The sequence below is a fragment of the Cajanus cajan genome, chromosome 5 (genome assembly GCF_000230855.2).
Source record: "Cajanus cajan strain Asha chromosome 5, NIPB_CcT2T_4, whole genome shotgun sequence".
In the NCBI taxonomy this organism is placed as follows: domain Eukaryota; kingdom Viridiplantae; phylum Streptophyta; class Magnoliopsida; order Fabales; family Fabaceae; genus Cajanus; species Cajanus cajan.
This window is the reverse complement of record NC_138521.1, coordinates 70,123,359-70,239,460: the sequence shown is the minus strand read 5'-3', so window position 1 is coordinate 70,239,460 and position 116,102 is coordinate 70,123,359. Positions and strand designations below refer to the sequence as shown.

The following is a 116,102-nucleotide window of genomic DNA, read 5'->3' as shown; positions in this document are numbered from 1 at the left end:
TTAAAAAATAATTCTACTTATCAAAAAAGTAATTTTGAAAATCCAAAAAATCAAACTAGATGTCATTATTGTTGTATAATTTATTATTTTATAAATAACTCTTAAAGATGATTATGGATACAAATAAACAAAAAGTTGGTGTTTTATTTTCTAAAAACACATTTTGAAAAATATACACTTATCAATTCTCTTCCTTAAAAACATTTTTTTAATTGAAAAGGGTCAATCACTCCATCAAATATTAATTAAAAACCAATGGTATAAAGTTGAGAAGTTACATTAATTTTAACAATCAAATTAAAAAAAAAGACATAACATCAAATACAGGTAAATTCTCTTTTAGAGTCATCTAAAGTGGATTAAGTTAATTGAGTAAAATAAGAGTATATTTAGATAAAGTTTTAAAAGAGTTTTAAAGAATTTTTTTATTAGAAAATATTGTTTATTTTTTATATATAAAAAAAAGACTTCCAAAAGTTTTCAAGACTTAAATGTGCAATTGGTTTGTAGTTAACACAAATTTTAAGACACCTCAATTAAAAAAATATTGTAAAATTGTTGGATTGGATTAAACAAGTTTTTTTTAAACATTTTAAACACAAAACCAAATATACTCTAAGGTGAGTTGTTTTAAATTTAAATGATATAAAAAATTATATACGGTCTCAACTCATTATTAGATAGTTCATAATCATTAAATGTTTATAATTTTAACTAAATATTGTATGATATATATTTAAAATTTTCAATTTATGAGAACATAATAATTATTTTAATTATATTTCATGTAAAAATTAATTAAAAATTATGTGGTCTAAGACCATCCAGTAATTTTTCCAGCGTATCACTTCAATTCTTTCTCCTCCCACTAATTCACTTAAACCACCTTATAATTCCTGAAAGCTCAAAGAATTAAGGTTGATCAAAGAAACCCTAGGAATAGAAGAACAGAAGAACACTTGAAACAACACGTTCAAGAGGGCTGAGTTGAACTGATGATGTTGTAAATAGTGGACAAAATCAAAGTTGGTTCGGATTAGATATTTCATTTACACCCTAAATATTGCTGCAGTCACTTCTCTTCCTAAATAAATCCATATGCCATAGCAGTCTAGTCCTTTCTTTGCTGACCCAAGTGGGTAAAATGAAGTGATTTTAGTCCAAATTAGAAATATTTAAGACATGCTTTTTATTCTGATGAACCCTCATCTAGGTTAGCCCACATATTCATTATTTCGTCTTTTCCACTTTTCTCATAACTTTGGCGTTTTTACCTTGTCCTATATTATTTCTTACCTTCTACAGTATTTAGTATTAAGCTCGTCTTCAAGATTCATAACAAGCTAAAAAATACAATGCAAAAATAATCGAGTTTTCTTCAAAAATAAAAAAGGATAGTGGTCAAACTCAATCTGTCAAAACCCAGAAATTTTGTTTCTATGCGTTTGTACATGGCAGGAACTTTTGGGTGGTGAATTGGGAAAACCTGGTCCTAATGAAACTCAGCTCGTTAGCTAATAGCCTCCACCTATAACACGTACAAATTTTAAAACCAAGAATAAAAGTTACTGTTATCCATGATAAATACGACATATGTGAAATGTGTGGATGAATTAAATAATCCTTCCAAGAAAAATAATTATTCTTTCCTGTAAACCTTTGACAAGCAACAAAAGGTTAGTACATGTAGAAGGGACAAAAAATAAAGAAATAGAATTATGATGGTATAATAATAACAATGGGGTATTAGAATTTATATTTACATTATTGGTTGGTTAAAAAAAAATGTGAAAATGATGTGGGAGGGGAAAAGAAAGCAGAAGCAGCAAGTGTGTTCTTGTGTCATTGTCACATTATACTTTGATAGCCATTCTGGCCTGCTTTCTTTGCTCCCCAACGGAGTACACACCACTGCTACATTCTTGGCATTTTCCCTCTCTTTTTTCTTTCTTTCTTAATTTTTAAATACCACTTTCATATAAACTCTCATTTTCCCTTCCTCCTCACTTCTCACTTCTCACAGATACACTCCCTCTAATGGATGCAAACTCTTCTGCTCAACAACTTGTTCCCTCAGAGCCATTGAAGTATCAGGTACCTCTCTCGTTACAAAGACTTGTTCTTAACTTTCTCTCATGAAAATTTTCTACTAAAGTTGCTTTCTTCCCTGTTCCTCAGACATGGTTCTTGAAAGTTTCCATCCACTGTGAAGGTTGCAGGAGGAAAGTTAAGAAGGTTCTACAAAGCATTGATGGTAACTCAAAATTTTTCCCCTTCTCTCACCACTATTACTCTCCATATTTAAATATTTTTGGCTCGCATGCATGAATAAATTAAAAATCCAAAATTTGACTGTGCAAACAAAAAAAAATCTGTCACTTTCTTTCCCTTACCCTATTTTCACTGTGCTAGGGTCTGCACTATTTATGGGTTCTTACGGTGACAGAGAAATTTTGACTTTTGAATTGGTAGGTGTTTTTACCACAGCGGTTGACCCGCAACAGCAGAAAGTAACGGTGACGGGAAGCGTGGGAGTTGAGACGCTGATAAGGAAGCTGGTCAAAGCCGGAAAACACGCCGAGATTTGGCCGGAGAATCCCGCCGGCGGGAGGGGAAAGAATACCTCCGGCAAAGACAAGAAGCAGAAGAATAAGAAGGAAGCAGAGAGCGTGGAAAAAGGCAAGACCAAGACTGACGATGGAAAAAACAAGGGAAACGAGAAAAGTGCTGAAAAACGCAACGGCGGCGGCGGCGAAAGCGAGGCGGCGGAGCAAAAGGGTGGGCAAAGTGAAGGAGGCAAGAAGAAGAAAAAGAAATGTCAGAATGGTGATGGTGATGGTGTTGGTGCACACAGGGGATCGCAGCCCCAGATGCAAATGAATCTGAGCCCTACACGTCAGCAATCATACTTATATCCAGAAGCTTACTGTTATCCCCCACTGGTGTATCTGGCAACACACAACAGGTTGAGTCCCATGGGAACAGTCGCTGCTCCTTCTTACTATGTTTCGCCATTCCCCTATGACCCTTATCATCATCATCGCCTTCCCTTCGAGATCTTCAGTGATGAGAATGCCAACGCTTGTTCCATTATGTGACCAATTCAAGATCCTGCCTTTTCTTTTCTTTTTGATGCTCCTAACTACTTTTGTATTTGATGCTATACGTCCTTCTGGTGTCCTTGGCTTTTCCAGGGAATCATGTTTTTTTGTTTTTGCATTTATCATATGAAAAATGCCCAACTTTAGCTTATTTTGATTTTGGACCAAACTGTAAATAATGTTTTAATATGGAGCTAGCCTTTAGATGTTCATGTGTATTATTGCTATTATTTTTATTGTTATTAGATAAGATAAATACCATGTCACGTCCAAAGGCCATTTCATGAGGCCTGTGTGTGGCAGTTCTGGCAAACTAGAGGCATAGAATAAATAAAGGTAGATAAGAGAGGTTGACATTAGCTTATTCTCCATGATTTGGCATCTAAAAGCTTATCTCTAAACTTTATACAAGTTCAGTTTCGAAATGGTTTGCAAATTCTGTAACTTACTATAAAAATCTTTCTTTCATGCTGGGAATGGAGGATCTCAGTTAGAACACACACTTTTTGTAACTCTTTAAGCGAAATGAGTAATAATTTAGGGAAAAAACTGAACCTGGTTAATCCTCTTGGAGAGTTAGGGCTACATACATTTGCTCAAAAAACGAGGACACTTGTAAAGCCCATTGACCAAGCCGTGATTAGTGCCGTGTTTGATTGCTGTTTTTTTGGGACATAGTAATATATGAGGTTTCACGGTTTCAACTTCCTCGTTATGAAGAATAAAATCATGCAATTTTTTATTTTATAATATGACTATTTGTATTCACGCAATGAAACAGATATCTATTCAGAATGAATATAGTTGTTTATGTGAATTTTCGTTTTTCAGTGAAGCGCGATGTAGTAGTACTAATTATGAATTATTATAACTGCAAAAGTGTGTAGAAAAATTCATTATCATGGTTCAACTGCATAACCTGACGCATATCAAAAGGATTTGTCCTTTGTTGAAATTCCACAGATGGGTCAAAACAGGATCACTTCAAAGTCAAATTATTTTGTTCGAATAATGTATGTGTGGTGACGGTGTATTATACCATTATTCGCTCATCTCATCCAGATTCCTGAAATTGCAACATGACGGTATTAAAGTAATGATTATCATCTTCGTCCGTTTCAAGATTAATTTTTGTTTGTCAAAATCTCATTTTACCCATTTCGGCATAGCATCTAAAAAAGCAATGAATATCTTGCGAATGGGAGACAAGCGAGTGCAAGGGAGGGTCGAGTTTCATGATATCCGTCCTATTTTCGTGAGTCAAACTCATTCTCATTCCTGTACTTGTATTTGTCGGGTATGTGATTTTTATTTCCATTCCCGTCTCTGTCTAGTATTGGGTATACTCGTATCCGTCAATTTTTTTATTTTTTTATTTTTTTTAAAAAAATATGATATTTTTAAATTATTTTTTTTATTATATTATAATTATAATTAGGTTATTTCTTTATCTCATATTATAATAAATAATCACACATATAAATATATTAAAATTCTTTAATATAATTAAATTGAAAGTGAATATTAAATTAAAAATGGAAACGAGAACGGGTACGGGTATGAGTACGGGGCGGGTAAGTACATACCCGTACCCGGTCAAACCGGATATTTCTCGACAAAGTCGGGATAGGTTCAGGTATTACCTGCGGGTACGGGTATATTTGTCATCCCTAAGTGCAAGTGCTTAAGATATGGACTGTACAAAAAAGGTAAAGAAATAAATAAGAATAAAATGAGTTTGATATTTTTGTGTAAATGGATGGATCCATCATCCATGGTGAGGCATGAGTGAAGAATTAATGGATGAGTGGATTTTGCATGTGAGTGATTCAGGTTGTGGACCTAAAGCAGTAGCATTGTGAAGATGAGTGAAATAAAGTTGAAAAAGGAAGAAGCATGTGTGAGACTGAGTGTGAGGAGTAGTCCATTATGAGAAGATAAAAAGGTGAAACAATCAGTCGTGCATTCAAGTGAAAAACACAGACCGCGATAGGACAGTGCCGTCGTTCAACTCATTAGGAACAACAATTTTTTGAGACTCCAAAACTTTAAAAATTCATTCATCTTTAAAATTCTAACTTAATTTTCAATGCTGGAAGTACTTGTATACACTCAAGGTGATAATTGTCTTGAGAGTGATAATTGTCCTTTGTTCTTCCATGTTAAAAATATCCAAAGCTTGATGAAAAACTAGTGGGTTAGACGTGTGTGTCTAATCTATTTAGTGTTTAACTAAAAATATAGAATGATTTGAGAATCGGTGAAACTCATTCTATTTAACTCTTTTTTTATACATATCATTTATTTACAAATAAATAAATAATATTATTTTTTAATTCTAAATTTTTTAGAGATGTTACAATTACATGTTAACATATTATCATAAATACAACATGAGATAGTCGCATGATATTTTGATAGCAAATAAATACATAACAAATGGCACGTAATAGTAAAGATAAAAATAAATGACTTCAAATTTTTAATTAAGAAAGTAAAAGAAAAAAATTATAAAAACTAAAATCAAATTTTATTTATTCACAGAAACTAGAATATATTTAAGCTTTAATTATATATATATAAAAAATATCTTTCCTTAAGAATAAAAAAGATACAAAAAATCATTTTACATGAACATTCGTTAAGTTATCGATTAAACTAATTTGGTTAGTTAGATTATTAATTTACTTGAAAACCAACCAAATCATAATAATTCGATCAATAACATTTTCATTCAAACCAATTCAGATTGATTATAACACCTAAAATGAGCTACATAAGTTTAAGTAACCTCTAAAATAAAAAAAAATAAAAAAAATTGTAAGTCAATAACTTGCTAACTCAGCCTAACCCTTTAGAAGGCGATAGGCCATATGGGATGGTTTATTGGCACCATGAAGAGTAATATTGACAAGCATTTTCAACTAGTTTCTAGCTAATTTAATTTTTTAAGCTAAAAAACTTATTAGATCGTATTAAGAATGTTTGATAAACAAATTTAATTCAATAACTTGTATTTTTTGAGATGCTATTTTTGTAAGTGTTTTGAATTCTATATTTTTATAAACAAAACCTAAAAAAAGTGCTGGGTTAGGAGTTTAATTCTCGAGTCTTGAGTGTGCACATAAAAAACGGTGATACTATTCAGCAATGTTTACAAATGATCGGACCTAATAGTCCTCGTAAAATGCCAATGCCCATATCCATATATACACTTTAAATATAACAACTTGAACCTAAGAAATACTACTTAAACAAGAGCGTCCTGTGAAAAGCTACATAGGTACAGTTTTTTTTTTTTTTTTTTTTTTTTTTGGCGAGTCTTAAATGCAAGTTGATGCCTTTGAAGTCCTCTGATTCATCCCAAGCAAGATCACAATTACGGTCACGTCGTCATGGTACTTCCTTCTCCTCCCAGCTGGTATATTCATCAACTCTTCCATGCTCAGACCTGCATAAGCGTTACTCAATCATATCATATTAAAAGTAAACATCTACATTGAGGCAAACAAAATTAAATTTAGCCTAAGATCTTGAAAATTTACCGGCAGAATCAGCTGCTCTAGCTACAAGCTGCTCTATGAGAAACTTTGCTGGATCACCCAAAGGATTGCTCAAGATATAAGACTCTACAAGCTTTACAGCCTCATCATTGCTGAAGAAGTCAAATAAACCATCACTCCCCACTATAACAAATTGATCAGAACTTGAGATTCTGTGGACATTCAGTGATGGTTGAGTGGATATGTATGGTGGGCTTTTAAGATCACGAACTCGAAGGATTCCCATCAAAGCCTCATTCAGATTTTTCTGCACGAGAATAAAATAAAAAATCAAATCTATGTTTGGTACTTGGACAAAGATTTATTCTTTGCAACAGTCCACTCAGAGTCACAGTTAGTAGCTTGAATTTAAAGGTTTATAATGATCACCTTTACTTGCTAAAATCTTTAGGAAATCTATTGGCTGAAGCGTAAGAGAGAATACCAACCTTTTTCAAGTAGCCAACTCCAAAAGCGCGAGTAACCTTCAGTTTCCCTTTCACTTTTCCTGCTATAACGATCTTGGGATCATCAGGATGATCAGCCAGAAGTCTTGCCCTTTCAACTTCATTGTCAACAGTATGATTATCTGTAAGCTGTATAGCCTTGAGTCTCTCACTCTTATTCATACGGTCAACTGTAGTGCATGTTGCCAATACTGCTCTGCTGTCACCTAGATTAAGTGTATATAAATCATTACCATGAAGAAGCACAAGTAAAACACAAGATCCAATAGAAACTAAATCAGGACGTTCCTCCATTTCTTGCTCAACCATGTACAAGAAATCATTCTCAGCCTGACTAACAGCACGTTGAAGGATATCAAGTACCCCATGTGAAAATGAATCACATGATGCTTCTAACTTGGTAGATGGACTATCCTCTACAAAACATCCATGACTAGAATCATTTATTCCCTTAAATTTTGACAGAGATTGATCTTCGTGATAAATAAGTCTATTATCCAACTTATTACATTGCAGGGATCCACCCAAACCCCCATCATTATAAGCTTCGATGGAACTCGGCTCCAAATCCTCAATTAACTTATTAAAGTAAGATATGATGGTGTCATACAGGGTACCAGCCAGAAAGTCAGCTGCATCTCTTCCATTAAAGCCGTCATAAATTGCACAGAAGAGCCATCCATTTTCTTCAGAACAAACTGCTTGAACTCTATCTTCACCAGCAGCTCCTCCTGCCACTTGAACTTCCGTAGAATTAAGAAAACCTTCACTTCTGGAAGGATCACTCATGGATTTTAGTGTGCAACAGTCATATTCAAGGATATCACTTGTAGTAGAAGGACTGCAGCTAAGGTATGACAAACTACTCGGGAGGGAAGAAGATAGTATGTCCAACTTTGAAAGACTTGGCGAAGAGGTTACCTTTCGAAATGAATTAGGAGAGTCCCAACTTGGAAGGATTTCTTCTCCTATCTTACCATTGCAGATATTTGTATTGGCAAGTGTGGCATTTGCACTTAAGGCTGCACCTGACAAGCAAGAAAAACTACTTGTTCTACGTACTCCAGGAAGGATTTTGTAGCCACTGACAACCTCACAAGGAATGTCTCTATCCTTATTGCTATTGCATTTATAGCCAAAACTTATTTCAAGTTCTCCATCAGGAGTAACCATGTTTATCCTGCATTAAGAAATTCATTCTAAACACTATTAAAACCGGGTATATATATACTTAAAAGCAAATAACTTGAATGATCCACTAGAAAATAGCCATTTTATATATATAACTTGAATGAAAGATTTCCCAGGTTGTGTATGGGCCTCCTATCATCATACAGTTAACAAGGCCCACACAAGAAAGTCATCAAGAAAAAAACTAAAGCTAATAACTATCAGCTCAACAAATAAAAAGAAGGAATTATAAAATATATAGATAACCATCATGATGCTGGGACCAATTTTGCCAATTAAATATATGATAGCATGTAATCAAATATGCAAATTCAAAGGTTTGTTTGTATTTGAGACCAGTAAAGCAGATGAGGGAGAGAAATAAACACAGAATAGGAGAAAAAAGATGGGGGACAGCGCTGGGGAAGGAGGGGTCAGGGGGTAATCTAAAACCTAGCAGCAAGCAATTCCTCTCCTTGCTCACTCACTTACTTTTCAAAGAAACAAAATACCAAGCAAACAAGATAAAAAAAAAAAATTAAAAAAAAAATGACATGAGATGACCGGGCACTATAATGACAGGAATTAAACATGATAGACTTAAAATTTGTAGAATTTTTACTTGAGGCTTTCCAGTGTCAGCATTGGGTTCCTCGTATGACCCGATTATTTATTTTAAAACTTGGATGCAAATCGTTAATATTGTAAAAACGATTATATAACATTTATATCAGAGATTGTCATGAAAAGATTAGCTGTTGTTCTTTATACTGGGACTAGAATGTAAGATCCTCTATCATAATATGCCAATTATCATTAGAAGACAATGAAAATCCAAATTATAGCAACTGCGCAAACGATTGATAATAATACCTAAGAGAGAAAAAAGAAGCCTATTTGGAACCAAATTTGCAGAGCAATATTAGCTTGAATTGGAGGCCAAATATAATATAGATGGGCAGGGAAATGATAAGAATTGAAGCAGAGATGTTTTATATTCCATGAATGCAGAGATATAATAATTGATAAGAAAAGGAACTGACCGAATAGAGATGGATGGTAGTGAAGAGAAGAGAGAATGGAGATGAGAGATGGGTGTATTAGAATTTAGAAATTGAAGTGAAAGTGAGTATATATATAAAGAGAGAGAGAGTGTGTGTGTGTGTGACTTACCAAATCACGAAAGGGCAAAGAAAACAAGTATTTGGGTTGGGTTGGGTTGCGTCAAGTGGAGAATCCTATCATATTTAAATTAGGCTGCTGTTACCCAACACTCATGCCAAATCCCCAATTACTCACTCTCACATCTTTTCCTTTTCTCCTTTACCATCAAACTATTACTTCTATGACTTAGTATTTTTTTTTTTCGTCCCTGTAATTAAAATACATGTTTTATACTATTTTTTAATTAATATTTATTTTTTTCTAATTAATTAGAGTATATGTTTTTTAAAGAATTTATAATTAATTTATTTTTATCAAATTAAGATAACATATAAATTATGTTATCATATATATGAAAGTTATAAAATTTATTTTAATAGCCCCAGGAAAAAAAATGTAAGACGGTGCCAATTATCCTTCATCACCCATTTATTATTTTATTTATCATTCACTAACCCCTTGATTTTTCGTGACTTTCATCACCTTTGTCAACATCACAAATTCTCTTCCCTTGGTTGACTTTACATTTTTTTCTTTTAACTCTTTTATTATGGGTTTGACTATATTTATGTTCCTCCTTTATTATTAATGTGGGGTTTTAGATTATTTAATGATTTCATTAAATAAAATTATTTAAAGATTTTAATTTAATTTTTAATCATGCTCCATGTTCGTACACCCACGAATGCATTAACTCAAAAAGAAAAAATGCTGAATACATTTTAAACAGTAAAAAAGTACAAGATATTTCATGATTTTGAAAACTAAATTAAACAAGTCATTTGACTAAGAATCAATTCTTAATGAAAAATTCTAGATACTCCGAAATCATATTTCCAAAGTTGTTTTGAATTCTTAAAAGATTAATTTAAATTATAAAATATTAAATTAAATAATTAGTTTGTGATAAATTTACTGAAAAGTATGAATATTTTAAAGTTTTGGAGACTTTTTCGGAGGATATAACAATCTTCATTCTCAATTATTTTGATTATCTTAAAGAATTATTTTACAACAAATTGATGAATAATTAATATAATTAATTCAAAATTGGTCAAAATCAGTAAAAGAAATCAATCAAATCTATTTGAACTAGTTTAATTAAAAAATTATTTTTTCTAATTTTTAAATTTTAATTTAAAATATCTTAATAAAAATACATATTTAATAAATATTATAATTAGAATAACTTATTTTTAATATTTGTCTTATAAATATAATTTAATCATTTATGATAATTTACAACTTTTAATATATTTATTTTTTTGTTTTATATTATATTAATTTGATATTTTTTATTCTAAATGCAAATTTATTATTATTAATGGATATTATTATTTTTTATCAAAATTTAAACTTAAATATTATTAAAAACATATAAATAATTATTATTTTATTAATATTAATTTGATCAGGATTAAATCTTATAATCAGTATTTAAAACCATTTCAATAACCGACAAGAAAGCAAGCAAAAAGTAGCAGCTAGCTTGTGACGTAAAAATAGTTGTAAAGCAAAGGAAGGAGGGCATTGTGGCATTGCATTTGCATGATGGTGGATATGAAGAAGGTTGGAATTATGAACAGCGTTGAAGACATGGAAACAGTTAGATTCAGAAACTAAATTCCTGTGCTCCAACTCCAACCAAGCTATAATTCCTCAGCATTATGGATATTGTGTAAGCATTGGAGATTCCAACATCCATGCTCCCACAGATCAGTTATAGTTAGTTGTAATAGGAGCCTCTACTGCTTTCTTCAAACATTGCCACATTTTTTTTAATTAAATTTTAACATTTTAAATAAATTATTATTAGTTTCAAATAATTTCTTATTACAATATAAATTATTTATTATAAAATTAAAATATAATTTTATATGAAAAACTATTTATTTATTATATAAAATATAATTTCATCTTAAGTTACATAAGTAAAAATACTAGTTATAAACTAAACCATGAATAGACAAACCAAACTAAACACCATATAGAGGGTGTTTGGAAGAGATGATAACATCTCATTTGAGTTTTTTTTTTTTTTAAGTTTTGTTTTGGTAAAGTGAAAAGTTGTTTGCATAAAAACTTGTAAGTTGATTTACTACACAAAAGCTATTTTTTTATAGTATTAAGAAAAAAAATCTTATAACCATTTTTTAGTCAATTTACTTAAACAAATTTTATTTTAATAATAATCAATTATTAAAACAATATAATTTTTAGTTTCTCGTGTTAGTTTCTTGTTGTAACATAAAAATTAACTTTTATGGTATCAAAAAAATAAAATCATTTTTCATTCAATTTATCCAAATAAAATTTTATTTTGATTATAATTGATTATTAAGATAATCAAATTTTCACACTGGTTGTATCAAACTTGTATGATATCATGTTACTTTATGGTATGGAATAGGATGCTCATTACGGTGTATTACTACCAAACATATGCATAGATGCTGCCAGTGAATTGAATGGTTCAACATTGGTTCCTGTTGGACTTACTTTTGTACTCATGTGTCTGGATACAGAACATTTCTTCCCAAAATAAAATTCACCAACCAAATTGGAAATTCAGACAATAATAGTATCATAACATTTGAAGATTGGTTCCATCCTATCACACTTTTGACCAAGTAATAATACAGTTAAGCCTTATTTATGGTCCATATGCATGAAGATTGCTGCCACTTGAACAAAAGGGGATGGCGGCTGATAGGTAAAGAACATTATACCTTCCATGCAGATTTTCATGGACCACGTTGCACCCATAATTTTAGTACAAAGAAAAGTATGGACTTTTTTGACTAGGTGCCAAACTCATAAGTGCCACCCATTCAATTTCAATTTTTAGTGACAATTCAGCTTTATGATTAAAAAATGAGAACAGACGGGACAAACAAAGATCAAATCATTATGATCATGACATGCATTAACTCTTGAGAGGAGAAGACAAAACCAAACCCCTGCACTTCAAAGTGAATTCAGATACGGACACTTATCATGTAGTCACCGATCAATATTCAATAAGCGTGCGTTTGAAGCAGATCAAAGGGTGATTAATGAGTTTGATTTTGGGAAGAACATGGCGTGTGCAAGGACAAACGGGTGTGAGTGGTGAGAAAGAAGAGAAAACAGAACAAAATAGACGTAGTAGGCAGCATATATAAATAACATCTGTTATATTTATCAAACCTATCAGAATTACAACCGTCATGTGGTCTTGCCATTCAATGACTACCTAAACCTTTCAGATAACTGTTTTGTTAAAATTCATTATCCAAACAAAGTTTGCCCATGTGGTGGTACCACCCCGACCACAGTTGATGAATGATATTGTGGATAAAAAGTTTCTGACCAAAACACCGTTTACAAATTTATTTAGTTTCCTTCAATGCTTATCTAAGAGTAGTATGGAGCTCAAATGGCATTTACATGAGAGCAGATTCAGCCACGTATCATTAGGATTCAACATTGTAAAAGACTTTTGTCAGCCCCTTCTTCGAGCGAATTTGAGAAACCTGATCAAATACAAATATTACATAAGCATATAACACAAAATTGTTACCGGGCAACCAAATATAACCAGAAAAAAGTCTCTTTTTTTTCAACCAAAGAATAAGTCTCATAACAACCAAGTTTTCATTAATCCAACAATGAATAATTTAAATAAATGGATTTTATACCTTAATTTGTATGATTTCTGAAATGTCAGCAACATGAGTACCACCACAGGGGCAGCCAGGATTATCTCCAATCCTCACTATGCGAGGTGTGCTTTCCTGCGAGAGTTGATGCATCAATATTGAATGCAGAGAAGCAAGAACAAAACCAGATTGATACAAAACCAGATTGATGCAAGAGATGAAACTAACATTGTTCTGTATCCTTTAATATACGTGATCAGCTAATTTCAAAGAATTTCCCAAGTTCTGTTGTCACAAAGCACGACCAACAAGCGAGGATAGTAGTTTGGGCATTGATTTTGATATCATAAAATGGCTTCTAGAGCTATAAATTTAGGTTTGGCCCAATGGGTTGGCTTTGCTAGATTGCAAATAAGGTCAGACTAAGTTAAAAATGATGACCTAAATAGAACTAGGCTATTTTGACTCAACCCGCTAAGTCTAACAGGCCAAATGGACTCAGGTTGGGTTGACTCACTGGCTTACGGATTGACCTGTTAAACTAATAATAAGGGAAATAAATTAAACCAGCATCATTGTCAATCTATAAATCTATAGTGCATTATAAATAATAAAATAAAATAATAATAATAATAGTAATAATAATAATAATAATAATAGTTCACCACCAATTTCATACTTTATAATGAAGCACTGTGAATAAAATACATTGACTGAGACGTGATATATGATGTAAGGCAAAACCGCCATGTTCTTTGAAGTTTAAAAAAAAAAAAAATACAGTTTCTTCGGAAAGAAGTAGGGCGTATATGATTCTCTTCTCATTTACTTTGTCATCTGCTTTTTAAAACAATTCCATAATATTTAGCAATCAATTTCTTATAGAAATCTGTTCAGATTTGAAAATTAATTTCAAAACAAGTGTTTTATAAATAAAAAATAAAAAACAGTCAAGAGATGTTTTCTTAACCCCTTATGTTTTTTTTCAAGTACTCTTTTCAAGTATTCAAGCAACAAACTTTTATAAAACAAAAATGTACTTAAATGGACAAACACATCCAAATATGCTCAGAGGACAAACAAATTTTAGAAATCATAAAACTGTTTTCCAATACATTAAACAAACAAAGCCGAACTCTAATATTTGACACTCTTCAGGTTGGTTCTAATTCTACCCTAGTAAATACATGCACATAGGGCATGCAGGCAGACAGAAAGGCATACTGACTGACACAAATGGCTTGAATGAGAGTTATGACTTGTGAGGACTTATATGAACACCGTAAGCGCAAGTCTTCTGCCCCACAGAAAATTTCAGCATCAAAGACTAATGGAAGAAACTGTATGAGCCGGAATATTCCTGATGCTATACTAAGGAATGCAAAATATGACAGTAAGAGGACATTTGACAGCAAATTTGTTGGGGAAAAATCCCCTTCAAGCAAAAATGAAGATCAAAGGCTAGAACACACAAATAGAACACATATAAATAGCGAAACTTGAGAAACCCTCCCACTCACATAGGGTGGTTTGACCCCATTTGGGTGGTGATTGATTGGTGACCTCCTCTCTAGGTGGTAAATACTTTCATCACAAGTCTCCCTATTTATATGGGATGATATGGCCTTTCATTTATGGCTCTTCATTCACAGTTTTTCGTTCATGACTCTCTTCATTCATGACTCTTCGTTTATGATTTTTCATTTATAACTTGTTCATGACTTTTTATTCATGACTCTTCTTTTATAATTGAAAATTTTGAATTGATTTCTGAACAAAATCTTATTCATTTATCCACAAAAAAAGGATTTGATACACACTGCAAGACACTTGTAAGATAACAAAGTGACAGGCATTATGGTTATAGCGAAACCAACAACTAGTTTAGTGTAAACTATACAGAGGAAATCATTTGCATCAAGCATATATCTTTTATAGACTGACCTTCAGAACATAATCAGGAAGACACCCACCACAAAGCTCAGCGGCTTCGTCATACGGTAATATATCAGCTGAAACCTAAATGGCAAGGTGAAGATTTTCAGAACCTGATGCCACATATAAAAAGCAATTTGTGAACACTGTCACTTACTTTTCCTCCCACGCAAATTAATGCATTGGCCTCAAGCTCTAAATCCTTATGCTTACTCTGCATTTCATTTTGTGAAATTGTACCTTTATATTCAACCCAAGGCCTGGAAACAATACAATAGCAAGTATGAAGCAAACTTCATATCTTTAGAGCACATTTCAATCAAAACAGCAGGAGAGTAGTCAAGGTTTGATCTTTCTTTGAGTAAAGCCCTAAATTGGACTTCTACTTATTATTATGCCATTATGTTACTCTTCTAAAGATTTTTCCACCATACAAGTCCCTCAAAGATCTAAACATCAACATATTCAACCTAATAAAGGTCTGAAGTGGTGAAAGAAGGACAAATTTAGTGATATTTATATCTTTAAGAAACTAATTTAGTGAAAAAATAGTACAAGAGTAAGGTGCACTATGCTAATCTTTGGATGATCAATTTAATCTTTACTGTATTTCAAGTTTTCTAGTAAACCCACACCCACTGAATCGTGATTAATATTATTCTACATCAGCAATGATTTGATAGCAACAATATTTGCTCTCAGTTGGAATATTAAATAAATCACTTTCAAGTCTCGACCTAGTTCAGATTAAGCACCGGTAGCTAAGCCAAACATACAAAACACATAAAAGCATCAAAAGAAGGAAAACAGTATACCCATACCCATCAGGAAAATGGTAAGCTTTGCCAGGCTCTAAATGACCCAATCCTATTCTTGGCAGACAAATATCAAGCAAATGTCCTGCTGAATGCAATCTACGCAAATAAAAAAAAATTATAAGCAGTGAAGTAATCATTCATTCAAAAGAGAATTTCAAAACTGCCTTGCAGAAATAAATTTCAGGCTAGAGAGCCACTTTCAAAAAAAGTATTAAATATAAAGTTGGTAATATCATATGATCCACAAGGGAAGAGCACGGAATAAATGAAGCACAGATGGTAAAGCATTTTCCTTAAAGATTGAAGAATTTCACGGTTTGCAAAAATTTTAACCTGGAGTTCAGTTTTCTCCTGGGCATATCAACAAACAGTGAAACCTCCTGCCCTGTCTCTAATGTAGGCTCAAATTCCCCTCTCATATTCTCAAAGAAACCATAATGAAAAACCTACATCATAATTCATACTCATAACAATAATAATAATAATAATAATAATAATAACTCCAAAGGTGAAAAAATAATCGATAAACCCCAGAGACAGATTTAACAAAAGCATCAGAATTTTGATCTTCCAAAACTTACAATTCCATCTTTGGACCGAACATCAGAAACCACAAATTTGTTGTCTAAGCCATGAATGAGTACAGAGCCAGTATCCGCCGGTTGACCACCTCCTTGCGGATGGAAAATTGTGCGATCCAATATCAAAGCATGTCTACCATCATCCCCCTATCCACTCGCAAGCATGAACAATTTCCTTATTTTCATAATCATCACCCTTTCCCATATTAATCATAACTAACAAAAAAAAAAGGGTGAATCGAAAAACTAATTAACAAGAAGCAAAGCAAACCCTGGAGTGAGATAATAGTGTGGCACCGGATTGGAGCCTCCCCATGTCATCATAGTATTCCAGCTTCGTGGGACTCTTCTCCATGCCCTCCACCCAATCTCTTTCAGTTTCCTACTACAATTGTTGGCGGCGTCGACTTAGTCCTTTTAACACGTGCCACGCACACCCACACACTCATTACTTTAATTTTATCATTTCCACAAAATTAAAGTATGAAAGATTACAATAACGTGATATATAAATTATACTGTTCCGCACTCTAACAAGTGTGGATCTAGAATATTTAATATAAAAAGTAAATTAATAAAAAAATTTAAAAAATTAATCATTCACACTTAAGCAAGGTGAGGTTCGAATCCTGCCTTGTGTATGCAGCCGCGTTAAATCTTGGGACCAGCTATCCCACCCTTTGAAGTGCCTCCAACGTAGCGAGGAGATTAGTCACTGCTATCGGCGGTAGATACTCCAGGAACGAACAAAAAAAAAAACAATACAAAAATTCACTTTCTCCTTAATATAATCAAGTAATAAATAAAAGAGAAGTAATTAATATTAAGAGATGAAAATAGTATTTATGTTTATTACAAAATTTAGACAAGATATATATCCATGAACAGATAGATTCTAATCCCTTCAAAAAGATAGATTCTTTAATGATTACGTAACTGATTTTGCCTCCAAAAAGATAACACGTAAAGTATTATGATTTGGTCCAAGGGAGTTCTGCAGCTATATATAATGAGAAAGCCTCCAAAAGATTGAGGATTTCAAAGTTTATGAATGGGTCATTTGAGAGTGCAGAAAGAAAGCAATAAGAAACAGCGAACAATAAAAAGCATTCCAAAGGAGTTGCTAGTGGAGATTTTGGCCAAGGTGGGAACACGCTCCATCGTTGATCTCTGCATGGTCAAACCATGTTGCAAAGAATTTCTTGATGCTGCGGAGGACGATCATGTGTACCGTCACGTCTCCATGGAGAATTTTGCATTGGTGCCGCTTCCGTGGTTCACCAGAGAGAAGGAATCGTCGTTTCTGAAGCGTTGCAGGGAGAGTGGTAACTCGGAGATTGCGTACCGCGAAGGGATGGTTCAATGCTTTAGTTCTTCTTCAACTCTTAAGTTGGGTCTCCAGAATTTGAAAAAGGCGATGCTAGAGGGTCACCACGAGGCCAAATACGTTTACTGCATGCTTTTGATGTGTGGTGAAGACGAAGGAGAAAGGGAGGAAGGTTTTCGTCTCTTTTGTTCCTTGGAAGCGTCCACTTGCGTTGGAAGATGCAGAAAGAGAGTCAAGTCTTTTGTCCGAAGCGTGTGGGTCAGAAACAACCCTTTGCTTCGGAATCATAACTTGTCTTTTTGTTGTTCTGGCACGTGCGGTGGTGAGAGGCTCAAAAAACTTTCGACAAGATGGTCATGGCCTCAGGATGATGAAGATGTTGCTAGCATTGGAGTTTCATGTCAACGTTGTCGTACGGATCATGAACTTGGTTTGTTTTGTAACATATTTGGTGTCTAAGTTAAATTAGAATAGGAAAACAAGTTCAAATATTCACTTCAATTTTTCTTTCTCTTTTCAACTTTTAGTTTCTGTTTTATTTTTTTTCCCTCCTTTTTCTTTCTCCTTTCAAGTTTTGTATTTCTTCCTTGTATAAGTCTTCCAACTTGATTATAAGATAAAAAAATATGGTCACTTTTTATTTGTTCATTATTCTGACATATACATCCATTTGGAATCTATCAATCTAAGAGTTCTTGTTGAGTGCTGATATGGTGTCAATCAAGCTTTCTATCCTCATATAAAAACTTTCCTTCATTAATAATTTATCATGATCAATATTTGTGTATTTTATATTGAATGACATGTGATTAATCATCTAGGCATTTTTCTAAGATATTATATAAGTGAGATTTCAGGGGTTGAGGCTAGTCTTATGCAACCAGGGAATTTTTTTGGAGTTTATAGAATAAGAGTTGTCTATATTTATTATTTAGTATTTTATAATGTTTCAAACAAGATTGCTTCATAAAAGAATATATATGAAAAATTGGGGTTTCAAATCTTATTGCATTTATTAAAATATACTAACAGGTTTTCTTTTATAAAAAAAAAATCTAATCATAACTTTTTAATATTAATAATTTTTGATTTGTGATTTTTAATTTACTAACAATATAAAAAATTACTTTAATTGTAATGAAAATTAAACTATTTTATTAAATTATTTAAGTGAAGGAAATATAATTTTTTTCTCAATAACATAATAATCTTGATATTGCGCATGATTGATTAGTCAACTAAGACTCTTTTTTTCAGATCTTAAGCATCAGTTGAATTTCATCTCTTACAATTATATTGTATTCAATATTTATTTTTATTAAATAATTTTTAAAAATAGTAAAGAAAATGCGGATTTTTTTTCTTGCAACCCATATGATTTATTCTTTATTATTACATTTTTATATATTATATATAAAAGAAGATTTTATTACAGACAGATAATATATGATATCACCATATTCATTTTTCCCACCTAAATTTCACCAATTTTTTTTACTTCCTAAAATATATTATTATATTTATTTATAGTAATTAAGACATAACAAGTATATATTTTAATAAAATTTATCAATTAAATCATCAAATTTTGAACAGATTTTGATTTTATATAATATAATATAGTATTTTTATTAAAATTTAAGGAAAGTTTTTGTAATTATAGTAACTTTGTTTATTATTGCCATATAAGATTTTACCGTATGGTACCCTTTCAAAGAATTTCTTTTTCGAGGAATATACTGCATTACTGCTATTCAGAACAATAATCATACTACGATACCGTAAAAAAGTCATCCCAAATTTAAATAGTGTACAAGTCTGGTGCGGTTCAGAAAGACAAGTCTCTGATTGAAAGACAATTCCAAGCAAAATATATACTCATGAAAAATTGAAAGAGGTTCAACCTGAGTTTAGGGCTACAACTGATTGTCATGCATCATTGACACTGCAAGAATATTCTATTTGCACCTACAAAGTGGTGGAAGACATGACCTTTGGGGAAAAACCAAAAGTAGAGTTTATTGTGATGTTTAATAGTGACAATCATGATATCAAGTGCAAATATCTATTTATTTGAATTCCTGGGCACTGTGTGCAGGCATGCACTTGTTGTGATGGGTATAAAAAGAGTTAAAGAAATGCCTTCTATTATGTTTTATTGAGCTGGAGTAAAAACATTATAAAAAAAAAAGTACACATATATTAAAAGTAGTTATGATGTCAAGCAGTTGAAACCCCAAATGCAAAGATTTGATGACATCTAAGGATTTTCATTAGGTTGGTGAAATTGCCACGGAATATGAAGATACAGCTGATTTTCTTTGAAAATTTTACAAGAAACAAGGACCAAATTAAAGATAATAGTTTCTCATAATAAACAGTATCAAATATCCATATTGCCTATCCCACTTGTAATGAAAATGACACGTGTGTGGTCAATGACAATCAATATCATTCGTAGTCCAAATGTAGTATGAGGTGAAGGTCGGCCCTACTCAAAGAGGAAAGTGTCTATCCTTGAGCAAACTGTAAAAGTTCTAAAAAGAGAAAGAAAAGCTTGAAATCTACTCAAATGCAACAAAAGGTAATACTTATAGATCTCTTTTATATAATCGTCTAATTATGTTACTTGTGTTAAATGGAGTGCAATTTATTTTTGTCACTTTCATATACATATCGGTTCATTAATGCTAAAATATTTGTGTCCTTTTTTGGTTTTTCAAACTATATATCATTTTAGTAAGGAAGGTCATGGCAAGATTTTCACCACAGATAGAAGCAATTGTGTTTCAATATTATCAAGTTTCCGGTTAAGTGGAGTTCTTTCTTTCACTAATGTTTATGATAATTAATCTAACATCAAATATCATGCGTAAATTTATTTAATCTCTCAAATTTAAAATCTTTATTTTTAAGTTCTATAATTTTTAAAAATTTTATTTTAATCTTTTAATTACTAATTAATAACATATCTGAAAGTGATAAATTGAGACAATTATGTAATATGATGATTTCATTAATGGAAACATTAGTAAGTAAATTTTATGCAATAATATTTAATAAATTTTTTTAATAAAATTTAAGTATTAGAACTAAAATATATAAGATTTTTTGAACTTAAAGAACTAAAAATAAATTTATCTTAAATTTGAGGAACTAAATATATATTTAAACCTACTTCTTTTGAAAAATGTATAAGAATACAAAAGGGTATATTTTGGGTATAATTAAAGGGTTTTCTTTTTTGTATAAATAGACATGGTTTTCTTATTATATGTTTTCATATTGATGTTCAGGATAATGGTCTCGCAATGAGAAAGATTTATCTCATTCATGACTCGCGTATATCTGGTTGATTACAAATCCTATCCGGTGACAATAATGTATGAAATTGAGAACAAAAGTTATAGACATTGTGCTGCAAATAAAGTAAAACACCTAGTTTAAATAAATATATAAATAAAATAAAATAAAAAATAAAAAAAAGCTTCATTGTTACGTGCAAACCCCACTTTCACGATCAACTTGCTATTTTTTACGTTTTTCTTGTAACCTTTAAACTCCACTCAAATTAAAAGAATTATTTCTTCATCTTTTGTCGTCGATCACTTGCTTTTTGTTATTTTTTCTTTTGGGTCTGTTTTGCGACATTAATGATATCACGATGTAAATCGTACCATAAACAAATTCCTTATTCTCGACCATCCCATTGATCCCAATGTAATTTGGTAACATAATGGCTTTGTACACATTGATGTAAACAAATTCCAATATCAAAGCATGTCTACGATCATCCCCTATCCATTCTCCGTCACAAACAAATTCCAATTTTCATAAGCATGTCTACAGGGTCAGCACGAGGCCAAATATGTTTATTGCATGCTTTTGATGTGTGGTGAAGAAGAAGAAGGAGAAAGAAGAATGGAAGGTTTTGATCTCTTTTGTTCGTTGGAAGCGTCCACGTGCGTTGGAAGATGCAGAAAGAGAGTAAGTCTTTTGTCCGAAGCGTGTGGGGTGAGAAAATAACCCTGTGCTTCGGAATCATAAGTTGTATTTTTGTTGTTCTGGCACGTGCGGTGGTGAGAGGGTCAAAAAACTTTCGACAAGATGGTCATGGCCTCAGGATGAAGATGTTGGTAGTATTGGAGTTTCGTGTCAACGTTGTCGTACGGATCATGAACTTGGTTTGTTTTGTAACATATTTGGTGTCTAATTAAGTTAAATTTCTCTTCAAGAAACAAGAGGAGAACCAATCAAGAATTGGAATAGGAAAACAAGTTCAAATATACATTTCAATTTTTCTTTCTCTTTTGACGTTTTAGTTTGTTTTATTTTTTCCCCCTTTTTTCTTTTGTATTTCTTCCCTTTTATTTTAGGTTCACGTTTTATTTGTTCATTATTCTAACGTATACATCAATTTGGAATCTTAAAAGGTGTACGATGTTGGGAGTATTTGTGACTTATAAACAAAGAGTATTTCTTAAACTTTGTTTATATAAATTTAATAATTATGATCAGAAGAAAAGATATTCAATGAATGATATGGTTAGACAATTTTTCTGAAAAATGAAGAATTTTTCGCATTAAAAATATGTTATAAAAATGATTGTTGTTATAATAAATTATCAAATTTATTAGTTCTTGTCGAGTGTTGATATTGTGTAAATCAAGATTTATATTCTCATAAAAGTTTTCCTTTATTAATAAATTATATCTTGATCAAGATTTGTGTATTTTATATTGATTACCGCCCACCCCGCCCCTAAACCCTCCAGATGACCCTGCCATCAGTGAGAAGACGTCCGAGGCGATGGCGACGGCACTTCCTCCCTCCCCCCTTCTCGAGGGCTTTTCCTCCTCTGTCGAGCCTTTTGAACACGGCGTTGCGCCCTTTCCTTCCATTCACAAAGGGAAGACTCGCGCCCAACCCCATGCCTCCGTCGTCCAACCCCTGCTTCGCTGATCTCTTCCCCTACCAAAATCTGATAAGGAACGGTTGCTTCAAGAAGCCTCACCCCGCCCCTAAACCCTCCAGATGACCCCGTCGTCAGTGAGGAAGACGTCCGAGGCGATGGCGCGACCCTTCCTCCATCCCCTTCCCCCTCCCCAAGGGCTCTTCCTCCTTTGTCGAGCCTTTCGGAAACGGCGTCACACCCTCTCCTTCCATTCACAAAGGGAAGACTCGCGTATAACCCCGCGCCTCCGTCATCCAACCCCCGCTCCGCTGATCTTTTCCCCCACCAAAATCTGGTAAGGAACGGTTGCTTTAAGAAACAACTCTTTCTCTTCTTCAAGCAACTCATATTGTCATTTCAGAATCCTTTAGTAATAAGAAACCAGGACTTAAGTTGCTTCATGGAACAAGAAACTCCCATTAGAATTGCTCTTAGTGAGGTTAGATTACCTAAGTCCTCTATTGATATGCCGAGTAACTGGACTTTAGCACCAATGATTATAAACAAGCATTCTATTACATCGCTCATCTCCAGATTTAATTTTCATGAAGTGTGCTTAATATCATGTTCCTTAATCTTGGTACATTTCGTGTGTATCCAAGCTTGCTCGATTCCAACAATGCTGCACAGAACAGTTTAAGATTAAATGGTTTGTTTTCAAATAATGAAACGAATTTGTAAGGGGTGACCAATCATCGATGTTGCTCGCCTTATATGAATTCTTTTTGATCTACATTTTAGAATGAACCGAAAACATCACACATGCATGTTCAGCATCATTTAAAAACACTAACGGCAAGGCAAAATTGGCTTAACGAGAAACTAATTATATACGCCAATGCAGCGTAGACAAGTTTTTCATCGAACACTCAAAAAACCACTAATGCCATTCGTCTTGGTGCACAATTCTTCAAGTTGTAGAGAAGACACAATCATAATCACATCCACAAGCTAAACAAAAGCCAAACCAAACCGATACGAAACGCTAACATATTCATATAAATCAATGGAAGGAATTGGAGTAAACAAATACTTCTTAATGCAGTGTCAATCAATCAAAAATCAGCTTTTAGCTGAAAAAAACAAATGTAAAATTTAAAACTTAATTACCAAAGTTCCACAATCATACTATAAATATCTCCAGAAATCGTAGAACTTCAGACAAGAAATTAAATCACTTTTACTGTTGCTTAACTTCTGCTTTCTTCTTCTGCCACAACCGATCTAGTGCACTGTCAGCATCTCCCTGAAAAAGAAAGCATAAAATCATTAGGTTAAAAATCGAAATCGCGAGTAAATTATATATCTCGAAAACATCTATGCATGTGCATAAGCCTCACAACAATAAAAGCATATAAAATTGAACATAAATTTCCAGCATGCATGCAAATAGAAACAAACTCCAAGAAACACGACAATCTACTCCACTGCTAATCATTCATATCACTCTATCGCAGCTTCATCCAAGCAAAAAAGAGGTATATAAAATGAGATAGAGACTACACAACCAGAAAAGAAAACCAATTGTTATATGCAATCCCCAACCCCGACCACGCCAGTTTAGTTATTTTTGAAGGATATGCAATGGTAATAAACAATGCTTATGGAGTTATGCAACATGAGCAAGCTGCTCAGGTTAAAAATTTGGTGTGGTGTACTAGAGATACCAACAGTAAAAGGTGCTTATTCTAAAACATATTCCACTAACCACAACTTCAAAATCAGATTGGGCAAAAGCACAATTATAGCAAAATCAACCAATATACAAAATGAATGTGTAATGCTACTTGTCATTCGAAGCTCTAAGTTACCAACACTCCAAATAGTTACTTTAAAAAAGCATTTTACGATTACTTGATACAAATCCTTTAATAAACCATAATGCAATACAGTAATGCTTCAGAAAAATGGTAAAAAAGAAAAGCATAAGGACCTGTGCTCGGACGAAACCAGAGAGGGCAAATGTGGAAAAATGACCATTAAAGACACCATTCTCATCCAAATGGCCAATGTTCATCTGAACTGAGGCATGGTCCTTTGCAGTTATCAATCTATTAGTGGCAGAGCTGCAATGTACTTGAACATCAGTTCAAATTCCACAATTCAAAAACAAGCTTAACAACTTCAAATGTATATATACCATTTCCTAGGAACGTATAGTTCAGTGAGCTTTCCCTCCTCGTTCTGCATTTTCTATACCAGTGTTTAAGCCTCGTCGTCGAATATATAGAAACCTAAATCAGACACATTAAGTCATTAAGTCTTCTGCGATTGAATAAAACGCTGTCATGAGAAATAATTTGTGATTCAGGAAACAGTTTCTTTTCAAATTCTATATTAAAAAAAAAAAAAAAAAAGTCTCAGAATTTTACGTTAAGTATATCCAAATTCTACATTACATGAAACAAAAACAATAAACAACAATAAACAGAATTAATCGCACAGACAATCAGAGAAGCACACGGTAAATAAACAGAGAAAAATTGAGAATGTTAAAGAATGAAAAGTAGTGAAAGGAACAAAAGAGAGAGAACGAACCGCGAGACGCGAAAAAATCAAGGCTCTGGGTAATACGATACGACGGTTTCAAATAAAGCTCAAAAACCTAACTTCATTGGGGTTTGGGCCAGGTTGGATTTTATGTTAAGCCCAATTTAAGGCCTTCTTATTTCCGATGTTGATTCAAATTTAGGCCCACCAAAAACATTTTGTTTCAACGAACCCAAAGAAGATTACATGTTAAATTTATGAAAAAGGCACTATGTGCCTCCGTAAAAATAAAATAATAAATTAGTGTTTTAAAAAAAGTGGGTAATTATTATTTTTTAAAAGAGTAGTTATTTTTTTATATGTGTATTGTTTCTATTTTATCCTTAAATATAAATTAATAAAAAATATATATAATATAAGAGTATAATTATCTTTGAAAATGTAGACATAAAAAAAATATTAAAGTAAGCAGTTATTATTTTTAAAAAGGATATTTTTTTTGTATATATACTATTTCTATTTTATCCTTAAGTATAAATTAATGAGAAAAAATACAACATAAGAATATAATTATCTTTTAAAATATGGACATCAAAAAGAGATATTTCTTTTATATTATTATTATTATTATTATTATTATTATTATTATTAATTATTACATGTATGGGTTAAATATTTATTATATATAACTAAAATTTATAATAAATTAGATATACAAATAAATATTATATTTGAATGTATAAATTATATTTAAAATTTGTATAAATAAGTATTTTTAAATATATTAAATATATTTTAGATTTATAATAAATAATTTATATTATAATACAAAATTATTTTTATTTGTTAGTAATTTATTTTTAAAATATTGAAATTTAATTCATAAAAACTTGAATTAGAAAAAATTTAAAAAATTCTTAAAATTTTTCTTATAAGATAAACTACTAGAAAACTATTATGTAATAGTCATTCATATTTAATACATAACGATAATCCCTTGAAAAAAAATCTTTATTATGTTTTAAAATAACTGCATTTAAAGGTGTAAATTTGAGACAACATATTAGTGAAAACACTTTACAACTTTGCCTTAACAAATTCAAACTAGATTAGTCAATATCTACTGTCTTTGGTTGCCAGAAGAGAATGTGAAATGATGGAATTTACTGACGAGGAAATAAGATGAGAGGAAAATACTAATTATGTAGTTTTTTTCAAAAGAAAGAAAAGGAGGCAAGAGGAGAATAAGGGTCCTTTTGTTTGGTTAGCAAAATATAAAAAAGAAAAAGAAAAATATAGATAATATAATTTTATATCTTTATAAATATTTAAGTAAAAAAAATGAAAAGTAAAATAAGATATTAGAACGATTTGGTAAACATAATTAAAAATTATACAAATAACCTTTTTTTTTTAATTTTTCAATATTGGAAGGGAGAAATAAGAAGAAGAAAAAATTGACTCATATTTTTCTTTCTCTCATTTCCACATTTTTTAAACAAATTATATAAAATAAAATTGTTTTATCTACTATGCCTCCAACTAGAGGTGGATATATAGGTTACGGTGTGTAGGTGGATCTGTTTATAGCCCATATTCTAATTAAGCAGACTTCCGACAAAAGTTAATCCATAAAAAATATGTATCGGTTGACATATTTAGAACAATTTTAATGTTTTATTTATATTTCTTAATATATTTTTTTTCAAAAATTTAATATTGTAATTTTGGTTCACTGAGCTAATTCATGGACCAACGCAGATCAACAATCATATTGACCCATTTACCCAACTCATTTGTTTGTTGCGCTACGTGGACTAATCTATCTATTTTATAGTCTTAGCTATAGCTTTAATTGAACGCACTATTAAAGTGCCCAAATTTGATCCATCGGTCAACAGACAAATTATCAATTTTAGCTAACATCAAGCTTAATAACTATTTTTTCTTTCTTTCTTTCTTTCTAATCAACCAAATGTTATGATCATAGATTTCTGCTACTCGCCATCATTTTATTCCCTGAGACAATCTTTGCTCGTAGACGAAATGTGATGATAAATAAATTAATACTATATTTTTTATACTCGAGAGAAATAAATTTAATTTTGATATTTAGTCGAGTCAATAATATATATTTCAATAAGAATTTGATTTGAATATATTTACTAAATTATCGTGTATGATAACAGTTATATCTGATTAACATGAAAATTAAATCATTATTAAATAATTGTATATATGAATAATTGAACATGATAACGATACATTTCTTTGCCACTAGCGATAATTAAAAATTAAATTTGTAAATATTGGGTAAAATTATTGTATGTGGAAATATGTTTTGGTTTTCATTTAGGTAATTCTGATAATTTGGTAATGGATTATTGGAATTAATTTGGAACAGCTTATGCATGGTTGTGACAATGACGTGCATTACATATTCCAAATCCAAAACTATGTATACAACTTTTTGGAGCTGTAAAGGGCGTAGAATAAGGAAGGCCCTTAACGAGTGGCCAAGAAACGTCGTCATTTTAAGTCAAACTGCAGATGAGATGACAGCACACGCGGTTGCATACATCCAAATGAACAATGAAACATGCCACTAGCTATATATTGCGCTATTTATTCTAAATCTATTTTTTTCACTTATTAATAATTATAATAATTATTGTTTAATTTAGATTATTAATTTGTAATTAGGAAGTTAATTATAAACATTTATCAAATGAACACTTCTATAATAAAAAAGTATTTGTTTGAATTGTCATTTCCGTTAGATTTAACTTTTTTTAATTTACTAAAAAGTATATTTAACTTTTTAATTAAGTAGTAGTGTTTGATAAATAAGTTTTTTTTTTGGTAATTATAAGATACTCTTTCAAATAAATTTTTGTAAAAATAATAGTTTATAACTTCTTTTTACTCAATATTTGTCTTTAAAATATTTATTAAATTTCCTTTCTATCTTTTATACATAAGATATAACTTTTTCTTTTATTATAACTCTTATTATTAATATTATTATTCAACTATGACTTTATTATTGTTAGCCTTTTTTATATAATTAAGGTAGGATTTTATTATTTTATACAGCTTTTTTTTTTAACGTAAGGTGGGATTTTGTATTTTATTTTTACTTTTTATTATATAAGATCAAAATTGTTAATATTGAGAGTTTACATAATTTTATTTAAGTATCTTGTAAATTCGTAAGAGTCTATTTAATATAAATAAATATTTATAACATTTATAAAAAAAATGTAATAACTCAACATTTCAACTCCATGTTAGAGTAAAATAATAAATTACAATATTATTAAAATAATAATGTTTAGATACAATTTCTTAAAATAACAATAAATAAAAATATTAAGAAAAGGTAAATGTCTTCAAATTTTCATGTTTAATCCTCTAATAATGTCATATTCAAACGGGAAAAGAACCTTCACCACGAGAACTTTGGAAATCCATGCCACAACCTTAACCAAAACCAAAGAGAAATCGCAACCCTAAACCTTTACCATGAAGATAGCCGGAAAGAACAAACACTCAAATACAACGAACACACAGATGAGAACGAACGCGCGGAGAGAACAAATGCACGCAGATAATGAATGCATGTAGTAAGAACAAACCTGTGCGGAGAGAACCACTATATATAACGCAATTGTGTGCGGAAAGAAATGCAAAGAGTGGGAGAGCGAGTTGCGTTTATGTGAACTCTTAGAAATCCTAAGTGAAACGCACATTTTTGGATTTTTTTAAGTGAGCCCTATAGTCTTGCAAATTTGGAACAAACCCGCGAGATTGAGCAAGATTATTAAAAAACTGAGTTTGCTTTCGAGTTATAGAATTGAACAATCTCATAAATTCGGTAGTTATTACTAGAGATCGATAACCATGCATAATATATTGAGTATGATAAATGAGAAGTTTATTTTATTATTATTTTAATATTTTTGTACTACAATGTTTGTTTTAACCATTACTATTTACAATATTTATTTTATTATACTTTAAGATATCAATATTGATAGATAATATATTTTTTTAATATTTTTATATTTTACCATTTATTTCAATTATTGTACTATTTATATTATTTATTTTATTATTCTGAACATTATACTTCAAGACAAATTAATATTATTTCACTAATTAACATAATGAAAATATAATGACTACTTAATTAAGTGCATGTTATTTTTAATTTATTTTAAAATTGATTGGAAACGTCTTATGACATAGTATAAGACCAATAGTATAATACGTAGTATGAAAAAAATAGTTGAAACTAAAAATATATATTTATAAACTATAAGTAAAAAAAGATTTTTAAAATTATTTTAAAAAAGACTAAAATTATCAATACCCCCGAGACATTTCATCAATAAAAAAATATACTTTATATAAAATATCATATAACACATATATATTTATGTCATTTTACAAATAAAAAGTATTTATTATAATATAATTTATATACTAAATATACCTTATATAAAATTTAATTTTGTGAAAGTAAAAATTCATGTATATTGCACGAGAATTGCTATATCTTTCGGAAAAATAATCGAAACAGCGTCCAAAATTTTAAAATACTCACATTTGTTAATAAATTTATTATAAAATAATTATTTAATTTAATGTTTTATAATTTAAATTAATTTTGTAAGAATTTGGAATAAGTTTCGAAGTGATCTAGAATTTTTTATATTGCACGAATCACAATATTAATTAATTAGTAAGATGCATTTATCTAAATATTTTCCAATGAGACACGTAGTAGATTCTGTGTGTCTTTTTTTTTAATTTCAAGTACAGATTAAAGTAACCGAAAAATCACCTGCAATTGTTTCAACGGTGGAGTCTAGATAGTTGAATTTGAAATGCATTTTATTTTTTGTTTTCTTTACAGGTGTTTCCTGAAATCATTTGACAAATTGTATGTGTCCTTACAGGATACAACATTACATAAAATTTGAATTTGTAGAAAATGAAGTAACAACTGGAACAGCTTCAATGAGCCTCCGCCAACTGGCTTAATCGCCATTGCATGTTCCCTTTAATGATTTTGATTTCCATTCATTTTTTCACTTCTGGTTGGGTTGGTGAAATTAAGTCAAAATATGGATCCAATATTATTATTATTATTTTGAATCTCACTCAATTACTTGAATTACTGTATATGATAAGGAGTGCGTGTGAAGCAATTAAAGTGAAGTGGCAGCACTCGTAATTAAGAGGCACATCGGATGGCAGTTTGGAAGAAACCGTCGCATATAATGCGAGAGCAGAGGCAGAGGCTCTTCTCACTCCGTGTTTCGCCAACGCAACCATCACCATGAGAACCAGGTTCGGTGTTTTCTTCTTCGTGTGTGCGATCTTGGCCGTCCACGTGGCACGCTCCTCATCAGCCACGCTCGATTTCGACTCACTCTTCCTCCCTCTCAAGTCCGGCTGCCGCGGATCCGTCGCCGAGTGCAGCCTCCTCGACGAGGAGTTCCTCATGGACTCCGAGACCAACCGGCGCATTCTAGCAGGAAGGAGATACATAAGCTACGGTGCGCTGAGGAGGAACACTGTCCCCTGCTCCCGACGCGGCGCTTCCTACTACAATTGCCGCCCCGGCGCCCAGGCCAACCCCTACCGCCGCGGATGCAGCGCTATCACCAGATGCAGGCGTTGAAATCAAATCATCCCTCTTATTTTACTTTATTTATTTTTTTATTTCATTTTTGTAATTCATCAAAATTTGTTATTGTCATGCTACTACATATACACGACTAGAGAAGAGAAGTAGCTAGAGTTGAATAAAACGTAATCGCCGTCTCTATCTCTCTTGTAATTTTATTTTAGCTACACATATTGTTATTATTATTATTATTATCACCGATTGTTGTTCGGCCAAGTCTAAATTATTTTTATTTTTATTCTTATCGATCGTCGGTGGTGGTTTCGCTTTGGAATGTAATGTCAACTCAAATTATGTAATTCCGAGTGGTTTCTGTGTGGTGTATTATTTTACTTTTAAATTTTTTTAAAAATGTGGTTACAGTACTATATATATCACATAAAATTAGGGTGGAACTAAATGCTCTGAAATCGAAATCGTAATAGAAACTAAAAATCTGCGTGTTTTTGCATATGTGGCTTGAGAAAGAAGGAGGCTGGCATATGTTTCCTCTTTCTCTTTCCAGTACACGTTTTGTTGAAATTGAGGAATAAAAATAGTAGAAAACTAAGGTCATTTTATCATCAAAAGCGAAAACCATAGTCTAGGGTCACTTTCTCTCCTTCCCATTCTACCACAGAAGAAGAAATTTGGGCAAATACACCGGATGGCCCATATGTTTTTGTCGGTTGAAACTTGAAAGTACTCAACATTGTTACTACTTTGCTTTTCGAGAAACTTGTTGTATGAAGCAAAATTTCAAGAATCCTTGTTACGCAACTACAATTTGAAATTTTTTTTCAGCCCCCATCCCGCAGATAGCGCAGCCATTATCATGAAATACTGCAACAGTTTTTTTTTTTTTTTTTTTTAATATTTCAATTTTTTACTTTCCATAAATAAATTCAATGAAAGAGGCAGCATTATGAAATATGTAGTGACAATTACTGGTTCAGTTGAGTTAGTTAAGAAATTTATTATGGTATTTATCAAGCTTGGTAATGCGGTAGTCATTTCATAAACATGCTTTCAATTGCTTTTAAAACTGCCTTTATTTTGTTTTGCTTCCCCTTTGGAGGGGGAATGGTGTTCTAATTCTTATCCTCAATTCAAGGCAACCTCACATGCATTATTATTATTATCAGCATCAATTGAATTGAATTAAAATGAGTGAACGCGTTGGTATGAATATTATGATGGCATCTTTACCTTTTTTGTGTGACAACTAAAATACACCTCACAAACCCTTGTCCCATTATCTTGTGGACAACTATAATTTTGTCGCGAACCACCAATTTGATAATGGAGAGCCCAAACCCGAAAGGCAAAGACCCTTTTACATCTACATCCACACTTGGATAGTTATTACATTATTTAATGGCTATCCCTAGCATGCAGTTCTTCTGCCCATATGCTGTTGCACGCACCAATGCCAAATATCTCAAGTAACTCTCCTAAGCTGTCAAAGAAAATAAAAAAAATATATTTTAAAATACTAATTTCTGAAGAAATAAATACTTTTTAACTTGATAATGGGAAATCAATTTTTTCTATGATTATTGAAATTAAATTATTAAACTTTCACACGATAATTGATTGTAAGGGTGACTACTTTTTTTTTTTTTTTTTTAAATGAATAATAACTAAATATATGTTATAATTTTTCCTAATCCCATTTCTGATAAAAAAAAATGATTTAGAATAAAATGAAAGATTCTTGTATCAAATGCCACCTAATTAAAGAGAATTATTATATGGATAAATATTTTTCCTCGCATAAATATATTTTCCATCATCCATTTTTCTGTATTAATTTTCCTCTTTCTTTCCCATTATTATTAAAATCAAAGTTCCAGAAAACAAAGTCGTGTAAAAGATGCTCTAATTATATTTGTAGCTAATATAGACGTATTAGTAATTAGGAACGGTTAGCCCCTTCAAAAAGTTGGATCGAAAAAAGAATTCAGCGAATTTTACTCAACTTGATATATTTATTATTAGGTCACTAATTTTTTTACTTCTAAAATATATCCAATTTATTTGATTTTATATTTTTATTTTCTTCAATAAATTCAAATAAAAATGAAAAACAAATCAATTTAGGTTAATTTACCAATCCGACCCACGTATACATGTATTAATTAACTCAACTCAACTCATTTGGTAGTTATCTGGTATAGAATATGCATTGTGTGGCAAAATTAAAAATGATCTGTATTTTTTTAAAAAAATATTTACCTTATTATATTTATTCACATATTTTAATTACTGTAGAATAACCTTGTAAAGTGTAAATTAGGGACAGTTTTTTCCGTTGCTATTTTATATTGGTGGAAACAAATTATGGTTTATTTGTTGGGCACGGTAAGAGGGAGCAGTGGGGAACAAGGTTTATCTGGAGAGTGCTTGTTATTTGTTTGCATGGGTATTGGGGGATCTTGGGCTTGAAACAGATGTACTGGGCCTACAGTTATTGGGGCAACCAGATTTACCCATAAGACACTCTCTGGTTGCATGCCAACTTCTTGATTTGATGCCTTCAAGTTTCAATGCTCATGATCATGATTAGCTTCCAGATTGTTTTGGTATTGCATTATTGTTTTCCATAAGACCACAACTGATTAATCACAGTTACGTGTACGTGTCAATTTTGGAATTGATGTTACTTGTTATTCATTCTTGCTATATACTCATCAATGGATCATGTGTTATTCTTTGATTCAGTTTAGGCCCTTTAGGATCATGCTGCACTCAGTCGAGCTATTGTTGCTTGTCACTTTAATTTATGCGGGGCCAAATGATATGTATTTAAGAAAAAGCATAAAAGAAAGACGAATAAATCTTCTTATGGCCTTTCCCTTCAATTAATTTATTCTTTTGGATTGGTCTTCTTTCACACTGGTGGAAAATTGATTAGAATGATTGTTACCCTTTTCACTATTTCACTATTTGTTGTACTTATCTTCGCTCGTGTTGGTTAAACTATACGCCTATGGTAGGAATCTATACTACTGCTGGTGTTGCAATATGCAGTAATATATTGGTAGGTTTATAGAGAAAACTTGCATTGAATCGGAATTTGTTTTTCTCACTTTTTCTTGTATCATGCCCAAAAAGAGTCTCACATGCTCAACATGCAGTGTTAAACTAACAAATGCAAATGCAATCCAATTTGTGGTTGATCTGTTAGAGAGGATTCTATTTATGAATAATGAATAAATCATATAAATAAATTAAATATTATAACATAATAAAAAATTCCAAAATTTTAAGTAAGTGGATTTTTTAATCGTATGTCGTACCTCCCAAGTAAAAGAAAAGGCCAAGTATACCATCATATATGGATAATCTATATCCGGGTGAATGAGGGTCGTGTCTCAATGTGTTTATTTTAAAAAAAATAAAAAAACAAAGATACTAAAAATTATATAATGATAGGTGATTTGTATTTAAAGACCGAATAATTTGAAATAATTAAAATGATGTAATAGTCCAAAAAAAATTAGAAAAAAAATTATACAAAGTTATAATATATGTTAAATTTCAATTGTTAAATTAAATTTTTTTAATGTATGAATCTAAGTTTAGAAATTTTTAAAAAAATTGAAAATTATTTAATATTTCATTTCATTAATTTAAATCGATGAATAATTATAAATATATGTTATATATTGATTTAAATTTATATAATGAAGTACTGTATTATTTTTTTAATAAATTTATAAACTTAATTTATATATTGAAAATTTTTAATTTAATGATTGAATCGTTAAAATTTAATATGATTATTAAGTGAAATTCTTTTTTAAAAAAAATAATGAGATACACATATATACCCTTTTAGTTGATATTGACAAGTTAATTTCATCATCCTTTTATTTGTTACTCAACTTGTGTTGCTCATACCTTCAAAATCTCAATAGATCTATAATTTCTGCTGTGTCCAAATTATTTCCATTTTATGCGGTGATGAAGTTGTGGCTGTAAATTTAGCTTTTAGGTTCGAATTTTATTATTGCTGTTGTAATTTGTAAGAATAAAAAAAAATAAAAATTATTCACATTTTCTGATTTTTTTTTTCAATCCACATTGTTTTGTTGTAATCCGTAAGAATAAACAAATATAAATTATTATAATTTTCTGATTTCTTTCAATCCACATTGTTCAAGTAGTTTTTACACTAGATGTTCTGAAGGGATTGGAGGTTGAAAGAACAATTAGATTATACTCCAACCCCAAGGAAGCATATTATTTTATCCACACAAATTTTCAATATTAAACAAGTCAATATTTTTTTTAAGATCGACAAAGTTAAATGCTTCCTGGCAAGTCCTAATTTGGATAAATTTATTAAGATAGTGTTTAGTTGGAGGAGGAAAGGGAGAAGAGAGGAGATATATATATATATATATATATTTTTTTTTTAATTTTTAAATTATTCTCTTATTTTCTTTTGTGAAATAAATAAAAGAAATAGTGTTGACACATGTTTAATTTTCCAAATGTTGAAAGACTTCGTTAGAAGAAATAATTTTTTTTATAATAATTTTTATATTTTGAAAGAAAATAATTTTTCATTGATTGACGATATATTAACAATTTAAGTTTATTTTCCCAAGTAAAATAAACAACAAAAATACATAGTATGTTAAAGATATAATTTATTAATATTTTGATTAAATGATTGTAGAGTATTTAGAATTATTGAAAAGATAACTCTGAATATCCGAAAGTTGAGGAAGTCTCTTTGCAGTGTCAATAGAAGAATGAATGCAGGGAATCGCTGTAAATAGGGAAAATATTGTTTGTGGCGAAACACCGAATACTAACACTAAAACAATAAAAAAAGAAAGAAGGAGGAATGGCGTGTGATAGAAAACAGCACATGGACAATAACACTGATGTGTGTATAATAGCACTTGACTTGAAAGATTACTTATGCATATAGATATAGAGCATAAGTATATAATAGAACCCCTTAAGAGTTAAGATTAATAAAATAAAATAATTCAGAAAAACTAATTAATTAATTAATGTAATAAAAAAAAAACCCTTCTTCTGGGCAGAATAAAAACCCCATATAGGTGACACAGTAACTCACCAAAGCATAGAACAAAGCCCTCTCTTCTCCGCTCCTCTGGCGGCTCTCAATTTTTGGAACCCCAAACCCTAGTTATATAACTAATTACTCTCACTCGCATAGTTTCACGCGTCATGCTTGTATTTTACTTGTGTTCCACAGAAATTAAGTAACACAAAGAGAGTTGTGGTTTGGTGGAGAACGAAAGAGAGAAGAATAAGATAATGGAGGATTCGTTAGGGCAAAAGTGGAAGCACCGAGAGTTCGCTTTGGCCTCAGTTTCCGACCTCTCTTCACCTCCTTCTTCCGCTTCGCCGGGAATTGCTCGCTTCGACTCTGACGGTCTCCAAATTCATCACCAATCTCACCAGATTCCCCTCAGTGTCCATCCTCGAACTGTTCAGGTTCATTTTCACCTTCTGCTTTTATTCCTACCAAATGCAATAATAATCAAAACGTTTTTCAGCTATCAAACTGTTTGTTTTATCTAATACGGCGGCAAGGTTAATTTTGAATTTTTTTTTTCTCGGCGTTTACTTGTTATTTTTCTTTGAATTCTAATGCTGCGTGTTGCTTTCTTTTATTCACTGAATGGGGAAGCATTCAGTGAATGAGACGATAATCTTCATTAGAATCTGTTAATTATTGTTAATTTGTGGTTTAACTTGACAGTTGTTCAAGGTGAGTCCTGTTCTATCGGTGTGCGTGGTGGAAGGATCTGATGCTGGCAAAAAGGTACAGAGCAGAATCTTTGTGCTAAGCTATATATGGTTGGAAATTTTCAATGCCTGTGTGATGATTTTTTTGTTTTCGTAAGGTTTGTTTTGTTGTTGAATCGTCTTAATGTATTTTATGTTATATTTGAATCCAAATGCTTATGCATTTTAACTGTGCTATTTTGAACCAGACATTGTATTCCAGGGCAGTCACTATCCAGTTTAGAAATGAGGAGGAGAGTGCGGCCTTCCATTGTGTAGTCCAACAGTGGAAGAAGGAAGTCAATACTCAAGGTGCTGTTTTGAAAATGGGTGTAAAGCTTGTTGTGGAATGGCCTCTGTTAGATGATGACATTGTTCCAATTGCACATCGGGCAAAGGCCTTTTCCATGTTTTCATGTTCTATTGTTATTAATTAATTGCTTCAGGTCATGTTTGGTGGTCAGAGTGATATTTATGCACCAACTGAATATTAGTTATTAAACCTGTAAAACTTGGAATATATAGGCATAAGCATTTTCTTTTAATGTATTATTATTATTATTTAAAAGCGCTTTACTTTCAACATATATGTAACTTGTCTGCTGGCCAAAAAGATTTTATTCTTTCACATGCTGATTTTGGAAGTTGATCTATGGCAAACTAACAAATTTATTAGGCTAGTTAATGCTAGTGAAGCCTAGGTTGTCAATAGCAGTCGGAGCGGCATGGAGCTGCTACATTGATGCCATCATGTGGTTTTTCAATGTTGCTGCTGGGGTGGGAGTGAGGCGGCTGCTCTGCGGCTACAATTGCTGGTTTAGGGGCAGTTTGAATATGGCTGACAGAACAGGAAAAGGAAACAGTGTTTGAGAGGTCTTGGTAACTCTGACTGTGGGTTTAAGGGCAGTTTGAACAACACGCGCCTGACAGAATAAGAAAAGGTAACGGTGCACGTGTGTGTGGTAACTCGGATAACTCCGAAGTTGATAGAAGTAGGTTGCGCTTGACGAGGTGTACCAAACTCTAGGTTTGCCGTAGAAAAAGGTGGCCAGCGGCAGACTGCACTGGACGGAGGTGGACTAGATGGAACAACAGAGTGGGATTGTACCCATCTAATACCAACTTGAATATTGAGAAATACTGTTTTAGGGGAAATCAGTGAGTTCTCTCTCTGATCTGTATATTCATATTAACTTAACAAAAAGTAATTAGATGCAAAGGAGGATAAAAAGCCTGTGACATTGCACCACAACAGGCCATAATATTCCTTGACAAAGTGCTTAAATATATACATAATATTCCTTGACATTCTATTTTATGTTTTGTTTAAGTACTTTGAATTTTGAGTTATTTTTCTGTTTTGAGCTTATATTATATATACACATAATATTAGAATAGCGGTCATTCCACTATCCCACTTTTGGGATCGCCTGCTCCTCTTCACTATTTGGGGTTGACAAATATGATTGAAACCTTGTTTAATTTCAAATATCCATGGTTTTAATTTTATTATCCATGGATAACGAAATTTCTTATCACAGTGTTTCTCTTGTTTCAGTTCTCATTGCATTTACTATTTCCTAGGTAGCATTGATTGCTAATTTTCGTTGATGTGGCTGGCACCTAATGTGCTGTTTGGACAACTCACTTTCCTGCCAAACTTTTCTGTTTTATATTTATATGTGTTTGTATATATATTCATTTTTATATTTAATTTTAAACATGGATCATGATCATAGGTCTTTTATTTTACTTGTTCTCATAAGGTTCTATTCATTCCATGCGTCACTTTCCTTTTTGTTTTTCAGTAAAGTATGATATTTGTTGATTTTTATGTTTTTTTTTTTTTTTAATTCCAGAAGGCAACGAACGAATTGGAACAATTACAGCATCTAAAAGCAAATTTGATGAAAAAATAGAATCATCATCTGCAAAAATGTATTTCCATTATTATGGACAACTTCTGCATCAGCAAAATATGTTGCAGGACTATGTGCGGACAGGTTATACCTTGTTGCATTCTAGTGGTCATCTTTTTTTATTTTTCTCCTCCTTTTTTGAATTCTACCTATTTATGTTACCTTGATCTGACAAATTAGATAATAATATTGTTTCAGGAACCTATCATGCTGCTGTTATTGAGAACCGTGCTGATTTCATTGGTCGTGTTGTGGTTGATGTGGGTGCTGGTAGCGGTATTTTGTCATTATTTGCTGCTCAGGTAGCTCAGCACATTAATTGGCATAAATATATTTGTAGCATATGATAAGTGTAATTGCTTCTAATTTAAAGAAAGTTCTGGTGTCTCCTTGGGCCCTGCAATCAAAGCTTTTACTAAGTTTTGTTATTATGGAATTCACTTAGGCTGGTGCAAAACATGTTTATGCTGTGGAAGCATCTGAAATGGCAGAATATGCACGGAAACTTATAGCTGGAAACCCAACACTGGCTCAACGAATTACAGTAAGATCTGTTTCCTAGATTTTGCTACAATCCTTGTCTATTAATTATTAGGTATCTTATTATTCCTGGAACTGTTTTATTTAATAATAATATTATATATAGGTGATCAAAGGCAAAGTTGAGGATGTTGAATTGCCAGAAAAAGCAGATATTTTGATCTCTGAGCCCATGGGTATGCTCATATTCTACTTCCTTCCTGGGAAAAAATGCTGCTGATTTTCAATGTATTATTTATGTGTATCTATGTAGTCAAATATGTTTTGTTTTTGCTGTTTCTTATGTAGAGTTAAGTTGTGGCACGACATGTTGAAATTCTACTCTTTTATTGGTTGGAAAAATTTCTTTGTTATTCAGGCACCTTGTTAGTCAATGAAAGAATGCTGGAGTCTTATGTCATTGCCAGAGATAGGTTTCTCAGTCCTACTGGGAAAATGTTTCCAGCAGTGGGAAGGTAAATTTGCATCCTTTTCTATCTTTCTTTGAGTTTCTAGCATGTGACAATGTTGAAGGTGATTATGACAAAATGATTCTACCGGGGCAAGTTATTGGCAAATAATTCTCTGCTTATTCAAAGTATCATTTCTTATTTTTTTTTACCCCAACATTATTGACATATTAACAATTTTTATTTTATTTTATTTTTTATATTTTTTATAAATGGTAACATCTACTGCTATTTCAAAGACAGTTCACAATAATATCAAGCGCATTATGTTTGAAACACGTGTCATTCATGTTTTACACCTATATTTATTTTGAATTCTTGATCCAACTACGAACTTTCAAGGTCTAGGACTCTAGGTGCTTACTTGTTCTCAATGTTATATTGTTCAATTTCAAATGATTTAGGATTTTGGGTGAATTTGGAATAGCTTTAAAAGTTTGTGATTTTACTTTATTTTCATAAGCTTTTTATTTTATTTATTTATTTATTGATTTTTCTTATAACTTATGAGGAAAGCAGTAAAATATTTTTCTTTTTAATTTTGAACAAACTACTTTAATTGTCATAAATTATTTTGAACTTAATTATCATAAAATTTTCTAAACTTTTTTTCTCTTTCAAATAAGAATTTTCTTAAAATAAAAACGAACAGGCCCTTTAAAGTATGCAGTTTTATTTGTCAATGCTTGTAATTATCTAATTATTATCTTGTCTTCTTCTAACCTTGAGTTTATTGCTGGTGTAGGATTCACATGGCACCTTTCACTGATGAATATTTGTTTATTGAAATTGCCAATAAGGTGTGTGATTAATGTGTTTGTGTATGTGTGTGTCTTTGTATTCCTTCAAATATTTTGTTATGTAGCTCATACTTCTGACTTCTTAGAAGTGTGTTTATTATTTCTCTTGAAATTATGGTGCATAGTTGTTTACATATATTTGTTCAGACAAACCTCTACATATTTGTTTCTATATCTCATATTTATATATCTTTAAAAGGATCGTTTTGCATCTGGAATTGGCAGCAAGATTTAATAAAAGGATTACAAATAAGCCAGTTTAGAGTGTCTCTTACTGAGCTTTGATTCAGTTGTCCAGTGAAATGGATTTCAATGATATTCAGCTGTGATTCCTTACACTAATAGTGTATTTGGGAAAATTGTGAAAATTAGATTATTTCAATAATCGAATATATGAATGATCAATTATTGTTATTGTTAGATATAGTTTGACTACATCGGCTTAGGCCCACTACTTTGTATATAAACCTATCTTTCATTTTGCAATACACAAGGATATGTTCATTGCATTTACCATTTCTCTCAACATGGTATCAGAGCCTGGTTCCGATCCAAGGGCATGTGGGTTATGGGCCTCTTTCCATTGACAAGTTAGATGGAACCAATTATGACACTTGGGCTTCCGATATCAAGCTGTGGCTTAAGGGACAGGATTATGTTGCTCACCTTACACAAACAGTTACTTCTGTTGACGAGAAAGATCGTCCTCGCTGGTCGAAAATTGATGCTCAAATTTGTAGTGTCCTTAAGTCGACCATTCATCCCTCCCTCAAGCAAATTTTTCGTGCTCATGAGACATGTGTTGATGTATGGGAACAAGCACGATTGTTGTACACCAATGATACTCAACGTCTCTATGGTGTATGTCAAAATCTCCAGAGTATTATTTCTCCCCGACGCCTTGAGGGCTCCATGGCTGAGTATTTGGGCAAAGTTCATGGCCTTCTCCATGACTTCAATGAACTTTTGCCTCCCGCTGCCACTCCTGCCAAGGAACTAGAGCAACGCCAAACTTTTTTTATGTTGATGGCATTGTATGGACTCCCTGATGAGTACTCTTCCATTCGTGATCAGATTCTGGGATCTCCGACCGTGCCTACTTTGAACTCGGCTTGGTCCACCCTGTTGCGTGTGCCCTGCAAGTCTTTCCCTGACATACCTTCTTCTGCTCCCACTGGTGACTCCTCTGCTTTGGTTTCTCAGCGTGACGATTGTCATCGTTCTCGCAAATTGGGCAAGGGTCGTCCCAAGTGTGATCATTGTCACAAACTTGGTCACACAATTGACCGTTGTTACGTCTTACATGGTCGTCCCACTCACCCTGCTACTGCTGTTGCCCACACTACCTCCTCTGTCTCTATTGCATCTGGTGCTACCCCCTCTGATGGTTCTGGTTCTGGATCTGAACCTCCAGCTCTCTTCCATGACTTCCTTAAATGGTATGAGGAACGTCAGGCTTTCAATTCCACTGCCTCTATTGCGCGCACAAGGCCTTCATTTGTTGGTCTCACTCACTCCAGTTCTTTTGGTCCTTGGGTCCTAGATTCTGGTGCTACCGATCATATTTCTGGTAATCGGTCTCTTTTCTCCTCTCTTTCTACCTCTAGTTATTTACCCTCTATCACTATGGCTAATGGCTCTCGTGCCACCTCTCATGGTGTTGGTACTGTCCATCTTTCTCCTCTCTCTATTGACAATGTCCTAGAGTCTCCTTTTAATTTATTATCACTCAGTCGTCTTACTTGCTCTCTTAACTATCTTATCACTTTTACTAAAGATTTTGTTTTCTTACAGGACCGGAGTTTGGGACGGATGATTGGCACCGGATGTGAGTCCCATGGCCTTTATCACCTACATACTTCTGCTCTTGCTGGTTTGGTGGTGGATTCCCCTTCTCTCATCCATGCCCAATTAGGCCATCCTAGTCTTGTCAATCTTCAACACCTTGTACCACGTCTGTCTAAGTTGTCTCATTTGTCATGTGATGGAATCATAAGTCGTGTCAATTAGACAAACATAGTCGTAGTTCCTTTTCTCGGAGTGTCCCCAACCGAGAGTTGTCTCCTTTTGCTTTAGTTCACTATGATATTTGGGGGCCGAGTCAGGTTAGGTCCACTTTAGGATTTCAATATTTTGTAACTTTTATTGATGATTACTCTCGATGTACATGATTATTTTTAATGAAAAATCGATTTGAATTATTTTCCATATTTCAATCCTTTTATAATGAAATTCATAATCAATTTAGTGTTTCTATTCTTACTTTTTGTAGTGATAATGCTCGTGAATATCTCTCTTACTCCTTTCAAGCCTTCATGGCTTCCCATGGTATTCTGCATTAGACATCTTGTGCATATACCCCTCAACAAAATGGGGTGGCCAAGCGCAAAAATAGACACTTGCTTGAGACCACTCGCACCCTCTTACTTCATGGTCATGTTCCTCAACCTTTTTGGGGTGATGCTATTCTTACTGCATGCTATCTCATCAATCGAATGCCATCTTCTGTTCTCAACAATCAAATATCTCACTCTATTTTGTTCCCCAATCATCCTCTCCACCCTCTACCTCCTCGCGTCTTTAGATCTACTTGTTTCGTCCATAATCACAGTCCTGGTCTTGACAAACTATCCGCTCGGTCTCACAAATGTGTCTTTTTAGGGTATCCTCGGTCTCAAAAAGGGTATAAATGTTTCTCACCATCTCTTCGTTGTTATTTAATTTCAGCTAATGTCACCTTTCTAGAGTCTTCTTTCTACTTTCCTTCTCCTTCATCTTCTGCACCTGTCCTTGCCCCCTCATCGACCCCTCTTGTCCTTGATACTCCTCCTATGTCTGCTGTGTCACCCGACCCATCACCTCTGCCTCTCCTTCAAGTTTATCATCGTCGGCAACGCTCTTGCCTTCCTACTGGGCCCCCTGGTGACTCTCCTCTGGTGCCACCACCTTCGTCCCCTCCGGCCCAACCACTTGAGTTTGACCTCCCAATTGCCCTTCGGAAAGGTAATCGTTCTACTCGTAATCCTTCCCCTCATTATATTACTTTGAGTTATCACAGGTTATCCTCTTCCCAATATACTTGTCTCTCTTCTATTTCCTGTGTCTATTCCTAAAATTGTAGGTGATGCCTTAGCCCACCCTGGTTCCTTTGCCTCTTGAGAAGTCTGTGGTTGGGTGTCGCAGGATCTTCACAATCAAGGCTGGTCTTGATGGCACCATTGATCGCCTCAAAGCTCGTTTGGTCGCCAAAGGTTATACTCAAATTTTTGGATTAGACTATGGTGATACATTCTCCCCCGTTGCCAAGATGGCCTCTGTCAGATTATTCTTAGCCATGGCTGCTCTTCGCTGCTGGCTTCTCTATCAACTAGATGTTAAAAATGCCTTCCTTCATGGGGATTTGCTAGAGGAAATTTATATGGAGCAACCTCCTGGGTTTGTTGCTCAGGGGGAGTCTTCCGGTTTGGTATGTCGTCTCCGCAAATCACTTTATGGTCTTAAGCAGTCTCCAAGGGCATGGTTTGGTCGATTTAGTACCGTAGTCCAACAATTTGGTATGACTCGAAGTGAAGCTGATCATTCTATTTTTTATTGACATTCCACTGTTGGGTGCATCTACTTGATAGTGTATGTTGATGATATTGTTCTTATTGGTAGTGACCATCATGGCATTTATCAGATAAAACATTTTTGCCATCACTTTCAGACAAAAGACTTGGTAAACTTAGATATTTCTTGGGGATTGAGGTAGCACAATCTAAAAATGGAATTGTAATATCTCAAAGGAAGTATGCATTGGATATTTTAGAGGAAACTGGGCTAATGAGTTCCAAGCCCGTTGATACACCTATAGATCTCAATGCTAAACTTCTACCTAGTCAGGGGGAGCCTTTCTCAAATCCTGAGAGGTACAGAAGATTGGTTGAGAAATTGAATTATCTCACGGTAATTCGTCCTGACATCTCCTTTGCAGTTAGTGTGGTGAGTCAATTTCTCAATTCTCCATGCGTAGGACATTGGAATGCAGTCATCCGCATTCTAAAATATATCAAAGGTGCTCCAGGAAAAGGTTTATTATATGACTACAACAATCATACTCTAGTTGTGGGGTACTCATAAGCTTCAAATATTCGGTTTTATAAAAACAATTTACAAATTTAAGTTGTTGTCCCAAACATACAACCTACTTTGTAAAAAGTTTTTTTTTTCCTGAAAAAACAGTTGAAAGTGAGAAAATTAATATTTCCTGAACATGCTATAAAAGAGAAATAGGGGGAAAAAAATAACAGCAAAGCGTTTTGCTTCATAGGATCTGTCATAAACTGCCAATTTCATATTTTTTTAGAATTGCATCATGGTTTAAAGCATTCTTTTACAGATTTAGTGATAATTGCCCGGTGAAAATTTGGTACTCTTCAGACTGTTCCCTTCTGTGTTTTTTTATACTCTTTTTCTTCTTTTTAACTAATTATTTTGTTATTGTTAGGCCCTGTTTTGGCAGCAGCAAAACTATTATGGTGTTGATTTAACACCCCTACATGGTACTGCATTTCAAGGATACTTTTCTCAGGTATCATACGTTTTCTAAAATTTACTGATGATTAGAGTATGAAATGATTGCTTTTTTTTTTGGGGGTGGGGGGGGGGGTGTTTGATCTCCTTGAACATGGAAAATATTAAATGTGATACTGTCTTTTTTCATCCCTGTTATATATGTAGTAAATGAAAATGGAGACTTAGAAATGCCACAGTTGTCATATGAATTGGCAAACATAAATAGGTGTAGGTACGAAACATCTGCTAGCCATTATTACCTTCAGCCTTTAGGGATATATTTTAATAGTGTTTTGTGTATTATTCATGTACTCTTTTGGTTTTGTTGCGGTAAATTTGGTCTCTTAATTAAATTTTTTATGTCACTAATATCGTCTTTTCATTTCTTCTCCTCCATAAAGCCTGTGGTGGATGCTTTTGATCCAAGATTGTTAATAGCTCCTCCAATGTTCCATGTGATAGACTTCACCAAAATAAAGGTAGGAATCACCTTTGTTTTGTTTAAACATTAAAGTCCATATTATTTTCTGACCTTGTTTCATTTTTATAGGATCCTGTTGGTGCTGGTAAATTGCAGTCTCTGATCAAACAAGCTGATTTATTTTGATTGTATTCAGTTTTCCATCTAATTGTTGTATTTTAATGCAAACCCAATTCCTTATTGAAACCCTTTTAATAGAAGTCTCAGTCATCTAATAGCTTGTAGTTGTTTTCTTGTGGTTCTCTGGAAGAAGAAATTATTTGAAAAACTACATAAAAAAAGGAATTTATTTTTTCTGGTTATGTAACTGTTTTGTACAGAGTACTGTTGGCCAGGGACTTAATTGGGTTCATCATTCCTTCTGCTTTTTTTATTTTTTATTTTATTTATTTATTATGATTTGAATGCTTGAAGTAAAGTTGACTGTAAATTTTTGACCACTGATCTGATCACTTTTTACTCTGTAGGAGGAAGAGCTGTATGAAATTGATATTCCTCTGAGATTCATAGCGTCTATGGGCACTAGAGTTCATGGGTTGGCCTGTTGGTTTGACGTGCTGTTCAATGGAAGGTACGTATTCCTCTTCATTAATAAGGTTGACCCTATTTTTTTATTAGAAGTTCTGGACTCTGTTCCTATCTGTTAATTTGTTTCTGATTATTACAAATCCACAGTACTGTGCAGAGGTGGCTTACCACTGCTCCTGGGTCACCGACAACCCATTGGTACCAGTTACGCTGTGTTCTCTCTCAGCCAATTTATGTCATGGCAGGACAAGAAATTACTGGAAGGCTTCACTTGATTGCCCACAACGCACAGAGTTACACAATTTATTTAACGTTGTCAGGTTGGTAATTGTGTCTTTTCTTTTCCTTATTATCGCTATACATGCACCATCATGTTAATGAGCATGATTCCAATTTGTATTAGCTAAAATGTGGGGTCCTGGTGCTGAACAAGGAGGAATTCTTCAAACATCATCATGTAAACTTGATCTGAAGGAACCTTACTATAGAATGTCTCAACCGCAAGCTTATGCATTAGCTCAAGATCAGCAGCAACCTCAACCACTTATACAAACACAGGTATTGAATTTATGGTCTCATCTGTTTCTTTCCACTCTCACTTTGAATTGAAATTCAGAGAAAAATTAAATATGGATTTTTTTTAATGTCTACGGAGTTTGTTAGATTAAATTTAGGGGAGAATACAGGACGAATTACAAAGTAGGGAATCTTATACAGTATATTTTCGGTGTTTTGACTAAAGTATTCCCATTGGCATTACTATGAGACTACTCCCTCAAGCATTTGCGACTATTTACTGACCAAGAACCCAACAACTGTTCTCCAAGATTCAAATTTTAGTCTTCTGCGCATATAATTAATCAATGCCAGAACATGAACATAAAAAATTGGAATTTGCCAATAATAGAAATTGAAACAGAATCTAGGCTAGGCCCATGTTGGCTACCTAAGACAGGTAGTCTGTTGGATTAATTGCATCAAATGACTTAACAGCAATCTAATCTTGGATTTGGTTGCCTTTAATATTTATTTCACTGTTTGTGTTGTCAGTGACAATCACTTTCTTTTTCAGGATATACATATTCAATCTCAGGATTTGGATGAAGCCGAAATAGTGCAACAGCCTTCGCCTAATTCATGTGCTCAGATTGATTCACTGATGCAGAATGTATAACCTACCCAATTTTCTGTTTGTAACATGAATTTTGCCATGCTGCAGCAAGTTGGGGGCCGTGTGTCTGTATTTGGACATTCCCCTTGCATGTAGATTCTGTTTAATCTATTGTCCTCGATTGCCTGGCAAACTTAGGAATTTACTTAGCTGGCTGAGCGCTTTGTAAGAAGATCAACGATGCAGAGAATATTCTAGTAGAAATTGCAACCCATACTCAGGTATTAGGTAGAAGTGAAGAGGCGCAAACATGCTCTCTGCTTGTACTACTACTACTCATTCAAAATGGCGCACTTGCCAAGTGAAAGCCAATGTATTGTAATCGAAATCAGATTTTTAATGGAACTTCATTTTAGGTATTTTTTGGTTTGAAAATTTTATATTTCATATTCTTGGCGGTCAAAATTTACTTGAAAAAAAAAAAGAAGCTAAAATTGTCCAAAAAGATTAAAGCTTTGTTTTCGAAGTCTTTCTGCATAACTTGTTGAAGTGGATCCACGTGGTACACTGATAGGGATGTCAAAATGGTTAATATGACCGACTTAAACCAGCTATTTTTTTTTTTTGGTCGTGATGGATCTGTTATGGGTGGTGTTTGATTTTTCTTTGGAAACTCAGAAAATCAATGTTACATTTTGAATTAGTGCTTTTAGAATGTGTATTTTTTCTGTTCAATGAAATTCAACTTTAAAACACACATGTCCTAAGTGGTCCATGGTACATCATAATTTTAAGCCCTTAGGTTATTCTTTATTTTTATAGGTCCACGGCATACCATAATTTAAATCTTAGATCAATCTTTATTTTTATGGGTTGTATCTTACTTTTTGCACTGGATTATGGAAAATTCTAACATGAAGTACTAAAAAATGTGGTACATGGATGAAACAATAATTTTTTTTATCATTGGATATATTATTTAAAAAATGAATGGTTGATATTTGTGACTGGCAACTAGAAGGTTTTGGTTTCCTTTCAAACTCTAACTCCTAAACCCTTCAATTTGCGGCGGTGGAGATGCAAAGCTTCCATGGCCTAAATCTAGGTGAAGGTGATGGAGGTGTAGGAGGGGTGGATGGGGTCGGTGCTGGTGGCGACGATGATTGCTTCTCTTTCCTCAAGACTTGTAGATCCGAGATCCTCCAAGAACTGCGCCACCGTCCTCTATCGCAGCTTACGCGTGTCGATGTCCTCGCTGCCCATGACCTTGCGCGACGCCGATGACGAAGATGACCTTGTCGGCGGTACAGGTGAATTAACCGGTGAGGACGGCGACCAAGTGAAGTTTCTAGGGGATGGTGCTGTGTAGGGGGTGGTGAATTTTTAGGTGGTGGGGACCGTGGCGGCGTGGTGGCCAGAGGATGTGAATTTTGCGTTGGTGGTGATGATGAGTTGTTTGGTGGTGGTGCAAATGGCTATGGTGGTGGTGATGATGGTGGTGGAGATGTATTGTTAGAAGGGTTTGATGGTGGGGCAGTGAAGGGCTTCTTAATGGAACCGGTGCTGACGATGGTGGTAGTGGTGGAGAGCTAGGTGGAACTGGTGGCAGCACCGGAGAAGTTGGCGGCGATGAAGACGGCGGTGGTGATGGTGGAGGTGTTAATGGAGGGGAAGTTCTAGACATGGGAAGAGGCGCTAACAGCAGAGCAAGTAGCGGTGCTATCGGAGGTGGGGTTGATGGAGGCGGTGAAAGGGGAGAAGAGGTTGTTGTGGCAGTGGAGTGGTGGTGGTGGTGGACGGTGAGAGACTAGTAGTGTTGGAAGAGAGTGGTGTTTGTGGCGGTGGCGCAACCATGGATGACGATAGAGACTTTGAAAAGACATTATAAATTAAAAATATTTATGATTTATATTTTTTTTCTTCCGATTTTAATCGGCAAGAATAAGTCAATTTAATGGTATATGAATGAAGCATATAATAAAGTACTTTATGCTAGAAGCACTCATACATTATTTCTCTTCAAACTATGCCCTCCCACCAAACACGTCATTTGCAACTATTCTAGAAAACAACTGTTTACTAAGGAAGCACCTGATAAGATAAGACTTGCAACAAATGACATTATAATTCTACTCTAACTCGGTGAAGTTTTTTTTTTTTTTTTGTCACACATCTCTTTCGTAATTTTCTTTTCTAATAAATTATAATAAAAGTGATTTTTTTTTCTCTCTTTCTCTCATTTCTATTTACACTCAAATAAATAACGTGTAAAGGAATCTCTGACAATATCTTTATATTTTGAAATGAAAACATGCTATCATACTTACTGGTTGAAAAAATTAATTCTTTAAGTTTTAAGCACAGTTATTAACTACGCTTAAATCTACAGGTACTTTTGAAATACAGTTTTAAATTATGACATTAATTATAAATAACTAATTTAACTACTTTTATTGATATTTTATATATAACAAAAGTTGTACTAATTAGTATTTGTTTTTTCTTTTGTGCCTGACGATGAATTTTCTGAGCTTTAATCTTCGCAATAATATTAGACGCGGATAATTTGTATGGAATGCTACGAATAGAGATTGGCAGATTAATGCGTTGAGCACTTGAAGGTAAAATCTGTTGCTGACTTCTACTCCCATATACAGCAAAGGTTAAAACTAGAATGAGGTGCCCCTCTTACCTTATTCCCACTTTGTTGCCCCAAATACAGCAAAGGTTAAAGTTTAGATGAAATTACATGTAGTCGCGCTCAGTGGCATACAATAAATAGTTCAAATGCCACCCGTTCATTATGTTGGCCATTTGTAAGCTAAGGAATAGAATAAGAGCAACAAAAAATTTGACATATACCAGTGAGTTGTGAACAAAATGACATTTTGGATTTCAAAATACCTTTGCTTGTTCTAAAATCTTAACTGACTGCTGCCACTTCGGAGGGCATCTGAAGAGCAACAACATCGTAGCAACGGCTGCAGAGGGTAGGGTGGTCCATAAATGAACCAACCTGCTGTGAATAATTCCAACATCTTTCACACTTTGAACCCACAGCGCGAGATATGCCAATCCAGACTTTATTCTTCCCTTGAATTAGGCATTCACCACTATATGGTATATTTGCAATATGTTCGTCGTTCAATGATGGAACAATCTCAGCCTGTACATTTGTCAACCAATTTACAAGATCATCATATTTATTTGTTCTATTGTTCCTGAAGGCTCATTATGTAAGGACTGCTATGTCAAAAATATGTATCCTAAACTGATACGCACTGAGCAAGATTTTAATTTTGCATACCCTTAAAAACTGCATTTTTCAATTTTCATTATCTTCAACTAGGGATGGGAGACTTGACCTCTTTAATAAAAAAGGTCAAGTTTAAATTTTTAAAAAAGTCTATTTATATAAAAAGATCGCACATAGACTTATAGAAAAGTCTATTAGATTTGATAAATCAGCCTATTTATTATATAATATAATAAAAAATTAATAATATATATTTTTAAAAATATAAATAAATAAATTTATGAAACAAAAATAAATTATCAATATTTAAAATATATTTTTATACAATTTTTTTTCATTGTAGGTTTATAAATTTACGACTTGTACATGAGTGTACATCAACATATATGACTACAAAAGAATTGTTCCTTTAACACAAAATGATTCAATTTTTCTCCTATATTTCTTTTAAAATTCAAATTTTAATAATATTGAATAAACTATATTTTAAAAATATTTTTGTTGTTTTTTAACAATTAAGTTTATTAGCTTAATTAACATTAATAATTTAAATAAATTAATAGAGACTTATAAAAAAGTTTATGATAGATAATAGGCCAAACTTAACTTTAATTTTACAAAACAAATCCAATCTATATATTCAAAATTTGGCATGACTGACCTATTTTCATCCTTATCTTTAACTCAACGGATTACTGAAAGTGAAATGACTATAGACATACCTGAGATGTTATGAACAGACGGTGTAACGTATCAGCTTCATTTTTGGCTTCACATAGTTTCCATAATTGGGATGCCAGCCCAGCATCAGATGTATGGATATGAACCTTTGCATCTAAACTGGCTCCAATTAGTTTGCCTGTTCGAGCAACTTCCAAGACTCTATTCACTTCTGTTCTCAGCTGGCAAAAGAAGTATTCATTTAGTAACAATAACTAACTTAAAATGAATATGTGACGTGATTAATTTCATCATTGTATAGTGTTGCAGAGAGAATTAGTTATAAAGTATTCTTTAGTTTTTCTCCATCCATCTAAGTGTTAACTGCAACCAAATCATTTGACCCTCCAAAAATAGGAGAAAAATAAAACTGAAAAAGTGAGAAAGAAAACAACACTGAATTTAAATTGTAAAAAGGTAAAAAGAAAAATCACAGTGGTCACATGTTTGTTATACAGGAAGAACCAAATCATTTGACCCTCCGAAATTTCACATTTAATGACAGTATAATTGTAATTTTTAATGAAAGAGAAAGATTACTACTGAAATTGGAAACCATTATTTAAAAGAAAAAATCAGTTGTCTATAACTTTCAGACTTCATAATTACTACCTCTTGGATCAAGGAAATTGCTGATGCAATTTATTTGTTTATAAATCAGGAGTATATTACCAGAGATTATATAGTGGAGAACATGTCATGACATTATATTATGTAAAACAAAGATAGTGATTTTGATAGTTATTACTGCACTTTGTATTTTGATCATTTTGAGGTGGTTATATAGCCATGCTCTTATTTATTATCTTATGATGTTTTAATCTATCATCTTTTTCATGGCGAGAAGGACTATCCTCCTTATTGTTCTGTCATGAACGACTTTGAAACATTGATTCAAATTGACACCAACTTATCTTGAAATCTGAAACAGAGAGTACCTCAAGAATATTCTCCCAGAAATTAATTTCTTCAACAGGGAGGGAAAGCCATCTTTCATTCGAGATGGGCCATCTTGATTCAAATACATATTCAGCAACAGAACCATCTTGAGTTATATACTGAAAAGGAAGATTCTGCCACACATCCTCGGCTAAATGGGGCAATATTGGTGCTATTATTCTCACAATGGAAAGGAGATGAGCTGCAAGAACTGTCTGGCAAGTTTTCCTCGTATAACTTGTTGAGCCACTGCAGATTTTAAGCTTATTGAGATGTGTTATGGAATTAAACAGAAACAATTAGGAAAATGCAAAACATTAAGAGAGAACATTAAGCAGAGAGACTCACCCAACATAAAGTCGATCCTTGGCAACATCAAAATAGAAATTTGACAGGTCAACAATGACAAACCTCTGCAAAATCTGAGAATGGAGGAAAAAAATGTAATTTTTGAAAATTAAACAATTAAATTAGAAAATCTCTGCCAAAATGAAATGATTAAGCAAACAAAAGTTGGATATAAAGACTTCCCATGTCACAAACTCGCCAAGCATATACAGCTATGATTATCCCTATAATTCCATTTCATTTTTTCCATTTTTAAGCAACGAACCCTATCCTCTGGTTTTCCCCCTTTTCACCCCAATTATCACCATGAAGTCACTATGAAAATTTAGACATTCATAAACACACATTACATATATAGAGAATGCTTCATGAAGATATAAAAAATTACCTGAAATATTTTAAAAAACTGGTAACTTTCATAATTCCCTTGAATGTTTTTTACAACATTTTCAAGCTGAAAAAGTGCATGTTGATCAATCCTCGGAAGTTCATGGTATGGAACAGTGTATTCCGTCTGTCAATGAGATATAAACAGAGGTATGACATAGTGGGAAAAATATATAAACAGAGATAGGCAAAGATTAATGTGACAATATTATGACATAACCCGGTAACAAGAGGCAGTTACTGCAGACAAAGAAAAAGAGAAGTAATCAATCAAGCAAAGAGGCTTCAACCATAGAATTCAAACTTACTTTCCAATCATGAAGATTTGCCAAGAGGTATCTCAAAGTCCCCCGCAACTTTCTGTAAACCTCAGACATTTGACGAAGAATCTGAGGGCCAATCATCACATCACCTGTATAATCTACACTAGAAACCCATAGTCGGAGGACATCAGCTCCATATGCAGGTGCTTCCTGTGAATAAGACAGGAAAAACCCTTGGGTCATGGCTTTGATAAAAGAAAGATGATAGTTTGATACAATTCCAAGACATATTAGTTTGATGATACTTCAACATAACTAACCTTTTGATTTTTACCTCCTTCAATCACAAATCGTGGATCCACAACATTACCCAAAGACTTGCTCATTTTAAAGCCTTTCTCATCCAATACAAATCCATGTGTTAAGACACTTGAATATGGAGCCTTCCCTGTATCAAACAAGAACGAAAGAGTTTTATAGATAGAACATTAATTGGTAAACTAATAAAATAAAATACTTGGCACAAAAATCATACATAATACAACAAAACAGATTAAGAATAACAATACAGAGATGGAAGTCTTCTAGAACCTTAAATAACAATACAGTTTGCCTAATTACACGCCTTACTATTAGATATAATCTTAATACTTAATTGCCATCAGTTATTTTACATGAATAACTGTCATCCTGCAGTTTCAAATACAGAACCAATGCAGAATTACTAATACTAGACAAGTTATTTTGTATCATGTATACATGGATGGATTTTCCTAACCCACTTGGATCCCGATTGGTTCCCATCATTATCGCCTGTTGAAAAATCAGTCTTGTCCTCAAGGCTGAAAGTAGGAAAAAGCTTCTTCCCTATTCTCTTCATTCACTTGCACAGCAATTACTTCTACTTCTTCATTTAGGACTTCATTATCTCCCAAAATCACCAATCTTAACTGTTTTTCCTAGCATAAGGTGTAAAGGATGGAATTTCTCTCTAGACCGAAAACATAAACCTTTGGTTTTTCTTTCAATAAGTTCTTGTCAGTTACATGTTACAGTCCCTTTCTTTTTACCACAAAATTCCTTCAATCTCCACTCTTTCATTCTTCCTCCCAGTTGACATTGAAGAGGAGGTAAGGTCTCTATTTTGTGAAAAACCTGAAGCCACTAAACCAGAATTGATGCATTTTTCCCCTTCCAAATACTATTCAGCATAGCTGCAGTAGTTACAGAAATTTTCTCCCAAATTTGCATCCCTGCTCCGATCTTTGAAGGCCTTGCAATGCTGTTCTGTTTGTTGCCAATTCTTAGATAGCCAAATGTAAATGCCAATCTTGGGATGAATTTCAGCCATTTCATTTTCAATATCAATAGCCAATTGCATGGCTTGAAATGGGATTTAGAGTTAAAAGGTGCCAATTGTTTGAAGTCCACCCATAGAATAACCCAAATATTACTTGTGAAGAAAGGAGTTCAAATCTCTCAATATAATCTTCTACAGAATCCAATTGCTTCAAGATTGCTAATTCCTTACATGGAATCTCAAAGTTCTCCCTCCAAACCTTGCAATCAGACCCTTAATTAATTTCCCCCAAGTGAGATCATCTTCTGTTTCTCTCAAGATTGAACAAATATATGGTTAATCCCTCCATAAAGTATTTTACACTTCAAAGTATGTTTCTGTCTTAGTGATCCATACCACAAGGTCTTCCCTAATAAAGGTTGGCAGTTTCACTTTGTTAACTGCCATACAAAACTCATGGCAAACCTTGAAAATTCAAATGTGAACTCTGGTTGGAAGAATTCCCTTCCCCATGATTGGAATTCTCATTTTACTCCACGGTTCTCTTACCAAACAGCCTCTACATCTAAGAGAGAAGCCTCTCTTCCATGTGTCTGATCCTCTCATCTAAGAGAGAATTCTCATTTTCTATGAATAATTGTCATCAGGCAGTTTCTAATACAGAATTAATAAAAACAGAAAAGTTATTTTATAGTACATATATTCTTGATAGTAACTGTTCGATCCATCAAGGATCTTTCCTAACCCACTTGAATTTCAGGTTACCATTAATGTATACACATATAAGACATTCTTATTAGAGAAGAGACTAGAATAATAAATACTTTTATTATTCTTGTACTAATATTGTATATTTTCTGTTTTCTGTTAGTACTGCCAACTCATCAAGTTGGTTAGGTTTGTTAGCCCTATATATGTAACTGATATCCTTCAGATATCACTACTGTTATTTCTCTAATAATACACAAATTCTTCTCTGCCTACTCTCTCTCTTAATTCTCTGTTTCTTATTGATTTTCTATCTCTTATATGGTATCATCGTGAGCTCGGTACGATCCTAATTCCTTGTCTGGTTGATTGATTCGTGTGGCTTGCTTCGTGCGCCCTCCCTCACCTTGCGCGATTCTACTATCCGCGCTTGTGATTCCTTCTGCGATTCTGTTTCTGCGCCCGTAATCTTGATTCTTCGTGTGGCTTGCTTCCTGCGCACTTTTCTGGGTAACCCTGTCTTTCCTTGTGCTAATCCTGTTCGTAGTGTTTAATTTCTCTGTCTGGCCTCCGCTTCCGCAATGTCCAGCAATTCTGTTTCCCACACCTTCTCCCAATCCGTCACATGTAAACTGGATGAAAGAAATTTTATGACCTGGCAGCAACAAGTTACAGCTGTCATCCGTGCCCATGATCTTGAACGCTTTGTCGTCAACCCCAAAATTCCCTTGAAGTTCCTTACCCCTGAGGATCGTGATGCTAATCTTGTTAATCCGGAGTATACTGCCTGGGACCGCAAAGATTCGCTGTTGGTTTCTTGGCTTCTTGCAACCCTATCTGAATCCATCCAAGCCCGTGTTGTCTCGTGCCGTCATTCCTACCAGATTTGGGATTTAGTTTTTCAGCATTTTCAGTCCCTCACCAAGATCAAAGCCACGCAATTACGACTAGAGCTTCGCACCATCAAGAAAGGAACAAGATCGTGTTCTGACTACCTCCTTCGCATTAGCACCATCGTTGAGACCCTTGCCTCTATTGGCAGTCCCATTTCACCTCGTGAACATGCTGAGTGTATTCTTGGGGGTCTTCCACCAGAATATGATTCCCTAATCTCCACTGTCACTGCATTTGTCAGCCGTGATGATCATTTTTCCCCTGCCGAACTTGAGACCATGATTCTTGCTCAGGAAGCAAGACAGGACCAAGCAAAGACTGCTGCTATTCAAGAACCCCTCTCCATCAACCTTGCTCAAGCCTCTTCTGTTCCAACCAATGTCCCCAATGTCAATTTGGCTTTTCAGCCGCCTCTGATGACAAACTCTCAGCCTAATCCTGTTCAGAATTTTTCGCCTCAACCTCAAGCTGGCTTTAATAATCATGGAGGTCGTGGTCGTGGATCTCGTGGAGGAAGAAATCGTGGGTCTCAGGTTCAATGTCAGATTTGTCACAAACGTGGCCATGAAGCCTCCACGTGTTATCAGCTTTCTAATAGTCTTGCCTTGGGAGGTTTTCAGTTACCCTTTCATTCATTGTTTACTCCTTACCCCGCCTATGGCCCCAACTCTCAACATGCGTATGTGTCTCAGCACCCTGGCTCTGTTGTTCCCTATCATGGAACAGTTAACATGCTTGGCCATCCTGGTCCAGCCTCGTGGTCTCCCTATTCCTTGGGTGGCTCCCTTCCTGGCTCTGTTTTTCATCCTCCTGGGTTCACTTATCCTACAGCACCAGCTAATCCACCACCTCGACCACGTACTGCATCTGCATCTGCTGCACCACCTGCTGCTCCTACACTAAACACTGCCACTGCTTGGATTCCAGATTCTGGTGCCTCACATCATGCAACCCCGGACCCTCAGTATCTCCTGCAGAGTGCTCAATTCACTGGTGCCGAGCACATTGCAATGGCCAATGGCCAAGGTACCTCCATTACCTCAGTAGGTTCTAATATGTTTCGGTCCCCCATGCATCCCTCCACAATTTTATCTCTCAAAGACTTATTACTCGTTCCCTCTTTAACCAAAAATCTTATAAGTGTTTCAAAATTTGCCAAAGACAACAATGTCTACTTCGTTTTCCATCCTCATTCATGTTTTGTCAAATCACAGGATTTGAACGAGACTCTTCTTGAAGGGCACCTTGGTGAAGATGGTCTCTATCACTTTCATCCGCATTTGGCGACGAAGACCTCTTCTAATACTAACATTGAGCAGAATTTAATCTTTTCTAAACCTGACCCGTGTATTTTCCTTTCTGAAAAATGTAATTCTGTTGTTCCCAATACATATAAACAATGGCATTTACGGTTAGGGCATCCTCATCATGATTCCCTAACTAGAGCTCTACAAACTTGTAATATTCGTCTTCCTACAGTAAATAAAATTTCTGACTTTTGTGACTCATGCTGTATTGCAAAGTCTCATAGGCTTCCCTCTCACCCTTCCACTACGATTTACTCCAAACCACTTGAACTTGTTTTTCTTGATGTTTGGGGACCAGCATCTTTAGAATCTAGCTGCGGTTATTTGTATTTCCTAACGTGTGTTGATGCTTGCACCAAATACGTATGGATTTATCTTCTTCGTAGAAAGTCGGACGTCTTCTCCAACTTCCAAAATTTTAAAGCCCTGGCTGAGAAACAATTTCAACTGCCTCTCAAATCTGTTCAAACAGATGGTGGAGGTGAATTTCGCGCCTTAATATCCTTCTTCCAACAAGAAGGCATCCTTCACAGACTCACTTGTCCCTATACACATCATCAAAATGGAACTGTTGAACGACGACACCGACACATAGTTGAACTTGGCTTAGCCATGCTTCATCATTCGACCTTACCACTAAACTTTTGGGATCATGCATTTCTAACTACTACCTACTTAATCAACAGACTTCCCTCCTCCTCTGTTGGTTTTCAGTCGCCCTACAAACTAATTCATCACAAGGATCCCGATTATACATTTCTAAAAGTCTTTGGTTGCTCTTGTTTTCCCTTATTAAGACCTTACAATCAACACAAGCTTCAACCTAGGTCTGAAGAATGTGTATTCTTGGGATATTCTCCTCTTCATAAAGGCTACAAATGTTTAAGCAAATCTGGCCGTATATACATCAGCAAGGATGTGATCTTCAATGAAGGGAGATTTCCTTATCATGATCTCTTTGTTACCGCAACTTCTGATTCTATCCCTGCCACCTCTGTTTCCACACTTCCCTCCCTTGTCTGCTCCCACAATCCATCTTCCTCTACCCTTGTATCACCTACTGTTCCCACCAATTCTGGATCCTCTGAATCCAATTTCTCTCTCCCCTCCATGCCTGACAACAGTTCTACAAATTCTCCTCCGGCTTCATCCTCATCACCTTCACTCTCTGCTCCTCCTCTTAATATTCATCCCATGATCACTCGCTCAAAAAATGGCATTCTACAACCTCGACTTAACCCCACCCTCTTGCTGTCTAATGTTGAACCCAAAACTGTCAAGTCTGCTCTCACGGATCCTCATTGGCTCTCTGCCATGCAAGCTGAACTCACGGCCTTACATGACAATCACACCTGGACTTTAGTTGATTTACCTCCTGGTAGAAAATCCATTGGTTGTAAGTGGGTTTTTCGTCTTAAAGAAAATCCTGATGGCTCTATCAACAAGTACAAAGCCCGACTTGTTGCCAAGGGTTTCCATCAGCAACCGGGTGTTGATTTCTCTGAAACTTTTTCTCCTGTTGTCAAGCCTGTCACCATCCGGATTGTGCTCTCTCTTGCTGTAACCTTTCAATGGCCACTTCGCCAACTTGACATTAATAATGCATTCCTAAATGGAATGCTTGAGGAAGACATTTACATGTCTCAGCCGCCTGGCTTTATTGAACCCAATAGCAAACATCTTGTCTGTAAACTCCACAAGTCCCTTTATGGTCTCAAACAGGCCCCTCGTGCCTGGTTTGACAGGTTGACTTCGGTTTTGCTCAAGCTTGGGTTTCACAAAAGCAAGTGTGATCCTAGTTTGTTTATTTTCTCTACTCCCTCTGCCATTGTCTACATGCTCATTTATGTGGATGATATCATCCTCACTGGCAATTCCTCCTCCTTAATGCAACAATTTATTAATCACCTTCATGCCACCTTCTCTCTCAAAGATCTTGGCACACTTGACTACTTCTTGGGTATTGAAGTCAAGTCTCTTTCTAATGGCCGGTTACTGTTTAATGATCCTACCTTGTATAGGTCTGTAGTTGGTGCACTGCAATATGCAACCATTACACGGCCTGAAATTGCCTTTAGTGTCAATAAGGTAAGTCAGTTCATGTGTTCCCCTATGGAAGAACACTGGAAGGTAGTTAAAAGGATTCTAAGATATCTCAAAGGCACTCTCAAACATGGTCTTGTGTTCACGCCTGCTCGGTCCTCCTCTTCCTTCAACCTTACTGCCTTTACTGATGCTGATTGGGCTGCTGATCCCAATGATCGACGTTCTACCTCGGCAGCCTGTATTTATCTTGGGCCTAATCTTGTGTCGTGGTGGTCCAAGAAACAGTTGCTTGTTGCCAGATCGAGTACTGAGGCTGAATATCGTGCCTTAGCTCAAGCTGTCACTGAAGTCTTGTGGATTCAGTCCCTTCTTCAAGAACTCAAAATTCGTTTCAACACTCCTATGGTACTCTGTGATAATCAAAGCACAGTTGCACTATCTCACAACCCGGTTCTTCACTCCAGATCTAAGCATATGGAACTTGACATCTTCTTTGTTCGGGAAAAAGTCATCAGCAAAGCTCTTGTTGTCTCGCATATTCCTTCTCAGCACCAATATGCAGATCTATTAACCAAGGCACTGTCTCCCAAGCGTTTTCTGTCTCTGCGCTCCAAGCTCAATGTTGCTGATCCGTCTGACATGCTTCATCCCCCTTGAGCTTGTGGGGGGTGTATTAGAGAAGAGACTAGAATAATAAATACTTTTATTATTCTTGTACTAATATTGTATATTTTCTGTTTTCTGTTAGTACTGCCAACTCATCAAGTTGGTTAGGTTTGTTAGCCCTATATATGTAACTGATATCCTTCAGATATCACTACTGTTATTTCTCTAATAATACACAAATTCTTCTCTGCCTACTCTCTCTCTTAATTCTCTGTTTCTTATTGATTTTCTATCTCTTATAATTCTCAACTACGCAACTATGAACACAAGTAAGCATGCATCTATGTCCACAGACGTTTTATGCAGTTGAATTGTATAATATGAGCAAACAAACAGTTGGAAAAAAGGAAAACTGTCTATTAATTTGTGTATTTTGTACATTCCCTAATCTCCCTTTTATAGAGTAAATGACTGTGCTTAAAAAGGAAATAACAATAATAAAGAAATAGGGAGCAAATATATAAAGATATTTTAGATGTTGTAAATATTTATGATATTTACAACACAAACACATAAGCTAATGGTGTTGTGCACAAGATCTCCACTGTTGCCTGACATAGCAAGGAAAGTGGGATTGATTTGAAAACTGAAGCAACCAATCAACTAAGTATCAATCAGGCAAAAATATTTGCCTCACCAATTTGAGAGATAAAGAACATTTCTTCTGATAGGATCAATGAGAGGGATAAAATAAGTAAAAGATAATCATTGTAATAAAAAAGTCAAGTAGCTTATTACCTTTGGTAGCTACACTTGTTAACAACGAACTCTGAAACCATCCTCGATGCTGGTCTGTTCCTTCAAGATACAAGTCTGCAGGATAACTAAGGGAATCCCTTTTTCCCAAGACTGCAGCCCAGGAGGAACCTGGAGTTAGAAGTAAACAGCCAAAACGAACCATCAGCATTGGCTCCGGTAGCTACCGGTTGGGAGTAAGGGATTAAGGTCCTAGGTTCAAGTTAATAAAGTCTAACGAGTAATAAGAAAAGCAATATCCCCAAACAACTGGATAATCCAGTTATTGACATGGATCTAAATGAAATATCAATTATATAAACCATGTGCACTATCAATCACTGACAAATGTGTTAAATGGGTAGTAGTAGTAGTAGTATATAGAGCAGTCCCTAACACAAGGAGAAAAGGAACTCGTGAAACCATGCATTTGTGGGAAAAAGAAATTATTTGGCACCAGAATATTGTACCTGAATCAAACCATACATCCATTGTGTCAGTTCCCTTTTCATATTCTGCTGCCTTATCACGATATTTAGCTGGGAGAAGATCCTCTACTGTCATGTACCACCATGCATCACTACCCTTTTGGGATACGATAGCTTAAAAGGTCACAGAAATTAAAATAAAAGATGAATTTCAGTATCTATTACCTTCAAAGAACACGCATTTTTAGAAAAGCATAAGCCATTAGGCAATTTTAAATATTTACCCCTACATTTCAATATGAAGAATACATCATTTTGTCCATTAACATTTGTGATGGGACTTGTACCAAAAAAAGAAAAATTTGATAGAGTATACTCTTAACTTGAGAATTAAGAAAACAGTAATGCAACAAAGTTTGGGCTCATACATTTGATATGATCAATCGTCTCTTCATTCATAAGAGGTTCTCTAGACTGAAGATGATAAAAAACTGGAATGGGAACACCCCATGTCCTTTGTCGTGATATGCACCAATCAGAGCGGCTAGCAGTCATTGCTGAGATTCTATTTTCTGCCTAAGCAATTCATGTATATCAGCAAAAAACAGCGCCAAATATGATAAGTGGCACATCTCCAAGAAAATATATTTTACAATTAAATGGTATTATAAGCAACATAAACTTGAAAAAAAAAATAGTATACCTGAGGTGGAACCCATTTTACGTGGCCAATAGCATCCATAGCAGCATGGCGAAATCCCTCCACAGACGCAAACCATTGCTCTGTTGCTCTAAATATTGTTGGTTTTTTGGTTCGCCAATCATATGGATACTTGTGTTCTGTACCAGAAAAGACGGGCAATGATGATGATATAGTCAATAGTTATTGGCAGAATTTTTAGGATTAGAGACAGAGAACTTACCATATGATTCTTCCAAGATGAGCGAGAGATGTTCATCCAAATATTTTACAACAGCAGTGTTACCTTCACCAAGAACATCAAGGCCACTAAACTGCCCAGCTTCTTCAGTGAACTTTCCATCATCATCTACCGGAGAAAGTATTGGTAGTCCATACTTCTGGCCAGTCACATAGTCCTCCTGACCATGTCCAGGAGCTGTATGAACCAGTCCTGTTCCTGTTTCTGTGGTAATATAATCTCCACCGATTACAACAGGACATTCCCTATTATCTATTGGATGGATATACCTGAGACAACAACATATACCCTCTGTAAAGTTTTTTCCTTCCCCAATATTGTAAAAGGTAAAATGATTATTAACTCGAAAATTGTGGAAACAAGTTGCAGCAGCAAAATAAAATAAAAAAAGTAATTATTTATTTTCATACTTCCAACAACCTGTAGTTTTCCAAGTCTGAACCTAATTGTCTTGTCTTGACAACAAGCTTCACACCCCATTTTGCCTCTAAGCTTGGCACAAGCTCTGAAGCCACAATAAGAAATGGCTTCTTCTCATCCTTCAAAACAAGTCCAAGACCTTTCTTTATAGTTCCACCAGATGAAGGGTCTTGGTCTTGTAATGACTTTACTTCAACAACAGCATATTCAAGCTTAGGATTCACTGCAACAGCTGAGCAGTAGAAAGAAGATATGACAATTAAATTTAAAACATATAAGAACAGAAAGAGTAACATATGATGATTAAATTTTAAAAATTTAACAACAAAAAGAAAACAAATTGATGAATGCTTACTACTTAGCCATTATGCACTACAATTGAAAAGTAACTTTGCTAAATTATCATCTATGTATGCAGAAATTGTGTTTTCAAAGAGAAGGTGCACCCAAACAATTTGTTCTCTTAATCTATGTGTTTTGCATATATACCAGCAAAGGAGCTACTGAGTTTCCTTGTTGAGATTATAGGGATTTAAGGAAAGGAATCTGAAAAATAGAATATAATATTGATATACAGTGTATAATGATGTGTTCCAAAAGGCAATACACAAGCCCCTATTTTCACTAATACTAAACACCGAATCCTAATTAAATATGAAAACAAATCATGATATACATGAAATACAAAACCACTTCAATATTATGCAAGACTCTTAAGTATTCTCATACAATAACAAAATTATGAGATATTTTCAAAATATTCCAAGTTGCTAACATGTCTAAAATCTGTTTCAGTTAAGTCCCAACTGTAGAGAATAAAACACTATATCTTAATGTACCAAATAGTTGACCAGAATTAATCATATACACAACATTGGCAAAAAGACAATCTGTGCTGAATCTGCTGACTATAGCATGTCAAATAGTATGCCGAACTATCATATCAAAAGATTATGTTTAAATATGATTGAAGAACCATGGATACCGAAATCAAGAAATATCTGCTTATCATTGAAATTGTGTGAAAGGAAAAAATGCTTTTAAGATGGGGAAATTAAAACCATTAAGACTACTATAGGTAGTGTAAAAGACATCCAGAAATAATAAGCTAACATGGCAAATGCAACAAAATATGAAATGTACCTGCATTGGCAGGAATAGTCCAGGGAGTTGTAGTCCATACAGCCAAGCACAAATTTGGAAATTCTTGTAATAAGGAACTTGGTGCTAAAGGAGCTGCCACAACTCTAAAAATGGCATATATGCTTCTTGAAACATGCTTTTCAGGATACTACATAGAAATCAAACAAGTAGAAACATTAATACTCTAAGCCCACCAAATTAGGTTTTAGATAGAAACTTCATATATGCGCATGGACATGCACAGAGAAATGTAGCAAATCATAATATGTATATGTATATAACATTGTGCAAGTTCCACCCATGCTATACACCATATTGGCACCATTAGCATTTAGGATTTATAGTTCAAGCCAAAAGGAATAACATAAGGATATATTGTTATACCTCCAACTCAGCCTCAGCAAGTGCTGTCCGTGATGAAGGACTCCAGTGAACAGGCTTTCTGCCCCTGTAGATATAGCCTTTCAAAGCCATTTGGCCAAATACTTCAATCTAGAAAATTATAAGTTCAAATTATGAGGGCTGTATAACCATAACCAGTGCGGTTTGAAGTCATGCATCATAGAAAGCTTCAAAACTAAATCAAAAACAGCATTGTTAGCTATAAAAATTATTTGGTTGGTTTGCTTGACTATTGATGAACATTCTATAAGAATTGATAGGACAACATTCCTCATGGGAAGTAAAGACAAACTTTCACAACTATATTACATAATGAACAGGACATTGAAGGGCTGAAGTCAATGTTTGATTTAACATGTGTTAGGGTAAATGAGAAAGGCTGTACCAGCTACCTGGGCTGCTTCATACTCAGGGTCTAGAGTAAGATAGGGATCATTCCAGTCTGCCCATACTCCATAGCGCTGCAAACATTTAGTAAAATGCTTAAGGTAAAAAATTTCCCCACTAATTAGAATGAAAAATCAATTTGATATTAATTGTGAATAATAGAAGAATAAACACTACAGTATAAAGACAAGAAAATCAAATAGAAAACTGCAAAACAAAAATGGGACCTTAAAAGATGACATCTGTTTTTTAACAGTTTCTTTGGCAAATTTAGCAGCCTTTGCTCTTAACTTTAATGGTGTGAGGTCATTTCTAGCCTTTTGATCCAGTGACTGCAAAACTGAAATAATTCAAAAGGACCATGAAGTATGTAATGAATATATATATATATATATATATAAGTAAAATGTAATAAAGATGTAAAAATGCTAGTTTGGGCAAATATCAAGGTAATAAATAAAATAAGGTAGTTTTTGGATAGAAATTATCAAAATTGTCAGAAATTCAAAATGCATGGATATTTAATTGATGGAAACTTCCATCATATATAAAATTTCATTTTATTTATTTAAAAATTGATATCTAAATATAAATTTTTACCCAAATTAAACATTAGCCAAATTTTAAGTTATAGTTGAAAAATATAATTTTTTTGAAAAAATTAAATGATGAATTATACCAATTTTTGAACATAATCAATAACTATATAATATATTTGATAATACATTGGGATAAAAGAGGTGTGACTTGTGAGGAAGAGAGATAGCGAAAGGAGGGCAAGAGGGAGAGAGGTGTGGAAGAGAGAGAGAAAGGGAGAGTGAGAGAAGTGCGCATGAGGGATTAAGCATGGGTACATCTCTTGTTGGACACATTTGTGACACTAACACTTATCCAACATGCATCAAACACTCCTCGTTAGGTGTCCAATTAAAAACTTATTATTTAACAACCTGGACATTGGAGCTAACACCTTCATAACTATAAGGATGGACACACGCTAATAGAATTACACTGAACATATTATCAAAGTAAAATTAAGATCACGAAATTCAACACAAATACACTGAACTCTAACACTGTTTGATGTCTTACTGGCAAAGCTCAGGACATATAGAATAAACTATGACGCTTGAGTAACATACCAACAATATCGTTCTCTACTTCCCAGTTCCCTCCTTTACACCATATGGCATAAGACTTCACCAAAATACATTTACAATATAGATATTAAATGGCTTGCTGCTGCCTGCATGACTAAAAGCCAGAACAAAATTGCCCTTATTTCCAAAATAAAACACAAGGACCAAAAAGGAGAGGAAAATTTTCTCAACCTAAAAATTTGAACTACTTAAAAATATACATGTAAGAAATCAATTAGTGCAAAAATGTACTTTTTATGACAAAAAGAGTTTGCTTTAATAGCCTGTACATTTTATTGACATCTGTAACTACTCCAAAATGTATTTATTGATAAAAAAAAATAATAGAAAATCATTCAAAATGACAAATAAGAAACAAGACATTTCATGAATTCAAAACATTAACACTTGCCTTTTAACTCAATCGGTAGGCCATGACAATCCCATCCAGGAATAAAATTAACTTTATAGTTTTGAAGGACCTGCACACAAACAAAGCAAATAAAAATATTATCAAAATATCTGTGCTTACTTTAAATTTTATCAGCAATTTAGCATACAAAATATATAGTTGCATGTGTCTAATATAATTAAAATAAAATATGCTTCAAATGTTATATTAGGATAGCAATAAAATATACCTTATAACGATTTATTATATCCTTCAAAATTTTATTTAAGGCATGCCCTATGTGAAGATCACCATTGGCATATGGAGGACCATCATGAAGAATAAAATTTCCCTGATCAAGTAATTTAAAGTAGGTTAATAAGTTCATATAACTAGGAAGAAAAAAAGCTGAGATGAAATTCCAAAACTCACTCCACTGTTTTTCTCAACAACTTTTTTGAATACTTGATTCTCCTCCCAAATTTTCTGAATTTCAGGCTCCCTTACTGAAGAATTAGCTCTCATACCAAATGTTGTCTTGGGAAGATCAACAGTGTGCTTGTATTTGCCATCTTCTTGCTTGATTCCTAGTGTAATTAACAGGACAAACAGCAATATATTAGACAAAGGAGTACAAAGCAATGCGAGATAGAAAATAGACGACTACCTTCAGAAGCTTTCTTTCCTGCCATCACTGGTCCTCGTGATCTTCGCTTTGAAGAACAAACATTGTCCCTTGAATAAGTACAGTAATTTGATATGTTTGAGAAAGATACCACTTTAACTGATGAGATTCCCCGGGAATAAAATAAGTCAATAGAGTTAGTTCTCCTGGAGGAGGAACATGCTGTCCGTAACAGCACCTGAGAATGTCAAAAAACATGTCAACAACATGCAGGAGGACAATACCGTTGTATTACAGGTTTCTATAGATGAGACAGAAAGAGAGAAAAAACCACCAAACCATCAGATACAAAGAATGAGTTGGTTTTAACTTTCTACAATCAAAAACAAGATTGCTAGGCACACAGGATATTCCATATTTTTCCGGTGAACTTAAAGTTTGAAGTGAGAAATTTTGCGAACACTTCACTTTCCATTTCAATTTTCGCTTAGACAATTCATCGAGCACATCGTGTATCTCAAGCAAAAAGGATAAAAGGCCACCCTATACATCCAATGCGTGAACAATTTCATTACAGAGGTAAAACGCTACAAAACTTTCACAACCACAAGACAAAGTAGAAGCTCAAATTTAATTGTGTGCTTCATTAAGTGTGTCGCAGTGTAAGAAAAAAAAATAGAGAGTGAAGTAAAAAACACTGGTTGAAGACGAAGCAGTAGTTAGTATAAAGCGTACGGACCCTGTAAGGAGAGGTTTGCGCAATGGTGGATTGCGATGGTTTGAAGTTGAAAGCAGAGGAATTGGAAGTGAGAGATTTGAGAAGCGACATGATGGAAATGGTAGACTGGGCGAGGGAAAAACGAAGACATTCAATCGGATAACTTCAACCTAAGCCAAGCCTCCCTCACCACCATTTCTTACTTGCGTTCGTCTTTTCGCCAACAACAATTACTTCTCAAAAGACTAGATAATTTATTCTCTCAAAATTGGTGTATACATAATTTAATTATTTTTTATGAACTAATTTCACAATAATTTTTTTATATAAATATAAGGTATAATTTTAATATGTTGTTAATGTAAATAATTTTACCCTTTTAACTGATTAGAGATCACTTTAAATTGTCTTTTATAACAAGTATTTTAAAATTCAATATTTTTAATATAATTAGAAAATAATATTTATACAATTAATATATTCTAATTAAATTTATAAAATATCTTAGAAAAGTGGGATTAAAACAAGATTAATACATTTTTTCTTTTGCAATTTTGTATTTCAATAAAAAATTATTTTATAATGATTTTATTTGTAAAGAAAGTAAATAAAAGTATACATTATTAAATTAATTATCATTAACTAATTTGGATTGTAAGAGTAGCGAGAGACTTATATTATTTAACTAAACAAGAGTGTCCCGTATAAAAATTAATTTATTAAAATTTTAACATCTTATAATTTATTAAATCTTTGATTCGAGTAAAAATGACTTTGTTTAAAAAAAGTGTAAATTTAAATTTTATAGGTATAAAAAAAGTAGTAGAAAAAAAAAGATTCACAATAAAAATAGTTAATAAAAATTCCAAGAAAATTCGATGTTGATAAATTTGGTAGATACATATTAAAACTCTTTTAAAAATAATTTCTCAATATCTTGTTTCTTAATTTAAACATTTTTACTTTCATATTATTTTTCAGTTTACCGAGTAACTAACTCAAATTCATACAATCTATCACTTGAGAATTTTTTTTTGGGGGGAGGATTAAAATAATTTTTATAGCATATTTTAGTAAAGCTCTATAATAGATCAAAATAAATAAATTAATAACAATAAGCATAATTAAAATAACCAGCGACGCTAGACAAAATTGGACTTTGGCTAACCAGCGGCCTCTTGATGCTAGAGGTATTCCTGGTCCCACCTCGACTACCCAATGGTCTCCCCCACCCCATGGTTCATACAAGTGCAATTTTGCCACATTCCCTAACCTTGATGAGAATACATTCGGAATTGGTTTCTACATTAGAGACAACTTGGGTTCCTTTGTGGGTGCACGCACTCTCAGGATCCCTGGTCTTCCTCCTGCCAGTATTAGAGATGTTATTGCTCTCATGCAAGCCATCATTTTGGCTTCGAAAAATCAATATATGCCCATCCTCTTCAAGTCTAGTAGCAGCAGAATTGAAAGTTTTTTCCTTCATCCCAACTTGAAGGATAGAACTGAATTTAGTGACATTATGAACCATTGTAGAAATAAGATTAATTCTTGCGTCAACTTTAATATAAGTTTCACCCATAAATCAGCTAATTTGGTGGTTGCCAATCTTGCAAAGACCTCCAAATATTATGCTAATCTTAAGGATTTTGCATACATCCCAAATTGTATATTCTCTCTTATTGTTAATGAATTGAGCTAAGCCTCAGCTCTTAAAAAAAAAAAAACATATTATAATGATTATTGTCCACTTGCAAATCTAGATGACTAATCTAATCACTTCTAACTATTTCAATAAAAAAATATACCTTGAACAATAAATTTTTACAATTTTTATATCTCAAGGTTTTATCTAACTTTCTATCGATACATATATCATTACTCTTTAATAAAAAGGTGGAAGGTCATCGAATTAGCGAAGCTCAACTTAGATTATTTAAGTAGAATTTCAAGTTCGAATATATATTGTTAATAGGAAAAAAGGTGATTAGAACAAGAAATCCTAGTATACCAAAATTAAAAACTCTAAAAATTTACAATATCTCAGAATAATTAAAATAAATATTTAGAAATATCTACTTTTTAATTTTGAAACCCAAATAATCATCTAATGAATTTAATTAGAATATATTGAGATTTTAGATTTTTTACACTATCATTCAATCATGAATCTAATTGAATCATTACAGGTGGTATGAATATTAGTTTTCATTAAAATTATTTTTTTAAAAATGGATGATTTCTATTTAATTAATAGCATAAAATATTTAATAAATTTATCAAAGTCAAACTCTTCTTAATTTACGTAGGCTAAATTATATTTTTACTTCTTCTATTTATTTTTAAAATTTAATTTAATCTCAAAATTTTTAAAAGATTTAATTTGATCTTTAATTTTTAAAATATGTTAAAGTCATCTTTCCATCCAAATTGAAACTAATGATGCTAATAAAATTAAATGAAAGGGTAACATTAAACATTTTTTGAAAATTACATGACTAAATTGAATAAAAATTTATTAAATTTTTTTTGTTTGGATAAATTTAAATTTTCTTTTACTTATCTTAACAATATCACAAATGACAACAAATTTAGTACTTAAAATAAAAATAAAAATGATCATAATTTGATTCTTTAATTTTCAAATGATATTTAATATTATTCTTTCATTTGATTTCATTAATGTCATTAGTGTTAGTTTAGACAAAAAGATAATATTAAATATTTTAAAAAATTAGAAAACTAAATTAAATTATTTAAAAATAATAACATCAAATTGATTAAAATGCTACCTGCAAAATAATGGGACCAAATTTATTAAAAAAACATTACTTTCAAGAAAAATGTTACCTCCAACACACTATATATCACTCTTTTAAACACACTTTTTTATTGATTAAAATTTATTGAAAATATACAAATTTTGGTGAATTTCACAGTTAATTTAATAACTTTCCCACCTAATTTTGTGATTTTTAATAAATTGTAACCAATAAAAATGAATATAGTAAGAGAAATATATTAGATATAATGTTGCTAGCAATCCACTTACTTTCAATGGTTAAACATGAAGAAAAAGCTAATTGCAATTTATGGTTTATAACGATAAAATCTAAGAGGAAATTTTAACTCTCTTTTGGTATTGATGGCTTGAACAGGAAAATCAGCAATAAAGCTACTACGAATAGAATTATTATTGTTCCAGCCATGACAATCGAGAATTGACATCAAAAAGAGCTGAGACGTGAATCCAGCTATCATATTTCTCATTTTCACTAAAATCATTTGTTAAGTGAACATCCAAGTCAATTCCAATTAGCAGAAAATTTTAGATGAGCAGAAGACTGCAACAATGAAGAGAATACGTGGTACAGAGGCTGGGAATGGTCCTGGAAGAAAAAATGCTTCCAATGATCAAAAAGAGTTTGAGGTCCTGAAACAGTAGACAAGTCAGATAGGATCTTCAGAGAGGAACACAAAGCTAATAATTGGCTTCTCCATCTAAGTCCATTGGAAAGCACACAGTCACCAGACTTATTCTTTCCACACAGTGGATGGTTTTCGACAAGGGCCACTGGAAACATGAAATTTGGACTCAATTGACACAGATCACGTACTGCTTGAGTGATTGATTGTTGAACAAGATAGGATTTTTGAGCAACAAATACTTCATAGCTCAAAGGGGACCCAGATGGTCCATCCGAAGGAACAGAAGCAGCATGTGTAAGAGTAAGAATTGCATGTTGCCATATTGAGGGACTAAGAGAACTTGTGATCGACTTTAATATTGGTAAATCATTTAGATCTCTGGTTTGGGCATCTACTCGATCAACATAGAGAATGACATCGGGAGGAAACTTTTTCATGTACCTCTTTACAGATGACAATATCTTTCTGTTGTAAGCTTGCTCCTTCATATGGGACTTGAGACCAGGTGTGTCGAGGATTCTGATCATGATTCCATCTATAGTTCCAGAAACCTCTTTAACAGAAGTCGTGGCAGGTTCAAATGCATTTGTCACTACCTTCATATCACCAAAAATAGAATTTATGGTTGCACTCTTTCCCACCCCACTTTTCCCAAGAACTAAAATGTTCAAACAAAAGTCCAAATCATCTAGACAATTTTCTTCAAGCTTCTTTGCAGCTGCTTTTGCTGATTTAATGACAAATTCCTGATTCAAGCGCCTTTCAATACCTGCAACCAACCTGCATAGAACTTTTGAAACCAAGGAATCTTCAAGAGATAAATTTACTCGCTGGACAAGCCTCAAGAATTTCACACTTACGACCAGTATCTTCTGTATTTTTTCCTTTTCTTTCTCAGTTATGTTGCATTGGAGACCAGCTTGAACATCGTAATATGGAAAGGAACCGAAACTAGCTGCATCCTTGAGAAAGATAACATTGTCATTGGATTCATCAGCAGAGGTGAATGTAGTTGTGCTGCCATCTGATTCAGCATCACTATCAGCATAAACGAATTGGCTTTTTGCATCATTCCTTGGTAAGTTCATTGTTCCATGTGAACTCCTGATGGCCCGTTTTTCTTGAGACTCCTTTCCAGAACCTTTTGAACCCAGAAGAATAGAGAGAGCTGAAATTTGTTCCCTGAACTGCTCAAGGGCAACTGACATCAACCCTTCCACATCTCCGTCTGAAGCATAAACTTCTCTATCTGATTCTTGACATGCCGAGTTTAACTCAACAGTAGCCTCTTCTTTTGCAGTATATCCCAGTTCAAGTGTTTCCACATTTTCATGCAAAAGGTAATCACAAAATAGCTCATCTTCTTGACTAACACCTAAAATGGTTTTACACAAATCCTTTTCCACATAACATTCTTCAAGAAATGCGGGGTCAAGAAGTTCACAAGACTCAACACAATGAATTTTGTTAGTTTCATAAGCATCATCATTGGATTGAAAACCAGCAGAAGAATCATGCAATTCAGCATTTGAGTTTACCAGAGACCTAGGTATACTTACCAGACTCTCGCACTCATTTTCTTGATAAGAAACAACTCCTGGACTTCCATCAGCTTCAGCGGGTCGTGTTGCTGTACTATACTCGACATTTTCAGCACAGGCTTCAGATACAGGTTCACCTGCCATGCAATGTACATGAGAGTCGTGTTCTTGTAGATCATTAAAACTCGTATTCTGTGCCTGCGTTATGCAGTTACTATAATCTTCAACACTGGACTCCAGCAAGCCCATAATCGTAGTTCCTTCCACCAACTTCCCTTGCATTGTGGCATCACTATGACCCTCAACCAACTTCACATTCTCCAATTCATTCAATACCAGTCTTCCCATGCCAAATCCCTCGTCTTGTGAATGCTGAGACATGAAGAAATCTGAATCTGTCGCACTAGAGTATTCATTATAAGCAACCCTAATTCCAATAACTTGGTCCTGGTCCAGACCATGCTCATCAGCCTCCAATTCCTCGTCACTACCACTGAAAAAGGCGAAATTATTTTCAAGCAATGATTGACTAACGGGTAACGAGTTCATAAAAATGGAACTGTCGTGATTTTCTTCTTCCGCGTCCAGCATCTTAATTCTGGGTCCACCAACAACGTTTCCCGGCACTCTCGCAACACTCAACATTTCCCCTTTTCCTTCTTCTTCTTCTTCAGTGTCATCTTCATCATCGTTAAAGGTAGACAATTGAGCAAAGGGCGTAACCCGCAAAGGTGCAGCATGCATGGGAGATAGTTGCACACACTCGTCAACTTCAAAACTCCCTTCTCCTTCTCCTTCTCCTTCCTCTTCTTGAGAGGTGTAACCGGATTGAGAAAGAGTGGCATTACTTGAAACATCGAATTCGGAATCATCTACTTCCAGGGTAAGAGGTGCTCGGATTTGAGGAACAGACACGAACGAGTCTGAAGCCATATCCGCACACAAATTTCAAAATTGGGAACTCCGCAACCTATCCTTTCGATAATATTTAAATGAAAAAAAGAGTTGGGCCAAAACTAAACGGCGCTGGTTAAGTTGGGCCAAAAAGCCCAAGCCCAGGCTCAGGCCCAGGACCAATGATCATGGTGAATTCTTCCATTCGCAGCTCCTTCTTCTCATGTTTCTTATGAAGGAAACTAACCTAAGCAACAAGTATCCTCACTGATTCGTAACAGAGGTTCAATTTTCCTCGCTCCGATGGCGAGTGCGCGTTACTCTCCGTTCTCTCTCCTCACGCCTCACGCTAACGGACCAACCCCTCCTCGCATTCCACTTTCTTCAAAACGGCACAGGAAAAACCATTTGCGGCCCAAAATTCTGAAAACCCTAACTAAACCCTATCCACCCACTCTTCCTCTTCTACCGTCACCGCCACAACAGCCTGTAATCTCCCCTCAGGAAAACAACAACCTCTACGTCGAGATTGCCGCCGGCGAGACACTTGCCGGAGACATTGTGGATAATTTGGGAGAGGTACAAGTCTCCGAGGCCACCACAATCGCGGATAATTTTGAAGAGTTACAAGTCTCCGACGCCACCGCGAAGGAAAATGGTGTGTTTGAGAATGTTTCCGCGGTAGATATATTCAAATACGGTGGTATGTATTTTCTTGGGTTTTTTGTGTTGCAGACGGTTTACACTGTTTGGGTCGCGGGAAATTACAATTCCACCCAGAAAGATGGGGATTTGGAGGTCGATGGAAGGGACAACGAGAATGGGAAAACTGTGTCATTGCCGGTTAATGGTGCTAGCAATGTTTTTGGTGTGGAGGACCAACTTGACATGGAGAAGAAAATTGAAGAAATTAGGTTAATGGCGAGGGAAGCACGGAGAATTGAGTTGGAGAAGAAAGGGAAAGAGGAAGAGGATGAGGATTTTGAAATGGATGATGAAGGTGCCCTTTCTGGTAATAATAGACTTGGTATTGAGAAGGAGATTGGTGAGCGCTTGTTAAAGCTGCAGAATAGGATAAATGGTAGTACTAAGGATATTTCAGCAGCGTTACAGCAGATTAATACTCGTCGGAATCCTGCTGCTGGAGTGGATAGGGGTGTTATTAAGAATGTGAGTAAGGGAAATGAGGCAATGGTGTTTAAGAAGAAGTTTAAGTTTAAAAGCCCTTCAACTAAGGCTACAAAGACTCCCAAGGGGTTTCCAGGGACCCGAGATTGGAGGGCATCGAATGCAAAGAAGAAGAGGGATTCAGCTGGTAAGGATTATGGAAGTGATGCTGCTGATCCTGATAACGCACAAGTGTCATATGAAGATAAACAGGTGAATCAACAAGATGATGGAAGGCAGAAGAGTATTTCTAGTGTTCCTACGGAAGGAGGAAATTTCGTTGATGACGAGTCCAAGGCGATTCGAAATCATGGGAAAAATTTGAAGGAAAAGAAACCAAATATGAAGACAGGGGTTGGAGTTAAAAATAGAAGCGGTGACAATGGTAATGAGTTCATTGCATAACTTCTAAATGGTTTTTCATATCTATTGTTTATTTGAACTAATAAAATATGAATTCACTTATTCTTGCATAGTTAGATGGAGTGACACATTTCGAAATACCTTTTCTTTTCCCGAGTTTGGCTATTGTTTCTTGTTGCACTATTATTCAAATTTAACTATATATCAGAATTACGGCAGTAAAACTTTTGTATGGTTTGGCAATTTACATAAATAGAGCAAAGAGTATGCAGATTTTTCTTTTATGGTTTTGACTGTTTACTTGTTCCAAGAAGAAACTAGTGAAATATAAATGTAGTGCAATTTCAGTTATTTTTTATATTTTTAGGTGGTGTCCAGGAGACTAATTTTGGGATGTCTTCACTTGAAGTAACACAGCCAAGAAAATTAAGAGATTCTAGTATTCAAAACTCTAAGGGTTTTGTGGAAGAAAGCCAGGAAACAATTGTTGAGAACGATGGTGTGCACAGTATAAATGGTGGTTCAAGACATGGGTTAGCTAAAAAAAGTTCAGCAGCTAACAGAGTTGAAGTTAAGAAAGCAAATACCAAGACTGGTATGTGGTGGCTGAACCTCCGTTATGTTTTTGTAAGTACCAGAAATTTCTTTTTCTTGTTTACCCAATACTGCATCAATGGATCTTCAAAACCTCATTATTATTAAAGCTGTGGAACCTTTAAAATTTTCTCATTGTATCAACCATCAAGTATGTATAAGTTAATCCTGAAAAACATTGACAAAGCCAATGTCCTGCATTGTAGGACACATATACACTTTAGAACTCTTAGTACTGGTATGAGTTAGCTTGAATCGTCATTTAATTATTATACATGTCCCTGTGTGTATCCATTTGCATCTCATCTTAAAGTCACTATCTGTATTTATGAAGGTCATTCTCATGCAAAGAGATTCTGACGAAGGATCAACAGGTCTCTATAGCTTTAAGTTCTCTTCTAAGGAGCAGGACCTAAGTGATGATTCCTATACTGTTGCTTTTGAGGATCATGCTGATGCCAACAACTTCTGTTTTCTATTGGAATCCTTTTTTAAAGATTTGGGGTCTTTTAGTGCTGATGCAGTTCCAATGTCAATACAAGTAAGAATCTTATACGCCCTAACATATACTAATATAACTGAAATGTCTCATTGCTACCCCTGAACCAGGCATATGAAAATTGGAACTTAAGGGTCAATTTTATGAACTTCTAATTGGATGTGGAGTGTACAATCATGTTGATACATGCCTTACCCTATGGGGCACTTCTAATATTTTGCAGGAACTGAATGAAGAGATAATATCACGTGCCAAGAAAGTCGTAGTTGTGAAAAAGAGGCAGCTTCAACTCTATGCTGGACAACCGCTTGCAGATGTTGAAATGGCCTTATGCTCTATAATAGAACAGGATCAAAATGCGCCGTAGTTGATCGTCACATTGATATGACTGTTTGTCTGTTACTTTATCAAGCTGCACAAGAAATGCCCTTGATGAAGTCTTAAAGAAACAACAACTCGACCACAATTGGTGGTCATGGTATCTGTGGACACTTGGTGGAAATATTGAGTTGATGGAGCCAATTGCTGGGCAGAGGTGATGAATGCTTTATACCGACTGAATCTTGGTGATTTAGCATTTCGAAAATCTTCCTGGTATTCAAGTTAAATGCACACGTATCTTCCAAGGGGAAGTGCCCGTGCTTGAGCCACTGGACACTTACAGAAATCCTAGGGGTTATTGGGAGTAGGTGAGGGTGAGGGGGTGGGATATGTGGGGAGATTCATACGTTAGCTGTAATGTAATATCTGAAATTTTGAAAATAAATTCAAATTCCAAGGATAGTAAATTTGATCTACTGTCCGTGCGAACTTGAAACAACAAGGATGATATTTCCAGCATGGAATAAATTTCTGTAACCACCACCCGTGTGGGAAGAAAGCGTTTCCAATTGGTCTTGAAGTTGTAAAAGAAAATGGCGCAACAAGATAAATGGAATATACTGCAGCAAGCTGGATGAAATTTTTATTCCAGCATTTTTCATGCTGAATCATTAGGGTTTTTTTTTTTTCTTACGCAAAGCTTTAAGGATCGGCATAACAGTTTTAAACATTGAGAAAGAGCATGAGTGGGTGGTCGTTTGGATTGGCAGAAGCTCTGCCACACTTGTCGCGTATTGGGCATTCGATAGAAACAACTCATTTGAGTTGTTTCATGTATTGAAAAATAAAAAAAGTAGTCTTTAGTGTGCTATGTCAGTATTAAGTAACTCAAACTCTAATGTTAAAAAATTTTAAGAAATTCAACTTTTAAATTTTTTTTCTTAATCATTTATGAATTAAATTTAAATTTTTATTAAAAAGGATAATTATACTATAATGAAAGAAAATAAATTTAAAAAAAAATATAATAAGTAAATATTAAAAATAAAATAAAAATACTAGTAAATACATAAATATTATACGAAATTAACTTTTATTATTATTATTTCTGAAACGTTCTTAAATATGTTCAATAAGATCTACTTGAAATTTGATAAGAAACAGTTATTTGAAGAAACAATTATCTCTCTTCTTCAAGTAATTTATGTTATCACGTCAAAGTCCTCTAATGACAAGAAATCAGGACTTAAGCTGTTTCATAGGACAAACAAGTCTCATTGGAGTTGCTCACCATGTGCCCCCATACATTGAAGTTGAAATACTTCGTGCAGGGCAGTCAGTCCTTTAGCCGTCACTTAATCCATTAAGATGGCCTAGTAGTAGCAATGAGGGTTCAGATAGTTATTGAGCAAGGTTCCCTGTCTGCATCCTCACACAAACCGTTTCACTTGGGAGTAGCTGGTGAAATTTGAACAATGTGGTAAATTCGAGCCATGTATCGCTGATATTATATTATGAATCAATCCACAAAACAGGGTCACAGAAAAAGTTAATAGAGACCCCACCAAGCCACCAAATGTGCCAGTTGTGTAAGGTTCGAGCAACTTGTCACCACAGATGATCAGAAGGCCCCTTTATAGGGTTTTGCACACAGCACTCCGAGGATTTTTCATTATCTTGACCTCCTCCAACACAACTTTTTCTCTGTCCATTATTTTACATTATACATTCGCCGAACTCGAAACCAAATAGCCCATAATGATGTGTTTCTTTTTTCTTGTTTGGCTGAGGGAAAAGTATAATAAAAAGAATACAAATGTTACTTTTATAAATAAAATTTCTAAGTTTTTCTTTCTTTAATTTAAATTTCAAACCTTTTTTTTCGTTCTTCATCTTCTTTCTATTATACCAAATAAGTCATTTGTTATTGTAAACATATTATATCAAATAGACGAATAGAGTTTAATTAAGTTGGTTAAAAATTGTGTTTGAATTATTTTAAGTTTTTTAATATCGTTATAATGGATTAAAAAAACCTTTTGTTGTCAAAATTTAATACTATTAACAAAAGGGTAAGACATTAAAAGGAGTGCATTGAATTGAAACTTAGGAAAAATATTTTGGTATAAAAAATTCATAAGTAATGTATATTATTAAAAAAATTGAAAAAATATAATGATTTATAAGATTTTTTTTAAAAAGTTATAATCAAAATTTTGTAAAGCTTTTAATCGATTTATATTATAAGAATTATAAGATTTAAGAAAATTTAATAATTTTTTTAGTAAACATTTAAAATTACGATAGCCAATAAAAAATATGACAAAAATAAAAATAAAAAATATTTAAGTTTTTAATAGTTAATCTTAAAAAAAATTGTCATATGAATATGAAAATAACATCTTCATTGACTAATCATAAATAACAAGAGTCAATTATCTTCACATTTTTCGATTAAAATCTATTTATTCTCTTTAAATAAGCTTTATACTGTTTTAGCTTAAATTAATTCAAAATATGTAAAATTATGAACAATTAAAATAATTATTTAATATAGAAATAAGTTTTATAATCTCAATGTTAATAATATTAAATAATAATTTAAAATTTTATATTTATTAGAAAATTACTTCATTATACATCATATCATATAAACATTAAATAAAAAAATATTTTATCTTCTTAATTGATTAACTAGTGAAAACTGATTTTCTTTCTTTCTAACTTTTTGTCCAAATAATCTAAAAAAAATACATATTTTCTATCTATTTACTTTTTTTTCTCCTATTATTTTGTCTCGTTCCATCCTGTAACGTAAGTAGAAAAAAAGGAGCAGTGTTGAACTTTGGACAGGGAATATTAGAAAAAAGAGAGAAAAACATTATTAAAGTGATCCACAAAACAAGGCTCGATCAGAACGGAGTGTTGTAGTGAATCGGCAAACAGCCAAAGACAATGAATTGAGACTGACGAAGAGAGATTCACAGCACCGAAGAAGAAGAAGAAGAAGAAGAAGAAGAAGAAGAAGAAGAAGGTCTTTAATTACTATATGATTAGCAAATAAAAACCGTTCTCTTAGCAAATAAAGTTATTGGATCGACGTTGTTCTGATTCATTATTGAGAATGAGAGTGTGCGTTTGATGTGCAGTGAAGCATGGAGGAGCCTCAGTACCGCGAACATCCCAAAACCAAAATCACCACCATTCCTACGCCGCAGCACTCCGACGGCGCCACCGCCGAGTTGCGCGGCGTCGATTGCAACCTCGCTTCCCTCTGCGAGCATGTCCAAATCGAAGGCTTCAATTCCGGTTCCTTCTCCGACATCGTCGTCAATGCCATGGGTTCCACTTATCGCCTCCATCGTCTTATCCTCTCCCGCAGTTCGTATTTCAGGTAACCGATTACCGCAAACATGTATGCAAGAATTTTGCACTCTTCATAATGCTTAATTTATTCTTTCATTTCTGTGGATGCCTAAACTTTGTGCTTTATTTTCCCTAGCACATGGCTTTCTATTGTTGCGATTCTTGTGTGAATTGTGAACCCGCACGCTGTATAATTAACCTTAGTAGTATTTATTTTGTTTGTCCGATGCGTGTGTAAGGAACATGCTTCATGGGCCTTGGAAAGAAGCCAGTGCTCCTGTTGTGACTCTGCATGTTGATGATAAGAATGTAAATGATGAGGCTATTGCAATGGCTTTGGCATATTTGTATGGACACCACCCTAAGCTTAATGATAACAATGCATTTCGTGTTCTTGCTGCTGCTTCATTTCTTGACCTTCAGGTATGATGATGTTTACATGATAACTTGAAGCCCTCTTAAGTGTTTATTGTATTGGTTATTATTATATTGCTTCTTCAATATTTTATTTGGTGTGTCTATTCATCTATGCAGGATTTATGTGGAATTTGCACGGATTTCATTATATCTGAGTTGTGGACTTCAAACTTCTTGGCTTATCAGGTTCAAGGATCCGGATGCTTGTATTTGTATAGCCTTGTGAGATTTAAATAATACCGTATAAATTTTTTGGTTAGTTATTGGTGGTGTATGATTGTAAGCTAGGTGTTTGCGGAGAACCAAGACTATGGCATTCATGGGGAGCGTGTTAGAACTGCTTGCTGGGGCTACCTATGTCAAAGTGGTGGCATGGAATTAAAAGAGGTAATGAGGAAAATAGAAGTGTATGCTTGCATCTTGTGGTTTTGGTAGTTCTGGTTCTTGATTATGTGTTTATTATGGATGAGAGGATTAAGTTAACAACATTTGCTTGTTGCAGGTGCTTCCTAAACTTTCATCTCAAACATTACATGCATTACTGACTTCTAATGATCTGTGGATACCCAATGAAGAGAAACGGTAAGTGGTTCCCAACTCTTTTTTATTTGGGTTCTGTGGTTAACTGCTTGAGTTTTGTAAACTGCATAACACTTCTCTAAAACTTTATAAAAAGGTTTGAATTGGCTTTACACACATTCCTGGCAAAAGGCGCTCACTGCAAGGTCGAGCATTCTACACATGGGATTTCTGGTTCTGAGTCTGCGACTGATTCTGGTAGCACCAAGGGAAAAAGTGTAACTGATAGCTGCACTAATAAAAGGTTGGAAACTGACATGGGGAAAATGAGTCTTAAAAGTGATCCAAAGGACCTTAGCACTCCTAATCTTCTAGTTGAGCTTGCAGATTCAGTGGTGGCAGACTTCAATGATGGGGTTTCTGTTCCAAATGAACGGGTTCTACAAGCTTCATATGTCAATTCACCAAACCAGAATCCAAGATATTCTTGTGACATGGAAGGACCATCAATGGGTAGTTCACTGCCTGATGCGGATGGGATGAGATCACCATGTTATGTTGATATGCCTCTTGGTGCGGGAGCAACTAGTATGGGAGCCACTGGAGTGGGTATTGAAGGGCCATCTGAAGAAGGGCCTTGCTACCATTTGGAGAATAATAGTTGGTTAGTTAGGGATCAATCAAGGCATTGTTTTTCTTCAAATTCTTGTAATGAGACCACATCCAATGATTGGGGAAGATACGGAACACCTTTATTTTCATGGAATGGCCAGTTTGTTGGCAGAAGACAGCTTAAAGCTCACCCCAGAGGAAACTACAGAGGTCACGGAGATGAATATGATGCATTTTTTAATATATTTGAAGGGGGTTCCCTTTTATATTGCAATATGTCCTTTGATGCACTTCTAAATGTCAGAAAGCAACTTGAAGAATTAGGTTTCCCTTGCAAAGCTGTAAATGATGGTCTTTGGCTGCAGGTTGGACTGAGATTAATTTTTCTTTTAAAATTAGTAATTAGTATTGCATTTTCCATCTTAAAAAATACTTATATAGTTTCAAATTGCAAATTTCTATGCCTCTAATGCAGCCATGTTTGCATTACAAGAAGTTATAATTTTCATTTTGCCTCTCAAGCAAACTGAATATCTGGCTCAAAAAGCATTTATTCCTGAAAATATTTAAATATGTTATAATCTCAATCTCTGCATATCAATCAGTATATAGGTCATTGAATATGGTACAGAAATTATTGGTTGTGAAATGTTGACATTATTGTTTGGTGTTTTAAACTTTATGCCTTCTGTAGATGCTTCTTAGTCAGAGGGTACAAGAAATTGCTGCTGATACATGCAAAGTTTGTTCCCTCATGAGTATGGCTTGCACTTGCCAGAAGCAATTTGCATTTTCCCATGGAGCTTCTACCACAGGATCTTACATTCAAGAACATAATCAGAACATTATGCCTGGCAATGTGGGAAATATATATGTTGCTGAATCTTCCCCAGGTGAAAGAAATGGCCTTTTTAGGCCTGTAAGAGTACATGTTAGAGGTGCTATTGATGGTCTTGCGGGTATTGGCCGTGGAACTACATTTGTTCCAGCATCTGCTTCTCCTCCTACACGTTTTGTCTTTTCTCGTGTGCCATTTGGTGTTGGCAACAGAAACTATCCTCAGTCTGCAGCCAATGATGATTCAGAGACACGGGCTGACCACAATGGGGACCTATCTGGAGATGGGTTAACAGCTTTAGTTGGGTTGAGCCAGGGAGGGACAAATGGAACAAATGTACACACAGAGCTAACACAAAGGGGATATGAAATGGGCATGCAAAGCAGCATGTCTGAAACTACTGCTGGAGGTGCAAGTACTGGTGGCATTCCCATGCAAATGTTAGAGACACCAGAACATACCATTGGTATAGAATGGGACAATGTGAACAGTTCTTCTATATCACTGGATTTGAAAACACCTTTAAGCCATTTCCCCCCTTTTCGCTTTGGGTAAGTTAACCTCTTTGCAACTATTGGCACCTGTTAATGTAAGTAGGGTATATGTTGATAGTTGTCATATGGACTGTTTTTTGCCCCAAATTGCAAATTCACTGTGCCACTAGCTTGTGGTGGGTTAATTAGATCTGATAATCCTCCTCATTTATTACTCGTAATATAAGTATATTTAGTATTAACATTTCTTTTTTCTCTTTTATGTGTCCTTGGGATGGCTTTCTTTGGACACTTTCATTCCCAGAACCCAGTTGTTGATGCTATTTTGCTGGATTTCTAAGACTAACTTAAACGTCATATACACCAAGTATTCATTTCCTCAAATTGTTTGTGTACTGCCTTCCTCTAGGACCTCTACTTTTCTTCCTGTCTCCCTTCTCCTAGGTTCCCTATAAATTGCATTTATATTTTATCTAATTCTTTCCCCCCCTTATTTGAGTTCTGTGTGATGAGGGTGGGTTATCCTACTCTCTTGGATGGTGGTTCTTTGACTTCTTTCTTGACTTTGTCTGACAGATGTTTCTTTTAAATTGGATTTGATGTTGTCTAATATTTTATATCGATACTTTTTCCTGAATGCATAAAAGGTGTCTTGCAATCTAGCTGGGATATTAGGGGGAGTGGGGGACCTCTTGGAGTTTCTATTTTTTCTTGTATTTTTGGCACTAAGTTTCATCAATTTATTTTAATGTCCTGTAATTTCTATTTGTTTTGCAGTGTATGTTTCGAGGATGTGCACAGGCTTGGTGATGGCCAGGTCAAGCATTCTCCAGAAGTTTTCTATGCTGGTTCTTTGTGGAAGGTACATGGATGTCAATTCATCATTATGCTAATTTATGATGATTTTGCATATCCTAGCATGAATAGAATTTTTTTTTGTTTGAATCATCAGGTCAGTGTACAAGCTTTTAATGATGAAGATCCCCAGGGAAGGCGTACCCTTGGTAAGGTTTTTTATTTTTTATTGGTGAAATTCCCTTGTTAATGTTTTAATATATCGAAATTCTCACCTTTGGGATGTGAGTTAATATTAAAATTAAATAGAGAAAATGTCGTCTGTCTGGAAGCTTATTGATAATGCTAATGCAGGGTTGTTTCTTCACCGTCGGAAGGCAGAGATAATTGATATACATAGAAAGGTTAGCAGGACTGCTTTTTGCACTTGAAATCTTGAATAAGTTGGGCTTTAACGTAGATTGGAGTTAGATTATTCTTTTAAGTTTGAAATTCTTTTTATTGAATATTAATTTAGAGTGATGCCTTTAGCAGCACTATGACACTACAATGCCTTATTTTCCATTTTTTATAGACGGTTGATTAAATGGCCTATCATTTATACTTGCTAACTGATTGCCAGTAACCTTAATTGTAGATCTTCTATTAGATGGTAGATCTGACGACTTCTATATCCTTGAAATTTATTATCAGGTACATATGTATGTTGACTCACGTGAAAAGGTGACTGCACGCTACCAGGTATTATCAGCGATGAATTGCTGCTTTAATAATTCAATGCTCATGATGTTCTATCACTTTGGTTAATAATTCTGGGATTGTTCTGTTTTTCTCATTTAGTTGACTGTCCCATTCAAGAGGGAAATGATGGTGTTTGGAAGCTTTAAACAAACAGGCACTCTTCTACCTAAAGCTCCTAAAGGATGGGGTTGGCGAACTGCTCTGCTATTTGATGAGCTTGCTGATCTTCTCCAAAATGGCGCCCTAAGGGTCATTGCTGTAGTGCAGCTTGTTTGAATCGAACAGTTAAAACATAAAGTTCTTGCATACCATAGCTGAAAATGCTAATGGTTTGTGAAAGGAAAATTACTAGTTAGCTTTCTTTTCTGAAACAAACTTATCCAATCTTTTATAGAAGATGGACGATGGTGAAAGCCTCATTGTACATGATAAAAATTGAGAATTGTGAAGCTGCATGCTATTGTATGAATAGCACGGGATAAGTATACTATATACATCATTTAGCTTTGCCTTCTTCATTGTATAAGCAAGGCGTCATGATGTATACTTACTAGATGTCCTTTTTTTGTAATTTTTTTTTTTACTATGATCAGGGATAGTGATGTCAATGAGGCGGTACAGGTAATAGTTTTCTGATATCCGTCCCCTCAAATAAATATTAGTTCCATATTCCTTTCTATATCTATAAGGATACTTGTTAAGCAGGAACTTGCAAATTTTTTTTAAAAATATTTGTGAATATTTATAAGTATTTGTGAATATTTATTAAAAAAAATTAAAAATCTCATAAATAATTTTAAAAAATATTTTAGTTATAATTTTATTTATTCTAATAATATTTTTTTTAAATAATAATTTAATAGTTAAAATTTAAATTATTCAAATATTATATATAATTTTATTGATCAAGATTCTTCAATTTAAAAATTAAATTTAATCGTTAAAGTACTTCAATATCATAAATTTAACAAATTTAATAAACTAAAATAATTCAATTTCATAAGTTCAAAATATAAGTTAAAAAGTTATAATATTTTGATTTTATAAATAAAATTTTTATGTAATATCATATTTTTATTTAACACATTATATATTTACATAAAAATATTTAGTAATATTATTCCAACAGGTATTTAATGGATATTTCCTTGACGAGTATCTTGATATCAATCTTCATCTTCATTTATTAACAGGTATAAAAATATTTATCTATTTAAGTATTTATTTATTATCTCTAAAAACGATGGTGTATGAGATAAAAAATAATTCCTAAACCTATCGAAGTTAGTGTTTAGGATTACATATAATCTATGGTTTTAAGTGTCTAGGGTTGACGTGGAAATGGAGGACTATTTTTGTCCATGCTTCGTACTTATCTTGTAGTTATTCTAAATATGAGTGTTTTGAGCTCGTAATGGATGAATGTTAATCAGTTCGGTTTCAATTCTACTTATCTGTCAATGTTGATTATACGGATTGATTTCAATTATGTGAATGATGGGTGTGGAAGTGGAATTTGAGATCCACCTTTAGTTTGCAAAGTTATCAAAGTGAAAAAATATATGTTGCAAAAAAAAAAAAATGAATTTGATTACTGTGTACTATTCTTTAGTTTTAATTTTGTATGAAAATATTGTCAATAATTTATATGTATAGTTTTTAGTTTGCTTGTTGTTGTTATTTTTTAACTATTACAATTAAAAGGTAGTAGTGATAAAATTTTAATCGATGAAAATTGTTTCTTTTTTCTCTAAACTTATATTGTTTAAATTAAGTTTTTTAATATTTGAATAATTCTTTAATAATATTATCTTAAAACAAAAAAGAATTATTTTTCTTTATAAAAATTAGAAGATTTTTTTTTTTTACAATAAACTAGTGAGGATAAAAATAGAAAAAGAGATGGAAGTTATATTTTTATGCTAAACATATATTTCTGTTTATTTTAATACTAAACCAGGTAATCGTGCTTCCTTCTATGCTAATCTATTTGAAGATATTACATTTTACTTATTAATCTTTTTTGTGTGTATTGCAAGAGTATTTTTAATTCAAATAAAAATTATATATAAAAAGAAAAAATTAATAGTAAATATTTTCATTATTAATGATGAAAACTTTATTATATAAAATAGGAATAAATTTAATAAAAAGGTGATACTTTAAAAAAATTAAAAAGGAGAATATTATAAAAAAGAATAATTGATAAAATTTAGGCACATTTTAAAAATTAAATTCAAAGCAAGATAAAGTAATCAATCCTTATATATTAAATACGTATTTTTATTTTGTAAGAAAGTATTTTTAAGAATTTCCTTTCAATGTAATAATTTGTAATAAATTTTTTTAACTTTTTATTTAATTTAATTTTTATTTATCATAATTATTTATGAATTAAATATTAAAATTTTAAAATAAATTATCAATAACTAAAATTATTTTTTTTGTTACAATACAAATTATCAATCCCTATATATTAAACACAAACATTTATTTTGTACAAAAATATTTTTAGAAGGTTTTCTTCAACAAGATAGTTTGTAGAGATTTTTTTTAACTTCTTATTTAATTCAATTTTAATTTATCATAATTATTTAAAATTAAATATTTAATATTTTAAAAATATTATCAATAACTATAAATAATTTTTTTTGTAATACAAATTATTTATTATAAATCTAAAATATAATTTATATGTTTAAAAATATTAATATATGCATGTATATATGTATGTATACTAATATATATATATATATATATATGTATGTATATATGTATATTTAAACATAATATTCATTTATATATATAACTTATTATAAATTTTAATTATATTATATATAATAAATATGTCTGTATATTATATATGTAAAAATACTAGTATTATAATATTTTAAAAATTAGTTTATTTGAAGCTGAAACATGGTTTTATTTTATTTATTTTTTTTACAAAATGCCTTTAGTTTAATAAAATATATTAAAATTTAAATCAACTTAAAATTTTAAAAAATAGTATTTAAAAGGGATAAAAGTCATAATTAAAAAAAAATTCATTGTAAGAGAAAATATTCAATTTAATAAAAATGTGAATAATTGTCAAAAATAGTTTTATTCAAAAAGGAAGACTCGTATTTGTAATACAATAATAGATAATTAAAATATTACCACTGCAGGATTTAAAAACATAAATATTCATGACTTAGTTGACCTTTCAACGACTTTTTGTTGTATATACTCAAAAGTTTGATCATTCCGTGAGAGTACTAGACAAGCTAGGAAGAAGCATGGAAAGAGTGCAGACGACGGAATTAATGCCATACCACCAATTTTATTTTTAAGTTTCATTTTTGTACAAAGTGATTCCAAATAAATAAATAGAAGTTATTGTAAACTTGTTATAAATTACACAAAATAGTCCTTCAAATATTAAAATATTTTAAATTAATCTCAAATTTTTATTTAAATATGTTATCCTAAGAATTAAAGTAATAACATTTAACTTCACGAATTACTTATATAATTTTATTATTTAAAAATATAAAAAAACAAAAATAAAAAGAGAGAGAGAGAAAATAATACTTCACCACAAAATTGTTGATTTATTCATTGAGATTATGTTGCATATTTTCTCCTTTCAATATATCTGAGTTATGTTACGTAATAATTAAATTTTATATAATGTAATAAACCTTAAAATTTAAATCAAAGTTTAATTTAAATAATAAAATATGAAAAAAATAAAAAAATTATCTTAAATATGCATTATTTGTATCACTCTTGAATTGTTTTAAAAATATCTTACAATATACAAAATAAAACATGCATGGTTTTGTTGACCCATTCAACAATATTAATTATTTGTTCAAAGTATTAAATAATGAAGAAGCATGGAAAGAGTATCATAGAAGGAAGAATTGTGGTAGCTTCTTTTATCTTCTATATATATCTAAGTCATGTTGCATAATAATCAAGCTCTCTAAAATGAAGAGAGGCAAACGAACAAGGAGAAAGAAAAAGATCGTGTTACCTACGGAATTGATCATTCAAATCTTGTTAAGGTTGCCGGTAAAGTCTCTTCTCCGTTTCAAATGTGTCTCTAAGTCATGGTATTCTCTTATATCTGATTCCCATTTCGCAAAATCACATTTTGAATTAGTTGCCACGGGCACGCAAAGACTTTTGTTCATAGAACCTTCTATTCCTGTAATCCGATCCATAGATTTTAATGCATCGCTTCATGATGATTCTGCTTCCTTTGCACTAAACCTCAACTTCCCGCATCCCACTCGAATCATAGGTTCATGTAGAGGGCTTGTACTTTTGGACTGTTGGCAAAGTCTCTTGGTGTGGAATCCATCCACAGGCTTCCACAAACAACTTTCTCACTCACCTATTGCATCAGATATGGATGCTTTTTTTTTCACATTTCTATATGGTTTTGGGTATGACTCATCAACAGATGACTACTTGGTAGTTCAAGTCTCCTATAATCCAACCTTAGATGTTGCATCACGTGTGGAGTTTTTCTCGCTCCGAGCTAATGCATGGAAGGAAATTGAGGATATTCATTTGTCTTATATGAATAGTGGTGACGATGAGAGATTCGGATCGCTCTTGAATGATGCTATTCATTGGTTGGCTTTTCGAGACGATGTATCAATGAATGTTATTGTAGCCTTTGATTTGATGGAGAGGAGTTTTTCGGAGATACCTCTGCCAGCTGTTGATTTAGAGTGTGAGTTTTATTTTTGTGAGTTAAAGGTACTTGGAGAATCTCTTAGTCTATGTATTGCGGGGTGTGACTCTCCTGCAGAAATATGGGTGATGGAAGAATACAAGGTACAGTCATCTTGGACCAAGACTATTGTTGTGCCTGTTGATGCCATTCCTAGTCAATATTTCTCCTTCATTTGCTCTACAAAATGTGGTGATATTGTTGGGACAGATGGCAATACTGGTTTGGTGAAATGCAATGATGAGGGGCAGTTGGAAGAGTATCAAACCTATTGTGATGGCTCACATAGATCTCTTATGGTTGTGTATACAGAGACTCTACTTTCACTCCCATGTGGTGATGAACAAGTCAAAGAAGATGACTAACAATACTAAATGAGAAGAATTAAGTTGTGAAATATTTTCTGATAGCTTTACCCAATTATGTTCATTTTAAGAAGTTGGTTTGTCCTCTTAAGTTTGATATGTTGTCAATTGGGTGTTTAGTTGAGAATGCCACACCATTTGCATGTAGTAATATAATTTTAAACAAATAATTGATGTTTGTCTCTTTTTTCACCCATTTCTCTTCTTGTGATCAAGTTAAAGGTGTAACATAATTTACCCTAAAATAAATAAATAAATAAATAAATAAATAAATATATATATATATATATATATATATATATATATATGAGGAGGGATCTGATTACTTCAACAGTAAGTCTACCTAGACTCATTTCTTTCAACAATTCATGTTCTACATCAAATTTCAGCAATCTAACCGTTAAATTTAAAGTTCTTAATGCATAGATCAAATCTGCAAATTTTTATAAAATTTGAAAATTATTTAATTCTTCATTTCATTAGTATAAAATGATTTTATGATTATAAATTAATGAAATGAAGTATCAAATAGTTTTTCAAATTTTATGAAAATTTGCAGACTCGACCTATGCATTAAGAAATTTAAATTTAACGAGTGGATCGTTAAAATTTGATGTAGAGCATGAGTTATTAAACAGAATAAATCTAGATAAATTTATTCCTGAAATAAATGGATCTCTCCTCTATATTATATATATATATATATATATATATATATATATATATTCTTAGTTTTAAGAATAAAGTTATTTCAATATCTTCGATTGTAACTTAAAAAGTTTCTCTTGATATTGTATGGACATAGTTTGTATTCGTTGTTTTGTTGCTCGCTCAATTTTGTATCTTTTGATCGGTAAACATGTAATGTTTTCCGGTATTATGACAGAGAATTAATAGAAACTTTGTAACGGTTCATTTTGTCATTTATCAACTAAATTTTTACACATTTTATCATTTTATTAATAAATTATCAATTATTAATCGATTATTAATATAATATATTGATCACTAATATAAATTATTGATGTAATTTATAAATATTAATATGATATAATATGTCACAACAATAATTAATTAATGAAGATAAAATAATTAATTAATAATATGATATTAAAAAAAATATTCCAATGAAAATATTATAATGTATTTATTATAGGCAAAAATTGATGAATTGATCATTGCTAAAAACTTGCATGTTGTATAAGAAATTAATTATTATCATTGTTTTAATCTTACATGCAATTTCCTCTAGCAATTGTTTTTCATTTAGAAATATTTAGAATTGTTTTAAGCTTACATATTTGTTCCTTATGAAAATTACATATATCAACAATAAATTTTCCTATAAAAAGAAGTAATTGTTTTTCACTAATGAAGTTAGTTGTTAAAACATAGTCGATTCTGCTCTTGAAAGAGAGAAATCCTAACAAGTTCCTTCAACTTTTTTCTCACTTAGAAAAGGATCAATTTCACCAATCTCTTATCGTCCTCCTCCTTCGTCCATGACACCATCTATCGAAATTCCATGCACCAAGGCATGGACTATTCGGTGAGAAGTTTTGATGTCACCAACAACAAATCTAACATTGTGGATGCATTTTCAACTGTCGTGCAAAGAAGCTAAAAAACAATAAGATATAACTGACGATAAGAGGAATGTTGAGATTGAGACAAAAGAAGTCACAATTGTCAATAAAGAGAGAAGAAGTGAAAATAAAAGCAGAAATTTTTTGTCATTACTGTTAGAAAAGCTACAAAAACAAAGAGATGCAACTATAGCAAATTGCCGATGAAAGGAATGTTGAAGTTGAGAAAGAAGAAGTTGCAATCATGATGATATAAAGAGAAAAAAATGTGAAAAAAAATAAAAAAAATGAGAACAAACTATTTAAATTTATACTTTAATCGATTAATAGTATGAGTTTTTGTTTAGAGTTTAGACTATTGGTAGATAGAAATTATATTGTATTAAATTTTAGGTAGAAAAAGGAAAACAGTGGGAAAGAATGCTAGTTGTGTTTTTGTGCCGCGAAAGCAGAAAAGAAAAGGCAAAACTGAAGCTGAGCGGAACAAGCGCGGAGGTGAATGAACAACACAACAGATCCATAACAACACAACCTATCACTCCGCACTTCAAATTCTCTTCCCTCTCAATTTCAACGTTACAACATTTATCGCAGTCAACCCCTTCCACTTCCACCCAATTCCATTGCCCTCCTTTCTCATTCTCAATTCCACCTTCTGCTTTCTCAGATACCGCTCCTCACAAACCCTAACCTTTCTAGGGTTTCGCAGAACCCCCAAATTCCCCACCCCGACCGGACATGCGCGTTCTTCTCCAATGGCTGTCGTAACCAGCACCGGCAAGCGCCGCCAACACTGGCTCTCCGTCAATCAAAACAATCCATCTCCCGATACGAAACGACCCAGACTGTCCACAATGTCGCAGAACCAGACTCGACCCGTGTTATCCTCGCGTAGCGTGCTCGCAAGAATTTCTCGGTACCCGGAGGTTAACTCAACTTTGCGCAGGGAGGTTCACGCCCCGTGTAGACCGCGTAAGTTTGACCTTCGCACCTTTTCTAGAACGGAATTGGGCGTGAGTGCTAGTGGTTATTCTCACAAAGAGGAGGTTATTAACGATGTGGGCTACGTGTTAAGTAAAAATTACCAGAGGGCGAAGAATTCTGCGTTGGGTACCATTAGGTTTGAGGATAAGGGCAAGGAGGTGATAGAATTGGATACTGATAGTCCCAAGGGCATGGTTTCGGAGGATTCGGGTGTGGAAGTGGTTCGTCCTGTGGAAGAAGATGGACGAGAAGTGCGCTCTGTGGCGACGGAGCATAAGTGGCAGGAAGGTGATTTGGTTGTGACTGAGATAAAGGATTTGCGTGCTAAGGATATTATGCAGGGTGGCCCTCAGCAGCAGTCAACTTCATCTGTGGTTTCTGAGTTGACTAATGGCAATTTGAATGTCGTTGATGCTTCCAAGATGTTGGAGACTCTGTCTTTAAGATCGGAGCTTGATCTGAGTGTTCAAGTCTACAAGAAGTTGCTCAGGGCTGTTGGGAAGCGAGATGATACGCTTAAGAGGCTGTCGTTTCAAATTCAAATTAATGAGACACGTAGGTCCACGTTTGAATTGTTGCGCCCGAAGAAGGAAGTAGTAGAGGTAAAGACTTGTTACTTGATCCATCTCTCTTTGTATATTTGATTAGCCTGTAATTATTGCTTAGTTGTGTGTTTTTTTTTTTTGTATTGTTCATTTTTATTTTATTTTTTATGATGAATGCATTGCAATGTGCCACTGTGTTATTAAGGCATAAGAAGCAGCGGAAATTTTTGTGCAATTGACAAAATTTTAGTACGGATTTTAGGAAGTGCCAGTGGAACCTTTTATTCCTCTTACTAAGGAAGAAGAAGCTGAGGTTGCACATGCCTTTTCTTCCAACAGGTATGCTTTGAAAAATTTACTATATGCAATTGAAAAATGCTTAAGCTTTACCACATCTTATTTAGGGCCTGCTTCTACAGGTGGAAGATCTTGGTTAACCATGAGAAATCTGGCATTGAGATTTCAGGGGAAAAGTTTCAGTGCCTTAGGCCGGGTGCATGGTTAAACGACGAGGTTATCTTTTTTGCTTATCGTTTGTTTAACCTTTGTTAAATTGCTGAGGAAAAGAAGTTGATACCTAACTAGTTCATAATTTGAAATTGTTACACTGAAATTCTGTGATCTTGTACCACCCTTTTGCAGGTGATAAATTTGTACCTTGAGTTGTTGAAAGAGAGGGAGAGAAGAGAGCCGCAGAAGTTTCTGAACTGTCATTTTTTCAATACCTTTTTCTACAAAAGGGTAACATACTTTTACCATCTGAATAAACTGATCAGTGCTTGCACACACATGCACGTGTCCACTGGGCCTTTTTTAATCTTTTGGGATATATTGCCTAGATATTTTTTATGTTTCATTTCTTTCATGGAAAGTAACTGTAAGGGAAATGTTTTCTAAGAAACATGTCTGAAAATATATTTGCATTGAAAATGTTTCCTTATAAAGTAACCGATGTTATCAAATAATCATTATGGCACCATGCCACTTTCATAAATGTATAACATGGTGTTTTGGACCTCCTCCATCATTCTCCATCAATTATTTTCTGTTGTATGACAATGTCTGCCATGGCACCATGGTGACTTGTGAAATTCATGGCAGAACTTCCCCCCTTTTAAGGGTTTTTTCAGACTTCAAACATATTGGGCCCCCAATTTCATGTTCACACTTTCTCATTCTCTCATATGTAAAGGGAAACCTAGAGTATATCTTGTCTTCTCCCTAGTGAACCTCCTAAGCTACCGCCAAACAACTCCAGCGAATTCACTAGAAGTGGGCAACAAGCCGGTTCGGTTGGGTTCGGGTCTGAAAAGTTCAATCACTATAAATGACTTCTAAAAAAATACAACCCATCTCCAACCATTTGGGATTTTGGTTTGAGGCAGTTTGGGTACATATTTGGTCAGGCGTGTACTTTTGGATTCATTGCTTGTCAAGACAATAGAAACCAACTCCACCACATTGCTTGTCAAGACAACAGAAAAGTTTTTGCATAAAAACAAGACATATTGGTCATATGTGTTGTGTGTTTTATCCTGTGTTGTCAGAAGTAGACCGGTCGGTTCAACTTAAAACTAGTTAGGAAGAACCATAAATTCGGTGTCTAAAAAAACCTGTCAAAAACTAGATGAATCGGCTCAAATTCAGTAAAAAGTAGTCAAGAACTGGTTTAGAAAATCGGGTTGAATTGATATTTTTTATTTTCTAAAATTTTTAAAAATATTTTTATAATAAATAAATAAATTTAGTAATAAATATAAATTAAAATAAATTATGTTATTTTTTATTTTTAATAATTTTCTTATAAAGATATAATTTAGTCATTTATATTAATTTATAATTTTTATATCATTATATTTTATATTATATTAATTTAAGATTTTTTTACTCTATATATAAAATTGTTATATTTTATTAAAATTTAAACTTAAATATTATATTTAGACTTTTACATGCACTTTAAAAAATAAAAATATATAAAATGACATTTTATTTTAATTTTATAAAATTATGATATTATGTTTATGTAATATTATGTTTGTATTATTTAAATATTATTATTTAATTAATACTAGTTCAACTACGGTTAAACTATTGAACCTTGAATTCATGTCTTGATTGGTTTCATGTCCGGTCCGGTTTTAAAAACATTGGTTTTATCTATATTTGTTCCGTAATTTAGTGATATTGGTCTGTCATTAATGCTTTTATTCGTGAATTGGAATTACCAGTTAATAAGTGGCAAAAATGGTTATGATTTCAAATCTGTGAGGAGATGGACCAGCCAAAAGAAATTGGGATATGGCCTACATGAATGTGATAAGGTAATTATGTTGACCAAGTTTTCAATTTTTTGCTTTTCTTATAACCAATCAAATTGGTTTTTATACTGATCTTTTGCCTTATCTGTTGTTGTTGTTCCCAGATATTTGTACCTATCCATAAAGAGATCCATTGGTGCTTGGCTGTTATCAATAAGAAAGAAAAGAAATTTCAGTTTCTGGACTCCCTGAGAGGAACAGATTCCCAAGTGATGAAAGTGCTGGTAATGTTTTTGGTTCATTTAGTTTAACTGTAAGTTTCATATTCATATCTGCACATTACTTGTAAAAGATATTGGAAATTGTGATGGTGAGACAGTTACAGTCATAAGATTTTATTTGGTTTCAATCATGAACATCAACACTTTTTAATTATAATATACCCCTCCCCCCTCCCCCTTCTCCAAACTTTCAACTTAATTTTGTAATTTTTCATTTATAATATTTTATAGAGGGTGAGCCTTGGCGCAACGGTAAGGTTGCTGCTTAGTGACCAAGAGGTCACGGGTTCGAGTCCTGGAAACAGCCTCTCCGCTTGCGGGGGTAAGGCTGCGTACATCTACCCTCCCCAGACCCCACTAGGTGGGAGCCTCGTGCACTGGGCCGCCCTTCATTTATAATATTTTATGATCTGAGTTGAGTAATTTGATTAAATCCAATTATTTTATATCCTTTAGAGTATTAAAGACAGCGTCATAAACTGATTTTATGTTTTCAATCAACTCAAGGAGGAAGCCATGCTTAAACTATTTGAAAATTGAAATTATATTCCTGCTATAATTCGGATACTGCCTTTTAGTTTTCTTTTCAATCCTTGGAAAATCTCCTGCCTTTTTTATTTTTACAAGTCACCTCAGAGTAAACTAAGGCTGCAGCTTATTTATATCTTGTTAGCCTGCTAACTGTTGAAGTTATGTTGAATTTCAGAACTAACCAAATTTGGATTCAGTGATTCACACTAACTGGTTATTGAAAAAAACTTAGGTTTATGATAAGCACCCAAGCACTTGGGGAACCCTCCCTTAGGGAGAACCAAGCCACCTAAGTACTCCACCAAGCATCTCATACTACTTGATTTGGGACTTATGCACCTCATAATACTAAAGTCCTTATTGTAGCACCACCCTTGAGAGCCGACGTCTCAGCAGCTGGCACTCTATGATGCTTCACGTAGTCTTTTTGGTCAGTCCTTCCGTAGGTAGTCCTTTCTGAGACACCAACAACTAGCTCTATTACCAATTGATAGGCACCCAATCACTTGGGGAACCCTCCCTTTAAAATTTGATGTCAAGGGGAGAGAACCAAGCCACTTAAGTACTCCACCAAGCATCTCAAACTACTCAATGTGGGACTTGGGCATTCCATTATTCCATTAGGTTGAACATCTTGCTTGTCCAGCTGTCAGGCCTTATATTGACAACTGATGAATGCCAAAGATCATGCATGTGTCTGTACTCTGTAATGCCTCAATGCAATCATCAAGTATAAATTTAGGTGGATGAGGAAGCTAACAATCAAATTTGATAAAAAGGGAAATAGATAAAAAAAATGATAGAACACATTGAGAGGGAGTTTGATAGAAGGGAACTTTTTTCATGCTTGGAAATTAGTTATTGGGAATCATAATTCTTGGGATTTATGATTCCTAAAACTTCCAAAAATGATTAAATCTGTTTGGTTGGTCATAAATATCTTTTTGGGAATGTTCATAAATGTTATTTGAAAATTAAAGATTTTTATTGCATTAACTAAGCAAATTAAGATAACATAATATGTTTACGGTAATAAAACATTCATTTTAACTCAGAAATGTTAGATTTTCACCTACCTCCATGGGAATAATTTGATGGGAAACTTGTATAAAAAACATTCTCAAGAAACCATGTTATCTAGGAATGTTATTTTTTAGATGATAAACCAAACTTGGGAAACTAATAATTCCAACTTTATATTCCTCAGAAAGTAAAAACATTCTGCGTACCAAATGCCTTTTGAGGGTAATTTCAGGCAGCCAATAGAAATAGAAAATTTTCAAATTAGAAACAAATTGAAGTAGAGGTTTTGCACATAACAAACTTGATATGAATCAAAATCTAATTTATGGATAAATCAATGAAGAACTATGGAATAAGAGAACCACCTAATTATGAAATAAATTATGAAGAGAAATGCTACCAACACTTTTTTGAACTACTGACCGAAACTTGCTGGAAATCACAAATTTTGATGGGTCCCATTTATCATTTAATGATTCTCTCTTTTGATTATGTAATTTTCGATAAATTTTAACCAATAGTAGTGTGTTAGAAAGAATCTGTTGCTAACACTCTTCAATTATGATTAGTGCTCAAACATTTGTGTGTTGGAATGTTGACTTAGTATGTGAATTTGAACATTACATTTTTTTTGAATTTGTACAATTGTTTTAGACATTGTGTATATAAATATAGGTCCTTATATTGTAAATTAGAATTATCTTGGATATTAGCTACTGTTTTAGGTAACATGAGATTTTCATCGTGTAAAACAAAAAATGTTCTTTGCTGTTCCGGTGTTTTCAATAGGTCTTGTTTGGTTTTTAAATCTTTACAAACCAAATGAAGGTGATTTGGTTTGATTAGGTGCAGGCTTTTGCCTAGAATTTGGCGCTTAAGTGTGCCTCTTAACTGTGTCATCTTTTAGACTTTTAGTTATGGAGACAAAACTTTCAAGTTCTGAAATTACATATTTATGTCATCATTGTTGCTATTCCATTAAGGAACAAGTCGGCATTTCCCACAGGACTTAATTAGATGTTGCTCAGGAATATATATAGATGTATTCACAGTGGCTGTGGCAGTTCCTGATGTTTATCATTGATGTTTACCAGGCTAGCTATATTGTAGATGAAGTAAAAGACAAGACTGGAAAAGATATTGATGTAAGTTCTTGGAAAAAAGAATTTGTTGAAGACCTTCCTGAGCAGCAGAACGGGTTTGATTTCTTATCTTACTGGATTTCAATTAATGGGGATCATCATCAGTTTAGTCATTTTTTTACCTTTCATTTAAAAATGAAAATGAAAACTTCTGTAATAAAAAATAATCAGCGGTAAATTCCCGCTGCCTATGAATTATATCTTATTGGCTCAAAGTCAGCTTTCCTTATATAATTAATATATTCTTGCACTTTTAAAATGAAATATCATTGTATAGATATCCAATATTAAAAAGGGAATCACTAGATAAATGAAATGAGAAAAGTTGCTTTTTGATTGGTTACAACTTACAAGCAAACTCACCATTAATAGATTTTTTATGCATTGACCATATTTTGAACTTACAGGAAGCTTTATTTTTTGTTACTTTGTTATTTTATTGATTATTTGTCATCGAGACTTTGGACTAATTAGTCCTAGGGGCCATGGAGGTTTAATTTTCTTTGTTCTTTGAAGGTTCATTAGTTGTAGTTACTATTAATGCATATGATTTTTGTTCACCTGAGCTTGATGGCTTGTTAATTGCCCAGTAGAAATTTCCATCTAAATTATTGATTAAACCTATGTTTGCTTAGCATTGGATAGACTTTTTGACTAGTGTAACAAATATATTCAAACTTCTATCTGACTCTCTTGGGAAGAATTTCTTAAATGGCCTTGGTAGGAATTAAAAATAAGAGATGTTTAGACATCAGCACTTTACACATACCATATCAATTTTCATTCGTTTTTTTTTTTTATGGTTCATTTGAACAGTGCAGCAGTTTTGTAGGCAAGTTATTTTCTAAATGCAATTTTATATTTGAACAGGTATGATTGTGGGGTGTTTATGATCAAATATGCTGACTTCTATAGCAGAAACTTGGGGCTGTGTTTCAACCAGGTAAGATATTAGAACATTCCATTATGTAAGAAAATAATGTCTTTGTTTTCTGTTCATTTTATAGCATTGAAATATTTTTCTTTTTCTGGAGTCGTTAACTTGGCAAGTCATTCAGCTGTTTGATAAGAAGTATTTCTTACTGCCAATATAGATTGCTTGTTGCCAAAAAAAATTAGTAATAGGACTTTCAACTTTAAAGAGTCTCTTTGGATACAAGTTAGAAACATTTTTGAGAGTTTCTCTACTGAAATTAAAGAGTATTTTCTAGTAGATAAGTTAAAAAAAAAAGCTTCTAAATTTGTATTCAAACAGATTCAAAGTCTTGATAATTGTTTACAATTTTTCTTTAAAAAAAATCAAGTGTAATCCTTGTACGATGTGTATGGTATATAGCTGTTATAATACCAATGTTTCCTTGCCCAACGGAACATTCTAAAAAGATTCAATGGATCACATTTTAAGCCCTGTCAAATTGACTGAGGAAGCCTTAATTTTATGACTAACTTTTCATATGGTTTCTGAATCGAATTTCTCTTTCCACAATTTCATTTTTAGGAACACATGTCTTACTTCCGGCGCAGAACAGCCAAGGAAATCTTGAGATTAAAAGCAGACTAAGACAAAGTATATTCATTTGTATTTCCATATATTGGATTTTGGGCATCAGAAATTGAAACAATCATTAATGTCAAATCAGCAGGGTACTTTTTGATGAAGGATTCTTCCCTCCCGACTCCTGTGACCATCTTGATCAGAACCATTAAAGAGTTCTGTCATTTGTTAGATTGTGGACTGGACCAATTATACATATCGTTCTGATACTCAGGTACACCATGTTGGTAGTGTAGTATGTAGCAAGTCGTATATGCTATGACGAAGGAATCGATACTTGATGCATTAGGTTGTGGTTTTAATTATGTAATGATAAGTGTGCTCCCTCACCATTTCTGGTGTCTGGTTTTACTATTTATTTTTCGTATAACCAGGAGGTCACTCTCTCTCGAGTGGGCCTATTTAGGAGTAAAGTGTTCAGTCCTGACTTTAAGCTCAAGTTGAGAATCAAACTTCATTCTTTGATTAAGGAATACAAGTTGTTAATAATTTTGATGTCTAGTTTATTTTAACTTGTTTGTGCGGTTGATGCAGAGCCCCTCATATCAGGCAAATTAAGAGCAGTGAAGAAAATGGGGCATTACTTTATCTTGGTTAACGTACGCTGATTTTATATGTATCAATGTTATGCAGCATTCAGAGTATGTCTACAACAGCTAATTTTAGGAATTGGATTATATTTATAAATAAATATTTTTGTCCGAAATGTTTAAAAGTATTTATTTAATTTTAAAATATTCTTAAGTAATGTGAGGGGATTTCAAAATTACCCGAATTTGGGGTAATTTGAGCGGGCTTAATTTGAATTTAGATTTAACTGATTGAATTGATAATTATTTTTCCTGTTGTGTATTCTTTAGTAAGAAATTAATTATGAAGACAAATGCGTTTATTTACGTACATAAATGGGTACTAAATTTTTGCGTGGGAACATAGGTTTGAAAATGGATATTTTTTGAAACGCAAGTTCGTAAGCATGTATTATAGTATTTTATTTCAACTTGTAATCGTAGGCTGTTTTTTTTATTATTATTTTTTTCTCTTTGTCCTTTTTTTCTTTTTTCTTTCACTTGTCTGGACGTATATAACTTGTTTTGGATATTTAATTGTATTTTCTTTATTAACAAAGTTTTATTGGTATATATATATATATATATATAGAGGAGGGTTCAAACGACACCGGTGTAACTTTAATTAAGTGTTACACCGCTCAATAACTTTATATTAAATGTGAATTTTGTAAATTCAACCGTTAGATTGAAAGTTCATATCTCTTAGATCATATATATCAAATTTTATATTAATCTAAGATGATTTGATACTTCATTCTCATAAAATAAAATTGACGTAATATATACATTTCAAAATATACTAAAATATGAACACTTTGATTACCTTTACATATAAAGTGATATGAACTTGCAATCTAACGATTGGATTCATAAAATTCACAATTAATATAAAGTTATTGAACGGTGTAATACTTGGTAAAAGTTACACAGGTGTAATTATAACCCCCTCATATATATATATATATATATATATATATATATATATATATATATATATATATATATATATAAGGAGGGTTCAAACAACACCGGTGTAAAAGTGTTACATCGTTCAATAACTTTATATTAAATGTGAATTTTGTAAATCCAACCGTTAGATGGAAAGTTCATATCTATTAGATCATATATGTCAAATTTTGTTAAAATTGAACAACAATGTAAAGGTAATCAAAGTGTTCATATTTTAGTATATTTTGAAATAAATATATTACGTCAATTTTGTTTTATAAAAATAAAGTATCAAATCATCTTAGATTAATATAAATTTTGTATATATGATCTAAGAGATATGAACTTTCAATCTAACGGTTGTATTTAAAAAATTTACATTTAATATCAAGTTATTGAGCGGTGTAATACTTAGTAAAAGTTATACCGATATAATTATAACCTTCTATATATATATATATATATATATATAAAATCATCTTAGATTAATATAAAATTTTATATATATGATTTAAGAAATATGCTTTCAATCTAACGGTTGAATTTACAAAATTTACATTTAATATCAAGTTATTAAGCAGTGTAATACTTAGTAAAAGTTACACCGGTGTAATTATAACCCTTCTATATATATATATTCATTTCAAAATATACTAAAATATGAACACTTTGATTACCTTCAAATTGTTGTTCAATTTTAACAAAATTTGATATACACATATAAAGTGATATGAATTTTTAATCTAACGGTTGAATTTACAAAATTTACATTTAATATAAAGTTATTGAGTGGTGTAACACTTGGTAAAAGTTACACCGGTATAATTATAATCCCCTTCGTATATGTATATTATAAATTTCTATAAATGTATCTTTTGACTAAGATATTCTTTTATTAAGAAAACAACAACCACAAATCGATCAAGATTACTGCTGTTAGAGATTTTAGGTTTACTTATCATTATTTTTAATATAAACTTTCATTTTTATATCTTTTTAGCATGATCTTTAGACTCTCACTCGTCCCCCTCTTATTTAGATAATTTTGATATTATACTTTTTATTTCATCAAATTGTGTGTTTCTCACACTCTCACAATTAGTAAAATAATTTATCTTTTAATCATCTCAAACTAATATTTTAGTATGTACAATGTAGAAATTAAATATTTATTATATATTTAAATTTTGAATAAATAAATATTTTTAAATATATAAATTATATTTTAAATTTATGATAAATAATTTATATTACAATACAAGATAACTTTAATTATTTTTTAAAAAATTAATATTTAATTAATAAATAATTATGATAAAGAAAAACTAAAATAGATATGTAGTTCAAAAAAATTTAAAATTCTCTGGGTGAAATTCTTAACACTTGTGTATAAGATAATCAATTGTATTTAATATATAGGGGATTGATTGTCAACTTTCTATCTTTACTTATATACTTTACTTTTTTTTAATTTCTTATTCCTTTACAATCTATTTTATCTACTTTATCTCTAAATAAATTAAAATTCAATATTTTTTAAATTTATCAATATTTAAAAATAATTTAATATCATGATTTAAATCATTCATTATAAAATTTAAAATATAATTTATATATTTACATATATTTATTTCATTATTATAAATTTTAATTTCAATTATATTATAATTTATATATTTAGATTTTGTTATTTCTTATATATTTTAATCACATAAAAATAAATATCAATATTTATATAATTCATAGACTAAAATACTAGTTATATATCATTTACATATTTGTTAATTACTAGTATGTTATCTGTACAAAACAAGTATTTATTTTCATATAACTTAAAGTTCGTAGATAAATAATTTAGAATATATAGTCTACTTATCATTATCATCCATTTTTATTTTATATATTAAATAAGAATAATTATTTTGCACAATTATAGTATTTTTAGAGACTTTTATTTAAGGAAATTGTTTTTAAACACTTTTCTTTAATGAAAAGTTATTAAGGATTTTTTTAAAAAGAAATTTGTTTATCTCAATTTGTATTTATCACATACACACACATATATATATATATATATATATATATATATATATATATTAAATTCAATAAATTTTCTATAAATAGAAATAATTTTGTGTCATAATATAAATTATTTAAAATGTAAAATATAATTTAGAGATATGTATAAAAGATATAATAGATTGAAAATGATAAATAATTACTCCAAAAACAAATCTAATTTACAGATAAAAATAAAATAATGATAATATGAAATACTTGAAATAAAATATTTTTATCTAGTTACGTGAGTAATGTATATATAAAATACATATACATATCCAATAGAAGGAGAAAAAAAAAAGATTATTTAATTTTACTGTCCAGATTATATTATATATTTTATATAAGATAAGTCTAGATTTTTTAGAAGATAAAATCAAAGAATTTAAGATTAGATTAGATGATATTTATCTGAACGACCAAAAGATTGGATAATATTCGAAAAAAAAGGAGTGATTGGGAATTTGAAAATCGAGAATTGTTGCGCCTCCTTCAAAGTTCATCTATAAATACGTCTCTGAGCCTTCACATCAATGTGTCCAAACTCGCTCCATCCTTCAACTTGAAGCGATCAATCTCTGCAAATATGTTAGTTTATCAGGACCTCCTTACAGGTATATATCTGTCGCTTCATTTTATGTATTTTGATACGTTGATTGCGTTGAGTAACATTGGTAATGCATTTCACGTTGTGTAGGTGATGAGCTTCTCTCCGATTCCTTCCCATACAAAGAAATCCAGAATGGAATGCTGTGGGAAGTTGCTGGCAAGGTCACTTGAATCTCGATTATCTTCTTTAAATATCATTACCAATGACAATAAACAATGCATGATTTTTTATTGGTTGACATCATATATTAAATTTTATTATTTGAATAAGTAGTGTGGTTGATCATGTTTTGACAATGTATAAGACATGTTTGCATGTAGTGGGTTGTTAAAGGAGCTGTTGATGTAGACATTGGTGCAAACCCTTCTGCTGAAGGTGGAGAAGATGAGGGTGTTGATGACCAAGCTGTTAAGGTTGTTGACATTGTTGACACATTCAGACTTCAGGTATGGACAATGATATATATATATATATTCCCCTTATTCTTTCTTCAATTTTAGTATTTTCTTGGACTAAGGTCGGAGAATAATTGTCTTGTTGCATAATTTTTTAATGCAGGAGCAACCTGCTTTTGACAAGAAGCAGTTTCTTGTCTTCATGAAGAGGTATATCAAATTGTTGACTCCCAAACTTGACGAAGAGAAACAAGTGCTTTTTAAAAAGCACATTGAAGGAGCAATTAAATTCCTCATCTCCAAGATCAGTGATCTTCAGTTGTAAGTGTCACCTCTATATATATTATATTAAACTATATGATAAATGCGTATTTAATTGATTTGTACGCGTTCATTAGAATGTTTACATATAATTCAATTTTTTTTGCTTTTGGCAGCTTTGTTGGGGAGAGCATGCATGATGATGGTATCTTGGTGTTTGCCTACTACAAGGATGGTGCTACTGATCCCACATTTCTGTACTTTGCATATACTTTGAAGGAGGTGAAGTGCTAAGCAAAATAGCAGGCTGGAGAATTTGACGTTTTTGTACTCTAGTTCTACCATCATATCCAGTCTAGTTTGGTTTTCCTTTTTCTGTTATCCTGGGATAACCCCTTAGTATTTTGGTTTTATGATTAAACAATATGATAGTTGTTAAGGGGGACACTTTTGGTGCGTCACTTTCATTATGGATGGATTAACCTCACATTATATATATTTATTCTTCATTTGCTAGAAGCTTATTGCTGGACTTTCTTACTCCAAATATTATTCATCTTTGTCGAAGGATTCGTGCGTTTAAATTTGTATTTGGATAATAATCACTTTTTTTTTTAGTAATGATTATCTTTTTTTTTTAATTAAGGGCCTATTTTATTATCCCAGATTTTAAAAATAAAAGTGATTCTTATGCAAAATAAACAAGTAATATTCTTTTAGAGATTAAAACAATAGAAACTAATTTATATTTGTTAATGATTATAAAATTACTTTTTTAAAAATTATTTCTAATTTTTAATAAGATTTTAGATTAGTGATTATTTTTTAGAGATTAAAAAAACAGAAATTAATTTATATTTGTTAATAATTATAAAAAATAATTAAAAAGATTTTATTTCTGATTTTAGTCTGATTTTAGATTCTTTTTAACTTTTGATTATTTTAAAAAGTTGAAATATATATATATATATATATATATATATATATATATATATATATATAACTAATTTAGAACTACTTAATAATTTATTGTCTCACCAATATCACTGCATTTTTATTTTTTCTATATTTTTTTGTTTACTTTTTATACTCACCCAGACAACCAACAAATCAAATTAAGCTATCTCTATGCATGCTTCTATGGCTTTTACTTCATGCCTATTGATTCAAATGTTGTCTAATTGTATTCGATATTTTACCTGTACTTATTGGTAAGGGTTCTAATGGTGGACACAAGGTCTCACTATCCGTGTTTGGTTTGGGAATGGAAGTCTTTAGTTAAAGAGTTAATCGCCTATACATTTTCAGTGTAAAGTTTTTTTACGTTGGCAATTAATCATATATTTTAAGAGCTAATTGCCTATACATTGTTAGTATAAAATATTTTTACACTTGCAACCAATTATATCTTTTAATTGTGTCATGTCACTGTTAAAAGTTAATATATTTATAGTGACATGACACAATTAAAAGATATAATTGATTGCCAGTATAAAAAAAATTTACACTGACAATGTATAAGTGATTAACTCATATTTTAATAGTATCATGTCAGTTGCTTATTTAATGAAATAATAATAAAATAAGTAACTTTAAAAGATATAATTGGTTACTAATATAAAAAAACTTTACACTAACAGTATATGGATGATTACCTCTTAATTAAATGGCCTTTAAGTTTCTCAAGTTTATGTCTTGAAAAAGTTTCTAAAAAAAAAAAAAAAGGTTCTTGAAAGAGATATGGCATCTACACACCACTTTTTGATTAAACATAATTAATACTTCCCAACAATATCTATGGTACAATTTTAAATGCACATCTTGATAGACACACTAGTTCAATCTTGAACAATTATCATTATTTAATATATAAGATATATATTTGAATGTTTTTGGTTTTGTTTTAAGTTAATTTGGATTTTTTTTATTTAAGAAAGTTCACATTAAATTGTGATTTCACACTAATTGAATCACAAAATAACAAATATAATATTTAGTTTGTGCATATATATATATATATATATATATATATATATATATATATATATATATATATATATATATATTTTATAAGGACATATTTAGTAAGAGTTATTTTTATATATGTCATATAACAATTTAAGAAAGTCATGAAATTAAAAAAAAATTATATAACTTGTGTGTTATAATTGTAACAATTTAGAATAAGATTTAATAATATTTTTTTCACTTTCAAAAATTAACTAAATACATCCATATATATATATATAGATAGAGAGAGAGATAGATATATAAGTATATTTATTAATATATAAATACTACTTAAATATATTTTGCCTAATGCAGGAAGTGGCTCTTTGGTTACACGTTGTACACCATACAGATCCACGTCCAACCCAAAGCTATTATTCATAGCCACAGCTTTTACTAAAAAAAATAAATAAATAAAAAACCATAGCTTTTACATCTTTCACTTAATTTGATGTGAAGAACCAAAATATACGTGCACTTAAATTCACAACATTATTCCAACACGGGAAAATTTATATAATTTATATTTTTTGTTGGGCGAAAATTTGAAACAGTTGTTGATCATCTTAAAGCATTTTTTGCTTAAAATGTTATTGTCAAAATAATTTTAAATATTTGATATATATATATATATATATATTATAAATACTTCAGTAATAAATAACAAATTTATGATAAGTATGCTGTATTGTTGGACAAGATTAAAGAGCTAATATCAAGACATTGGACCTATCAAGTGATACATATCCTACGAGGAAAATTTCTGTGCAGATTTTTTGGCTATAAAAGGTGCGGTATCATCGGAAGGTTTGGTGATCTTGGAAGAGCTTCTCAGGAAGGATACTACAGGAACATGTGTGCTTCGTAGATAGTTTGGCTAGACATAGCTAGCCAGGAGAATTATATTTTTGCTTTCTATTTTTTCTGGCTTTTGTTTCTTTTCTGCTTTGACTCTTATGTAATAAAAAAAAAATAACAAATTTATAATGTTACTAGTTTTTATAATTAACTAGTATTTTAATATGTATAAAGCATATGATCAAAAAAAATTTAATTTATATAACTATAATTCATAATGAATAAATAAATTATATTATAATTATAATAAATACATATTTTTATCCTATAATATATATTTTAGATTTATGGATAAATAATTGATATTGTGATATAATGTTATTTTTAAATATTAATAAACTTTTTTAAAATATTAAAATATAATTCAAAAACAAAAATCAAAATGATAAAGTAAAAGAAATTAAATGAGTAGTTAAGAAAAATTCTTAAAAATTATTTAATTGAAGAAGAAAAAGAACAGCTACAAATATTTTGGTAAAAAAGATAATCTCTAAAATAATTTTGTTCAAGATAATTATTTTAATTTATAAAAAGAAATTTTTAGAATTGTAACCAAAATATTTTTTTTGAAGATCAAGTAATTGAATTTTTTTTTACAATGAGTGCACAAAGTTATTTTAAGTTTTAACAATTTAAATGAATGGCCGAAGATCCAACATCATATATAAAATATTTTTAACTTTATAAAACTTAATTTGTTTTATATATGAAATAATTAATTCATTTGACTCGAACATATCACTTCCACAGGGCGATAGAAAATAGATGTAGTGAAGAGAAAAAAATAGATTCACCTTATTTATCTAATTTATTATACAATTAAAACAAGCTCTTCGAAATAAACATGATTAAATAAACACCCTTAAAGTCTCAATTTGCTGTTGATTTTATGTTTGTAACCGAAGTATAAACCCTCCAAAAATAAAAGGTATATTTATTGGCATACACATGTACCAGAAAATTAAATATCTTAACAAACTTAATTAGATAGAGAATGAATTAAGAATCATATTCTATACGCTATGATCCTTTTCAAATAATTCATGAAATGAGTAGCATCCGGTGGATTCATTAACGTGATAACGAGATGAGGTTATCGACAAAGTCACGTGAAATAATGGAAAGTTGCAAGAGATGTGCACCAAAAAAAGACGTAAGAGAGGCTCTACATTACATTATATTTATAAGAGCCATGTTATCAACTTCGATTACTGAAAATGCCATGTATATTTACAAAGGATGTAAAGTTGAAGAATTAAAATCAAAATAAATTAACCTTTAGTTCAAATTAATGTTGCATCTCAAACCTCTCATGCTTCAAGCCAAAGCAAAGACTTTTGTTCAAAAAGAATTGAACCCCAAGATATGACATGTTAGGTATGATTTGAAAAGGATTTTCATTTTTAAAAAAAAAAAAAAATAGGTCACAACTCACTACGAGGCCAAAATAATCCCTCGACCGACCATTTTTTATTTCTTTATTTGGAATTAAATAAAGATTTTAAAAAATAGTACATTTTTCATGTTAAAAATAAACACACGTTTTATTTATTAAAAAAAAGGGGAAAAAAGCTTCCATTGTGATTTTATATCGGTTTAATTGGTTTCTAGTTGACCTCCAAATGAGTATAGAAGATGATGAAAGTAGGCTACTCACACGAAGGCGACATGATAGTGTTATTGTTAATTAATTAGCAATACAATGTTGTGATCATAATTTTAGGTATGGTCTAATGCTTTGTGACAATCATACTATTATATCGTAGTATTTGAAATATCTATCATATGGGTCCCTTGTCCGTCATACAAATGGTTAAAATGTTGTTTGACGAGGCATGACTTTGCCAAATGAACCTATTCAAAGGAAGTAATTAATTTGAGATGACAAATTTTTAGTCTTGACATTTGGACTCTGCAGCCTTACCTTTGCAGCAATCTATTGGAAAATCCTTCGATGGTAACCAGGTATGAAACCTACGGGTATATGATCTAATACATCCAATGCACTTCTTTCTTCCATTTGTACTCGCATGATTTTTATAAATATATCATCAAGTTCAAATTAAATTTGTGATACTAAGAGTATATGTCTTGATCTAGTAGAACTCAACAAAATGACTAAGCTTCGATCAATGATTAGTCTCATAGCTAATCCAAAGGATCAAAGTTTTATGTAGATATCTTGGAATATCACCGGAAGCGAAACACACTAATTACAATAATATATATAAATTCAGGGGAAAAATAGACTTTACATGCATGTTGTTAAACTATTCTCAACACTCCTAATGAAATAATTAATATCAATTTTGATTCTTCAACTTGTTACATTAATTCACCATATCTTTATCCTATATTCATGAACACCACTAAAATTTAACAAATAATTTAAACATGAAGAACAAAAATTATAAAGTATTCTATGATCGAAATTTGAGTAGGTAAAAAAACGCACGTGTCATGGATTGGGCGATTGGTCCCCTCAAGGCTCAAGAAGAAGGGCTTTATAAGTCCATTACATGGTTAACAATTAGATGTATTATGCCATTCACGCAATATATATATTTTATGTTGGTCTGTTAAAAGATCTTCAATGAAAAATTCAGTCTAATACGAAAGAAACACGCCAAAATTGCAAAATGCATGCATCGGAAGAAATAATTAAATTAAGAATCCTATGTTACGTACAGTCTGCTCGATCGTGTCCTTTCCCCCGTTTCTTTGTTCTTGTTTCGGCTTAATTTCTATCAAAATTTACTAGATTTTTTCTTTTTCACTACATTTGAACTTTGAAGTCAGATCTCACTTGAGAGTCCAATTATCCTTTTACTCCAAAGGACAAATGCATGTTTGTTTGTATTTATTGTTGGGTGAAATTTTTTAAAAAATTTTTTTAGGAGTGCAGTGCAGGAGGATATATTAGTCTTTATGAAAAGACTTGATTTCGTGGTAGCCGTTTTAATAATATTTGAAAAAATAATAATATTATTTTAGTATTTGAATATTATCTGAAAAAATTTCCATTGACGTATATGTTTGTTTTTGTGGAAGTGTATCATTTGATGATTGATGGAGGCCTACTTGTATTGTTTTTCTCTCTCTAGTCTCTCCTCTTCCGCTATCATTCCATTTTCTTCACTCACACACGACAACAAGAAAAGAGGGAATTAGAAGCAACGCTCTCCCATCGTTTCCAGGTTTCCTTTTCGTTTTCCTATTCCTATTTTCCACCGCTTTCAGATCTGAATCGCAATCCCTCATTGCCAATTACCGTTTCGCGGCGCGGATCTCCATTCTCCTCTCCCTCGCCGCATTCATCATTCCTCGATAACTCGATTCACTGTTCGCCGATTTTGGATTCCGTTTTCTCCCCCCGCACTTTCATGTTCTTCTTCGGATTCGAATTCTCTCCTCATCGTAAGTACTCTTCTCTTTTTAAGGCACTTTGTTTGTGATTGTGATTGTGATTGTGATTGTGATTGTGATGACGACGGTTTTCGAATTCGAATTCCAACGTGCGTGTTTGTGCGAAGCGTGTGTAAACAGATCTTGAAAATTGGCGCCCCAAAGACGGTCGCAGCGCCACATGGGTGGCCAGATGCAGCAGAGCAATGCTGCCGCCACTGCTCTGTATGACCACGCCGGCGCCGGATCCCTGCACAATGCAGCAGGGCCGGCCACCGATGCCGGCGACGCCGTCATGGCGCGGTGGTTGCAATCCGCCGGCTTGCAGCATCTGGCCTCTCCATTGGCTTCCACTGGCATCGATCAACGCCTCCTCCCCAACCTTCTTATGCAGGTATTTACCGCCTCTCTCCCGTTGATAACAACTCTTTTAGGTTCTCGTTTCTAAATTATTTGCTAATTGTTCGCTTTCTTAAAGGATTGTGAATTTATTAATTTCCCCTCTCTCTCTCTCTCTCTTATCCTCTCCTGCAATTTCTTTTATGTTAGCACTGTATATCGTGTTGTAATTTGATCGCTTGACGTTCTGTGCCGATTATTTGGTTGGTTGAGAGATAATCATGGATACCTGTACACTTTTTTTCCCTCCTTTTCTTCTTTCGTTTCACTACTGCTGACTAGCATATTCTGTTATTTTCCCTTTATTCTGTCTGCTGAAGTTATTTGTGTATTATTATGTGAAAATCTTATATTCTCTTTACTAGAGAAAGGCTGTTTAATTTATTGTGTATCATAAATTTATAATTTTGGATAAATTTTTGTTTTGTTAAAATTTTGCACCACTAGGTTGTATGAGTATTTGAAGTATTTTTGGGCCTACCTTTATATTTTTTTAGAAGCTTACATTGATTGTGGTTTTTATATTGGCCGAACTTGAACGTGCTAAGTGTTGTTTAGTTTCTCTATCGTTGCTTATGATGGTAGTCTATGAGATGACATAGATAAACATGATATTGTCTTAGGGTTACGGGGCACAGTCTGCAGAAGAAAAACAGAGGCTTTTTAAGTTAATGAGAAACCTCAACTTTAATGGGGAATCTGGTTCGGAGCCATATACTCCCACTGCCCAAAACTTAGGTGGAGTGGCTGTATCAGATGGGTTTTATTCTCCTGACTTAAGGGGAGATTTTGGAGCTGGGCTTTTGGATCTTCATGCCATGGATGATACAGAGCTTTTGTCCGAGGTATGATTCACTATATGGTTGTTTCCTGTTCATTCCTTTTTCTACATTTTACACAAATAATATATTCTGCTTCTGCATGCAAAGTTGTCTCCCATGTATCAAAGAAGATTAACCCATTATCTTCTATAATGTATAATCTATATCTATAATCTATAAACTATCTGTAACTATAATAAAACTACAAAAGCAATATACCCTTTGTTTTACACCTTTTTAAGATTTTTTTTACTCCTTAACTCAGAACGCACCAACAACTACTCATGAATCTCAGTTACTTCCCCCTCAATTAAAAAAAATATTTTTAAATTGTTTAAGAAGCCCACTTAATATTGGAGTTGTTTTGAAAATTCTGCGTAAACACCATCAATTAATTTTTTACCCAAAAATGAAAAATGCAGACAGATAGGTATGACAGTGCCCGTCTTTCTGCTAGTCACTAATAATTTTCATGAAAATTTTAGCAATTTTTTATACCATCTTATGAAAATGTTTTGATGGTGGTTAAGAATCTTGGTTATATAAGGAGCTATTTACACAAAAATCATGGGTTTGAATATCTGTACCTTACCCTCAGTAATTCTGTTTGAACTTTGTTTTATTTTGGTTCTGCATGTTTATTCTCATTGATCCCTCATATTGCCTGCATTTTCCTTAACTTTCTTACTTTTGCAGTACAAGTATCTGTGCATGCACATGTTTTATTGTCTCTGATTTCTTTTCTCTTTTCAGCATGTTATTTCAGAACCCTTTGAGCCATCGCCCTTTATGCCTGGAGGCGCCAGAGTTTTTGAAGATGATTTCAATCCAATTAGCAGAAAGCAGGAAAGAGAAGCAGATGCTGATGCATCGGTTTTCTTACCTACAAATGAAAAAGAGAATAATACAAGAGAAAATAATGTTGCTAAGATTAAAGTTGTGGTACGTGAATTTTTTTTGAGACAAGTAACGTAGACATATATATGAATAACTTCATGCTTGCACTTTAAAACAAGTAGAAAGATATGATTTTCGATTGCTGAGGTTGTTGAAAGTGCGTATTGGGCTTTTGAATTCTATTATATGTCCTTTTGATGTTGTAGTATTACAACAAGTAACATGCAGGAGTCGCAGGACACCCAATTCTCCTTGTTATCTTTTTTTTTTTTTCCTTTCAAAACTAGCAGAAGAATTAACTAAAATAATCATCATCTGGAAAACAAACTTATGAGAAAAATGCATCTTTCATTATTCATTGCTAAATATTATTTCACAAAAGCATTTTGAACTTTTTCATTCTTGAATTAACATGTAATTTTAATTCTGGAGTCTGGATTCAGTAACATTTAAGGGATATTTATGATTATCACTGCTATTTTTTTAAAATGGCTTTTCAATATATGCCTTAGGTACGGAAAAGGCCTTTAAATAAGAAGGAGCTCGCTAAGAAGGAGGATGATATTGTAACTGTATATGATAATGCATATTTGACAGTCCATGAACCCAAACTAAAGGTTCGTTTTGTTGTAATGGAACACTATAATTATTGATTTACTATTTATATCTATGAGTTCAAAGGTTGAATTATTTATGATTCAATATTGGTTTCTATATTATTTTGTTATTTTTTTTTACTTAGTGTTCAAAGATCTAATTGTTGGTGTTGTCATGAAAAGGTTGATTTGACGGCTTATGTGGAGAAGCATGAGTTTTGTTTTGACGCTGTTCTTGATGAGAATGTTACAAATGATGAAGTAAGGCAACTCCCTATCAAATACTGAATTTTTTTGCTGTTTATTATTTTAATTAACCATTTTTCTTCAGTAGTTACAACTTCATCATTTGATATGTTTTGCTTTGGTATTTATGAAAGTGAGTGCTTTCCTTTGTCTTGGTCTTGAGTTGTTAATCTAATGCATGGTTGCTGCTTTGCATTAACAGGTATATCGAGTCACAGTTGAACCGATTATTCCTACAATTTTTGAGAGAACCAAAGCTACTTGTTTTGCTTATGGTCAGACAGGTGAGAAATTTGTTGTTCCTTGTTCATATCATAACCATACCAAATGATAAGCACCTTCCAAATTTTACTTTCCAAATCTTTTTCATTTTTCAATATTCTTTCTGTATATGCTCTCTCTCTCTGTGTTTGTTAGTAAATAGTTGCAGAATGGTTCTTGATTGTCTGTGGCTGAATATATTGGCAATAGGGATTGAGTTCTTGTATTGTGTAGTATTGTTTCTGTCCATTTTGTGAACGATGGGCCAATATATTTAACATTTCAAAATTTATCATGGCATATTCATTAGGGACTCTGGCCAAGAGTTGGAGGCTATTGTAGAAATAATGGTTGAATCTTGCCTTAGGTTCTTTGATATGTATGAAGAAAATCCATAAAAGCACCAGTTTGGAGAGTAGATCAGATGGAAGGTAGCCTCAAGCCCTCAACAGTAGAGGTAGAGGGTGATTGAAAAAAATAAGCAAAACCAGTAAGAAGGATTTAGAGGTTAACAGTTTGGTCGTGGACATGATACACAATATGGTGTCATTTGATTTATGTAGCTGACTCCACCTAATGAGAAAAGGCTCTGTCGTTGTTGACAGTAATTTGGAGGCTACTGATAACCTTGGCCTAGACGAAGATGATATTAGTACTATTGACAGGTGCAATTGCACAATAATTGAAGCTTTAAAATGAATGAAACTGCATTATTTGGGATATAATATTATTACAATATAATGCCCTTTTCAATGGAGCAGAATTTTAATTGGTGGCATCGTATAAGTTTGTTCATTTGTGTTCCACAGCTGATGCTTTATCCTCATATTGACAGTTTGACACCCCATCTCTTTCATTCATTATTGTGATGCTAATAGTGTTTTACTTTCAGGAAGTGGAAAAACATACACAATGCAACCATTGCCGCTCAGAGCTGCAGAAGACCTTGTTAGACAGTTGCATCGGCCAGTATATCGAAATCAGAGATTTAAATTGTGGCTTAGCTACTTTGAGATATACGGTGGAAAGCTTTTTGATCTTCTTAGTGACAGAAAGTGGGTATTTCTTTCTTGTATGTTTGTGTATGTTGGTTATTTGTCCTTGAGGCATTAGTTTAACTTTGGTATGTATGCTTTGTATTTTTGATCTGGGTCTTAACTAGAAGATTGTGTTTTTAGGTGGTGTTTGTTTCGAGATATGTAATTACATTCCCAGTACTGGGTAAACTAAAAACATGCTTGGTAAAGATTTAATATTCGTAGGAATGTTTTTCAAAGTTCGAATGATAGAAGAAAAAATAAAAGTTGGAATGGAAATCACTAGTCAGAATGTATATATGATACTTGTCATGGCAATGAAAGACAAGCAAAGCAGTATATGAAGTTTACTCATTCCTGGGAATTAATTATGCTTGGGAATTTATTTTTTTTGTTGAAGCTTTTAACAAACATGGGAATGCTATATTCCAAAGTTCATATTCCCAGGAGTAGTTTTGCAAAACTTATAATGTTTGCATCAAGCAGTATGAGTATTCATCATGTTCTTAGTGTTATACAAGTCCCTCTAAGAACATGACTTGTGGACGTCATAGTCATGCATGCAACTGGATTGAGTTTAAACTATTATATTAAAAAAATTATTTCAAATCATGGCTGTCAAGAGTATTACTTTAGAATTTTCCCAAGCAACTCAAACTTCATTCTATATCAAGAATGAATTCGATGTATTTATTTATTTGGGCTTTTGTGGATTGTACAAATATGTCTGTCCAAATTAATATGCATTTCATGTCTTTTTTATTCAGTGCCATCAACTTGCATGTTATATTCGCTTAAATGATATAGATTGCTGAGTGGCTGTGTTTGTTACTCTGTGAATAGGAAACTCTGCATGAGAGAAGATGGACGACAGCAAGTATGTATTGTTGGACTGCAAGAATTTGAAGTTTCTGATGTACAGATTGTCAAAGATTTTATTGAAAAGGGGAATGCAGCAAGAAGTACAGGGTCAACTGGTGCAAATGAGGAGTCCTCCAGGTCACATGCTATCTTACAACTTGTTGTGAAGAGGCACAATGAAGTAAAAGAGAGCAAGCGGAACAATAATGATGGAAATGAGGCAAAAAGTGGGAAGGTTGTGGGGAAGATTTCTTTTATTGATCTTGCTGGAAGTGAAAGAGGTGCTGATACTACTGACAATGACCGTCAGACAAGGTACTTTTTCTTATTTAAAATGTGAAATATCCAATTGTACTGTTTGTTTATTTGTTGTCTAACTTCTAGTATGATTTTATTTTCATATAACTGCTTTAAACATGGTTTGGTTGATCATTGCTTCCTTGGGTTATTCCATCCCTGCTTCGTGTCATATAGTAATCAATCTCTTCTCATTTGGCATGTCATGTATTATTACTACAGGATTGAAGGTGCTGAAATCAATAAGAGCCTTTTGGCTTTGAAGGAATGCATTCGTGCTTTGGACAATGATCAGATCCATATACCTTTTCGTGGTAGCAAGCTTACAGAAGTGCTCCGTGACTCCTTTGTTGGAAATTCCAAAACTGTTATGATCTCTTGTATATCCCCAAATGCTGGGTCCTGTGAACACACTCTTAATACCTTGAGATATGCAGACCGGTATGTGTTCCCTAAACCCTAAAAACTAAGCATAAAATTATGTTCATATATGGGTATACTTTTTCCATGCACATGCATGTTTTCAGATATTAACCGTATCATCCTAATGTGAACAGAGTTAAAAGTCTATCCAAGAGTGGAAATCCTAGAAAGGATCAGGCCCCAAACCTAGTACCACCTGCGAATAAAGAGGTTTCATCCACATCATCACTTCCAGCTAGTGTTGGTGCAGAAGATTTTAATGGGCAACGTCAAGAGGTAAAAACAATGGACATGGGCAGGAAAGCTATTGAAAAGGAAAGTTTGTTGTATAGCTCTACTGTTGATGTTGACAAACAAC

General features: G+C 32.8%; 14 protein-coding genes across 26 annotated transcripts in view; 10 read left to right on the top strand and 4 right to left on the bottom strand.

Annotated features, from left to right (window-relative positions):
• Positions 1-1,881: 1,881 nt before the first annotated feature.
• Positions 1,882-3,328, top strand: LOC109809439 (uncharacterized). Its single transcript, XM_020372756.3, has 4 exons — positions 1,882-1,901; positions 2,024-2,094; positions 2,179-2,254; positions 2,473-3,328. Exons 2-4 carry the CDS (start codon positions 2,038-2,040, stop codon positions 3,096-3,098), a joined length of 759 nt encoding a protein of 252 aa, XP_020228345.1. The 5' UTR covers positions 1,882-1,901; positions 2,024-2,037; the 3' UTR covers positions 3,099-3,328.
• A 2,892-nt stretch (positions 3,329-6,220) lies between these two features.
• On the bottom strand, positions 6,221-9,482 carry LOC109808166 (Protein phosphatase 2C family protein). Of its 2 annotated transcripts, none has more exons than XM_020371038.3 (4): positions 9,324-9,482; positions 7,093-8,290; positions 6,647-6,911; positions 6,221-6,552 (listed from the first exon to the last, which is right to left on the bottom strand). In XM_020371038.3, exons 2-4 carry the CDS (start codon positions 8,281-8,283, stop codon positions 6,425-6,427), a joined length of 1,584 nt encoding a protein of 527 aa, XP_020226627.1. In that variant the 5' UTR covers positions 8,284-8,290; positions 9,324-9,482; the 3' UTR covers positions 6,221-6,424. The 2 variants fall into 2 exon arrangements, with proteins under 2 accessions (XP_020226627.1, XP_020226629.1); XM_020371040.3 differs by lacking the exon at positions 9,324-9,482 and adding an exon at positions 9,154-9,315.
• A 3,121-nt stretch (positions 9,483-12,603) lies between these two features.
• Positions 12,604-16,852, bottom strand: LOC109809658 (threonyl and alanyl tRNA synthetase second additional domain-containing protein). Its single transcript, XM_020373030.3, has 8 exons — positions 16,691-16,852; positions 16,420-16,566; positions 16,172-16,284; positions 15,842-15,934; positions 15,178-15,280; positions 15,030-15,104; positions 13,125-13,220; positions 12,604-12,959 (listed from the first exon to the last, which is right to left on the bottom strand). Exons 1-8 carry the CDS (start codon positions 16,772-16,774, stop codon positions 12,900-12,902), a joined length of 771 nt encoding a protein of 256 aa, XP_020228619.1. The 5' UTR covers positions 16,775-16,852; the 3' UTR covers positions 12,604-12,899.
• Positions 16,853-17,365: 513 nt separating this feature from the next.
• LOC109809522 (F-box protein At2g35280) lies at positions 17,366-18,397 on the top strand. The gene has a single exon (XM_020372856.3). It carries the CDS (start codon positions 17,471-17,473, stop codon positions 18,203-18,205), a length of 735 nt encoding a protein of 244 aa, XP_020228445.1. The 5' UTR covers positions 17,366-17,470; the 3' UTR covers positions 18,206-18,397.
• A 5,278-nt stretch (positions 18,398-23,675) lies between these two features.
• Positions 23,676-25,326, bottom strand: LOC109809632 (small ribosomal subunit protein eS21). Its single transcript, XM_020372997.3, has 4 exons — positions 25,240-25,326; positions 24,842-24,935; positions 24,635-24,767; positions 23,676-23,947 (listed from the first exon to the last, which is right to left on the bottom strand). Exons 2-4 carry the CDS (start codon positions 24,889-24,891, stop codon positions 23,882-23,884), a joined length of 249 nt encoding a protein of 82 aa, XP_020228586.1. The 5' UTR covers positions 24,892-24,935; positions 25,240-25,326; the 3' UTR covers positions 23,676-23,881.
• A 5,212-nt stretch (positions 25,327-30,538) lies between these two features.
• LOC109809038 (protein RALF-like 33) lies at positions 30,539-30,883 on the top strand. Its single transcript, XM_020372259.3, has one exon. The coding sequence runs from the start codon at positions 30,539-30,541 to the stop codon at positions 30,881-30,883; it is 345 nt and encodes a 114-aa protein (XP_020227848.1).
• A 5,042-nt stretch (positions 30,884-35,925) lies between these two features.
• On the top strand, positions 35,926-47,447 carry LOC109809636 (putative histone-arginine methyltransferase 1.4). Of its 3 annotated transcripts, none has more exons than XM_083075861.1 (15): positions 35,950-36,352; positions 36,621-36,683; positions 36,856-36,958; positions 38,509-38,649; positions 38,764-38,867; positions 39,011-39,109; positions 39,212-39,281; positions 39,464-39,560; positions 40,300-40,354; positions 44,841-44,924; positions 45,310-45,387; positions 45,857-45,960; positions 46,065-46,237; positions 46,321-46,475; positions 46,990-47,447. In XM_083075861.1, exons 1-15 carry the CDS (start codon positions 36,173-36,175, stop codon positions 47,089-47,091), a joined length of 1,608 nt encoding a protein of 535 aa, XP_082931987.1. In that variant the 5' UTR covers positions 35,950-36,172; the 3' UTR covers positions 47,092-47,447. The 3 variants fall into 3 exon arrangements, with proteins under 3 accessions (XP_082931985.1, XP_082931987.1, XP_082931986.1); XM_083075860.1 differs by having other exon boundaries at positions 38,506-38,649; XM_083075859.1 differs by lacking the exons at positions 44,841-44,924; positions 45,310-45,387; positions 45,857-45,960; ... (1 more) ...; positions 46,321-46,475; positions 46,990-47,447 and adding exons at positions 40,892-41,924; positions 42,149-42,333 and having other exon boundaries at positions 35,926-36,352; positions 38,506-38,649.
• A 2,244-nt stretch (positions 47,448-49,691) lies between these two features.
• On the bottom strand, positions 49,692-67,434 carry OVA2 (tRNA synthetase class I (I, L, M and V) family protein). Its single transcript, XM_020370956.3, has 22 exons — positions 67,213-67,434; positions 66,516-66,711; positions 66,281-66,435; positions 66,099-66,200; positions 65,870-65,939; positions 64,546-64,658; positions 64,324-64,392; positions 63,914-64,021; positions 63,530-63,677; positions 62,387-62,618; positions 61,949-62,235; positions 61,729-61,865; positions 61,454-61,601; positions 61,068-61,199; positions 60,601-60,729; positions 53,262-53,389; positions 52,987-53,151; positions 52,680-52,805; positions 52,292-52,365; positions 51,943-52,192; positions 51,007-51,186; positions 49,692-50,194 (listed from the first exon to the last, which is right to left on the bottom strand). The coding sequence occupies exons 1-22, from the start codon at positions 67,300-67,302 to the stop codon at positions 49,952-49,954; spliced, it is 3,282 nt and encodes a 1,093-aa protein (XP_020226545.1). The 5' UTR covers positions 67,303-67,434; the 3' UTR covers positions 49,692-49,951.
• A 5,924-nt stretch (positions 67,435-73,358) lies between these two features.
• LOC109807762 (ABC subfamily C protein) lies at positions 73,359-76,667 on the top strand. 3 transcript variants are annotated; one of them, XM_083075863.1, is made up of 4 exons: positions 73,359-74,607; positions 74,995-75,212; positions 75,514-75,720; positions 75,902-76,667. In XM_083075863.1, exons 1-4 carry the CDS (start codon positions 73,359-73,361, stop codon positions 76,043-76,045), a joined length of 1,818 nt encoding a protein of 605 aa, XP_082931989.1. In that variant the 3' UTR covers positions 76,046-76,667. The 3 variants fall into 3 exon arrangements, with proteins under 3 accessions (XP_082931989.1, XP_082931988.1, XP_082931990.1); XM_083075862.1 differs by having other exon boundaries at positions 74,953-75,212; XM_083075864.1 differs by lacking the exon at positions 75,902-76,667 and having other exon boundaries at positions 74,953-75,180; positions 75,514-75,683.
• A 2,150-nt stretch (positions 76,668-78,817) lies between these two features.
• On the top strand, positions 78,818-84,489 carry LOC109808450 (BTB/POZ domain-containing protein). 2 transcript variants are annotated; one of them, XM_020371460.3, is made up of 13 exons: positions 78,818-79,030; positions 79,149-79,393; positions 79,605-79,788; positions 79,900-79,968; positions 80,071-80,169; positions 80,285-80,364; positions 80,459-81,278; positions 81,608-82,302; positions 83,023-83,107; positions 83,198-83,249; positions 83,395-83,444; positions 83,734-83,781; positions 83,881-84,489. In XM_020371460.3, exons 2-13 carry the CDS (start codon positions 79,155-79,157, stop codon positions 84,055-84,057), a joined length of 2,598 nt encoding a protein of 865 aa, XP_020227049.2. In that variant the 5' UTR covers positions 78,818-79,030; positions 79,149-79,154; the 3' UTR covers positions 84,058-84,489. The 2 variants fall into 2 exon arrangements, with proteins under 2 accessions (XP_020227049.2, XP_082931984.1); XM_083075858.1 differs by having other exon boundaries at positions 78,818-79,033.
• Positions 84,490-87,732: 3,243 nt separating this feature from the next.
• LOC109807397 (F-box/kelch-repeat protein At3g06240) lies at positions 87,733-89,070 on the top strand. The gene has a single exon (XM_020369915.3). The coding sequence runs from the start codon at positions 87,760-87,762 to the stop codon at positions 88,876-88,878; it is 1,119 nt and encodes a 372-aa protein (XP_020225504.1). The 5' UTR covers positions 87,733-87,759; the 3' UTR covers positions 88,879-89,070.
• A 1,785-nt stretch (positions 89,071-90,855) lies between these two features.
• LOC109808456 (ubiquitin-like-specific protease ESD4) lies at positions 90,856-99,534 on the top strand. Of its 6 annotated transcripts, none has more exons than XR_014434254.1 (11): positions 90,856-92,050; positions 92,256-92,332; positions 92,413-92,506; positions 92,636-92,734; positions 94,225-94,317; positions 94,419-94,538; positions 97,184-97,287; positions 98,102-98,174; positions 98,730-98,798; positions 98,875-99,000; positions 99,321-99,534. XR_014434254.1 is itself a non-coding variant. In XM_020371472.3 (10 exons), the coding sequence occupies exons 1-9, from the start codon at positions 91,220-91,222 to the stop codon at positions 98,790-98,792; spliced, it is 1,554 nt and encodes a 517-aa protein (XP_020227061.1). In that variant the 5' UTR covers positions 90,856-91,219; the 3' UTR covers positions 98,793-98,798; positions 98,875-99,275. The 6 variants fall into 6 exon arrangements, 3 of the variants coding, with proteins under 3 accessions (XP_020227061.1, XP_020227060.1, XP_020227059.1); XR_014434253.1 differs by having other exon boundaries at positions 98,872-99,000; XM_020371472.3 differs by lacking the exon at positions 99,321-99,534 and having other exon boundaries at positions 98,875-99,275.
• Positions 99,535-102,678: 3,144 nt separating this feature from the next.
• On the top strand, positions 102,679-104,157 carry LOC109809884 (translationally-controlled tumor protein homolog). Its single transcript, XM_020373300.3, has 5 exons — positions 102,679-102,981; positions 103,065-103,138; positions 103,298-103,423; positions 103,536-103,693; positions 103,810-104,157. Exons 1-5 carry the CDS (start codon positions 102,954-102,956, stop codon positions 103,925-103,927), a joined length of 504 nt encoding a protein of 167 aa, XP_020228889.1. The 5' UTR covers positions 102,679-102,953; the 3' UTR covers positions 103,928-104,157.
• Positions 104,158-109,550: 5,393 nt separating this feature from the next.
• The window catches only part of LOC109807984 (kinesin-like protein KIN-13A), a 7,861-nt gene continuing 1,309 nt past the window's right edge, over positions 109,551-116,102 (top strand). Inside the window, exons 1-11 of one of the 2 annotated variants that reach the window (XM_020370760.3) lie at positions 109,551-109,918; positions 110,048-110,300; positions 110,929-111,150; positions 111,880-112,068; positions 112,536-112,640; positions 112,803-112,880; positions 113,068-113,149; positions 114,019-114,181; positions 115,007-115,339; positions 115,544-115,762; positions 115,879-116,102. The exon at positions 115,879-116,102 is cut by the window's right edge and continues 371 nt beyond it. In XM_020370760.3, the coding sequence (XP_020226349.1) occupies positions 110,088-110,300; positions 110,929-111,150; positions 111,880-112,068; positions 112,536-112,640; positions 112,803-112,880; positions 113,068-113,149; positions 114,019-114,181; positions 115,007-115,339; positions 115,544-115,762; positions 115,879-116,102 (1,828 nt within the window). In that variant the 5' untranslated portion in view covers positions 109,551-109,918; positions 110,048-110,087. Of the gene's footprint in view, positions 109,919-110,034; positions 110,301-110,928; positions 111,151-111,879; positions 112,069-112,535; positions 112,641-112,802; positions 112,881-113,067; positions 113,150-114,018; positions 114,182-115,006; positions 115,340-115,543; positions 115,763-115,878 lie in introns of both variants that reach the window. The other variant, XM_020370759.3, reaches the window with a different exon arrangement.

What these genes read in the sequence shown, in the direction of transcription:
- LOC109809522 (XM_020372856.3), top strand. Translation starts at nt 17,471, where the DNA reads ATGGGTCATTTGAGAGTGCAGAAAGAAAGCAATAAGAAACAGCGAACA.
- LOC109808166 (XM_020371038.3), bottom strand. Translation starts at nt 8,283, where the DNA reads ATGGTTACTCCTGATGGAGAACTTGAAATAAGTTTTGGCTATAAATGC. An exon ending in GAGTTGGCTACTTGAAAAAG is followed by an intron (nt 6,912 to 7,092) that starts GTTGGTATTCTC and finishes ATTCTCGTGCAG; the next exon opens with AAAAATCTGAATGAGGCTTT. An exon ending in TAGAGCAGCTGATTCTGCCG is followed by an intron (nt 6,553 to 6,646) that starts GTAAATTTTCAA and finishes ACGCTTATGCAG; the next exon opens with GTCTGAGCATGGAAGAGTTG.
- LOC109809884 (XM_020373300.3), top strand. Translation starts at nt 102,954, where the DNA reads ATGTTAGTTTATCAGGACCTCCTTACAG. An exon ending in TGTGGGAAGTTGCTGGCAAG is followed by an intron (nt 103,139 to 103,297) that starts GTCACTTGAATC and finishes GTTTGCATGTAG; the next exon opens with TGGGTTGTTAAAGGAGCTGT. An exon ending in AAGATCAGTGATCTTCAGTT is followed by an intron (nt 103,694 to 103,809) that starts GTAAGTGTCACC and finishes TGCTTTTGGCAG; the next exon opens with CTTTGTTGGGGAGAGCATGC.
- LOC109809658 (XM_020373030.3), bottom strand. Translation starts at nt 16,774, where the DNA reads ATGGAGAAGAGTCCCACGAAGCTGGAATACTATGATGACATGGGGAGG. An exon ending in CACTATTATCTCACTCCAGG is followed by an intron (nt 16,567 to 16,690) that starts GTTTGCTTTGCT and finishes GCGAGTGGATAG; the next exon opens with GGGGATGATGGTAGACATGC. An exon ending in TAATTTGCGTGGGAGGAAAA is followed by an intron (nt 15,105 to 15,177) that starts GTAAGTGACAGT and finishes CTTGCCATTTAG; the next exon opens with GTTTCAGCTGATATATTACC.
- LOC109809439 (XM_020372756.3), top strand. Translation starts at nt 2,038, where the DNA reads ATGGATGCAAACTCTTCTGCTCAACAACTTGTTCCCTCAGAGCCATTG. An exon ending in CAGAGCCATTGAAGTATCAG is followed by an intron (nt 2,095 to 2,178) that starts GTACCTCTCTCG and finishes CCTGTTCCTCAG; the next exon opens with ACATGGTTCTTGAAAGTTTC. An exon ending in GGTTCTACAAAGCATTGATG is followed by an intron (nt 2,255 to 2,472) that starts GTAACTCAAAAT and finishes TTGAATTGGTAG; the next exon opens with GTGTTTTTACCACAGCGGTT.
- LOC109809632 (XM_020372997.3), bottom strand. Translation starts at nt 24,891, where the DNA reads ATGCAGAACGAGGAGGGAAAGCTCACTGAACTATACGTTCCTAGGAAA. An exon ending in CTATACGTTCCTAGGAAATG is followed by an intron (nt 24,768 to 24,841) that starts GTATATATACAT and finishes AGTACATTGCAG; the next exon opens with CTCTGCCACTAATAGATTGA. An exon ending in CTGGTTTCGTCCGAGCACAG is followed by an intron (nt 23,948 to 24,634) that starts GTCCTTATGCTT and finishes TTTCTTTTTCAG; the next exon opens with GGAGATGCTGACAGTGCACT.
- LOC109809636 (XM_083075859.1), top strand. Translation starts at nt 36,173, where the DNA reads ATGGAGGATTCGTTAGGGCAAAAGTGGAAGCACCGAGAGTTCGCTTTG. An exon ending in GAAGGAAGTCAATACTCAAG is followed by an intron (nt 36,959 to 38,505) that starts GTGCTGTTTTGA and finishes TTTTAATTCCAG; the next exon opens with AAGGCAACGAACGAATTGGA. An exon ending in CACTGGCTCAACGAATTACA is followed by an intron (nt 39,110 to 39,211) that starts GTAAGATCTGTT and finishes TATTATATATAG; the next exon opens with GTGATCAAAGGCAAAGTTGA.
- LOC109807762 (XM_083075862.1), top strand. Translation starts at nt 73,359, where the DNA reads ATGGCGAGTGCGCGTTACTCTCCGTTCTCTCTCCTCACGCCTCACGCT. An exon ending in TGAACCTCCGTTATGTTTTT is followed by an intron (nt 75,213 to 75,513) that starts GTAAGTACCAGA and finishes GTATTTATGAAG; the next exon opens with GTCATTCTCATGCAAAGAGA. An exon ending in CAGTTCCAATGTCAATACAA is followed by an intron (nt 75,721 to 75,901) that starts GTAAGAATCTTA and finishes AATATTTTGCAG; the next exon opens with GAACTGAATGAAGAGATAAT.
- LOC109809038 (XM_020372259.3), top strand. Translation starts at nt 30,539, where the DNA reads ATGAGAACCAGGTTCGGTGTTTTCTTCTTCGTGTGTGCGATCTTGGCC.
- LOC109808456 (XM_020371472.3), top strand. Translation starts at nt 91,220, where the DNA reads ATGGCTGTCGTAACCAGCACCGGCAAGCGCCGCCAACACTGGCTCTCC. An exon ending in CATGCCTTTTCTTCCAACAG is followed by an intron (nt 92,333 to 92,412) that starts GTATGCTTTGAA and finishes CTGCTTCTACAG; the next exon opens with GTGGAAGATCTTGGTTAACC. An exon ending in CCCAAGTGATGAAAGTGCTG is followed by an intron (nt 94,539 to 97,183) that starts GTAATGTTTTTG and finishes GATGTTTACCAG; the next exon opens with GCTAGCTATATTGTAGATGA.
- LOC109808450 (XM_020371460.3), top strand. Translation starts at nt 79,155, where the DNA reads ATGGAGGAGCCTCAGTACCGCGAACATCCCAAAACCAAAATCACCACC. An exon ending in CTTCATTTCTTGACCTTCAG is followed by an intron (nt 79,789 to 79,899) that starts GTATGATGATGT and finishes TCATCTATGCAG; the next exon opens with GATTTATGTGGAATTTGCAC. An exon ending in CAAACTTCTTGGCTTATCAG is followed by an intron (nt 79,969 to 80,070) that starts GTTCAAGGATCC and finishes ATTGTAAGCTAG; the next exon opens with GTGTTTGCGGAGAACCAAGA.
- LOC109807397 (XM_020369915.3), top strand. Translation starts at nt 87,760, where the DNA reads ATGAAGAGAGGCAAACGAACAAGGAGAAAGAAAAAGATCGTGTTACCT.
- OVA2 (XM_020370956.3), bottom strand. Translation starts at nt 67,302, where the DNA reads ATGTCGCTTCTCAAATCTCTCACTTCCAATTCCTCTGCTTTCAACTTC. An exon ending in CGCAAACCTCTCCTTACAGG is followed by an intron (nt 66,712 to 67,212) that starts GTCCGTACGCTT and finishes TGACATTCTCAG; the next exon opens with GTGCTGTTACGGACAGCATG. An exon ending in TCTGGGAGAATATTCTTGAG is followed by an intron (nt 51,187 to 51,942) that starts GTACTCTCTGTT and finishes TTCTTTTGCCAG; the next exon opens with CTGAGAACAGAAGTGAATAG.